The sequence below is a fragment of the Rhinolophus sinicus genome, chromosome 18, assembly GCF_057876585.1.
Source record: "Rhinolophus sinicus isolate RSI-liver-muscle chromosome 18, RSI-T2T, whole genome shotgun sequence".
Lineage (NCBI taxonomy): Eukaryota > Metazoa > Chordata > Mammalia > Chiroptera > Rhinolophidae > Rhinolophus > Rhinolophus sinicus.
Genome location: NC_142518.1, coordinates 116536051 through 116673381, shown reverse-complemented (window position 1 = coordinate 116673381; position 137331 = coordinate 116536051). Strand labels below are relative to the sequence as shown.

At 39.5% G+C, this 137331-nt stretch overlaps 2 protein-coding genes across 8 annotated transcripts in view; both read left to right on the top strand.

Moving 5' to 3' along the window:
• Positions 1 to 45438: 45438 nt before the first annotated feature.
• Positions 45439 to 117684, top strand: PHKA1 (phosphorylase kinase regulatory subunit alpha 1). Of its 2 annotated transcripts, XM_019747970.3 has the most exons (32): positions 45439 to 45866; positions 46560 to 46718; positions 53062 to 53109; positions 54872 to 55040; positions 61951 to 62033; positions 63099 to 63179; positions 69532 to 69630; positions 70653 to 70799; positions 71768 to 71821; positions 73123 to 73245; positions 76038 to 76133; positions 77054 to 77161; positions 79283 to 79361; positions 81752 to 81886; positions 86674 to 86783; positions 87769 to 87913; positions 89839 to 89917; positions 91610 to 91776; positions 94149 to 94325; positions 95804 to 95895; positions 96226 to 96365; positions 100707 to 100863; positions 101298 to 101377; positions 102788 to 102866; positions 103001 to 103130; positions 104896 to 104997; positions 105911 to 106026; positions 108050 to 108100; positions 111204 to 111374; positions 113152 to 113205; positions 114424 to 114624; positions 115901 to 117684. In XM_019747970.3, exons 1-32 carry the CDS (start codon positions 45789 to 45791, stop codon positions 116072 to 116074), a joined length of 3684 nt encoding a protein of 1227 aa, XP_019603529.1. In that variant the 5' UTR covers positions 45439 to 45788; the 3' UTR covers positions 116075 to 117684. The 2 variants fall into 2 exon arrangements, with proteins under 2 accessions (XP_019603529.1, XP_019603531.1); XM_019747972.3 differs by lacking the exon at positions 94149 to 94325 and having other exon boundaries at positions 45455 to 45866.
• Positions 117685 to 122350: 4666 nt separating this feature from the next.
• HDAC8 (histone deacetylase 8) overlaps positions 122351 to 137331 on the top strand; it is a 182580-nt gene continuing 167599 nt past the window's right edge. For 5 of the 6 annotated variants that reach the window (XM_019747973.2, XM_074323460.1, XM_074323459.1 and 2 more), the window contains exons 1-4: positions 122351 to 122801; positions 123283 to 123335; positions 125849 to 125979; positions 128325 to 128466. In XM_019747973.2, the coding sequence (XP_019603532.1) occupies positions 122535 to 122801; positions 123283 to 123335; positions 125849 to 125979; positions 128325 to 128466 (593 nt within the window). In that variant the 5' untranslated portion in view covers positions 122351 to 122534. Of the gene's footprint in view, positions 122802 to 123282; positions 123336 to 125848; positions 125980 to 128324; positions 128471 to 137331 lie in introns of those variants that run through there. The other variant, XM_088795216.1, reaches the window with a different exon arrangement.

Here is a 137331-nt window from a genome sequence, read left to right as displayed (position 1 = left end):
TAAAAGACACTCCTCATGTTTTGAATCTATGAAGATGGGAAAAAGGCTTCTAATGCTTCACTGTTTGCACATGGCATGCACTGTATGTTTTGACCTCTGGGATAATTGTTCTCATCCGCAGATGAAAAGTTTTAATCATTTCAACAACTGGAGTTTTGCTTTTGAGAGGTCTTACAGTGGAACCTAGGACCCACTGTTTAGAGGGAACTCTTGCTCTTATGTTTGGTCGTTAGCACAATTAAAATCTGGACAGATTTATTCTAGGTAAGCCATAAGTGTCAACATGTAAACTTGTTCCGATTAAAGAATTTCGGTTGGAAAAGAAGGAAAAGGACACAACTGAACATCCTCAGCCTCATAATGTGCTTCTACCAAAAACCTGCTGCTGGCATCATACTTCATGATGAAAGACTGAATGCTTCTCCCATAAGATTAGGAATATGGCAGTATCTCCACTCCCACCATATCTGGTCAACTTTATACTCGGGGTCCTAGTTGACAAGGCAAGAAAAAGAAAAAGGCATGCAGAAGGAAAAGTAAGAAGTCAAAATCTGCCTTTATTTTCAAAAGGCATAATAGTCCACCCAGAAAAAATTTAGTAGTGTAGGGAAAAAAATAATCTCCCAGATCTAATAAGCAATTAAACAAGGTCACAGGAGAGAAAGCCAATATAGAAAAGTTCTTTTTTTTTTTCCTGATTTTTTTGGGGGAGGTGAGAGGAGGTTTGTGTTTCTTTAATCTTTTTTTTTTTAAAGATCTTCATTAAAATATAGCTAACATAATATTGTATTAGTTTCAGGGGTACACCATAGTTATTCCACATTTATGTACCCAAAGAAGTGATCTCCATGGTAAGTCCAGCAACCACCTGACACCATACTATGCTATCACAATATTATTGACTATATTCCCCATGCTGTACATTACATCCCCATGACTTATTTGTTTTAGTTTAAGTTTTGTATTAGTTTCAGGTGTACAGCGCAGTGGTTAGGCATTTACATAATCTATGAACTGATCCCCCAATAGGCCCAGTACCCATCTGACACCCTACATGGTCTGTACAACATTATTCATTCTATTCCCCATACGGTATTTCACATCCCCGTGATTATTTTGTGACTACCAGTTTGTACTTTGTAATCCCTCCACCTTTTTCACCCTGCCCCCAACTCCCTGCCATCTAGCAACCATCAGTTTGTTCTCTGTATCTATGAGTCTATTAGAAAAGTTGTTTCTATTTCAATACACTGGGAACAAATAATTGGAGCTGGAGCTTTTTTTCAATGTCGCATACGATAGAAGTAAAGTAAATGAAATGGCTATGGAGAATTAACGTTGTATGTTCAAGACTTACACGCAGATAACTATAAAATACTGCTGAGAGAAATTAAAGAAGACTGAAACAAATGGAGATATACTTATTATGCTCATGGATCAGAAGAGTCCAAAAGGTTTAAGATGTCAATTCTCTAGTAATTTGTCTATAGGTTTACCGTAACCACGATTCAGATGAAAAGCTGCCACTCAAACTTATATGGAAATGCAAAGGACACAGAATAGCCAAAGCCGTTTGGAAAAGAACAAAGAAGGAGGACTCACGCTACCAAATTCCCTGCCTTCACAGAAAGGTATGGGAGCCAGGGCAGTGTGCTGTTACCATAATAATAGTCATACGGATCAATGGATGAAATAGAAAGCCCAGAAATAGACCTACACGTATATGGTAAGTTGGTTTGTGACAAAGGTGCTAAGATAATGGAATTAACTAATCATTAACTAATGGTGCTGGAAACAAATGGATCCCCATACGGAACAGGAAACCACAAACAAACTTCAATACCTCACACTACATGCAAAAGTTAACTGAAATCATAGATCTAAGTGTACATTGCAAATCTGCGAGAGAACTTTTTTCATTCAAGCAGTATAAATGACAAAGGGAAAATGATCGATGATGGACCGTTATCAAAAAACAAAAGGAACAACAGACTAACACAAAGGTTTGCCTCTCTGAGACCTGGCTTCAGTATCTCTGTGCAGCAGGCAGTTTTCTCCACCCCTGTACTGGAACCTCATGACTGCCTTCGACTTCGACTTCACTCCTTGGACAGAAAGCTGGGTCCACTTATTTTCAATTGCAAAAACTCACCTTATTGTCTTGCATTTCTGCTTGCGAAGCTCTCCCCTTTCTCCATTTCCTGGCAAACTTGTCTCTTTACTCAGTCCAGCCATGCCTCCTTTGGAAAATCAAGACGCTATTGCAACTCCCAAGGCTGGGTGGCCGCACCTCCTCAGGTCCTCTCATGGCCATGTAAAATTCCTTCCGTCTCTCTCTATTGTAATCATCCTTTTCTTGGCTTCTCTCCCACACAATGGCTTGAAGCAGCAACAGAGTCTCTTTCATTTCTCTAATCCCAGGCCATGGCCCAAGATAGGCTCCCAGAGAAGATCAGCTCTGTTTTATCACAGTTCTAGAAAAGACGCTTTCCTAAACGACACTATTATTTCAAAAGCCAAATAAAAGACGCTGAGGCGACCTACTTCCTCTTTCCTTTCCAGTACTGTTTGCAGGGAGCTCCCTTGGAGTCAGTGGGGCGGACCCTCCTAGTCCTGGGTGGTAAGCAGGGGGCATAAGTAGGCAGCTTCACTGGAAACCCGAGTGTCAAAGACGGAATTACAAATAGAAGGACTAAGCAGCAACAGGCTCTCGCTTCAGTTGTTCTGCTTCCGACTTAGCCCAGCACAGGCCTGTCCACTTTGTCCCTCACCTTTCCCAAGCCCTGTAGGCCCCAAACCACCTGTCCACTGTCTACCTGACTCTCACAGGTGTGGCATCACACATAACCCTCTGCCGTTGATGTGCACCATGGGTACCGTCACCCGGCTCACCCTTCTTGCTTTGATAACCCCTCTGGACCCATCCCTGTCTATGGCATACCCCCCAAATGACAACTCATCATCTGCCTGAATACCTCTGCTCTCTTGCTGTTCAGCAAGCAGACCCCTAGCTTGAGCCTGCTGGGAGGCTCAGAGGAAAGAAGGTAAAAAAAGAAAGAAAAAAGACAGAATGAAAACCACAGGAGAGGTGGGAGTAAGAGACACAGGAACAGAGAGGATGTCCCATACCAGAAATGTATCCACTGCTTGAACACAGTGCTCTCCGCCTTCAGCCTGCCAGATCAGATGTAGGAGGGAGGAAAGACAGGGGGGGACGCACGGGGGACGGGGGTGGGGGGGCTGAAGGGGCGTGGGTGGGACAGGCCCTCAGCCCCTTTGCATCCAGCAGAGTCAGAAGCATAGCTGGTGCCTTCAAGGAAGACTGTGGTCACTATGGGCACATGGCCCTCTCCCAGAAGCATGATTTTCAGCCCTTCTCTTCCACTTCCTGTGCTTTCTGCTTTGCCTGTTTTGGTGGGGGCGTTGGGGGGAGGGGGAGGCGAGGGTGTTACCACACCACTGAGCCGGATGAGTCCGTAGGCCTGTGCCTTGGGGCAGGCAGTGCTGCTTTTGTCTCATTCCTGTTGGGCTACAACTATGTTTGACGGAGAGCAACCGGTCTACTGGTTTCAAACGTTTCAAAAAGGGTGGCTGTTGGGCAGTGACTGAGCGACAGCCCTCGGGGCGGGGGAGGACAGTAGCAGCGAGGAGAGGGATGGGGAGGTTGGGTCAGAAGGAGAGAAGATGTTGCAAGGCCCGAGGCTTTCAGAGGCATTAGAGCCACTCACTGAGTTATAATCTGACCTCGGCGACCCCCACCCCACCCTTGGAAAAAAGAGTCGCTGCAGCACCTGACCTCGGCCACCACCTCAGGCCGCTTGCCTCACATTATGGCACCATGTCCCTTTGTAAGCTGCTCTGGCTGCTTATTGCAGTGAAATGACAGCAGGCAAGAGCTGAGCCTGGCGAGTGCTTCTCAGAGCTGGGCACAGCCTGGGCTTTTGTGGGACTGCTCTGACACTGGCCAAGGCTGGGCCAGGGGTTTCAGCCCCTGCAGTCCACACCCCCACGGCCTAATGGCGCCGTGTGCTTCCTCAGACTCTCCCGAGCCCACCAGGCCCCTGTACTTGCTGCGTTTGGCTCTGGGGAAACGTGGGGTGCAGGGGCTCTGAGAGACCCCCCCTTCTATTCTATTCCCCACTTTTCGAGCACTGTAACATTTCAAACCTTCAGAACAGCTGACAGCAGAGCACAGCGGCCACCACCCCTACTTAGCCACACTTTGCCATAAGCACTTCAGATCTCGCTGGACTTTTGAGTGAAACATCGTGGACGTATGTACAGCACCCCGAGCCCATACTCACTCGGCTCTTCCCTAAAGTGGTCCCCCTCCCTGCTGCCTGAACAATCCTAGGTCTCTGTGCAGCTTCAGAGCCGTCCTCCGCCCCTGCATGGGTGACCCCATGTCACCTTAGCAATGGTCCCCTGGTGCGTCCTGGTGAACACGAGGGATTCGACAACACTGAATCCCAACCCAGAAGGCAAAAGCAAGACCACCTCAGCAGCTTTTCCCGATATACCAGGACCTAGCCCTCTCTCGCTTACACACTTCTACACACTTGTTCTCTCCAGGTCTCCTTGGAGGCGCTGAGCTCTGCATCTGTTTTCCCAAGAGAGGCCAGGAGCACTCTGCTGGGTCCCAGTCCTGCTCAAGTGAAAGGACTGTTCCATTCACACAGGGGGCTGCTCCCTTGCTAGCTGCTCTCACAGCCCATGGGCTCGGTGACCAGGTTGGCTGGTGGGGATGGGGAAGAGGGCAGGGCCACGCAGACCCGACTGCTGGTGAGACGCATCCACTGGGCCTACTGCAAGCTGGCTGGGACCATCAGACCACACCGCACGGTCCACAGCAACCCATTAACCATTAGCTCCATCAAGTCAGCTGATACTGGCAGGGACTCACCACACTGAGGTGGGCACAGAGAGCAAGCGTGGTAGGCAGCCTTCCAAAATGGCTTCCACAGATGCCTGCGTCCTGGCACTCATTCCCCTGTATAATCCCTTCCCCCTGAGTGTGGGCCGCTTTGTAACTCGCTTCTAACCAGTAGCGTTTGGCAAGAGTGATGGCATGTCATTTCTGAAGTTAGGCTATGCCAAGACTGTGACTTCCACCTCGCTGGCATTCATTCTCTCTCTCTGGCTCTTCTTGCATTCTTGCTCTAATGGAGAGGGCGCTGGCAAGGAGCGGATGGCAGTGTCTGGCCAACAGCCACAGAGGACCTGAGGCCCTCAGTCCAATAACCCACGAGGACCTGGGTCCTGCCACTAGGCCTGTGAGCGAGCTTGCAAGTGGGTCCTCTCTCTGTCGAGCCTTCCCGTCAGACCGCAGTCCCTCAGCTGACACCTTGGTTGCAGCCTTGTGAGAAATGGGGAGCAGAGGATCCAGTTAGGTCATGCCCAGGGAAGTTGCTGACCCACCAGACCCTGAGATAATCGCTGGGTATCGTTTGAAGCCACCGTGTTTCGGGGGTCATTTGTCGTGCAGCGGTCAATAATAATGCAGACAGCAGGAATCTCTGGAGGCGGGGGGCGGTGGAGGGGGGACAGCGGCTGACTCGGGCTGGGAGGGCTTGTCAGGGACCAGGGTGTGCCCACCTGTTCGTCTGACCTGGGGTCTAGTCCCAGCTTTGTCACTGATCATCTGTGTCACCTCGGACTAATCACTCGACGTCTGTGGCTCAGTTTACTCTTCTGTCACCTTTGACTGATACTCAACTTGGAGGGCTGTTGGGAAGATAACTGTCAATTTATTGTAACTCACACGACAGAATGTCTGATATACATGAGGGCCCTCAGTACATGGCAGCCATGAGTTTTCACATGGTTTGTCTGGGACCCTGCATCCGCCTCGCAGGAGCTCCCCAGCGATCCAGGAGGGTTCCAGAAAAAAAGGAAAGAAAACCAGGCCATAGGATCTTCCTACCATTGTAGCACAAAAGCGTGTGTTCTCCAGGAAGGGAATCATATCAGAGCGGATACTTTTGTAGAACATTCTGGGGTGAGGGAGGCAGTCCCAGCTGGATGCAGTTCGGAAGCCCTATCTCTTACACAGAAGAACAAATACTCCCATTTTCCCCTCTCGCCCTCTCCCCTTCCCTTCCTCTCTTTTGGTTGCCTGTTTCCAAGATCCCAGCCCCACACTTCTGCATCTTGTCACTCACTTCACGCCTGCTAAATACCCAGCACTTCCTTGTGTGGTCCTTGTTTTATTCTAGGTACACTCGTATCACTGTTCTCATTTTGCACTGGTCTCTGGCTCCCCCTCCGCCTGCCCCCCTACACATGGCATCACACATTTTACCCTTACAGGAACACCACTGCTGCTCATTTGGATCCTGGCTATCCTGACCCACCTCCTTGCCATGATGACCCATTTGGACTCGTCCACCTCGCTCTTTGCCTAGGCCCTTTGTTTCTGGACCTTCTGAGCTCCAGTGGAAGGCATGTTTCATCTGTGACTTCTAGCGACACTGTCGTCACTTGACTGTGTCACTATAGCAGTACATTTTGTTTCTGTGGTACCTGGACCAAGTTCCTATACCTCTGTGGGCTTTCATTTCTCTATCTACTGAATGAAAGGTCTTCTTATGTGATCTCCAAATCCCTGTTCCTTTCACAGATTTATGATCTTATAGTTTAGATTATTGGTATACTCACAGTTACCTGCTATGCCATCCAGACCTCCTAGGTACACTGCTGCCCTTGGTGCTATTTCTCCCATGGATTTGCACTCGTTCCATCCCCTCAGACAGTGCCTGACAACACTGGACTCCCATTCTACCTAAAGTGGCCTCCTTCCATAGCCTAGAGCTACAAAACTTATAGGGTTAATAGAGTCTACCAGGCAGTTCTTTGGGGGCAGATGTCACTACCTTAAGTCCCATTGCAGATCAGAAACTTTAGACCAGGTCCTTGACACAACCTGGCAGATCCTAGAGGGCTGAAACTTGAAATTCAGTCTAGCTCCTGACTGAGCATCCTCACTCTAGAGTACCACAGCAAAGGAACTCAGGGTTTCTGTGAGACACAAGATTCTAATCCTTTGCTGTCTTCTGTTAGCTCATCTTGACTTCTACAAATGCACAGAAAAAAGTCCTTAATTCAGTTATTTGCAGTTTCACAAAATCACCTTGGTGATTACCTTAAGGAAAACGTCATTAACTCCATTGTAAGCTTCAGACCTGGATAAGTAGCATGTCTGAGCCTTCCCATGGCCCCCTAAACTTCTTTCCCTTTTTTTTTGAGCAATTTTATTGAGCTATCATTGACATATAAAAAGCTGTATGCACTTAATATACACAACTTGATGTGTTTATACATAAGTATTCACCCATAAAACCATCACCACCATTAAGGCCATAAGCATACCCATCATCTCTCAAAGATTCTTCCTGCCCCTTTAGTAATGTTGTCATTATTTTTTTTTAGTAAAAACACTTAACACAAGATCCACTCTGTTAGCAAATTTTAAGTATACAGTCAAGTATTGTTAGCAATAAGCACTATACTATGTAGAAGATCTCCAGAATTTATTTTTCTTATACAACTGAAACTTGGTACCCTTTAACCATCCCCATTCCTCTCCCAGTCCCAGGCAACCACCACTCTACTCTCTGCTTCTATGAATTGCACTATTTTAGATTCTCAAGTGAGATATTTTCTGTCTGTGTCTGGCTTATCTCATTTAACAAAATATCCTCTGGGTCTATCCTTGTTGTCACAGATAGCATGATTTCCTTCTTTTTAAAGCTGAATAATATTCCATTGCATACATGTACCACATCTTCTTTATCCATTCATCCATCAACATACAGTTAAGTTATTTCCATATCTTTGCTTTTGTGATTAATACTGCAATTGATGTAGGAGTACAGATATCTCTTTGAGATCCATATTTAAATTCCCTTAAATAAATATCCAGAAATGGAATTGCTAGATAATCTTGCAGCTCTGCTTATAAATTTTTAGGAACCTCCATACTACTTTCCATAATGATTGTAACAATTTTCATTCCCACCAACAATGTGTCATGCAGGGTACACTTTTCTCCAAATCTCTACCAGCATTTGTTATCTCTCTCTCTCTTTATAAAAAATAGCAGCCATCCTAACAGGTGTGAGGTGATATCACATAGTGACTTTGATTTCCATTTCACTGATGATTGCAATGTTGAGCACCTTTCCATACACCTGTAGGACTTTTGTGTGATTTCCTGGAGAAATGTCTCTTCAGGTCTTTTGCCCATTTTTCGATCAGATTGTTTGTTATTTTGCTATTGAGTTATATGAGTTCCTTATATATTTTGGATATTAACCCTTATTAGATATATGGTTTGAAAATATTTGTCCCATTCCATAGCTTATCTTTCCATTTTGTTCATTCTTTCCTTTGCTGTGCAGAAACTTTTAGTTAAGTGTAATACCACTTGTTTAATTTTGTTCCTGTTACCTGTGCTTTTGGTGTCATATCCAAAAATGCATTGCCAAGACCAATGTTAAGGTGCTTTTTCCTTAAACTCTTCTAAGAGTTTATGGTTTCGGCTCCTACATTTAAGTCTTTAATCAATTTTGGATTAATTTTTGTGTATGGTGTAAAGTAAGGGTCCAATTTCATCTTTTGCATGTAGATATCTAGTTTTCTCAACAACATTTATTGAAGAGGCTATCCTTTCCCAATTTTGTATTTTTGGCACCCTTATTGAAGATTAGTTGATCATATATGCATAGGTTTATTGCTGGGCTCTGTACAATGTCACACTGGTGTATACGAGTATGTATATATTTATGCTAGTAGCATACTGGCATGATTACTATATAGCTTTGTAATATAGTCAGGTGTTTTTTAATATGTCTTTTTTTCTTCCATTTTATTGAGATATAACTGATATACAACACTGTATAAGTTTAAGGAGTATGGCATAATGACTTGACATACATATATTTTGAAATGATTAACCCAATTTAGTTAATATCCATCACCTCATACAGTTCCAATTCTGTTTTTTTAAATCATGAAGTGTGATGCTCCAGCTTTGTTCTTTTTGCTCAAGATTGCTTTGTCTACCTAGTGACTTTTGTGGTTCCATATGAAATTTAGGATTGTTGTTTTTCTACTACTATGAAAAATATCATTGGAATTTTTATAGTTAATATATTGAATCTGTAATTGCTTTGGGTAGTATGGACATTTTAACAATATTAATTCTTCTAATACACAAAAATGGGATATCTTTCCATTTGTTTGTATCTTCTTCAATTTCTTTCATCAATGTCTTAGACTTTTCAGTGTACAAGTCTTTTACTTCCTTGGTTAAATTTATTCCTAAGAATTTTGTTCTTTTTGGTGCTATTGAAAAGGGGACTGTTTTCTTAATTTCCTTTTTGGATACTTCATTGTTAGGTTATAGAAATACAACTGATTTTTGTATGTTGATTTTGTATCCCAAAACTACTGAATTTATTAGTGCTACCAGTTTTTGATGAAGTCTTCAGAGTTTTTCTGTATATAATATCACATAATCTGCAAACAGAAATAGTTTTACTTCTTCCTTTCCAATTTTGATGTCTTTATTTAATTTTTTAAAATTTATTTATTTTATTTAAATTTATTGGGGTGACAATTGTTAGTGAAATTACATAGATTTCAGGTGTACAATTCTGTATTACATCATCTATAAATCCCATTGTGTGTTCATCACCCAGAGTCAGTTCTCCTTCCATCACCATATATTTGATCCCCCTTACCTCATCTCCCACCCCCACCCCCCTTACCCTCTGGTAACCACTAGTCTTTATTTCTTTTCTTGCCTAATTTCTATGGCTAGTACTTCCAGTATTATGTTGAATAGAAGTGGTGAGAATGGACATTCTTCTTGTACCTGATCTCTGAGGTAAAGCTTTCAGATTTTCACTACTGAATATAGTGTTAACTGTGGAATTATCATATATGGCCTTTATAATGTAAGGTACACTTCTTCTATACGTAATTTGTTGAGAATTTTTATCATAAAAGTATGCTGAATTTTTTTCAAATGCTTTTTCTGCATCTATTGAGATGATCATATGATTTTTATCCTTTATTCTGTTAATGTGCTGTGTCACATTTACTGATTTATATATGTTGATCCATCCTTGCATCCAGGGACAAATCCCACTTGATCATGAAATATGATTCTTTTAATGTTGAATTTAGTTTGCTAATATTTTGTTGAGGAGTTTTGCATCTATGTTCATCAGGGATATTGGCCTACAATTTTTTTCTCAAAGTGTCCTTATCTGGCTTTGGTATGAGAGTAATGCTGGCCTCACAAAATGAGTTTGGGAGTGTTCCTTCCTCTTCAATATTTTAGAGAGTTTAAGGAGGATTGGTGTTAACTCTTCTTTAAATGTTTGGTAGAATTCACCAGTGAAACCATCCAGTCCTGGCCTTTTCTCTGTTGGTGGTATTTATTACTGATTCAATCTCCTTGTTATTGTTCTCTTCAGATTTTATATTTCTTCATTATTCTGCATGGCTAGGTTGTAGGTTTCTAAGAATTTATCCATTTCTTCTAGGCTGTCCAATTTATTGGCATATAGTTGTTCACACTAGTCTCTTATGATCCTTTGTACTTCTGTGTATCAGTCATAATGCCTCCTCTTTCATTTATAGTTTTGAGTACTCTTTTTTATTGTTTAGCAAAGAGTTTTTCAATTTGTTTCTCATTTCAAAAATCAAGTCTTAGTTTCATTGATTTTTTCTATTGTTTTTCTAGTCTCTATTTCATTTACTTCTGCTATGATCTTTAGTATTTCCTCCTTCTGCTAACTTTGGGCTTAATTTGTTTACTTTTTCTAGTTTCTTGAGGTGTAAAGTTCAGTCATTTAAGATCTTTCTTTTTTTCTTAATGTAGGCATTTATTGCTATAAACTTCCCTCTTAGAACTGTTTTATTGCTGCATCCCATAAATTTTAGTGTGTTGTGATTCCATTTTCATTTGTCTCAAGGTTTTTTGTGTTTTTTCTTTCTTTTGATTTCCTCTTTGACCCATTGGTTGTTCAGTATTGTGATAATTTACACATATTTGTGAATTTTCCAATTTTCTTCCTGTTACTGATTTCTAGTTTCAGATCATTGTGTTCAGAAAAGATAATTGATAGAATTTTGATATTCTTAAATTTGTTAAGATTTGTTTTGTGCCCAAACATATCATCTATCCTAGAGAATGTTCCATGTGCACTTGAGAAGAATGTGTATTCTATTGCTATTGGATGGAATGTTCTGTACATGTGTTTTAGACAATTTGATCCATACTGTTGTTCAAGTGCGCTGTTTCCTTATTAGTATTCTGTCTGGATGATCTTTTCATTGTTTAAAGGAGGGCGTTGAAATTTGCAATTGTTATATTCTCTTGAGTAATGGACCCCTTATCTTATATAAAGACTTTCTTTGTCTCTTGTGACAAATTTTTACAGCTTTGTCTGCTATAAGTATAGCCAACCCTGCCCTCTTTTGGTTACCATTTGCATAGAATTTTTTTTTCATCCCTTCACTTTCAACCTGTGTATGCTCTTACAGCTAAAGTGAGTCTCTTGTGGGCAGCATATTGGAGGGTGGATCTTGTCTTTTTAAAAATCCATTCACCAACTCTGTCTTTTTTTTGGAGGGTTTATTTCTTCCAATTTAATGTAATTATTCATAGGTAAAGACTCACTATTGCCATTTTGTCAATTGTTGTCTGACTGTTTTGTATTTCCTTTCTTCCACTTTTGCTGTCGCCCTCCATGTTTTGTTGATTTTTTTTTGTATGCTTGATTATTTTCTCTTTATCTTTTATGGTCTACTAGAATGTTTTTCTTTCTTATGTGTATCTAGTAGAGGTTTTTTTTTTTTCATATGGGTATCATGAGGCTTACATATAACATCTTATAGTTACAGTTATAGGTTTAAAATAGACCTATAAAGAAGGTCTTTATATAAGATAAAGCGTCCATTACTCAAGAGAATATAACAATTGCAAATTTCAACACCCTACTTTAAACTGATATTAACTTCAATTACATACAAAAACTCTATACTTTTACTTTTATGCTATTGGTGTCACACTTTACATCTTTTTATATTACATATCCATTAACAAATAATTATAGCTATCAGTTATTTTTAATACTTTTTCTTTTAACTTCTATATTAGAGTTAAAAGTGATTTACACTCCATTACAGTGTTAGAGTATTCTTATTTAACTGTATACTTACCTTTACCAGTGAATTTTATACTTTCATATGTTTTCATGTTGTTATTTAGCATCTTTCATTTCAACTTGAAGAACTCCCTTCAGCATTTCTTATAAAGCAAGTCTATTGGTAATGAACTTTTTCAGCTTTTGTTTTTCTGGGAATGTCTTTATCTCTCCTTCATTTCTGAAGGACAGCTTGGCTGGATATAGCATTCTTGGTTACAGATTTTTCTTTCAGCACTGAACATATCCTCCTCCTCTCCTGCCCTGCAACATTTCTGCTGAGAAATCAATCAACTGACAGTCTTATGGAGGTTCCTGTGTATATGATGAGTCACTTTTCTCCTGCTGCCTTTAAAATGCTTTCTTTGTCTTAGCTCTTGACAATTTAATTATAATGTGTCTTGTTGAAGACTTCTTCATGTTCAGTTTATTTGGGGTTCTTTGTACATCATGGATTTAGATGTTCATTTCCCTCCTAGATTTAAGAAATTATCTTTCATATTTCTTTAAATAATCTTTCTGCTCCTTTCTTTTTTTCTTCTTCCAAGAATCCCACGATATATATATATATATATATATATATATATATATATATATATATATATATATATATATATATATATGTTTTGTTTTTTATTTTCAGGGAGGGGAGGGTATTCCGTAACTCTCATAAGCTATCTTCACTTTTAAAAATTCTTTTTCCTCCTGTTCTTCTGACTTGGTAATATCAAATGAGCTGTCTTTCAGCTCACTGATTCTCCCTTCTGATTTGTCAAGTCTGATACTAAAGTTCTCTATCAAATTTTTTCAGTTCAGTGTGTGTCGTTCAGCTGCAGAATTTTTTTGTTTGCTTCTTTTTCATGGTTTCTATCTCTTTGCTGAAATTATAATTTTATTTATGTATGTTTTCCTGATTCTATTTAGTTGTATATCTGTGTGCTCTTGTAGCTCAGTGAGCTTCTTTAAGACAATTAAAGAAAATGTGAGATATATATAGATATATACACATGATAGGATACTATATATTAGATTGGTGCAAAAGTAATTGCGGTTTTACAATTATTTTTAATCTTTTAAACCACAATTACTTTTGCACCAACCAAATATAATGGAATACTATATATAACATAACACTGTACTTATATAATGGAATACTACTAAGCCATAAAAAGAATGAAATATTGCCATTTGCAACACATGGTTATACTTTGAGGGTATTATGCTAAGTGGAATAAGTTAGACAGAAAAAGACAAATACCACATGATATCACTTATACGTGAAATCTAAAAAACAAAACAAATGAAACAAAACATAACCCAAACTCATAGATACAGAGAATAGATGGGTGGTTGCCAGAGGAGAGGGGGTTAGGGGTGGAGGTAAAATGGGTGAAGTGGATTAAGAAGTAAAAACTTCCGGTTATAAAATAAATAAGGGGAATGTAATGACAGTATGGGGAATATAGTCAATAATTTTTTATTACTTCGTAACGTGACAGATGGTAGCTAGGCTTATTGTGTGACCATTTCGCAATATAAACAAGTTTCAAATCACTGTGTTGTACACTTAAAACTAACGTAATATTGTATGTCAATTATACCTCAGTGAACGCACAAAAAAGTGTTTTCTCTGTTCCCTACAGTTCATTGGTTTTCCTAGATGTAATCTCCATTGTTTTTTTTTTTTTTTTTTTTTAATTTTATTTTATTAAATTTATTGGGGTGACAATTGTTAGTAAAATTACATAGATTTCAGGTGTACAATTCTGTATTACATCATCTATAAATCCCATTGTGTGTTCATCACCCAGAGTCAGTTCTCCTTCCATCACCATATATTCGATCCCCCTTACCCTCATCTCCCACCCCCCACCCCCCGCCCCCATTGGTTTTCAAAGCCAGGTATTTTGGGAGTCCATAAATCCTGTGTAGGATCTAAAGTTTGGGGTGTCTGCTATGGAGTACAAACCCCTCACTCCTCAGGGAAATGTTACATACTTTTGAGGTCCCTCCCTTGTGTTGACCCCCATGCTTTGGGTGGTCTTTTGTTTGCAAAACCATGTCTCTGCCTCTCTTTTCCATCGTGATGCTGCCCTTTTATCCTTTGGCTTAAAAGCTCTGTTCCTCCAGGTTTCAGGTCTTTTTCAGAGGAAACTATTTCATATGAAGTTGTAGTTTTATTCTGTCAGTGTGAGAAACATCTTCCTATGCTGCCATCTTGAACACATTTTGTGGCATCTCTTCTCATAAGGACACTAATACTGTGGGATCTGGGCCCCACCCTTATGACCACACTTAACCTTAATTACTTTCTTACTCCAAGTAGAGTTACATTGGGGATTGTCACAGGCAAAACACATTCTGCTTAATCCCTTCACCTTTTACAACCAAACTTAACCCCCTTTAAATCTGGCAACCATCAATTAGCATTTATAAAAATAGTCATGGGAATGTAAAGTCCAGCATAGGAAATATAGTCAATAATATTGTAATAACTATAGATTGTGTCACAGGGTATGAGACTTATCGGGGTGATGGCTTCATAAATTATATAAATATCTAATCACTATGTTGTACCCCTGAAACTAATATAATATTGTATGTCAACTATAATTAAAAATAGATTTAAAAAAGAAAGGTTCTATTTACAATAGCTTTAAAAAATTAGAAATAAATTTAACAAAAGAAGTTTAAGAATTGCCCACCAGAAATTTTAAAAAGTAACATGTTGATATAAATCAAAGAAGATCTAAATAAATGGAAATATATCTAATATTCAAGGATAACAAAACTTAATTCTGTTAAAATAACAATATACCACAACTTGCTATACAGTTTTAATGCAGTTCCTTTCAAAATACCAACTGTCTTTTTTAACAGAAATTGTTCAACTGATCCTAAAATTCATGTGGAAATGCAAAGGAAATCAATTAATCAAACCAATATTGAAGAACAAACATAAAATTGGTAAAGAAAAAATAGAAAATGGGCAAAGCATATGAACATACTATTCCAAGAGTCAGAAATTCATATGGCCAATGTACACTTTTTGTTTATCTTCTTTCCCATTAGTAGTCAGGGAAATGCTCATTAAAGCAACAAAGATACAATTTGTACCCAACATATTGGCCAAAACGTTTTTGATAGATTAATAAGAAATACAGTAAAATACAACTAAGAATGTAAATAGGCAGGCAATATCTATTAAAAATTTTAATGTGTGTGCACCAGACAATGAAAATTCACTAATGTTCATCCTAGGTACAATTGCCAGATAAAATACAGGATTCCCATTAAACTTAAATTTCAATTAATCAACAAATATATTTTTAGTATAAGTATGTCTTATGAATCTTTGGGAGTACTTATACACCTCAAACAATTGCTAAATACTAAACAATTATTATTATTACTAGTTTCAGGTGTACAAAACAACGTAGTAATTAGACATTTATATACCTCACAAAGTCATCACCCCAATAAGTCTATTACCCTTCTGACACTGTACATAGTTATTAGAATATTATTGACCATATTGCCTCTGCTGTACTATATGTTCCCACAACTATTTTTTAAATTATAGCTGACACAGAATATTATTGTATATTAGTTTCAGGTGTACAGTGTAGTGGTTAGACATTTACATAATTTATGAAGTGATCCCCCTAATAAATCTATTACCCATCTGAAATTCAAATTTAACTGAGCATTCTATATTATTTGCTAATTCTGACAACCTCAATCCTAAAGAACTACCCAACCCTATGCACAAGAAGACATGTACAAGAATTGTCATTGCTGTGTTTATAATTATGAAAAATTGAAAATAAAAATATTCATCAATAGAACAATAGCATTAAAAACTACACTGTGATGAAATCCTATGCAGAAGTTAAAAGGCTGAGGCAGATTTGTACCAGGGGTGCCAAAAAACTGTATACACATTTTAAGAGATGTTATCTATGCTCAAGCAGTAGTTCGCCATAATCAGAAGTGTCTGGATGCTGATGGTAACCACTTTGAGCACCTCTTGTCATTGCAGAAGTCAAACGTGACTTGTATTCATCTTTTGTTATCAGTATATATGGAGTATTACAATTTTAATACAGTTTTTTCCTTTCTTAAAATATGTGTACAGTTTTTTGGCACCCTCTGTATGTACTGACATGGAAAAAATTCCTTAAAATCTATTCTTGAGTTAAAGAATATTGTGGAACAACATTTAGAATTTGTTATCATTAAGTAAGACAAAACAAAACTAGACTATATATTTCTGTAGGTACAAATACATTAGTGTAAATGCGTAGAACTAGGTGTAAAAAGATACTTAACAACATTTTAAGAATGGTCACCTTTGGAGGGGGTCCTTTAATTTGGGGGGTTTGGAGTGGGCACTTTTTATTGACTATCCATCATTTCAACTTTGACTTTACATGACACTAGATTCTAAACTTACCAAATGAATAGGTCTATCCCTTGGATTTGTATTCTTTTCTGTTGATCTATTTATCTTGTCTTGAGCCAACATAACACTGTTCTAATTAATATATCTTTACCATAGGCATAACTTATATTACGGCAAGTTCTCCTCCGAGTCCTTATTTTCCAAAATTGCATAAGACTAGCTGTATGTCCACTGCTGTTCCATCCATAAGAAAATTCTCGGAGTTTCTGGAAAAATGGCGGCGTGAGGTGAGCCTCTGTTAAGCTCCCCTGGAATTTACAACGAATCGAACAACAAAAACTCCACAAAGGACTCCCTGCACAGCAGACAGGCAAGATGAAGAGGCCCACTACCGAAATCAACTACAGGGGGGAGATTCGCGTGAGCGGGGAGGAGGAGGGAAAGGACAAGTGCGGAGACAGAGCCGCGCGGGCGCAGGACGCAGAACTAGCTCAGTGCTCCGAGCTCGCTGCTTCCCAGAATTACCGCAGCTGCGGGAGAGGGAAGAACTCGGACTGCTAGGGCTCCGCTTATGGCCCACAGGGCTGAGGGGGCAGCATATAACATGGCTGAACCCAACGCTCACGGCAGAGACCTCGGAGCAAAGACTGAGGGAAGAAGGCTGAAAACGGTGGTTTAAGCCCTCACTGCCCAGCAGAGAACGGAAGCCTTAGGGACTGAGACTAGCCGCCCCCTCCTTACCCTCCCAGAGCTCGCCCCGCCCCCACCTGCCCGGTGCTGGAAGCAGAACAGTAGCAGTGTCAGATCAAAACAACAGAAAATTTGCTGTTTTGAGAACTGTGGACCGCAGAAACAAATTCATAGCCCAACTAGTACCGGCAAAGGGGAGGGAGCTGTGGAAGCAGGACCGGCTGTGGTGGTGGTCGCTGTCATTGCTCTGGGCCACCTCTCACAACTCACCCCGCCCCTGGCCCCACCTATCTGGGCGGATCCCTGCAGGAGTAAACAGAACTGCTGAAACATACGGGCTCTGAATCAGCAGCTGGAAGAGCTTTGGAACATCAAAAGCTCTCTGTATACCCACCGGGACACTGTGCCCTGTGACCTAGACGAACTATTAACAGAGGAGAAGCCCGTCTCCCAGGGAATCCCCCCACTGTGTGAGAAGCTGGAATAGTGCAGAGAAAACATAGCACTACCGTGTGGGAGAAGACAAATAAGCTGCAGTTGGAGAAAAAATAAAACATTCTACCAACAAGTACTGGAAAAAAAAAGACCGCTTCCTATCAAACTGTGCAGAAGCCACTCCTGTAGATGTCTAGGAAAAGAAATAGTAAACCAGTAATCGCCATGAATAACCAAGGCAACAAGATAGCTCAGAAAGAAAGTGAAAAATCTCCAGAAAAGGCACTTAAAGATACAGAAATAGGTGACTTAAATGACAGAGAATTCAAGATTGCAGTTCTGAAAAAACTCAACGAGATACAAGAAAACACAGATAGGCAGTTAAATGAACTCAGAAACTCAATCAAAGAACAGCATGAGCATTTTATGAAAGAGATTGAAATCTTAAAAAAGAACCAAATAGAATTTCTGGAGATTAAGAACTCAATAGAAGAAATTAAGAATGAAATAACCAGCTTAGGTAGTAGAGTTGACCAGATGGAGGAAAGAATCAGTGACATCGAAGATAGAAACCTGGAAATGACACAGATGGAAGAAGAAAGAGACTTGAGACTTAAAAGAAGTGAAAGAACTCTACAAGAACTTTCTGACTCCATCAGAAAGAGCAATGTAAGAATAATGGGCATACCAGAAGGAGAAGAAAGAGAGAAGGGAACAGAGAATATATTCAAACAAATTGTCGATGAGAACTTCCCAAACTTGTGGACAGAACTGGACCCTCGAATCCAAGAAGCAAATAGAACACCTAGTTACCTCAATCCCAACAGGCCTTCTCCAAGGCACATTGTATTGAAGCTGACTAAAATCAACAACAAAGAAAGAAGCCTCAAGGCAGCCAGGGAAAAGAAGACGGTAACTTACAAAGAAAAGCCCATTAGATTATCATCAGATTTTTCAGCAGAAACTCTACAAGCCAGGAGGGAGTGGAACCAAATATTCAAACTATTGAAAGAGAGAAATCATGAGCCAAGAATAATATATCCAGCAAAGATATCCTTTAGATATGAAGGAGGAATAAAGACCTTTCCAGACATACAGAAGCTGAAGGAATTTTCTAATACACGACCTGCACTACAAGAAATACTAAAGGAGGCTATTCTACCACCATCAACAGGGACAATTTGTGGCAACCAAAACTCAAAAAGGGGGAGAGTAAAGGCCTGAACCGGAATATGGGAATGGAGAAAGTAAGCGTGCTGAAGAAAATGGAATACTCTAAATATCAAACTTTCTTTTACATAAACTTAAGGGTAACCACTCAAAAAAAATCCAGAACTGAAATATATACTGTAATAAAAGAAGAAACAGAGGGAAACATCATAGAATACCTCCACACAGAAATAATAGACAACAACAAAAAGACAAAGAAACAATGGAGACACAGCCTTACCAGAAAACTAAAGACAGAATGACAGGAAATCCTCACATATCAATAATCACCCTAAATGTAAATGGACTGAACTCACCAATAAAAAGGCACAGAGTAGCAGATTGGATCAAAAAACTAAACCCAACCATATGCTGTCTCCAAGAGACACATCTCAGCTACAAGGACAAGCATAGACTCAAAGTGAAAGGGTGGAAATTGACACTCTAAGCAAATGGTACCCAGAGAAAATCAGGTGTAGCCATAATGATATCAGATGAAACAGACTTCAGGGTGAAAAAGATAACAAGAGACAAAGATGGACATTTCATAATGGTGAAGGGGACTGTACAACAAGAAGACATAACAGTCATCAATATTTATGCCCCCAATCAGGGAGCACCGAAATACACCATGCAACTGCTAACAGAACTAAAGGGAGAAATTGACCAAAACGCAATTATACTAGGGGACTTAAATACATCATTGACAGCTATGGATAGATCATCCAAACAGAAAATAAATAACGAAATAGCAGCCCTAAATGACACATTAGATGAAATGGACATAATTGACATTTATAGAGCACTTCATCCTAAAACATCAGACTATACATTCTTTTCTAGTGTACACGGAACATTCTCAAGGATAGACCATATATTGGGACATAAAATCAGTCTCAACAAATTTAAGAAGATTGAAATCATACCAAGCATATTCTCTGATCACAAGGCTTTGAAATTGGATATCAACTGCAAAAAGAAAGTGGGAAGAAACACAAATACATGGTGATTAAACAACATACTTTTAAAGAACGACTGGGTCAAAGAAGTTAAGGAGAGATCAAAAGATACATAGAAACAAATGACAATGAAAATACATCCTACCAAAATTTTTGGGATGCAGCGAAAGCAGTTTTAAGAGGGAAATTTATCTCATTACAGGCCTATCTCAAGAAACAAGAAAACTCCCAAATAAATAACCTCATGTTACACCTTAAAGAACTAGAAAAAGAAGAACAAGTAAAACCCAAGGTCAGCAGAAGAAAGGAAATAACAAAAATTAGAGCAGAACTAAATGAAATAGAGAACAAAAAGACAATAGAAAAAATTAATGTGACAAAGAGCTGGTTCTTTGAAAAGATTAACAAAATTTACAAACCCTTGGCTAGACTTACTAAGATAAAAAGAGAGAAAACACTGATTAACAAAATCAGAAACGTAAAAGGGGAAGTTATCACGGACACCACAGAAATACAAAGAATCATCCAAGAATACTATGTAGGACTATATGCCACCAAATTCAACAACCTGGAAGAAATGGACAAGTTCTTAGACACATATAGCCTTCCAAGGCTAAACCATGAAGAACTGGAAAATCTAAACAGACCGATCACCAGTAACGAAATTGAATCAGTCATCCAAAACCTTCCCAAAAGCAAAAGTACAGGACCAGATGACTTCACTAGTGAATTCTACCAAACCTTCAAAGAGGCTCTAATACCAATTCTGCACAAACTCTTCCAAAAAATTGAAGAAGAGACAGTACTCCCTAACTCATTTTATGAGGCCAACATTACCCTGATACCAAAACCTGGTAAGGACAGCACAAAAAAAGAAAACTACAGATCAATATCTCTGATGAATACAGATGCAAAAATCCTAAATAAAATTCTAGCAAATCAAATACAACAATGCATTAAAAAGATTATTTATCACGACCAAGTGGGGTTCATCCCCGGGGCACAAGGATGGTTCAACATACGCAAATCCATCAATGTGATACATCACAGAAGCAAAATAAAGGACAAAAATCATATGATTATATCAATTGATGCAGAAAAAGCATTTGACAAGATACAACATCCATTTATGATTTAAACACTTAATAAAATAGGTATAGAAGGAAAATACCTTAACATAATAGAGGCCATATATGACAAGCCCTCTGCTAATCTCATAATTAATGCTGAAAAACTGAATCCGTTTGCTTTACGTTCAGGAACATGACAGGGCTGTCCCCTATCACCTCTCCTTTTCAACATAGTGTTGGAAGTCCTTGCCAGAGCAATCAGGCAAGAGAAAGAAATAAAAGGCATCCAAATTGGGAATAAAGAAGTTAAATTATCACTCTTTGCAGATGACATGATGCTATATATAGAAAACCCTAAAGACTCCACCAAAAAGCTATTAGAAACAATCAACGAATACAGTAAAGTTGCCGGCTACAAAATCAAGTAACAAAAGTCCATTGCATTCCTATATACTAACAATGAAATCTCAGAAAAAGAAATACAAAAAACAATTCCTTTTGCAATTGCAGCAAAAAGAATAAAATACCTAGGAATAAACTTAACCAAGGACGTGAAAGACCTATATGCTGAAAACTATAAGACATTTTTGAAAGAAATTGAAGAAGACACAAAGAAATGGAAAGACATTCCGTGCTCATGGACTGGAAGAATCAACATAGTTAAAATGGCCATATTACCCAAAGCAATATACAGATTCAATGCAATCCTCATCAAAATCCCAATGGCATATCTTAAAGAAATAGAAGAAAAAATCGTCAGATTTGTTTGGAACCACAAAAGACCCCGAATAGCCAAAGCAATCTTAAGAAAAAAGAACAATACTGGAGGTATCACACTTCCTGACTTTGGCTTGTACTACAGGGCTACAATAATCAAAACAGCATGGTATTGGCAGAAAAACAGACACATAGACCAATGGAATAGAATTGAGAACCCAGAAATAAAACCACATAAATATGGACAGATAATTTTTGACAAAGAAGCTAAAAACATACAATGGAGCAAAGACAGCCTCTTCAATAAATGGTGCTGGGAGAATTGGATAGCCACGTGCAAAAGAATGAAACTGGACTGCTATGTGTCACCATGTACCAAAGTTAATTAAAAATGGATCAAAGACTTAAGCATAAGACCTGACACAATAAACTGCATAGAAGAAAACATAGGTACTAAACTTATGGACCTTGGGTTCAAAGAGCATTTTATGAATTTGACTCCAAAGGCAATGGAAGTAAAAGCTAAAATAAACGAATGGGACTATATGAAACTTAAAAGCTTCTGCACAGCAAAAGAAACCATCGACGAAATAAAGAGGCCACCAACTGAATGGGAGAAGATTTTTGCAAACAGTGCCTCCGATAAGGGCCTAATATCCAGAATATACAAGGAACTCATGCAACTCAACAACAAAAAAACAAACAACCCAATTGAAAAATGGGCAGAGGACTTGAAGAGACATTTCTCCAAAGAGGACATACAAATGGCAAATAGACATATGAAAAAATGCTCAACAGCACTAATCATCAGAGAAATGCAAATAAAAACCACAATGAGATATCACCTCACCCCAGTCAGAATGGCTATCATCAACAAGACAAATAGTAACAAGTGTTGGAGAGGCTGTGGAGAAAAAGGAACCCTCATACACTGTTGGTGGGAATGCAGGCTGGTGCAGCCGTTATGGAAGGCAGTGTGGAGGTTCCTCAAAGAATTACGAATAGAATTGCCATATGACCCAGCAATCCCTCTCCTGGGTATCTACCCCAAAAATCTGAAAACATTTGTACATAAAGACATGTGTGCTCCAATGTTCATTGCAGCTTTATTTACGGTGGCCAAGACATGGAAACAACCAAAGTGTCCTTCGATAGATGAATGGATAAAGAAGTTGTGGTATATATACACAATGGAATACTATTCGGCGGTAAGAAAAGATGATATAGGAACATTTGTGACAATATGGATGGATCTTGAGATTATTATGCTAAGTGAAATAAGTCAGACAGAAAAAGTCGAGAACCATACGATTTCACTGATATGTGGTATATAAAACTGAGTACAACAAAAGAACAAGACAAACAAATGAAGGAAGAAAAGCTCATAGACACAGACAATAGTTTAGTGGTTACCAGAGGGTAAGGGGGGTGGGGGGTGGGAGATGAGGGTAAGGGGGATCAAATATATGGTGATGGAAGGAGAACTGACTCTGGGTGGTGAACACACAATGGGATTTATAGATGATGTAATGCAGAATTGTACACCTGAAATCTATGTAATTTTAGTAACAATTGTCACCCCAATAAATTTAATAAAAAAAAAAAAAAGGAAAATTCTCAATTGGCAAGTTCAGTTTCACCTGGGTCAGGGGACAAGGATCCCCTATATGCCTCCATCCCCAGGAGTCCAAATCCTCCACCCTCTATTCAGTGAAGCTTCCAAATATCTACAACTGTTGAGCTATGGGTTCCCCACAGGTGATTAAATAATAAGATATAAATAAATCATAATGTAAAGTAATTATAGTAAATAATAAATAAGTTAAATTCACCAAGTAAAAGAGACTCTCGGTTGGATTTCAAAAATAAGAACCAAGATATGCATTTATACTAAAAAGACCGAAAGATAGAGAATGAAAGTGAAAAACAATATAAAAACAGAAAGAAAGTTGGGGTGAGCAATATTTTTTATACTGACAGTACTTTATTGAAGTATAAATTACATATACTAAAATGTACAGATCCAAATCATAAGTATAGAGATCACTGATTTTTGTCAAATTCATACACCTCTGTAACTATCACACAGGTCAAAATAAAGACTACTTCGATCACTGCAGAAAGTTCTCTTGTGTTACTATCCAGTCAGTATTCACGCTCCCTGCCTCCTAAGCAACCACTTTTCTGATTTCTGTCACCATAGATTAATTTTGTCTATTCTGGAACTTTACATAAATTGAATCCCAGTATGTGCTCTTTTTTCTGGCTTCTTTTGCTCAACATACTGTTTTTGAGATTCATCCATTTATTTTGTGTGTCAGTAATTCTTTCTTGCTCAGTGGTATTCTATTGTATACTCGTAAGTATACAACAGTTGTTTGCCTATTGTCCTACTGAAGGTGTTACAGTCTGACCTAACCAACTGCCAGACCAGCTGATCCCTTTCCTTTAAAGGAATCAGTGTCAAAACAGCACACCAGGGCCAGTGATGACCTCAAGCAATTCACAGGTTTACTATGCATGGAAGCGCATAGTAATAGGAAGTGATGGGAGTCCCTGAGGAAGGGCGGCAAGAAGGGAGGGGAGAGCCATGGAAGAAATATAGAACATGAGCCCCCCTCTGGGACTTTTTAAAAATTTTATTCAATTTATCGGGGTGACATTCATTCATAAAATTACATAGGTTTCAAGCGTATGTTTCCATAAGACATCCCACAAGAATGGGAATAAATACAGAGGGTGCCAAAAAATGTATACACATTTTAAGAAAGGAAAACTGTATTAAAATTGTAATACTCAATATACAATGATCACAAAAGATGAATACAAGTCACATTTGACTTCTGCAATTACAAGAGGTGCTCAAAGTGGTTACCATCAGCGTCCAGACACTTCTGACTACCGCGAACTACTGCTTGAGCAATATTGACCACAGTGTCCACTTGTGTACATTTTTTTGGCACCCCCGGTTTATGTTCTATTTAGAGACACTGCAGCTGCCTTTAAGGAACTACTGAACTCTACTCAAGGAATTTGCCCACCTCAAAGGACGGAAAATTGGCTCACTCTTGTTTTTTGTTTTGTTTGTTTTGTTTTTACACTCAAAATAGCCTGTACCCAACTAGGATACTAATTACGTGAATATCAGGCCACTAACTTAGCCTGCGTATTCAGGATAATTGATACAGACTTTGAAGTATTTGAAACTATTTCTTTGTGTTTTCCTGGGGGAAAAACCCAGAAACCTCCAAAATGAGGTCAACACAAGGTACTAGGGAGAACTCCCAGTAACTGACTGCCTCGTTTTGCATACTGTGTAAGCTATAATTCCCACAGCATAAATAATACAACTGGAAAATGTAGTCCAAAACTTTTCTCTGAGCCTAGCAGAAGTCATAAACGACACAACTTCTGCTCCAGAAGCCCCAAAACTACTTTAAAATCATTAGCTGGAATTGTCATGAACAATTGCATAGCCCTGATTTCCTCTTAGCCAACCAAAGGAAAGTTCATGTTATAATAAATACTTCTTGCTGCACCTATATAAATATTACAGGACAAATGTAACAGTTTGTAACTAGGTTGAAAGAAAACAAAAAACCCTGGATCTCTAAAACACAGGCAGCTGGATTCTGGAATGTGTATTTATTGCCTAGTTTTTTTAATTTAGGCCCCCTGGCTTTGAGATCTGTTACAAGGACTAACAACTATTTTGTTTCTGTTGATTACCTGTGTTGCAGTTTGCCAATGCGTCTTGTCTAGTGTCTCAAATGCAGCCATTGTCACATAAAATCATTCAACAGCTCATCTTAACAGAAGGAACAGGAAGGATTAACCCTAGTTAATTGACTACAGACTAGATTCTCTGAACACTGTCTTGATACTTATTAGCAAAATCCCAGAAATAGTGAAAATCTGGATATTATGGATTAATGTCCTGAGTCCTAATTTTATCTTTCCTTGCCAAATGAGGGGATCGAGAAAGAGAAAAGCAGCCCCTAATATCCACGAGCTGACCTGTCATCACTAAGCATTGATGTTGTTAGGAGCTGGCCTAACATTTGCAGCTAGGCCATGATATTTTCCTATTGAAACTAAACAATCCTAGAGAACAATAACATCAGGCAATGCTAACATCTGTGACCAGTGAAGTGTAACATAAGAAACAAGATTGCTTCCTAAGGTCACTATGCAAAAGCACCAAAATACAAAACATCTCTCTCTGCCAGGCCATACTAGTGACTGCTGCTTTGTTACCACTTACAGCTCTAGCTTTGGTAATTCCTCCCTTCTTCCAGATAAGATTTGTTAAGATACCCAGTCAGAGAATTGCCTCTGTTTTCCAATCCAAAGCAAAGCCCTACAAAATTGTTTCTAATACCCTCTTACTGAGAGTCCCACAGTTCCCCATGGTGTGTTAAAGGGGCAGAAAGGGGAGGAGGGAAGTAGAAAGAAAGAAAATAAGGAGATAGCAAGGGACGCAAAGCAGGAGCAGCAAATCAGATTTTCCTGTTCTATTCCTTGGTCCAAGCACATACTCGCTTATCTTTACACATTGTCTTATTTCCTATGGGATCCATAGTCACTCAATGTTTGCTAAGGTGACATTTTATTTTAAAGGCAATCTTGACTTTCATTACTCCAGTTTGCTGCCCTCACTCTTTTTTCTTTCTACTCCTCCTCCCTTGTTTGCCTTAGCCATGCTTATGGCTCTCTTACTACTTTTCAGCGGAAACCTTCCAATTCTCTTCCTCCAACCTCAACCCCCATCCCTAAGCTGTAATTCTACATTTCTACTTGTACCACATGGTGGCGCTCAAGAACAGGAAACTGTCATTCTTTTTGTATTAAAGTTCTCCATGCTCTAGCCACGTTCCCACTTTCGTCTCCTGCATCTTACTACTCAGTTCCTTGGTGATGTTCCATTCAAGCTCTCGGTAGCTGTTATGAGTCGTGGATCTCAGAGGAACAGGGACTTTTGTAAGAGGGTAAAGGAGTCATAATTTGAAAGCAGCAATAACAATAATAATACTTGTGGAAGGTTCCCATCTGGAAGAATCAATGTTAGGCACTATATGTCATCTCACTTAAGCTGGATCCCCAAAGGTAGGGTTAACAATCTTAGGAGAACAGGTTTATTATCTTTATTTAGAAAGGTGAATTCACTTGCCTGAGGTCACACAGCTAATACATGGAAACACCAGGATTTGAACACAAATGTGTTACTATGGAGCTGGAGTTCTTAACTGCTCTGTTATATTATTTGGGGGAAACTAAGGGAATGAGACCACTATGCCCAGATCGATAGAGTGTGGGATGTGACAACAAGAGAGTTCTCTACTGGAAAATGCTGCAGGACAATGGTGTCTTTAGGTGCACTAGGCAAAAATAGGAAATGATACCTAGTTATCTTTGTCATAACATTCTATTGCTACATCTGTGTTCCCCTGAAAATAAGACCTAGCCAGACCATCAGCTCTAATGCATCTTTTGGAACAAAAATTAATATAAGACCCGGTATTGTATTATATTATGTTATATTATATTATACCCGGTCTTATTTTATAGTAAAATAAGACCTGGTCTTATATTAATTTTTGCTCCAAAAGATGCATTAGAGCTGACAGCCTGGCTAGGTCTTATTTTTGGGGAAACATGGAATTAAGACAAACAGTTGGAGAGAACACTGGAAAAAGTGGAGGATAAGGAAATAATTTTAAACCATGAAACAAAAAAAGCCAGAGAGTATTCGAGAAAGAATTAAGCAGAGTCAGATATGGAGAGGAAAAAAGAAAACAAATGACCAGATATTCCTGCATTTGGGGTAGTGTCTGAGAATGACAGAGACATGAGGCTTGGTGGCATCTGCTGACTTCAAGTTACCAAGCAAAGGACTCTGGTTAAAATTGGTCTGTGGCAATGCAGCAATGTTCTGGAAGATGTTGGCAGCCTGATCAATGAATGTGGATGGAAGCAGCAGAGGCCATTGCTCAGGGTTCAAGAGTGCAGTTCAGTGAAAACATTGTGATAGTGTCCTCTGTCGACAGGGCAGCCAGGTGGTAGGACAGTATTTCACAGAAGAGCACAAACCCTAGCTTGTGTTTTTATTGTTCCTGGTATGACTTAGGGAAGTAACATATACATAGAACATTTCTATGTGGGGTGTCTCTGAGAATAAAAACCAAGGAATTTACCAGAACACTCCATTTCAAATGTTTGCAAGAGCCAATCTGTCATTCCAACAAGGGAGTAGGGAGGATGTAATCTCACAGGGATTACAAATATTCGTTTTTACTTGGTTGGTAGAGAGAGTATAGAATACTTATGAGAAAACTAATCAAATCAGTTGACTGACTTCTTAGGGGAGCTGGGGGGCTGGATGTGGGAAGAAGGGGACAGAATGTGAGCACATTTTATGGGGCATATAATTGCTGAGGAGAGTTTCTTAGAGGTTATAGTCCACTGTAGCACTTGGAAACACAGATGGAGAAGAAAGCACCTTCTCATTCAATGAGACACTTGCAAAGAAGAAAAAATAGCCCCCAATCTCCTTCCTCAAAGGCCCAAGGCCAGGCCTGGTTGCCCCAGACAAAGCTGTTTATGTCCCTTGGAGATCTTTACTTCTTGCACAAGAGACTTCTGGGGAGAAAAGGCTATGGTGGCATTAGTACTGGCAGTGAAATGACATTGATACTAGGCTCTCATATTTACTAAGAACAATTGGGTACCACCTCAAAAATATGGGAGACCAAGAGGCTCCAAGGGGCAGAGATGAAAATGATGATTGATTAGAACAACAAGGATTATAGTATACATAGCTTCTTCTTATTTCTTCCCATCTGCCACCCCAACTTACAATGAAAGTAAGGATTTGAGTGTGTATTAGAGGCTGATTGGCTAATGAAGTAGAAATATGAAGGTTTATCATCAGCTTGCATCCTGATTGTATTTCCAAATATTGTAGCACAGCACATGGTGATATACATTTTGAATTTAGTTCTGGAGTCAAGCTGCCTGGGTTCAAATTCCAGTTGTACCATTTACTATCTCTGTGTGTCCTTGAGCAAGTTACTTAATGTCTCCTTACCTTAGTTTCTTCACCTGTAAAATAAGAATAAGAATAGCACTCTCTTTGTGCCATTATATTAAATAAATTAGCATGCTTAGCACAGCCCTGGCATACAGAAAGTGCTTAATAAAATATAATGATGACAATGGTGATCCAGAGAAATAAAAACCTGATGCATTGCTATTCATAGCCCTCCATCGTACTCATCAGCACATGCGTGTAAGAAAACTACCCTAGATAGTAAAGAACTACTCAAAAGAACTAGAGGGAACAGTACGTGGTGCTCACACAGGAGCAGAAATAGTAGCACCAGCCAGAGAGGAAAATCTTAATTCTCTGGGCCGTGTATAAAGGACTGAAAAGAGTCTTTGCCTAACTGAAAAACAATAAGCCCTAAACTAAACACAACTTTGGTCTTGCCTAACAAATCTTAAAAGCAAGACCCAAAAGGATCAGATTGTTTGCAAATAACTGCATCCCAGAACAAAGCTCAAGAAAAATTATAAGAATAAAAATGTCCATCACCCAACAAGCTAAAATTCAAATCTCTGGCACCCAGACAAAACTTAGCAGACATACAAAGCAGCAGGAAAACAACACACAAGGAAGAAAATCAATCAATTGAAAGTGACCTGAAACTGACAGAGATGTTTGAATTAGAAGAGCAGAACATCAAAAGTTATTATAACTTTATTCCAAATGTTTGAAAGTTAAGTCAAAACATGGAATATACATAAAAGATGCCAATCAAACTTCTAGAGATGAACACTACTATGTCTAAAATGGAAAATACATTGGATGGGATTCACAGTATATTAGCTATTGAAGAAGAAAAGATTAGTAAAGTTGAAGATGTAGCAATATAAGCTAGCTGATATGAAACACACAGGGAAAAAAGAACTTACGAAAAATGAACGGAGCAAGAGGGCACAATAGTACAACGTCAGGCAGCCAAATGTGTGTGCAGTTTGTGTCCCTGAAGGAGAGAAAATGAAGGGGGGAGGAACAAAAATATTTGAAAAAAAAAATGGCAAAAACTTTCCACAATTGATAAAAATCTTTAAGTCCACAGATCCAAGAAGCTCAACAAACACCAATAAAACACCAACCACAAAAAAACATGAAGAAAGCTACATGAAGGCACATTATAATCAAATTTCACAAAACCAGTGAAAAGAGAAAATCTTAAAAGAAATCAGGGGAGAAATGGGGGGCACACATTACATACAGAGGAACTAAGGTAAAGATGACAGCAGATTTCTCGTTAGAAAAAAAAAGTGATAAGACAGTGAAACAACATTTTTAAAGTACTAAAAATATATATATAATTCCAACCTGGAATGCTACACTCGGTGAAAATATCTTTTTAAAATGAAGGCCAAAAAGAGGGAAAAGAGAGCAAAGAACACAGGAGGCAAACAGAAAATGAAAACCAGGATGGTAAACTAAAACCTAAACAAATCAATAATCACATTAAATATAAATGGTATAAGTATGCCAATTAAGAAGCAAAAACTATCAGGCTAAATAAAAAAAGCAAGACTGAACTATATGTTGCCTATAAGAAAGTCACTTTAAATATAAAGACACAAATAAGTTAAATGTGTAGAAATGGGGAATAATATGCTAGGCTAACACTGATCAACATAACGATGACGTTGTTATATTAATTATCAGATAGATGAGATTTCAGAGCAAAGAATATTACCACTGATATGGTAATATCATTGATTTCATAATTATAGTGAAATCAATTTATTAAGAAGTTATAACAATTCTAAATGTTTGTGCACCTAAGAACAGAGCTTCAAAATACATGAAGCAAAAACTAATAGAACCTCAAGGAGAAATAGACATATCAACAATTTCAATACCACTCTCTATATAATTGATGGAATAAGTAGACAGAAAATCAATGACAATATAGAAGACTCATAACACTATTAACCAATTTAATGTAATAGACATATAGAAAATTCCACACTAAAACAGGAGAATATGCATTCTTTTCAAGTACACATGGAACACTTACTAAGGTAGACGATATTCTGTGACGTAAAACAAATCTCAACAAATTTCAAAGCGTCCTATTAGGTCGGTTTAAAAGTAATTGCAGTTTAAAAGGTTAAAAAAAATTGCAAAAACTGCAATTACTTTTGCACCAACCTAATAGCAATACAAAGTGTTTTCCAACCACAATAAAATTAAATTAGAAATTAATAACAGAAAGATATTCAGAAAAATCCCCAAATACTTGAGAACTAAATAACACATTTTCAATTAACTCATGGATCAAAGAAGAAATCATAAAGGAAGTTGGAAAGCATTTTGAACTGACAAAAAATAAAAACACAACATATCAAAATTTGTGAGATAAATTTGTGAAATAAAGAAGTACTTGGGGAAAATTTTTATAGCATTAAGTACCTCTGTGATTAAAAAAAAAAGTTCTCAAATCAAAGACCTCAGCAATGAAATGAGAAAATAAAAATAAAATTATACACAAAGAGAAGAAAGGGAATGGTAAAAATCAGAACAGAAATCACAATAACACAAAGTAGAAAAAAACAATAAAGAAAATCAATGAAGCCAAAATCTAGCTCTTTCAGAAGAGCAATAAAATTGATAAACCTTTATCCAGACTGATCAAGAAAAGAGAAGAGACAAATTATTAATGCAAGGTAAAAGAGATGATATCCCCACAAATTCTGTAGATATTAAAAGGGACAAATTTGAACTTTATGTCAACAAATTCAACAAATTAAATGACATGAACCTATTGCTTTAAAGTCACAAACTACCAAGGCGCATGCAAGAAGAAAGAGATAGCATGAATGGGCCTGTGTCTATTAAAGAAATTGAATTTGTAGTTAAAAGCCTTCCTAACAAAGAAAACTACAGTCCTGGATGGTTTTACTGGTGAATTCCACCAAGGATTTCAAGAAGAAATAATGCTAATTTTACACAAAATTCTCTCAAATGTTAAAAAGAATAACATATTTCTCGATTCATTCTATGAGGCCAAAATATTAGCAAATCAAATATCTCATTATATAAATAGGACAATATATTATCCAAGTAGGTTTATACCTGGAATAGAAGATTGCTTAACATTTAAAAATTAACATAATTCACCATATTAACAGTTATTCCCAAAAGAAAATCCATTTTATTATCTCAATATACATTGAAAAAGCATTTGAAAAAAATAAAACCCAAATCCATTCCTGACAAAAATGCTCAACAAACTTGGAATAGACAAAAACTTCTTCAATTTGATAAAAGGCATCTATGAAAAACCTACAACTACCATCATATTTAATGTCTCATCCGTTCTATTCAATATTATACTAAAGGTTCTAATGAGTGCAATTATGCAAGAAAAAGAAATAAAAGGCAGATATGACACCAAAAGCACAAGCAACCAAGGCAAAATTAAATTATTGAGACTGCATCAAACTAAAAAGCTTCTGCACAACAACAACAAAAAACTTTTAAATGGAAAGGTAACTTATACAATGTGAGAAAATATTTGCAAACCATATATATGCGATAAGGGGTTAATAGCCAAAGTATATAACGAACACATACAACTCAATAACAAAAAAATAATTCAATAAAAAATGCAAAGAGGAGCCAGAGCTTCCAGTCAAGATGGTGGAATAGGTAAATGCTGTGCTCACCTCCTCCCACAACACATCAAAATTACAACTAAACTACAGAACAACCATCACTGAGAATCACTTGAAGTCTAGCTGAACAGAGTCCTATAACTAAGGACATGCATAAGGAGCCACATAGAGACTGGTAGGAGGGGTGGAGATGCGAAAGGGGCTGGTCCCACACTCGTGTGACTATTCAAAATCAGGAGAGATATCTGGACTGCAGAGGTCCCTCCTATGACGAGTGAGGGGTTCCAGCACCACTTTGGCCTCCCTATCCCAGAGCACCAGTGCTGGGGAGAGAAGTCCCCATAACTTCTGGCTGTAAAAACCAGCAGGGATTGTGGCTGAGTGAGACGGAAGGTGGCTGGAGACCCCAGTTCCTCTTAAAAGCCCGAGCATGGACTTACTTGTTGATGGACTCACTCGCTCTAAGCTCCAGCGCTGGGGTAGCAGCTCAAAGGGCGACAGGGACATACAAAGAAGAACTGAGTTGTCTGGCTTCAAAGCAAGGGCTGGAGGGGCAGCTTTCTCATGCATGGAGGAGCTGGCAGAAGCCATTGTTCCTTTGTTGAGCCCTCCCCCTCCCTGCGTGCAGATGCACGCATGCAGACGTCATATCTGAGTCTCCATCAAACTGGCTATCAACTTTCACCTGCCCTGCCCTAGTGATTCTCTGAGATCCCGCCCCACTCAACTTTCGAGCACACCCACTCTGTTTCCAGTGGCTTTTCCATACAAATGGCCTGGCTCATGCTGCTGACTTTCCTAAAGTCTCTTTGAGGTTCACAAGTCCCAAACAAGCAGCAGCTGACCTTAGCCTTCCCCATACCTCTTGATAAGCAGTCCCAAGCCTGGCAATGGCAGCATCTGGCTTCAGTTAACAGTTTAGCCTCACTCAGGTGCCTCCAAACTCAGCACAGGTGGCAACAATCTGCAGATCACTGTGTACCTCCTACCAGATGGCTCTGGGCCAGGCATAGGCAGTGGCTGAACTTGGCCTGCAACAGAGCCCCTCCCAAGAGGCCCCAGAACCAACACACCTAGTGGCCAGCTTCAGACCACACCAGAGCACCACCCAACCATCTCCACAGACGACACACCCAAAGGGCAGATCTGGCAGGGACCAGAGTCCCGCTAAAGCAAATCCTGCTCTAGAGGGTCAGTCCCTGCACCACAGCTCCTCCTCTGTAGTCATGGCCAGTCCTCACAACCAATCAGCCTGTGGGTGAACCCCTCCCACTGACGTGCAAACAGCCACCAAGGCTCAAGTACAAAAGGAGGGCACACAAGAGACATACCTGGAGGATCCAGCTTAGGTGAACAGGGAGGCTACACCCCTGGTTCCACAGGACACCTACTATATAAAGTCACCCTACTAAGACCAGGAGGCATAGCAGCCCTACCTAATACACAGAAGCAAACACAGGGAGGCAGCCAAAATGGGGAGACAAAGAAACATGTCTTAAATGAAAGAGCAGAACAAAACTCCAAAAAAAGAACTAAACAAAATGGAGAGAAGTAATTTACCGACACAGAGTTCAAAACATTGGTTATAAGGATGCTCAATGATCTCAGGGAGAACTTTAACAGAGAGATAGGAAACATAAAAATGGAGATAGAAAACATAAAAAAGAACCAGTCAGAAATGAAGACTACAATAACTGAAGACTACATTAGAGGGAATTAACAGTAGATTAGATGAAGCAGAGGATCCAATCAGTGATTTGGAATACAAGGTAGCAGAAAACACCCAATAAGAACAGAAAAAAGAATCTAAAAAAATGTAAGGATAGTTTAAGGGGCCTCTGGGATAACATAAAAAGTATAAAAAATGAAACAGCAATAACTACATATCTATCAGCAATTACTTTAAATGTAAATGAATTAAATGTTCCAATCAAATGATAGGAGACATGAATGGATAAGAAAACAAGACCCTCACATATGCTGCCTACAAGAGACGCTCTTCAGATTGAAAGACAGACACAGACTGAAAGTAAAGGTGTGGAAAAAGATATTTCATGAAAATGGAAACAAACAAACCAAAAGCTGGGCTAGCAATACTTATACTAGATAAAAGAGACTTTAAAACAAAGGCAATAACAAGAGATAAAGAAGAGCCCAGTAATCCCACTCATAAAGATACCTGCACCTTCATGATCATTGCAGCATTATTTACATTAGCCAAGATATGGAAGCAACCTAATTAAATGGATACTAATAAGTATCCATCAATGGATGAATGGATAAAGAAAATGTTATATATACATATCTATCTACCTATAGATATAGATATAGATATATAGATATATAAATGTTATATATATGCTATATATATACACATACATGTTATATATATATGTATATATATACACACATATATAGCAACCTAAGTATCCATCAATGGAGGAATGGATAAAGAAAATGTTATAAATATACATATATATGTTATATATATGCTTAAATGTTATATATATACACACATGTTATATATACATACACACACATATATATACATACACACATATATATATATATACAAATGTTATACACACACACACACACACAGAGGAATATTATTCAGCTATTTGCAACGACATGAATGGACCTTGAGAGCATTATGCTAATTGAAATAAGTCAGACAGAGAAAGACAAATACCGTATGAGTTCACTTATATGTGGAAATAAAAACAAAATATACAAATAAAACAAAACAGAAACAGACTCATAGATACAGTGAACAAACTGATTGCCAGAGGGTAGGGGATTTGGGGATGGCTGGCTGAAAAAAGTGAAGGGGAATAAGAAGTACAAACTTCCATTTGTAAGATAAGTCACAGGAAAGTAATGTACAGCATAGGTAATATGTCAATAGCTGCGTAATAACTTTGTACAACGACAGATGATTACTAGATTTATAACAGTGATCACTTCATAAGGTATGTAAATGTTAAATAACTATGTTATATACCTGAAATTCATATAATGTTAATGTTAACTATAATTTTAAAAAAGAATTGAAAAAAATTAGAAAAAAATAGTTCAATTCAATTTATTACAGCATCTAAAATAATAAATTACCCAAGAAGATATTTAATCAAGGATATGAAAAATTTGCACACTGAAAACTACAAAATATTGCTGACATAAATTAAAGAAGCCCTAAATAAGTGGAGAGATAGCCTGTGTTCATGGATGGAAAATCTTAATATTGTTAAAATGTTATTCTTACTGAAAGCCATCTTCAGGTTCTACACAATCCCTATCAAAATTCCAAAAGCCTTTTCATCGTTGTTGTTTTGCAGAAATGTAAAAGCCAATCCACAAATTCATATGGAATATCGAGGGTCCTTAAATACCCAAAACAATCTTGAAAAGAAACAAAGTCAGAGGACCCACACTTCCTGATTTTAAATCTTACTACTAAGCTACAGTAATCAAAACAGTCTGGTACTGGTAAAGCATAAAAATGTAGAGCAATAGAATAAAATTGAGTGTCCAGAAATAAATCCATACATCTATGACAAGTTGACTGACAAGTGTGCCAAGTCCATTCAATGGGTACAGAACAGTCTCTTCAACAAGTGGTACTGTGACAACTGATTTCCACATGCAAAAGAGTGAATTTGGGGACAGCTGGTTAGTTCAGTTGGTTAGAGTGCAGTGCTCTTAACAACAAGGTCTCTGGTTCGAACCCCACATGGGCCACTGTGAGCTGCGCCCTCCGGAACTAGATTGAAACAACTACTTGACTTGGAGCTGATGGGTCATGGAAAAACACACTTAAAATAAATTTTTAAAGTTAAACAAAAACAGTGAATTTGGGCCCCACCTCACACCATATACAAAAATTAACTCAAAGTAGATCAATGACATAAGTTAAGAGCCAATATTAACAAACTCTCTAAAGAAAATATAGAAGTAAATCTTCATAAGCTTGGATTTGGCAATGGATTCTTAAATATGAAACCAAAAGCATGAGCAACAAAAGAAAAAAATAGATAAATGGGACTTGAACAAAATTTTTAAAAACTTCTGTGCATAAAAAGTGAAAGGTATCAAAAAAAGTGAAAGGACGACCTACAGAATGGTAGACAATATTTGCAAATCACTTCCCCAATAAAGTTGAATATCCAGATTATATGAAGAACTCATACAACTCAACAACAAAAAGAACAACCTAATTAATTTTTAAAATGGGCAAAAGACTTGAAGAGACGTTTCTCCCGAGAAGATATAAAAATGGCCAATAAGCCCAACATTATTAGTCATTAGGGAAATACAAATAAAACCACAATGAGTTACCACTCATTCCAATTCATACCTACAATTTTTAGAAAAATGAAAATAACAAGCATTGGCAAGGATGTGGAGAAATTAGAACCCTCGTATCTTGCTGGTGGGAGTATAAAATGGTGCAGCTACTATGGAAAACAGTTTGCAGTTCCTCAGAAAGTTAAACATAGAATTACCATATAATTAGCAATTCGTCCCCTGGTTTTATAGCCAAAAAATTGAAAATACAATCTGAAACAGATAATTTTATGCCAATGTTCTTTGCAGCAGTATTCACAATAGCCAAAAGGTGGAAATAACCCAAGTGTCCATCAACAGATGAACAGATAAATGAAATATGATACACACACACACACACACACACACACACACACACACACACACAGAGGGTGCCAAAAAATGTATACACATTTTAAGAAAGGAAAAAAACTGTATTAAAATTGTAATACTCAATATATACCGATCACAAAAGATGAATACAAGTCACGTTTCACTTCTGCAATTACAAGAGGTGCTCAAGGTGGTTACCATCAGTGTCCAGACACTTCTGATTACGACCAACTACTGCTTGAGCAACGCTGACCAAAGCGTTAACATTTCTTAAATGTGTATACATTTTTGTGGCACCCCGATACACACACACACACACACACACACACACACACACACAGTCACACACTGGGAAAGCCTGAACTTCTGATACATGCTACAATGCGGATGAACCTTGAAAACATTATGCTAAGTGAAATAAGCCAGACAGAAAAGGACAAATGTTGTCTGATTTCACTTATATGAAACAGGAAAATACAAGAGACAGAAAATAGATTAGTGGTTACTGGGTGCTGGCAGAGAGGGGAAATAGGGAGTTATTGCCTTATGAGTACAGAGTTTCCAGTTAGGGTGATGAAAAAGTTTGGAAATAGTGGCGATTGCTGTACAACATTGTGAATATAATTAATGTCACTGAATTATACATTGAAAATAGCTAAAATAGCAAATTCTATGTTATATATTTTGCCACAATAAAAAATGTTTCAAAAATAAACAGAAAGAAATCTAGGGTTACAGGAGGCACAGCCTGTGCCCCACAGCTCACTTTCTTACTCCATAATGTTCTTGAAAAACATTATAAATTGACCTCAGGACAGTACTGGGAACCCTAAGCCACCATTCATAAGCAACATTTGGCAGCAAACTTCTTTCAGTGCCGTGAGGTAGCTGCTGCATTTCCTAGCTCCCTCCTCTACTTTCTTGGTTACAACTTTCCCCTAACTACTCTTGCCCACTCCACCAGCATACTGGATGTTTCTCAGCAATAACTTCCTGTAAAAATCCTCTGCCTGTATTTATGTCCCTAATTTAGTGACTTACTTTAGGTCATACCTCCAGCTTGACAAGACTGTTTGAATAGTCAGTCCAGAATATGATCATTGACGCAGGCAGACACTAAATATTCAGCTTATATTTCGCCTTTATCCTGGCTCTGTGCATGATCATAGGCAAGGTACCACTCTGAGTTTAACACTCTTATCTATAAGACAGGAATAACAGCGTCTTCCTCCAAGAGGTTTTTTTTTTTTTTTTTTTTTTTAGGATGAAATAAGATTAACATGTGGAATGCATCTACTACCTAACAGAATCTAAGTAAACTTCGCTGTGGGGGCGGAGCCCCAGAGAGTAGTTTCCAGGCTCTCGGCCTCACATAGACAGGTGCTGGCTCAGGTAGTAAATGGCCAACTGTGATTGCATGGCCATCAGCTGTGGCTAGTTGGCCGTCAGCTGTAACCAGTGAGCCATTGGCCACAATATAACTGCTGTGGCTACGGAGAGGAAGGAGGAAGAGAAGGAGAAAAAAGAATGGGGCTAGCAAGAAGATGGCGGCTGGGCTGACAAGTGTGGATGGCGGTTTGCGGACAGTGTGTATCCAGCCTCCAGTGAGAGTATAGTGCCGCCAGAGAGAATAAAGTGGTATGACTCCCCTACCTATGGCTCCGTGGGTGTTCCTTTTTGGCCTCACCATGTCCTGCGTTCTTGTATGGGGAGCGGGAGAAGAGACCCCGCCGGACGCCCTGCACGACAAATGGCGCAGCGAGCAGGGTCCCCCGCATGACACATGGCGTAGTCGGCAGGATATGGTGCCGGCCAAAGCTCCCCGAAGGACGGTGGAGCAGTTTGTGTGTATGAACACCCAGTCTGAGGAAGACCAGGAGGAGCAGCTGCCGGAGAGCTGGACCCCCGTGGAGGGGTGGGAGGACGTGGACGGTTCTCCCACCAGCACAGGAAAAGCCATGCAGCTGCTGGAGAGATGGAGCCCCGTGGAGAGGTGGAAAGATGTGGACGGTTCTCCCACCAGCACAGGAAAAGCCATGCAGCTGCTGCAGAGATGGAGCCCCGCGGAGAGGTGGAAAGATGTGGACGGTTCCCCAACCAGCACAGGCCGGAGAAAGCGAAGGTCGTTGCAGCCCTGTGGGCCGGGGAGGTTCCTGTTCAGGCAGCCCGGATGCAGGACTTGTAGTCCCAGGAGGTAACGCTTGCTAAGTCCTCCGTGGGAGATGAGGGTGAGGTCAAGGTCGTCCCTCACCCCCAGGACAGCCCTGGTGAATGACTATGGACTATGGGGAATTGCCTTCCATCCCTAATTTAATGGACTGCTTGACTGTTTGTTTGGGAACTGTTGTTAGTGGAACTGGGGGATATTTGCTTTTGTCTCTTGACTGGCCGCCATTGAGAATATGTAAGCACCTTGATTGTGAGTCGCTGATGTTCCAGCAGGGTACCCTGAGAGGCACAGAGAGAGTGGCAGTGCGCTGAGAGGTCTGGCTGAGCCCTGAAGATACCCTGGCTGTGCCCAGGAAGTCGGGCTGTTCCCAGAGAGAGGAGTAGAGCCCTGAAGGTACCCTGGCTGTGCCCAGGAAGTCGGGCTGTTCCCAGAGAGAGTGGCGGTGCCCTGAGAGCCCTGGCTGTGTCCAGGAAGTGTGGCTGTGCCCACAGAGAGTGGCGGTGCCCTGAGAAGCCCTGGCTGTGTCCAGGAAGTGTGGCTGTGCCCACAGAGAGTGGTGGTGCCCTGAGAAGCCCTGGCTGTGTCCAGGAAGTGTGGCTGTTCCCAGAGAAAGTGGTGGTGCCCTGAGAAACCCTGGCTGTGTCCGGGAAGACAGGTGGTACCCTAAGAAGTCCAGGAAGTCTGGCTGTGCCCAGAAGCACTGGTGGTGCCCTGAGAAACCCTGGCTGTGCCCAGAGAGCCTGGCTGTGTTCAGGATATTGCATTCACCCCCAGGCTCCTCGCACAGGTCCCCTCGCGGAAGACGCTTGTCGCGTAGATTGTGAGGCGAGAGCCTGTAGGGGTGGAGTGTGGGGGCGGAGCCCCAGAGAGTAGTTTCCAGGCTCTCGGCCTCACATAGACAGGTGCTGGCTCAGGTAGTAAATGGCCAACTGTGATTGCATGGCCATCAGCTGTGGCTAGTTGGCCGTCAGCTGTAACCAGTGAGCCATTGGCCACAATATAACTGCTGTGGCTACGGAGAGGAAGGAGGAAGAGAAGGAGAAAAAAGAATGGGGCTAGCAAGAAGATGGCGGCTGGGCTGGCAAGTGTGGATGGCGGTTTGCGGACAGTGTGTATCCAGCCTCCAGTGAGAGTATAGTGCCGCCAGAGAGAATAAAGTGGTATGACTCCCCTACCTATGGCTCCGTGGGTGTTCCTTTTTGGCCTCACCATGTCCTGCGTTCTTGTATGGGGAGCGGGAGAAGAGACCCCGCCGGACGCCCTGCACGACAAATGGCGCAGCGAGCAGGGTCTCCCGCACGACATTCGCTTACCTTCCCCTTCTTCATAACATGCTAGTAAGACAAACTTGAATGCTGGGGTGGGGGTGGCCTGTACGGCTAATATTTTGAAAATGAAATCAGGAGTATAAATTTACCTACACACGTACTAATATTCATGCCTCTGCTAAGTACCAATCCTGAGCTAAAAAGAGGATGGGTTTACCTCCTTCCGTCTGCACTAAAGGCACTTGCTGTTTAGAAAATGATCTTGTGAGTAATTTTATAGATTAACTACTTTTACAGCAAACTGTTACATCTTTTGAGTAAAGTTGCTGTGGGGACAGAGCCAGGAGTGCAGTTTCCAGGCTCTCGGCCTCACGTGGAAAGGTGCTAGCTCAGGTAGCAAATGGCCATCAACTGTGATTGGATGGCCATCAGCTGTGGCTAGTTGGCTGTCAGCTGTAATCAGTGAGTCATTGACCACTAGTATAACTGCCGTGGCTACACTAGCAGAAAAATGGGGGCTAGCACAGAAGATGGTGGCTGAGTTAGCAAGAGCGGATTGCAGTTAGCACGGCAGATTGCAGCTAGCAAGTGAGGTTGGTTGGCAGAGAGAAGTGGACGGCAGGTTGCGGATCATGTGGCTCCTGCTTCCTGTGTCTCCAACCCAGCCGCCAGCAAGAATATAGTGGTATGACTCCTCTATCTATGGCTCCGTGGGTGTTCCTTTTGGCCTCACCATGTCCTGCGTTCTTATGTGGGGAGCGGGAGCTGAGATCCTGCATGACAGTAACACACCAACATCCCTGCCCCAGCTGGGGCTTTTATTTTATCAAGGAGAGACATACGATAAACATTAAACTTAAATAAGTAAAATAGGTAGTCAGGTGGTACTACCAAATAGTGTTATCATGCTTGACCTCATTGACAAGGTATGAGTTGGATAAAGACCTGAAGTAGCTGAGGAAGTTAGCCAGGTGAATATCTGGGGAAATAGTGTTCCAGGTAGAGGGAAGAATTGGAGAAAGGCTCTAAAGTGGAAGCATGGTGGGCACATTGGAAGAACAGCAAGGCACTACTGCTGGAGCCCAGTGAATGAGGGATAGAACAGGAGCGAGGCTGGAGAGCTAAGACGAAAGGCAAGCCAATGAGGTGGTATCTTGTGGAAGATTATAATAACTTTGAGTTTTACTCTGAACGACATGGGATGGGGGCATCATTGCAGGATTTTGAAAAGAGAAATGATGTTATTTAATGTTTTATTATGATATGGTTTAATGTTTTATACTCTGGCTGCTGTGTTGAAAATGGGCATGGGGAAAAGAGCAAGAATGAATGCAAGAAAACCAGTTAAAAGGTTTTTGCAGTAATCCAAGGGAGAGATGATGTTGGTTCAAACCAAGGTGATATGAGTTGAGGTGGTAAAAAAATGGTAGACTTCTGGATATGTTTTGAAGGTAGAACCAATAGGATTTCTTAGAGTTTGGACATAGGTGGGGGAGAGAGAGGTGTTAAGAAATACTCCAAGGATTTTGGCTTGAATAACAAAGAATAAAGTTGCCATCAATTGCGATGGGAAAACTGTGGATAGAGCGGGTTTGAGGAGCCCTGGTCTACTGGTCGGTGCAGTTAATTTAAATGGCTTTATCATTTAAATGGTTATGTCAAAATTTTAAATGCCTATTTCCAAAACACCTGCATGCATTTACAAGAAATGTATGTATGTTCACTGAAGTACTGTTGTCAAGGGTTCTAACCTGGAAAGAAACTAAATGCTCATGAACAGAGGAATGCCTACATAAACCATGGCATATGAGGCAGATCTCTATGTAGTGACATGACTAGATGTCTATGATATAATCTTGGATGAATAAGGCAATCTGCACAACAATACATATTAAAAGAATACACAGAAAACCATATTTTGTATGCATTTCTACATACAAACCATATATGTAAAACCATAGGAAAAACATCTGGAAGGATGCAAACTAATCCTATAACAGTGGTTACATTTGGGAAGGGACATAAAAGAGATTGTGATTGTGGGTGATAGACACAGGTAACTTTAACCTTATTGGTAACATTTCAACTTTTTTTCATGAAGAACGTGTTCATATATATTTATATGATTTTAAAAAATGTAAAGAGAGTGAATGGGAAATAATGGAAAGGAGATAGTGTATGGGGTATTTTTTTTCAAGAAATGTAATAATAAAAGATTTATTACAGCAGTCCCCTTTATCCATGGTTGCTCTTTATGGGGTTTCAGTTCCCTGCGATCAAGCACTGTCTGAAAATGTTAAATGGAAAATTTCAGAAGTAAACAATTCACACATTTTAAATTGTGTGCCATCCGGAGTAGTGTGATGAAATCTTGGCCAGTCCTGCTCTGTCCTACCCAGGTCTTGAGTCATCCCTTTGTTCAGCATCTCCATGCTGTTGATGTTACCTACTCGTTAGTCACTTAGTAGCCATCTCAGTTATCAGAAAGACTATCATGGTATCGCCTTTATTTTCTTTAATAATGGCTCCAAAGCCATTCACATAACTTTCATTAATTACAGTATTGTTGTATTCATTCTATTTCATTAGTAATTCTTGTTAATCTCTTACTATGTCTGATTTACAAATTAAATTTTATCATAGTTATGTATGTATTGAAAAAAAACAGAACACTAGTTCAGTACTCTCTGTGGTTTCACAATCCACTGGGTGTCTTGGAATGTATGCCCCTAGGATAATTAGTAAGAGAATAGCTAAGCAAGCTGTGGGTCATCTACTAGAGAAAGATCGATGCAGACACTAACGTGAAATGTAAAACTATGGAAAATATCTATCAAATGTGAAGTTTCAATATTTTTGGATTTTTGAAAATTAGTAATTACAACTTTTAAGTATTTTAGGGGAGCAATAATAAAATATTCCCAGGAACTTGGAAATAAAAGTTTACTTGAGAGTTAAACTATAAAATGAATGTACAATGAATCAAGTGGGTAAATCACCTTTAAGAAACATAATGGCTTCTAGACTGGCAAGACTTGAATATAACTTGGTTCATAATTTTGACGTAGCTAAAGAAGAATGTGTCAGTGAGCCAAGGAAGTATAGGAAAGGGAGAGTCAGTGAAGCCAACATGGACAAAACAGACTTGTTAGTTATTTAATCCTCATGTGCCTTAGTTTCTCCATCTCTAAAATGGGCTTAATGATAGTATTTACTTAATAGGGTTCTCGTATAAAATCAAATAGCACTTGGTAAGGAATGTGGCTTATATATTATTAACGGGTGGTGGTCAGGCTGATATAAACTGTGACAGTTCTGTTTCTCATTATCAGCCAGCATCCTGGTTTTCATTTATAAGTCTCTTATGTGGTCATCAGCATGAGTCAGCCTCCTGAGTTTGTTGACCAATTCTGGGACCCTGAGATCAAATTCTGAGACTGCATGAGAAGGCCCAGTCTGGACTGAGGTTGAACGCACCAAGGAAATGCCATGCAGCAAGGCCTCTTGATAGCCAGCTACTGACCTTTCTTGGTGACACCCTGCGTTTGGCACTACTAATCTATTCATATTTCTAAGTAACTTTGGGGAGTGGTCTGTGCAGAAGGAATAAAAAGACTAGAAAATAGTAAAATGTAACAGGGTGGTTGTGTATGTGCGAAGAAATTATGAGTGGTTTGCTTTACTTTTCTATACTTTCCAAGTTTTCTTTAGTGACTATATATTGCTTTAATAGTTTTAAAACATCTTTAAATGATGGTGAAGTAAAAGGGAGGGCAGTAGCTTGAAGGAGATAAGGATTGAGAAAGGGCTTTTGAAGCTACAGGCTGAGGGGAAGATGTCAGGGAGTTGGGTAACGCGTTGCTTCCTCGAAAATGAAGTAGCTTTTCCTGGAAAGATTTTCTTCTGCCCCTGTGTACTTGGGCATTGAGGGGGTTGTTACTTGCCAGTCACGGCGTTTGCGTAGCTAGTGATGGAAACTGTTTGCTTGAGAGTTGTAAGTGTGTCACTGAGCATTCGCTCCTTAATCACCAGCATTACCAAATACTGCTAGTCACCTCCGAGGTGGCGGCATTTGTGTTAATTTGGGAGGGGGTGTAGGTGCGGTTGGAAATCACTGTGGGCTGGGTGAGGTGGCTAGGGAAGATTTAGAATAACAAATTCTCAGAGTTAGCCCTTGGAAGGCCAGGCCGTCTAATTGTCTTAATCCCGAAGTTCCCAGAGCAGCTTTGAAATATCCGCAGGGTTTAGATAAGCGGATCAAGAGGTGGGGGTGGGGGGCACGGGACAGGCGATGGGATGCAGACCGTTTAGCCTGCAGCCAGTGACCCGTTACCTGCAGGCTTCTTTTCTAGCCTCCCTTTCTTTTTGTTTGCAAGCCAGTCTTCGTTGCCTCAGCCTCGTGACCTACAGGAGCACCACGGAGCCGTGCAAAGTAGTTACGTAACCTCCTTCAGCTACTCGCCCGTCAGGGCCGCCCTGAGGCACTGCTGCCGCTGCCCAGGTCCTCGCTGGGGCACTCACTTCCTCAAAGCCCCGCCGATTCGCCAGTTTCGAAGGGACTAAAGTACCTTGGGGAGTTCTTTCGTGTTTGGTTTGGATCAGAGTGAGGAGTTTAATCTGAGCTTTTATTCAAAAGTACAAAATACAGTCAAGACCCGGAAAGTCCAGTTCTTTAGGCCTTGAATGCAAATGTGCGTCTTTCCTCTTAGCTTAGAAGTCACCACGGGTTCCTGAAACTCGTCTCCCAGAAGAAGCGAAAAGAAACAGCCTGTGTGCACAGTAAGTGTGGAAAGCTGAAATCCTCACTTGCCAATTTTCGAAAATAAACCCCTGAAAGCACATTGCCTACGGCGACACATTCTTGGCCGGGGGCGGGGCGGGCTGCGCGCAGCGCGCAGCTGCCAGGACCCGCGGCGCCCGCCCCGCCCCCCTCTGGCGGCTGCCTCAAGGTGGAGGCGGCGCTGCGGCCGCGGGGGTCCACAGGGCCGCAGGGGACGCTCTGGGCCGCGACGGTCTCCGGGTCTTGAGCGGAGGCTGCAGGAGCCACACGAGGAGGCCGTACGGGCGTGACGGTGGGAGAAGCGGCGCCAAAGGCCCCAGACTACTGTAGGCCGCCGTGGCCGGGACAGCTGGCCCCACGCCTCAGCCGCGGAACGGTTCTGCCGGGGCACGGCCCTCGGACTTCCCACTGCGACGGTGCGGCTGCGGGGGAACCCCTTTCCTGCGAGGGCCGAGCGCCCCTGCGGCACCCTAGCCGTTTCTCTGACAGAATTGGAAACGAGGCGCCATGAGAAGCCGGAGTAACTCTGGGGTCCGGCTGGACGGCTACGCTAGGATGGTGCATCAGACCATCCTGTGCCATCAGGTAAGTGAAGTGTTGCCTGAAATCACTGAGGATGTGCAGTGCAACAGCTTGGACGGAGACCCTGGTTGAGAGAGAGAGAGAGTGTGTGTATGTGTATGTGTAGGTATGTGTGTGTGTGTGTGTGTGTGTAACAGGTTCTCCTGCCCCCTAGCTGGCGAGGCCAGAAAGGACCCTGAAGAACATAGGTGCTGGGGCAGAAACCGATCCAGAGTTAGGCACTCTTAACCCCTGCCCCCGAAGCCACAACTGGGTTCCAGGTCGCAGAGTTGAAAGATGTGTTGAAGCTTGTTTATTGACGACCCGCCCCAGGTTTGGGCGTCATCTCCTTCCCCTCCTGCCAAAGAAAAGAGATAGGGGTGCGTTTAGCCGTCTTAAGACTAGACTGTTTTGAAGATTTGATGTACCTTGATGTATACTATTAATTGTATCTTTCCCACTTCTTTAGCTGGTTTTTCCTTGATAGCTCATTCTAACTGGAAAGTTAAAACACTGCCTTTCTTTTAATAATGCCCACATTTCAGACTTGTAAGCCTTCAGTCAGCTCTTTCCCCCTCTTCAACATACCATTTGCTTGCACTTTGTCAGAAGAGGCTGTTACAACACTCAGGAGTGTGGTAGTAAAAGAAAGACTGAAACCCACCTGACGCCTTCTTTACTAACACCCGGTCTGTCCACTTTTTCTTGGACTTGCAGAATCCAGTGACTGGCTTGCTTCCAGCCAGCTACGATCAGAAAGATGCCTGGGTCCGGGACAATGTGTACAGCATCTTGGCTGTGTGGGGTTTGGGCCTGGCCTACCGGAAGAATGCAGACCGGGATGAGGATAAGGCAAAGGCCTATGAACTGGAGCAGGTACTCAAAAATACAGACAGATCTGGAGCTATGATGTGTGTGTGTGGGGGGGCGGGGTGTTGAAGGAAACATGTAGACAAACCCACAGGAGCTAAGAGAACTGTATTTGGCCTTTCTCCCTGTTTCTTCACCTTCCTGAAAGTACATTCCAAAAATCTTTCCTGGATTGTACTTACTTTTTTGGGAGCAGGAACTTGAAACTTGCTGATTCATCGGAAGAGTGAACAGTCTGTTCTGTTACTGTGGAAAACCCTGTCCTAGGATCTTTCCTAAAATGTATAGTCCTCTTTCTAAGTGTATTTTGCAGTCTCCAGAATATTTCTTCTCGTTGACAAGAATGTTTGGGGACAGGTAGCTACAGTACCATTTTACTTCAGTTTTGACAATGATAGGTGGTATTTGAATGAGGGTAACTGACACAAATTAGTAGACCTTCCCAACGAGACACAAGTGAAGGCTGTTTATTTCTTGATTTTTATACCTATGGCCACTGTTTTAGAGCCTGTTCTCCCCGGCAAAATAAGGTCAGAGTGAGCAGATGCCTTTAAGCCAACTTTTAAGGCTCTTCTCCTCTATAAAGAAGCATCCTTTATAGACCTGTTTAAACACAGGCTGCTGCATCCTTTAGAATGACCAAGAAAACAATGTTGTGGGCTTAATGTTGAGATACTCTGCTATCAATTGTAAGGTGTGTGTGAATTCCTTTTTATTAGCATGTAAGATTCTCTCTACACTAGCCTTTTTCTCAAGTGCTGTCTTTCAGGCTTGGGCAATCTGAGATCCAGTCTTTATGTGTAAATCAGAATATTGAGATCTGGTTGTTTTTTAAGGGCCCCAACATGTTGTGTGTCACAGTCCTTGGCATCAGGGAAGTTGCACCATGTTGTCCTCTGTCATAGCAGGCATTTAGCAGGCATTCGTTATTCCTTTGAAACATGATTGAGACGTGCTTAGGTCCAGCAGAAAAAATGTCGGAGTTTTTGCTCTAGCCCAGGAAGGACAGCTCAATATTTTTATGACTTATAGAAATAATACATAACCATTGTATGAATTTGGAAAATGTAGAGGAGTGTTAAAAAGTCACCTGTAATACTATTCCCCACCCTACCACTCAAATCCTATATCCTACTCTAATGTTTTGCTATTTTGATCTCAGCATTTTTTGGTTTTGCTAGAAATTAATATCAGTGGAATAATACCCAAGATTCCATACTTGGTACAGTTTGGCCAATTTTTTTCAATATTATTAGAGGAAATCTGATGTCTCCTTGTTGACCAATCATTCTGCGAAGTTGACAGTTTTCCTTATGTGCCCAGGTAGAAAGAATTTAACAGAGGAAGGGGAAATAATTAGGGAAACATTGAATTGTTCATTCTAAAATTGTAATATTCCATTGTATAATTTTTCACATAGCTCCAAAGTATTTTTCATACCATCTCAATAGTAACTTTGGACTGTCTCAAACACATTATGGCAATAGAAAACATCTTCAAAAAGTAAACATTTCTCTGGGAACTCTAAAATGTCTATGAACTTTCATGATGAATTAAAACAGATTTTGTTATTAGGTCTCATTAATTTTGCTCTCAAACCTGACTCAGAGTTAATTCAGACCAGGGATGAGAAAACCATGTTTATAAAGGGCTAAATAGTAAATATTTTCAGCATTGTGGGTCACCTGTGGTCTCTGCCCAACTACTCAGCTCTTCCATTATTATGCAAAAGCAGCCAGAGGCAAAAGCAGCCAGAGACAATACGTGAATGAGCTAGTGAATGAGCTAGCGAAGTTATGTTCCAATAGGCTTCATTTGCAAAAACAGGCTGTGAACTGGATTTGTCCCTAATCTACATGAGTAGCTCTAACCTCCGCCTGTCCAATGCAATCACTTGGGAAACTTTTAAAGAAGCCCCTTGACTAATCCCCACTCTAGAACAATTTAGAGGTGGAGCCCCAGGGGCATCAATAGTGTAAATAAACTACCCATTATTCTAAAGTGCGTCCAGGAATAATAACCACTGATATATGGACAATAAATGAGCGTATATTAAGTCCAGTGACTCCGTGGATTAAATTCTCACCTACTGTCAATTTAAAACAGATTTTTCCCATGACTGTATGAATTTTCCCAAACCAGTCATTCCAAAGCTTCATCTTTAACTGTGACCTCACTTCATTGTCAAACCCTGATTTTCCTTTGTCTTCTGATCAGTTGCACCTGCATATCCTGTGGCTTCTCAAACTCAGTATGTCTGAAACCCGAACTCCCCTACTGAAAACAAACAACAGCAACTCACCAAACATCCCTTTTTCTCTTGCTGGGGCCCTCAGCCTACCAATCACCTGGGCGACACTACTGAGAGCATTTCCTATAGTGTGTTCCGTGAAACGCTAGGGCAGTTCAGTTTGGGGCTTTGTTACACTGCAGGTTTCTTTACTCCATAATTTCTCAGAGCCTTTGATGTGCTCATGTGCATTTTTAATCTAAGATGGGGGTGAATTTTACAGCCTTTTCAGGTTTTCCTAGACTAGTTAGTGTTCTATAGAATAGTGTTTGAAAAGTACGGCCTTTAGGGTGATTTTTGACTATCCCTTTTGCCTTTTGATATATGTAGACCAAAGTCTGTTGATTATTATAGTTTTTCTTTTTTTAATGGCATTTTTTATTAGAATGGATACATTAAATCAAAATAACGCCTTCGCAACTTCAAGAGGATATAGGTACCTACTTTCTTTTTTTCTTTTTTAAAATTTTTATTGGGGAACAGTGTGTTTTTCTAGGACTCATTAGTTCCAAGTCAAGTCGTTGTTTTCAATCTAGTGGAGGGCGCAGCTCACTGGCCCATGTAGTAATCAAAGTGGTGACCTTCGTGTTATAAGCACTGCATTCTAACCACTGAGCAAACCGGCTGCTGCCCCATTATAGTTTTTTTTTTAATCCAGCCTCTCCTTTCTATTCCTTCTGTCTCAGCCCTAGTTGAAACCCTGATCACTTAACACTGTTGTGAAAACCACACTTAAATGATATCATTTCAACTCTCAACAGCCTTTGTTTGGCTCTTATTTACCAACAAATAAAATCTAAATGTTTTGGAGTGACAGGCAAGGCTCTAGGGTTTGGTCCTAGGCTGCTTTCTCAATATTATGTCATGCTGGTACCATACATTATACCCCCTGTGCCAGGCAGATTACTCCTCTAACAATTTCTTAATAAAAATAACTGGCATTCGTGTAAGTACTTTTTATTGCACCACATATGGCCCCATTATTACTAGTATTTTACTTATAACACCCTGTAAATTAGGTATTATTTCCCCCAATTTACAAGTGAAGGGATTGAAGTTGGAATTTGGCAGTGCCATGAATACAACCTGGGTCTCACAAATTCATATTCAGTCTCTTTAAATTTTTCATCCATGGGAGCTATGGACATCCCACCTCCAAATCTTTGTATAAGCTGCTGCTACCACTTGTGATGTATGTTCCCTCCCAATCTGAACCCATCCCATTTTTTCTTGGCTCCTGTCCTCACAGGCCACTCAGCGATCACATATTTCTCAGGACTACTTTCTTGGGACTTCTAGATCACTTGTGGCCTGAGCCATTCAGCATGTTCAGTTTTTCATTTAGCGGATTTCGTGTAATTGTCATGTGCCAGGCCCTGTAATAGATAACACAAAAAATGAAATGGGACAAAATGGTTATATTTTATTCTGAGTTTTTGTTTGAAAATTTTACATTTACAGAAAAGTTGTAGGAATAGTAAAATGAACGTATTTGCATATATTCTTTACATTCACTAGTTGTTAACATTTTGTCATATTTGCATCTTTAAGCACGTTCGTATGCACATGATTTTTTTGATAAGCCATTTGAGAGTTACTTGCAGACATGGAATATATATATATATATATATATATATATATATATATATATATATATATATGTATAAAACATGCCTAGTCCATTGACTTACGGTCTCTCTCTGAACCTGGTCTCTGCTCCTTTAAGGAGTTCCTAGTCTGATAGGGGGAGAGAGCTATATAAACAAATAGTTACAAAACATTAGGACAGATACTGTAGGTACTATATATATAGGAGACAAGTACAGAGTTCTGGGGGAGTGTCCAATTCCCTTAAACAAGGCAAGGAAAGGTTCACAGAGGAGTTGAGTTTTAAAGGATAACTAAGAATTATTAGGTAGATTATGTTTATAGTTTAGTCAGTCAATTTGTTTATTTATTTAAAGAGGACACAGCTCACAGTGGCCCATGTGGGGATCGAACAGGCAACCTTGGTGCTACTAGCACCCCGCTCCAACCAACTGAGCTAACCAGCCACCCCTCGTAGTTTAGTTTTTTAAAACATATTTGTCCTGTGTCCCTTGTCTTTATGTTCCACAAAGCCTGGTAGAGTGCTTTACCTATTTTAGATAAATAAATATCTGGTTATACATATACCTGGAAAAAGAGAGATGTATCAGTAGTAGATATATTACATAGCTATGGTTGTGTATAGTTAAATAACCTTATATAATCATTCACACATGCATAAATCTAAATCCTCAAAAAGAGTAGGGGAGAGGAGGATGTCACTTGGTGTGGGGAAAAGCCCTGGTATATGAACAAACCTAGTTTGTTCACATACCAAACCTAGTTAGTTCAGGTTCACCTAGTGCGCCTGAGTCAGAATACGACCAGTCTGGATAATAACAAAGTACAGATACCTCCCCTGATTCCTACCTTTCTGTGCTTCCTATTAATTTTATCCTGACTTGGAAGTTGGAACTTGAGGACAGAAGTGTCTGGCTATGGCCATTCCAGGAGGGCAAAAATTGATGGCAATCAGGAATCTTCCACTGGATCCATAATTTCCCAGGTTTTCTGTTTAAAATAAAGAAAATGTAGGTGAGAGTAGTAGGGCTGGATGGTAAAGAGAGTTGAAAGGATGTGATAGAAACCTATGAGTATGTGGTGACATGTAGAAGACAATTCAGAATTGAATAAAATCTCCCTTCAGAGTGAAGAGGCTGTGTCATGTTTTCTGTAACAGTATATTAAAGGACGGTGTCTTTCATTAGGGCAGAGTAATGGATATTGGGGCTTTAGTCAGTTTCATTATGTTATAAATGCTTCATGCTTTAAAAGGTGACACGATCATTTTCTCTCTCTCTCTCTCTCTCTCTCTCCTTCCTTCCCTCCCTCCCTCCCTCCCTCCCTCTGTCTCTCTCTCTCTCTCTCTCTCTCTCTCTCTCTCTCTCTCTCTCTCTCTCTCTCTCTGTTTCTCTTCATCTGTCAGGGGAGGAGACCATTTATAGACAGAAATTACTTTGAAAAGGTTACTCTCCCAAGGAAACACTTTTTATTTTTCTCTCAATAAAATCCTTTATAAAGAGTTGGAACACAATTTAATAGGTACTTATCCTTATCATGCCTATTGCTTGTGGTCCCACTTGAATGCATTGAAGGAAAAACAATGATGCGGCTCCCAAGTAGATAAGTTTTCAGAGGTGTCCTGAAGCCACCTCTGAGCCAGCATTCCCTGGAATAACCTGGTTGTATATCTTCTCGACTGTGAAACAGAAAGCTCAGAGAAATGGAGAAGTTGTTGATGGGCCCTTCTACTGTCATGTAGTATAACTAGTATAATATAGTATAGTATAGTATTACTATACTGTATTATAATTACATTTAATTATTATTTATTACACCAACTAGTATAGTATATGCTTGGTAATCAGAATTTTGGAGTGCTATAATTCGAAAAATGCTTTAGAAATTGCCAAGCCCTAGTAAGAGAAATCATGATGTCTTAAGACTTAGAAGTTTCTGGCTTTTTTTTTTTTTTCATGAAAAAAAGATTGAGTTGTAGTAACAATTCCCCTTTATACTTCTTCTGAATTGAAGATCATGTATTCTTTAGGGAAAGTGTCCAGATAAATATTGCTGTGGACTCTTGAACATAAGCCTTGGCAAGTTTAGAAAAAATAAAAGTGATGTTGGCTTTTCTAGACCATAAGATGTATTTTAGAATATCCTCATAGTTTTATGATTTTTGAACTGACCTGCCCATTTTCTCCAGGTAGAGTGTCCTCTAATAGGATGGTTGGCTTAGTTTTATATAAACCTGTTAGAAGTTGAATTTTTTTAACTTGAAGGAGTCACCAAGTGCGCTTTTGATTCCACTTTTAGCTGCAATCTACTCTTCTGTGTAAATGCCATGTAAATAGGAACCCAGGATAGGGTTACTTGTTCTCAAAAGGTCATGTACCAAGTGCAGTTGCTGAGTAAGTGTTCTGCATCTGGGGATGTTTATAACGGTCTTGTTTCCATTTATTTCTGCAGAGTGTAGTCAAGCTAATGAGAGGACTGCTGCACTGCATGATCAGACAGGTATGGTGTTGCTAACAGTTCCTTCTTTAATAAAAGAGCGTTGGAATCGTATCTCTACCCCTTAGGGAATGTTCATAGCTTCTATATTGTTTTCAGTTTCACAAATAAAACACACTGATTTTAGAAAATTGTAGAATCAAGGGGGGAAATGTCAAACGTGATTTTGCCACCCAGTTACCACTGGAATGCTTCCTTTCAGTTTTTTTGATCCCACTACAAATGATTTTTTAATATACTTCCTCATTACTGTACATGCAATTATGCATATTGAGTAAAAGATGATACAGGTCTATAAACCCTCATCTGAACCCCTTGGGATCAGCTCAATTTCAGAATTCAGAATTGTTCAGACTTTCGGAGGTAGTACAATGTATATACCACATAGTATGTTATGCCCTCAGCAGGTCCACAACAGCACTCTATTGTCAAAAACTCTTCCAAATGCATTTTCACACTAATAAAATAAATAAAAAATACAAATAGCCCTGTGTCAATTTGAATCAAGTGTTGCCATCAAATGAATTTTCATGCAAAACTTTGGAGGAAAAAACCTTTGGAAGTGTTTCAGATTTTGTGATTGGAGATAAGGGGCCAAGGCCTTACATCTCATTGCATTAATTTGGATATTCCTGATCTTGAGTGAAGTTGAGCATTCTTTCATGTGTAGATTAAAATTTTGCATTTCCTCTTCTGTTAATTTTGCATTTCCTCTGTCTGTTAGGTCCTTTCACTATTTTTCTTTGGAGCTATATCTTTCTTGCCTATTTGAAGAGTTCCTGTACATTATAGATATTAATTCTTTGTCACATATACTGCAAATAATTTTTAGCAGTCTGTGATTTATCTTTTAGGTTTGTTTATGATATTTTCCATTCAAAACAGTTTTAGTAAAAAGAGTGTTTTCCCTTTATCCTAGAAGATCTTTACACAAGTTATACACCTTGAACCTGAACAGATTTTCTTGAAACCAATATTACATTTTATTAGAAAAAGAAACTCAGGCACAGATTAATAAAGCACCCATTCACACACATACAACAAATCTAAAGCAAAAAGAAATCAATTCTAGACTTCTGAACTCCTTTACCACTGCTCTCTCTATGGGGCTATCTCGTGACCATCATTTTTTCCCCCTTCTTTGCTACTTTTTTTTAAGTTTTAGATATTTGCATTTTGTACCTTACCAAACAGATTTAAAGTCACTAATTTCATGAGCCATATTTAAAGGTATCATAGTGACTATCATATATCAGGTCCAAGTGTCAGGAACTGAGTCTTTCAGTTATTCCTTGCACCATGTCTCCTTTCTGACTTTATATCTTTTCTCTGTAACTCTGTGTATCTCTCCCCAGCTCTTTTCAGTACTCCTTCAAAATATATCCTCTTGTTCAGATTTCCCTTAAGTGTTCTACCTCTGTTTCATGAACAGATATATCTTTTTCACAACTCAATTATCTCTTACTAAGCTGTTCTCACTTAGCTACTCTGCATCTCAGTTTGTATCTACAGTGTGTGACAAAAACAAAAACTAAAGACTAAAAGAGAGGTAATGAATAGGAAATAGCTGGTTTTGACTGGTATGATTCTCTCATTAAATTGCTACAATTACAAAATAGCAACAGCAGCTTTCCTAGTTGTATTAGTATAGAGAAAAGACTTAGCAATGCATTTTAAATATTCACGATTGCCTGAAGACCGAATGCCATGGCACACGGGTTGATTTTTCTGCATAGCCTTCTTTTACTGTTTTTGTTTTCTTCAGGTGGATAAAGTAGAATCCTTCAAGTATAGTCAGAGTACCAAGGATAGCCTCCATGCCAAGTACAACACCAAAACCTGTGCCACTGTAGTCGGTGATGACCAGTGGGGACACCTGCAGATGGATGCTACCTCTGTGTACCTGCTCTTCTTAGCACAAATGACTGCCTCAGGTGAGTACAAACACAGAAGTACTGGGAGTCACAGCTGTGTGGGGCACTTGCGCTAGCACACATCTCCAAAGGCCAGAAAGCAACATAGCTCTTTACATTGCTCAAAGGTGCACATTGGAAACAGAATAGTTTGTAAATTTTATATAGAGAAACAGTTTTTTGAGATCTAGTCGGCATTCTTTTACATTGAGAAACAACTCGGGGGTACTAATTAATTTTTTTTAAATTGAGAACCAGGAAATCTGGGATAGGTTTTCTTTAGATAGGTATTTTTATCTATTATTAATTTTCAGATAGTGTGAGATGGGAAAGAGGACTTGGTTTATTGCTTGTTCTCATACTATGCACTGTCAAGTCTATAGTTACTATTAACATAAATTGAATCACCTGTTTTATACTACTCTTTATCGATATAAACAAGGCGTCTGTCTATAGGCATCTAAATTATATTAGAGGAATTAACTTAGGAATCAGAATTCAAATGTTTGTTTTTTATTATTGAATAATACACCCTTTTCGGATGGTTTTGTTATTACCTTTAGATGCTTTACCTGAAAAAGGAAAGTGTAAGAACCAACATAATACCCTTTTATTTCTCCTAAATTGGGGAAGACAATGAATCTCATTACATTCAGTTTGTAAATTAAACAGGACCATTGCCAGATCTTCCTGAGGTAAGTAAAAGCACTTCTCACAATAGTATATTTTTGACATTTCAGTCTCTTTATCTTCCTATCTGGTTACAGAGCTGCTTGGTACTAAAGGCATTCAGGGTGAGAATAAGCGCAGAAAACTCTTCTTGTCCATTTCTTGCTTAAATATGTTTTCGGTGATGAAGTCTCCCTTTTTTTTCTCTAGAACACACAGCTAAGGGGCTGAATAACCTGTTCTTACAGTTGTATTATGGCTGCCCACACACTGCCTTCTTTTGGAGGGGTGGTTTCTCCCTGAATAAACATATTTTTAGATTTTATTTATTTAAGTAGAACAGCAGCTATAACTCCATTTCTAATATTCTTTTAATACAAACTCTGGACTGTTTTTTCTACAGAGCACAAAGGGATTAAATATCCCTGTGGTTTTTCATTTTGAGCTGAAATATGCTGAAGAGGCTTATAAGAGTTAAAGAAGGACATTTTAGAATGGTAAAAGGATCAATCCATTGGGAAGGTATAACAATTATAAACATATAAGCATTTAACAACAGAGCCCCGAAAACATGTGAAGGAAAACCTGGCAGAATTGAAGACAGAAATAGACAATTTAACAATAGTTGGAAACTTCAATACCCCACTGTCAATAATGTATAGAAGAACTAGGCAGAAAATCAACAAGGAAATAGAAAACTTAAAAGCAACTAGATCTAACACACATTTGTAGAACACTTCATCCAACAACAACAGAATACATATTCTTCCCAAGTACACTTGGAAGATTCTGTAGGATATACTATGTGACAGGCCACAAAAGAAGCCTCAATAAATTTAAAAGTATTCAAATCACACAAAGTATCTTCTATGACCAAAATGGCATGAAATTTGAAATCAGTAACAAAGAAATTAGGGAAACTCACAAATATGCGGAAATTGAACAGCACACACCTAAACAACCAGTGGGCCAAAGAAGAATAATCACAAGGGAAATTAGAAAAACTTTGAGCTGAAGGAAAAGGAATATACAACATACCAAAACTTATGGGAAGCAGGGAAAGCGGTGCTTAGAGGGGAGTTTGTATAAAAAGAAAGACCTCAAATCATTCATTTAACCTTTCATCTTAAGGCACTGGAAAAAAAAGAGCAAACTAAACCCAAAACATGCAGAAAGAATGAAATCATAAACATTAGAGCAGAAATTAGTGAAACAAAAAGGAAAAACAATAGAGAACATCAACAAAACCAAAACTCCGTTCTTTGAAAAGATCAACAAAACTAACAAACCGTTAGCTAGATTGACCAAGAGAAAAAGAGAGAGGACTCAAATTACTACAATCAGGAGTAAAAGATGAGACATCACTAGAACCTTACAGAAATCTGAAGAATTAATACTATGAACAAATGTTTACCAACAATTTTGATAATTTTAGTGAAATAGACTAATTCCTACAAAGACACAAACTACTGAATCTGACTCAAGAAGCAAAGGAAATCTGAATACATCTATCATAATGAAAAGAATTAGTAATACAAAAACTGCCCACAAAGAAAATCCCAGGCCTAGATAGTTTCACTGATAAATTTTACCAATATTTAAAGAATAACTAATAGTTCTTTATAAACACTTCCAAAAAATAGAAGAGGAAGAAACATTTGCAAACTCATTCTATGAGTCCAATATTATTCTCACACCAAAAACCAGACAAAAGCATCACAAGAAAATTACAGACCAATAACTCTTACGAATATATATTTTTAAATTCTCAACAAAATACTAGCAAACTGAATCCAGTAATATGTAAAAAGGATTATACACTACAACCAAGTAATATTTATCCCAGCAATACAAAGTTGTTTAAACATTTGAAACTCAGTTACTGTAATACATCATGTCAATGCAAAAAAGGACAAATCCATACAGTCATCTCTCTGGACACAGCAAAAGCATTTGATAAATCCAACACCTTTTTATGATAAAAATACTCAACAAATAAGAAATGGAAGGAAACTTTCTCAACCTGATAAAGAGCATCTACAAAACCCACGATTAATATCATAATAGTGAAACAATATTTGCTTTCTCCCCTAAGATCAGAACCAGACAAGGATGTCAACTCTTGCCACTTGTATTTAGAATTCTACTAGCAGTTTTGGCTAGGGCAAATAGGCAATAAAAAGAAATTAAAGACATCAGATAAAGGAAGAAGTTTAACTGTCTCCATTTGTAGATGATAAGGTGTTAGATATAGAAATCCTAAGGAATCCACTTAAATATACAAGTTCAGGAAGGTAGCTGGGTAATATCAATATGCAAAAATCAATTGTATTTCTACACACTAGAAGTGAACAATTCAAAAATGAAATTAAAATAATTTCTATTACAACAGTGTCAAAATGATACACTGAAGAATAAATTGGACAAAAGTAGTGTAAAACTTGTACTTTGAAAGCTATAAAATATTGAAAAAATTAAAGATCCAAATAAATGGAAACCTATCCTATGTTCATGGATTGGAAGACTTATTGTTAATGGCAATGTTCCCCAAATTGATCTGTTGATTCAACAAAATTCTTATCAGAATCCCAGCTGTCTTTGCAGAAATTGACAAGCTGATCCTAAAAGGCATATGGTAATTCAAGGAACCTGGAATGGCTAAAACAATTTTGAAAAAGAACAACAAAATTGGAAGACTCACTTTTTCGTTTCAAAACTTATTACAGAGCTATAGTAATCAAAACATTCTGGTGCTGTCGTAAAGATAGGCATATATTAGCTCTGACAAGTAAGTTCGTGAGCTCATCCTAGAAAAAGTGCTACATACCTCATTGCTGAATATCAGTACGGTCACCTTCGAAGTACTCCCCTTGGGAAGCTATGCACTGAGACCAGTGCCTAGTCCACCCTTCAAAGCCATTTTGGAACTCTTTTTCTGGAATGGCCATCAGAGCTGTCATCGTATTACCCTTGATGCCCTGAATATCATCAAATGTCTTCCTTTCAATATTTCCTTTCTCTTTGGGTAAAGAAAGAAGTCATTGGGGGCCAGATCAGGTGAGTAGGGAGGGTGTTCCAATACAGTCATTTGTTTACTGGCTAAAAACTCCCTCACAGACAGTGCTGTGTGAGCTGGTGCATTGTCGTGATGTAAGAGCCATGAATTGTTGGTGAAAAGTTCAGGTCATCTCACTTTTTCACTCAGCCTTTTAAGCACTTGCAAATAGTAAACTTGGTTCACTGTTTGTCCAGTTGGTACAAATTCATAGTGAATAATCCCTCTGATATCAAAAAAAGTGTTAGCAACCTCATTGTGACAAGTTCACGAACTTAATTGTCAGACCTTGTATAGTAGCACCGTAGAACTTAGAGCCCAGAAATAAACCATCAAGTTGTGGTCAGTTGATTTTTGACAAGGGTGTCAAGATAATTCAATGGAGAAAGAATGGTCTTATCAACAAACGGTGCTGGGAAAACTGGATATCCATATGCAAAAGAATGAAATTGGACTTCTTCCACATACCATAGACAAAAATTAACTAAAAAATGAATCATAGACCTAAATGTAAGGGGAAAACTCTAAAACACTATTAATCTGCGAGGGCTGCCATAATAGAATACCACAGAACGGGTGACTTCAACAACAGAAATTTATTTTCTCATGGTTCTGGAAGCTGGAAGTCCAAGATCCAGATGTCAGTAGGGCTGGTTTCTGGTGAGCCCTCTCATCTTGCAAACAGCCACATTCTCTGCTATAATTTTACATGGCCCTCTCTCTGTCTGTGTGCATCCCCGATGGCTCCTTATAAGGATACCGGTCCCTACTGTATTAGGGCCCCACCCTTATGACCTCATTTAAACTTATTTGCCTCCTTAAAGGCCCCCTGTCCAAATACAGTCCCATTGGGGGTTAAGGCTTCAACTAAAGAAAAAATTAATAAATTGGAATTGGTTTACCATGTTTCCCCGAAAATAAGATGTAGCCGGGCAATCAGCTCTAATGCATCTTTTGGAGCAAAAATTAATATAAGACCCGGTATAATATAATATATAATATAATATAATACGGGTCTTATATAACATAATGTAAGCCATGTTGGGCTTTCCCCAGCCCTATCTCATTACACCTCTGTGCACTCACCTGCATACCCTCTGTTCCACAAGTGGTGTCTTGGCTCCACAGGAGGGACAGGATCCCGAGGTCCTGCATGTTGTGGTCTTGCTTCAAGAGACAGCTTTTTCTCCTGTGGTTAACACAGTGGTTTAAGATCGCTCAGTAAATAATTGTCCAACATCTACTGTTCTGTATTGTTTAATACCATTCACAATACTATGAGATACTTTTAGGGACTGCAGATATAAATAAGATATGGTTCCTACCTTCCACTGAGGTACAGATGTATCTATAGTACAGAGTAACAGATGAGATCATAAGCACAGGAAAATTAAAATTCTATGAAGCACAGAAGAGGGGAATCATGACAGTATCATGGAGGAGATAGAGTCTGAGCTGGGCCTTGAAAGAACAGGGCTTCAAGATATGAAGGAGGCTGTTTAAACAATATCATGAGCAAAGGGACACATGGTAGAAATGGGTGGCATTATATGGTATAGTGATTTAGTTAACTGTGGTACAAGTTTAAGAGAGATTCACACCTGGCTTCTCTCAGTCTTTGTTCAAGCGCTTTGGCACACAGAGCTGACAAGATGAGGCTAATGTGCAATATTTCTGTCTATCTTTGTTCTTCTCTATCCAAGAGGTTAACGTCATTACTGCTATTCTGACAGCCACGGATCAGGACGAGTTTACAATCTGATTATACAGATTATATGATCCTTTTTAGTTCTAAAGGTACAGTTCTGTGGTTTAAAGTATCTGCCAATAGATCAAAGTTTTAAATGTAAAAAAAAGGAAAAGAAAGAAAATATAAAAGTCCCAGAAACATTCATGGGATAAAACTTTTTAATAAATTTTTTGAGAAGAAAAATAGACTGTAATTCAATTCAAGACTCAAACAAGTTAGGAAAAGTACTTGCAACAGATATGATGGCCAAAAGGCTAACTTCTTAAGATTCATGAATGTATCACTAGCAGAAAGACCAGTGATTCAGTAGAAATTGAACAGTTCATAGGAAAAACATATTAATAAATCTGTGACTCAGCAGTTATAGTTCTAAGAATTTACCTTGATATACTGGTGCATGTGCAAAGACACACACATAAACACACACACACACACACACACATTCATTGCAGCATGGATTGTGGTGATAAAACATTAGATGTGTCCTAAATGTCTTTCACTAGTGAACTGGTTATCTGAGCAGCCATTCAGTGGAAAGCTGTGTAGCCATTAAAAAAAATGAGCCACGTATATTTAAAATTGTCTCCAAATTATGTATGAAAAAGCAAGGTGCAGCATACTATGGTACTAGTCTTTGTGTAATTTTATATATGCATAATATAGCTCTGAAAAAAATAGAGGAAACTAGTGAGGCTTATTTCCTCTAGAAAAGGGATTTGGCAGCGTGGGAATGGTGTGATTCCGGGTGGAAGACTTTCACTGTATACCTGTTGGTATTTCTCTCAATTGAGGGATGGAGGGAGGGGAGAGGAGTGGGTACTTAGTTTTTAAACAAAAATGGATTATACTGTGCACACTGGGAAACAGTATGGCATCCTGTTCAGGAATTCAGTCTCTGAAGTGAAACAGAAGTTGGTAGTCAATTGAGCCCTGGTTCCACTATTAGTTTCATGACCTTAGGCAAATAACCTCTCTAAGCTTCATGGAGAAAACAGGTACCCGCCTCTTAGGGATGCTGTAAAAATTAAGTGTGGAATTCATGAAAAACACTCCATTTGTATGCTGTAACGATCTTCGTATAGCTTACATTTAGAATAATTATCATTTGTACTCCCAAAACATGCTTTTAAGTTCTCCTTAAAATCATCATCTTTTTCTACTTCTTGCTTAGTATTTAGACTCCCTCCAACTCGCTTTTGAAATATTTGTCTTTTTTCAGATGCCTATGTTTGTACATTTAAACATTATAAATTGTTACCTATAGAATTAGGAGTCTGAGACTTTCTACTAAAACCCACAAACAATGGTTCAAATTCTTCCATGTTAAAATGTGCTGCTATGTCACTTTGCTGAAGACTAGCCTACGACTGATTTGTAGTGGATCCGTCACTGTGGCTGCCGGGAAAGCCTGTGGGGATCATTGAGCAGGACTATGTCTTTATTCTCTTTTTCCTCAGGCCTTCATATCATCCACAGCCTAGATGAAGTCAATTTCATACAGAACCTTGTGTTTTACATTGAAGCTGCATATAAAACTGCTGTGAGTACTCATTTGGTAATATATTTTAAACATACAGTGACTTTAAAATACTGGGCAACCCATTCCTTCGCTTAATGCTGCCCCTTGTAGTGAAGCATTCTGTAAGACTTCTGGCAAGATATTTATTAATTACAAATGGAAAAATCGTGATAAGAGAACGGAATAACCCTGAAGGCAAGACTGGAGGAACTGTAACTGATTGGAAGAGACTAAGGAAGCATGACAAATGCAGCATGGTATTTTGGGTTGGGTCCCAGAATATAAAGACTATTAGTGGAAAAACTGGTGAAATCCTAATAAAGTCCGTAATTTGGTTACTGCTATCATACTGATGTTAATTTCTTAGCTTTGGCAGTTGGACTATGGTTATGTCAAGTGTTAAAATTATGGGAAGCTGAGTGAAAGGTATATGGGAACTCACTATACTAATTTTGCACCTTCTCTGGAATTCTAAAGTTATTTCAAAAGAAAAAGTTTATTAAAAGTAATTTTAAATTTTATCAAGAAGCCATATAGAACTACGGTTAAGAATGTAGGCTTTGGAGTGAGAGGACTTGGACTCTAATGCTAGTTCTGTCACTTATGAGCTGTGCATCCTTGGGTGAGTCACTTAACCTCTCTTTGCACCTCAGTTTTGTCCTCTATAAACTGTAATGATTAAGGAAGATAATAGTGCAAAGTGCATAGGTTACTGCATGGTGCATTGTCAATGCCACTATAGAGTACAATTAGAATGGATGTTTAAGGTAAAATACTGGGGTGTGGTTTAGGCTCCATTTCTTAGACCACCTGTGTACCTTCTTCAATGAAAAACTTTGAGAAGTACTTCCCTAGATGGACTGACCAAGTGTCCAGGAGGCCTCCAACTTCTTGGAGGCCCCACTAGAATTTAAAGCTATTGGGAAAATATGGTGGCATTCCAACTCATTGGCATCTCCTTAGTAAGCATTGTGAATGCACATACGTAGGACAAACTAGCTCTGTGTGCCTTTCTCAAGGGTTGTGCATGTGGTAAGCATTTGGCAGTGATGACTTGCTAATGGTGTGTGGGTTATTTTATGCCAGGACTTCGGTATATGGGAACGTGGAGACAAGACCAACCAAGGGATCTCAGAATTGAATGCCAGTTCAGTCGGAATGGCAAAGGTAATTTTCCTTGCTTGTTTGTCCCAGGGATGGGGTAAGGAAGTCTGATACACCTTACCCATAGATAAAGGTGTCACGTGACTGTAGACCATCACCAAATTACTTGTTCTTTTAACCCACAGGCGAAATTCTTATTCTCCCATAGAACTGTAAACATGTAGGCGAAGACTTCACTCTAGTTCACTCCAGATTTGTAGCATTTCTCTACTTACACAGTCCACAAGGACTTCAGAGAACATGTCTTAAACTAAACTTAACCATCTCTACCATTACAAAAACAAACAAAGGGAGGCTTTTGCTCCTTCTATACACCATTTGACAAAGCTTCATATCAGGAAACCATTTCTCAGTCCTCCACAACCCACACTCTCCTGCACCCCCATGCCGTTATCATCATTCTTACCTTTCCACTTGGCGCCATCTTTTCTTTCCCACTGCCCCTGCCTTAACTCCAGCTCTTATCTTTGGAAACAGCAAGAAGGCATAAAATAGGATAGCAAGAATAGGATCAAACATATCCATTATAACAGTAAATATACATGACTTAATTTGTTTCTCCTACCAAAAGACAAAGACACAGATTGATTTTTAAAAAAAAGAAAAGAAAAAAAGGAAATCCAATCTATACTGTCTATAAGAGCTCTAATATAACAAATTGATACAGAAAAATTAAAAATAGAAGGATGGGCAAAATCTGACCAACTGTGAATATGAAATGAAGTAGAATCCAAAGCAAAAAGTATTACATGGAACAAAGAAGACAAAGAAGGTCAAGATAGAATTTTAAAAGGCACAGCCTAAAATGAGAAAGTGGCTGGAATGCAGTTTCAATTAGTAACAGAGCAAAATGTGTTAGAAATACAAGTCAAAATAGAAGCAGTCACAAGGGGTTAGTTTAACAAAAAACTTTGCCGGGCTATGACAGATGAAATAAACCAAAAATAAGATCACAGAAAATTTAATCTATACAGTATAATTAATGTCATTGAATTAGTAAATATATATGGAACTTTACACCTACAAAATATTTATCCCCTGGGTAAATTTTTTCTTTTAATGTATTTTTAATTATCAAAGTGGTACAGATACTGAGTTCAATTTAAAAAATATAAACCTTACTATTCTTCTGTGTGACGTGATTTTCTAAACTCAACAATCACATATTTCACTGAACAACATAGCCAAACTTCCTTTCATATCATTTTATACTGATAACCTAATCCATTCTTTTTAGTTGCTGACAGTATTTAATAATTCCCCAATTGATAGAATTGCCTCCATTTTTCACTATTTCAAATAATGCTTTAGTGAGAATCCTTGTACGTATATCATGGTGAACTTGCACAAATATTTTTGTAGGATAGATTCCTAAAAATACAACCATTGTGTTAAGGGATATACACTTTAAAGTGGCCCTCCAAAATAATTTCCACCTCTTTCATTTCCCCCCTCCGTATATGATGGATATATGCCATTATGTGCCAGATATTCCATTTTCCTCAAATCCTCACTAATTCTGGATATTATCAGTACTCTTGAATAATTTGACTTAAAAAATTGTAACGACTAAAACTTTACTTTTTATTTTCAAATAATTTTAGACTTAGAGAAAAGTTGCAAGCTTTGTGCAAAGAATTCCCATATACCCTTCATCCAAGCTCCCCACTTGTTAATTTTGCTCTATCTTCCTGTTTATATGCATACATACACACAAGTTATTTTTCCTGAACTAGGGGAGGGTAAATTGCAGATGTGATACCCCATGTCTCCTAAATACTTCAGTGTGAATTTCCTCAAAGACTCTCCCATAACCATGGTACAATCATCAAAATCAGGAAATGAACACTGGCGTCATACCACCACGCAATCCATAGACCCCATCCAAATTTCTTTAATTGTCCCAATAATGTCATTTATGATGGAAAAAAAAAATCCCCTTGTGATCCAGGATTCAACCCAGGACAACGTGTTATATTTAGTTTTAATGTCTCTTAGGCTTCTTTGATCTTCAGACTTTACTTGCCTTTTATGCCCTTGGTCTTTTTTAAGAGTACAGTCCGTCAATTTAATTTTGTGTGATATTTCCTCATGATTTGATTCAATTTGTGCATTTTTGGCAAGAATACCACAGAGATGATGCTGTGTCCTCACCATCAGGAGGTACATGATACAGATTGTCCCATTATTGTTCATGTTAACTTGGATGGCTCCATCAATGTGGTGTCTGCTGCATTTCTCCACTGCAATTTACTATTCCCCCCTCGTAATTAATAGGTATTTTGTACCAAGCCAGCTTCTGCTTACTCTTTAGGTCTCAGCTTATACATCATTTCTCTAGGGAAGCCTTCAAAATGTGCCCACTATCCTAAAGATGAAGTCAGTTCTGCCTCATAATTGAGGAACTACAAATAACTAATGAATACTTGAAAGAATGTTAGCAAATGAATGCAACAGACACATCATTTTTTACTATCAAATTAGGAAAACTTCATAAGATAATACTTTGCATTAGAGAAGGTACTGTCATACACTGCTGGTGATAGTTATATTGGTATAACTTCCATGAAAAGCAATTTAGCATTATGTCTTAAAAATGGTTCATAACCTTTGACCCAGTGATTCTAATTCAGGGAATTACCATATTTTGCTGTGTATAATGTACACCAACGTTTTTGACCCAAACTTTCAGGGGAAAAAAATCTCTTGTTTTAATTTTTTTAAATTAAAGTTTATTGGGGTGACAATGATTAGTAAAGTTACATAGGTTTCAAGTGTACAATTCTGTAATACATTATCTACATATCGCATTGTATGTTCACCACCCAGAGTCAGTTCTCCTTCCATCACCATAGTTTTGACCCTGTTTACCCTCATCATTTTAATTTTTTAATTCAAATTTTTATTTGTTTATATTAAGGTACTTGTTTTTTGTGTTATAAAGGAATTTTAGCATTTATTTTTCACATATTATGGTACAAGAAATTTTATGTGATAAATAATTGCAAAACACAAGAACAGATGTAAGGTACAAGAAATTTTGTGTACCTGTAACAAATTTATGATATTTACATATCATAGAAGGCCAAGAACTCTTCCTCGTTGCAATTTCGTCATAAGTTCCACAAAACCAATGATCGTATTCCAGGGTATTATTTTGCATATGGATATCGTTATTGATTTCTAGAGTTACACTTTTAACTCGTAAGCATAAATAAAAGAATTAAAAACATTTATATAGATACGGAATTAATACTACCCATGTAGAATGTGCATCCTTATTTTTCCCTGACAAATTTGGGCAAAATGTGTACATTACACTTGGCAAAATACAGTAATTTTTAGACAGTAACTCAAAATGAAAATAAAGAATTATTCTGTTAGCTCAAAACATTTAAGACTCCACTCTGTGCCCTGCTATGTGCCAAGTACTGGTGAAAACACAATTCCTGACCTTGAGGAATTTATAATTTTAGCAAGAGATGTTTATCAAAACTCTGCTTGTAATAGCACACAATTAAAGGCAACCTTGATTTCCAACAATCGGTAAATGGTAAACTTCATCACAGCCATATGAGAGAATGTTATGTTGAAATGGACTTTTTATAACATGGAGAAACACTTATGCTATAGTATCCTAACCAAATTTTATACCAAACATGATCTCAACTATAGACAAATATGCATAGAAAAAACTGATAGGAAACATGTGAAAGATATTAACAGTGATTATTCTGGGTGATTTTTTTTTGCTCTCTTGCTCTCTTTATACTATTATATGTTTTCAAAAGATTCTATAAGGAGTAGGTTATACTTTTATAATCAGAAAAGCAAGAAATTAATAAGCAAATTCTATTTTTAAAGTCTGATGCTTCACTTGATAATGCTATAACATCCCTCTTTAAATTTCTTTTTTTCTTGTTTTTATTAAATTTATTGGGATAACATTGATTAATAACATTATATAAATTACAGGTGTGCAACTTTATAATATGACACCTGTATACTCTATTGTGTGCTCACCACCCAGTCTAGTCTCCTTCCATCACCATATATTTGGCCCCCTGTACCCTCTTCAATCTCCTCTACCCCCTGCCCTTCTGGTAACCACCATTATATTATCTGTATCTATGAGTTTTTTTCTTTGTTTTGTTTGTTCATTTGTTGCTTATTTTATATCCCACATATGAGTAAAGTCATATGGTTCTTAATCTTTTTCCATTTAACTTGTTTCACTTACCATGATACTCTCCATATCTATCCATGTTATCACAAATGGCAATATTTTATCTTTTTTATGGCTGAGTAATATTCCATTGCATATACATGTACCACATCATCTTTATCCAATCATCCATCAGAGGATGCTTATGTTGTTTCCATGTCTTGGCCACTATAACTAATGCTGCAGTGAGCATAGGGGTACATATATCTTTAGGAATAAGTATTTTCACATTTTTCAGACGAGGGATTGCTGAATCATATGATAATTCTATTACTAACTTTTTGAGAACCTCTACACTGCCTTCCATAGCGGCTGCACCAATCTGTATCCCCACCAACAGTGTATGAGGGTTCCTTTTTCTCCACAGCCTCTCCAACACTTGTTATTACTTGTCTTGTTGATGATAGCCATTCTAACAGGTGTGAGGTGGTATCTCATTGTGGTTTTGATTTGCATTTTTCTTGTAGCTAGTGATGTTGGGCATTTTTTAATCTATCTGTTGTTTATCTGTATGTCTTCTTAGAAAAGTGTCTGTTCTGGTCCTCTGCCCACTTTTTGAACAGATTGTTTGTTGTTGAGTTGTATGAGTTCTTTATGTATTTTGGATATTAGCCCCTTATCAGAGGTGTTGTTTGCAGATATCTTCCCCATTCGGTGGTTGCCTCTCTGTTTTGTTGATGGTTTCTTTTGCTGTGCAGATGTGTTTTAGTTTGATATAGTCCCATACATTTATTTTTGCTTTTCCCTGGCCTTTGGGGTCAAATTCATAAAATCCTTTCTGAGACCAAGGTCTGTAAGTTTAGTGCCTGTGCTTTCTTCTATGCAGTTTATTGTTTCAGGTCTTACATTCAAGTCATTAATCCATTTTGAGTTAATTTTTGTGTATGGCATCAGAGATAGCAGTATAGTTGCATTCTTTCGTATGTGCTTTCCAGTATTGCCAACACCATTTATTGAAGAGATTTTCCTTTCTCCATTGTATGTTTTGGCTCTTTTGTCAAAAATTAGTTGCCCATATATGTGGGTTTATTTCTGAGCTCTCAATTCTGTTGCATTGGTCTGTGTGTCTGCCAATATCATGCTGTTTTGATTACTGTAGCTTTGTAGTATAGATTGAAGTCAGGGAGTGTGTTATACCTCTGGCTTTGTTCTTTTTTCTCAGAATTACTTTGACTATTCAGGATCTTTTGTGGTTCCATACAAATTTTGAGATTTCGTTGTTGTTGTTGTTCTATTTCTGTGAAAAACACCACTGGAATTTGATAGGAATTGCATTAAATCTGTATATTGCTTTAGGTAATATGGCCATTTTAACTGTGTTGATTCTTCCAATCCATGAACATGGAATATCTTTCCATTTCTTTATGTCTTCAGTTTCTTTCAACAATGTCTTCTAGTTTTCAGTGTGCAGGTCCTTCACCTCCTTTGTTAAATTTATTCCTAGGTATTTTATTCTTTTTGTTGTGATTGTAAATGGGATTTCTTCATTTCTCTTTCTGATATTTCATTGTTAGTATATAGGGATGCAACAGATTTTTGTATATTAATTTTTTAATCCTGTAACGTTACTAAATTTGTTTCTTTTTTCTAATAGTTTTTTGGTGGTGTCTTTAGGATTTTCTATGTAAAGAGTCATGTCATCTGCAAAAAACGACAATTTGAGTTCTTCATTTCCAGTTTGGATGCCTTTTATTTTTTTCTCTTGCCTGATTACTCTGACTGGGATTTCCAGTACTATGTTGAATAGCAGTGGTGAGAGTGAGCGTTCTTGTCTTGTTCCTGATCTTAGGGAGAAAGCTTTCAGTTTTTCTCCATTAAGTATGATGTTAGCTGTGGGCTTGTCATATATGGCCTTTATTAGGTTGAGGTACTTTCCTTCTATATTGAATTTGTTGAGGGGTTTTATCATGAAAGAATGGCTACAACCTCCATCTTAACTGTCTCTGGGACAATTTGGGAAGCAAAGAACAGTTCAGAGGCCCCCGGGAATAAAGAATGTTATTGTATTGTCTGTTCTTCTGAATAGATTCAAAATGACATTATGTGCGTTGATATGATACTGAGGTACAAGGAGAAAAAATATATATCTTTCTAATGCTGAAGTTGACTTTCTTTCTTTGCTCCTCACAGGCAGCCCTGGAAGCATTAGATGAACTGGATCTGTTTGGTGTGAAAGGTGGGCCCCAGTCAGTTATCCATGTCCTAGCCGATGAAGTGCAACACTGCCAGGTAAGAAAATAACAGACCATGTTACAGAAAATTTTGTTCTTACCCAGAATCAGACTTAACATGAACTTGAGAATAAGGAGACCTGAATGAGAGTACATAATCTTATTTCTTGCCATGTGCCCAAAATGTCTTATTGTAAATAACTATGATGTACACCTGAAACTAATATAATGTTGAATCTTAGCTTTATTTTAGTAAAAATCTTTTTTAAATGTCGTAATCAAACATTCTATACTGAGATAAGCCTGATATAGCATGAGCTGTAACATAGATCATAGTTCTGTTCTCTCACGCAGCGTTATAACGGGATCACATCATAGTTTATGGAATTCTCCACTGTTGTCATATCAAGGGTCTATGGGCTCTGCTCCTGAATATCTCCTTTTCAAAATATAGCAAGAGAACAAGGGTTTTTTTATTTAAGTGTTCTTGATAGTCGCTCTGAAAAGTTCTCTTGTCCCAGATTGGCTCTAGGATTAAATGTTTGGAGATTAGACTATTTAAGTGGTAAATGCATATCTTCAGTTTTGTTTAAGATCACTCTCTGTATTGAAAGAGTAACGTTCTTCTCATTGGTGAGATGACTTCTTCTCTTTTTCAAACCCTGATTAGACACTCATAGTGATACAAACTCACCTTCTAATTTCAAAACCACAAAATTTTCCATGGAAAAGATAAATGTCAGTGGTATAGGAGCTGAGCCTTCTCTTTCCCTCTTCTCAGCAGCTATATTTTCTCTGATCTTTATGCTTAAATAGCTGCTAATGGAGCAACAAGATTATAGGTGGGATCGTGATGTTAATCTTTATCCATTAGCAGCTGCTTAAGAATCAGGATTGGAAAGCATTGAGAGAAGGGGTAACTCAGAGAAATAGCTAGTTTTCTAAGCACTCAGTATTAAATAATGTGTAGATTTTCTTCTGAATGATTCTCTTCTCCATAAATCTTTTGAAATGAAATCTGTTAGTTTTATAACCCAGAATTATTTACTCATGTGCCACATTTGCTTTCCTTTCTCTTAGTCTATCCTCAATTCAATACTCCCCCGGGCTTCAACGTCCAAAGAAGTTGATGCTAGTCTACTTTCAGTTATTTCCTTCCCAGCCTTTGCTGTAGAGGATAATGAGTTAGTGGAGGTCACAAAACAGGAAATCATCACCAAGCTTCAGGTATGTCTATATATGTCTTTCTTTAGGGCTCTGACTTTAAGGGGAAATTAGTATGTTTTGGGGTCTTGAGAATGACCTGTGTCAGTGATGTAACCAGGTGATTAGGGTTAATATTACCAGTAATAATGCATATTGACACCATGTACACCCTGATACAGGCACTGAGAGGTGCACAGCACCTCTATGCTATCCTTCCCAGCAATGCACAACCTCAACCTAATCATGAGAAAGCATCAGACAAAACCAAATTGGGGGGCATTCTACAAATAACTGATGAACACGCTTCCAAAGTGACAGTTTTTAAACAAGGGAAGACTGAGCAACTGTCACAGGTTGAAGGAGACTAAGGAGACGTAACAACTAAATGCAGTGGGATCCTGAATCAGATACTAGAACAGAAAAAAGCCATTAGTGGAAAAACTGGTGAGATCCAAGTAAGCTATGTACTTTGGTTAACAGTGTTGTGCCAACGTTAATTTTTCAGTTTTGATGAATATTCTGTGGTTATATGACATGGTTAATATAAGGGGACAGTGGTTGAAGGGTATACGGGAATTGCATTGCTTTTGAAAGTCTTCTGTAAGTCTCAGATTATCTCCAAATTTAAAATGTATTTTCTTTTATTAAAAACAAGCCTGTGATCTCTTATGAGCCATGTGAGCAGGAACACACGGGTTAATAATTGGGCTGTCACAGACTCACCCTATGTGGGAAAGCCATTCAGAGGGTAATATTAGGAACTCTGCTTTAGGGAAGAGCATGTAACTTAGCCCTTACTTGAAATCACATTTCTGAAACCAGTTTCTGGGGCTGGGCTGTTATCAGGGTTTTTTAATTACTATTTTTAAAGTATTGTGCCTGTATTGGCGATAGGTTGGCACATGTAGCTGTTGCAAAGGATGTATTTCTGTTTAATTATATGCTGGACCAATGTGCATGCTTCTGACCTTTTTTCTCTGCATTCACAGGGTCGTTATGGTTGCTGTCGCTTTCTACGAGATGGATATAAAACTCCTAAAGAGGTAAGTTTCTTCTCCACAAAATGAGTCCAAGGTAGAATGGTTATTACTACCTGCAGCCTCATTCAGAGAAAATACTTACCTCACTGATGGTACTTAAAATAATCACTAAGCGGGATATCAGTAACTGATGTTTGCTACCTTTGTTGGGCTTAGTTGCTAAGTTCTGTTTGTTGGCCTTTCTGGATTAAGTAAAGTAGAAGACGGTATAGTCCTTCCACCTCTTGCAGTTCGTTGGTTTCAGAAAGAGGTACTGATGGATGCTTAAATCAGTGGATGAAAGTTTAGGCCAAAACAGAATATTTGTATCTTCCCCCCCAAAATTTTAATAATTATAAAGGGAAAAATCTTGTATCAGTAGATCTTTCTGGCCCCTTTCCACCTTTTGCAGTTGGTTACTTCTAAATAGTTCTTGATCTAGAAAAGTTAACTTCCTTTTGCTATACTTGTCAAAAGTTTTTGGCAATATCAGTGGAGAAAATTAAGTATTATCAAGAGAATGAATGGTCAATAACCAGCACTTTCTTTGGCAATGTAAACATCATTTAAGGCTCAGATTTGGTGATTGAGAGCCATTGTAATTTTTTTTTTTTTAATCATCAAGCTCAGACTCTTCTGGTCTCCTTCTCTTCAACTTTATTCTTTATCCCTGTTGACTTCTGCCCCTACCAATCTACCAAAATTATGCTCTGAAACAGTATCAAAATCTCCTAAGTGACCAATCCAGTAGCCTTTCCTCAATCCTTATTCTTGACTTCTCTGTAGTACATCACTGTTACCTATCCCTGCGTCCTCTTGAAATTCTTGTTCTATTTTAATATGCACAACACTACACCATCCTAATTCTTTCCCTCTTTCTCTCCTTCACTCACCAAACTGAGGGTTTTTCAAGATTCTGTTCTTTGGCCATTCATTCGTTATATAGGTACTACATCTATAACTCATGCTCCGTGCATCACCTCAATGAGAATGATTCCCAAATCCTCACCTCCTACTGTCTTTCTAAACATTTCTGCTTGTATGTTCTGCTGCTACCTAAAACTTAACAAGTGTAAAACCAAAGTCGAGTTTATTACAGATTAATCTCACTTCTTCTTACATCTGCCTGTGCTGTCATTATTGTCCCGGTTCTACTCGTTAGAAGTCACATCACAAAGTACTTGCTAAGGGAGAGGAGTATGTACATGCTCTGCCTTCTCTGAAACAAACTATCAGTGCTAAAAGGCTGTATTGTAATAGCTCTGAACTGAAGGTACACGTCTGACCTTGGAGTGATAAGACTTTGTTTATTATGTTTCTATTAGGATCCCAATCGTCTATACTATGAGCCAGCTGAACTGAAGTTATTTGAAAACATAGAGTGTGAATGGCCATTGTTCTGGACGTACTTTATCCTTGATGGGGTCTTCAGTGGTAATGCAGAACAGGTAATGCTCTGGGGAAAGAGCTTTTCAGCAGAATGTTCTTATTGTGTCTTCCTCTTTCAATTAATGGCTGTACCAACCCTGTGTCCAAATGGAAGTCTTCCTTAATAGGGAGGAGACAGAGTATCTTCTAGTGACTAATAACCGTGTTTCCTCGAAAATCAGACCTACCCGGAAAATAAGCCCTAGCATGATTTTTCAGGATGACGTCCCCTGAATATAAGCCCTAATACGTCTTTTGGAGCAAAACTTAATATAAGACTCGGTCTTATTTTTGGGGAAACAAGTAGTTGAGGGCACTAGATTAGGATTTGGAAGACCTGGCTATTCCCATCACTTAGACTTGGCTTTTAACAAATAGGAAAGCAAAATGGCAAGCCCTGTTTACTTGCCACAGTCATTAGAGGCACTTGAATGTATTTCCTGACTTTGTATGTCTTTTTCAAAGTAAATCTTAGATATGATGTTCTCACTTTAGCCAAAAAAACCCCCCAAAAAAACCCACAAAAACAAAACAAACAAAACCCAGCAATCCACTCATGCTCTGTCCTCACCCCTGAAAACACAGTCATTGTTGCTTTTTTAGCTACATGAGTAAAGTAGTTTAGAAATCATCATTGGAAAACAGTGAGATTGGGAAACTTAGTCAAGTAAGCTTAGTGTCAGGCATTCTACAAATTGGCTATGGTCTAAGCTTGGACATAAATCCAATGGATTTGGGAGTCACTTATTCTTGGCTACATAAAATAAATTTTGTGTAATTTAAATGCTTTGGCCAATATTAATCTGTAACTGCCAATATGACTTTGAATAATAGGGTTACACCAAAGTTCCAGGGACCACAAAGTACTATTTTACTCTAAATTCTAATAAATTATAGTGTATATGTTTTTTAAAAATAAATTTTATTGGGGAATATTGGAGGACAGTGTGTTTCTCCAGGGCCCATCAGCTCCAAGTCGTTGTCCTTCAATCTAGTTGTGGAGGGCACAGCTCAGCTCCAAGTCCAGTTGTCATTTGTTTTCAATCTTTACTTGCAGGGGCCACAACCCACATTCCATATCCCATGCGGGAATTGAACTGGCAACCTTGTTGTTCAGAGCTCGCGCTCTAACCAACTGAGCCATCCGGCCGCCCCTAGAGTATACTTTTTTGAGCAAGCAATAATAAAAATAACCTGCCCTATTTCGATTACTCTGTTTTGATTCTACTGGTTTTCTCAGTCCTCAAATTCCATAAAATGGTTTATCAAAAACTTTGCTTCCTCAGAGAAAGATTTATTTATCAAATATGCCTACTATGTAGAAAGCACATTCGGGGTTTTTTGTTTTGTTTTTTTTTAACTTGGGAGAAAAAAGATTTGGAAGACCTGGATTCTTTGATTTTTCAGCTTCACTACTAACCATTGAGTAACCCAAGTATTGCCATTAAATTTGGTTTCTCTGTACATAAGATGAAAATAGTTTTTCTCTCTTCAGTGAAGAATAAGACATCCCTAAAGTTGAATTTCATAAAGACATGCTGTAAGTGCAAGGTACAGTCAGTTCAGCTGTAATGAGACATAAGTTCTTAGAAAATCACCATGCTGTGCATATTTGAGAAATAAAATCTATAGTGCTTATAGGGAAATAGGGTTGGGGCATAACCTTAAAAAGTTGGTCAGAAATACATACAAAACAACAGTACCCTAATAAGAACAGCATCACAGCTTTATACGTGTTAAGTAGGTAAGAAATACATACATAAATACCACAGTAGATTTGGCACTTGTGCTTTGAAAAGGAGCTGCAATTTGCTTGTGGATATGTGCACCCATGTTTCTACCAGCTCACCGGGGCTCCCATGCCTGCTACCCTGTGTGCCAGAGAAAGAGAACAAAAGACAGCTAGCAAAAGAATGAGAGAAAAGATAAAAAGAACAGAGAAGAAGAATAAAAACAGACTGAGAAGAAGGAGGGGGAAATTGAAGAAAAGGGAAGGCACAGAGCTAGCTATTCAGGCCACGAGCAGCTCGGTAGTTTTGAGGCGGTGGAAGGAGGGTCATCTGAAACGGATGGAAAGTTGTAACAGCAAACATGGATGGGTGTGGTTCGTTGTCCTCCTGAGCTGTATACCTGGGTGTTTTGTGTAATCTTTCATGCCTCAGTTCAGCTAAATGTGTTCTCAGTCGAAATTGTGCATGAGCATATGTGAAATTCATGTTATGCTCAGATTGTTCCCTAATATACCAAATGCATTGGTACAAATTTGTGTTTTTAGAACAACTGTTATAGCAGAACTGACTATATTTTTTCTACCATAAATCATAGTGTTTTTTTCCTTTTTGTGTATTACTAATATACAGCCAATTGTTAAGCAAAAAATGTAAACTTGACCAAACTAGAAACTTAATTTGGCAGGTAAAATACAGTTTTAAAAGCCAGTATATGTAAAGTAAAGAAACTATGTCAAAACAGGCCTGTGGAGGCAGGCTGACTTGGGTTCAAGTCTGAGCTCAACCTTGTACTCGCTGTGTGCTCTTCCATAACTTCCTAACCTCTTTTAGTCTTAATTTCCCTTTAAAAATCCTATAATTGCATGTAGCTCCTAGGATGGTTATTAAAATGAAATGTGTTAAAGCAAAACTCATAGCATCTGGCCTACAATAAACATTTAATAAATGCTACCTCCCCTCCTTCTCTCTCTTACTCAGTGAACACGTTCCTTTGCGAGAGGACCTTCTTTGGCTACAGCCCTCCCCTAGATTCCCAAAGGGAACTCTCCATAGATGTTTTTCTCCCTTTCTTATACATACAGGTTCAAGAATATAGAGAGGCTCTGGAAGAAGTCCTCATCAAGGGCAAAAATGGAGTCCCACTTCTGCCAGAGCTGTACAGTGTTCCTCCTGACAAGGTGAGCTAGACGTGCCGTACCACGGCGCCGGGGAAGAGGAGCGGTACCTCCAGGGGACTGCCTCGTTTCCGTCGAATAATTTTTACCATCTTCTGATTTTTGCATTCTAAAACTTTGTGTTTAGGTCTAGGATAATAAAAATATAACTTTGTTCCTTTCAAGATAAATGGTTCAAGCAGTCTCAGTGATGGCATTGTTGTGCAGCAAGACCAGGGTGAGACCAGGGTGAGACCAGGCGTTACAGTGCTAGTTTCCTGGGTAGACACGTATCCCCAGACTCACCAAAATGCATGCGTTAAACATGTACCACCTTTTGCTGTGGCAACCAGTCCTCAATGTAAAGAAACGAAATGAATTGTTCAGTGATCGATTGTTTTTTTAAAAAAGACCAAACCTTAAGCTTGAGAATGATACAGAGATCAATGAGCAGAACCAGTGGGATGTTCTGTGTGAACTCTCAGGATTTGGTATTCTGTGCTTTGAGACCAGTGATCTAGGATTGTTTGAATAGATCTCTCCTGGAAAATGAAACATGTCTCCATTTTCCCACAATGCTGGTCAGGAGTACCGGTGTTCCTCCCGTGGGAGAGACGCAGTCTTCCATTCTGGTGCAAATGGGTGGGATAAGCTCCTACGACATCACCAGCATTACCCGAGAGCTTGTTGGAAATACAGATGCCAGGCCTTCCTGCACACCTCCTCAGTCAGAATCCGCCTTTGGGCAAGCTCCTCAGGTGATCTGTGTCCATGGACATCAGCGGAGCACTGCCCCAGACTAGTCGTACTGCTTGACTTCTCAGTGCTTTGCATATGTGACTGTTTCATAGGGTATGAATCACAGTCCAGACTCAGCCTTTTTGTTGTCTAGTCTCTTAAAACTCTTACCCTCCATGTGGTATCTTTATCATATTTTCTTTTAGGTTGATGAAGAATATCAAAATCCTCACACTGTGGACCGAGTCCCCATGGGCAAGTTGCCTCATATGTGGGGTCAGTCTCTGTACATCTTAGGAAGCTTGATGGCAGAGGTAAGGGGAAACTTCAAGCCTCTTCCCCTTTTCTCCTGCTTTACTCACCACAGTAACCAAATTTGTGAGTAGCTCATTAAATCTGCTGCCTTTTGTATCCTGCCTTAATTATAGATTCCTCCCCTCCACCCTGGGCCTTAGAGTGGGAGCATGGCCAGTCCTTGACAAAAATCTTTCCCTCTGGCAACCACATCCCTCACACCGCCCAGGGCTTCCTACCTTGGCACTGTACTTGGAGCTGCTCTGGGATCAGGCCCTGCATCTTTTCCTTCAAAACACCCCTAGTGCCTTGCCTGGTGACTGATGCATGCAATTGTGCTAAGATAGTAAATGACTGGTAATGGATGTCAGTGCTAACTTTTCTAAGCAACATAATGTTTCATTCTTTAGTTGAAAAAACTGAGGAGATCATTTTAGGTACCATGACAAGTGTTTGGGAACATCACAGTTTTTATTTGTTTGTTTTTTGGTAAGGGACTCTAAATGTTTCTTACATTAAATTCTGCTGAGACAGCTCTTAATGAGGCACTGGGGAATTCCTTACTTTCTGTCCAGCTTATTGGTGACATTTTGAGCATATAAGGGCTCTCTTTCTCAAAGCTTTCCAGATTTACTGACAAACCTATTTCCCTATTGTAGGTTATTATGGTAAGCTATAACACAGGCTCCTAGAGGATCCTGGGTGGGACTTAGCTGTCCTTTCTGCACCAGACTCTTTGACCTGTTTATATATGACTGTTTATTTCTTGCAGCTGTTTTTGTTTTTCCCAGTTCTATTGAGTTATAATTGACATACATCACTATGAGTTCCAGGTGTACAGCATGTCAACTGATGGTCGGTTGGCGCCAATTCAAAGCCAACAGGAATCCCCAGTGAGAAGGCCTTGAAGTGAGGTGGCCCTGGGTTGAAGCAGCCATGGGGCGAAGTGGCCATGGGGCCCCACTTCAGCTAGACAGCTCTGCTTAGACAGCTCTGTCTGCTCTGCTCCTCTCTGGTCCGAGGATATGTCTTTGGTGTTTCATTGTTTCAGCTCCAGCTCAGGAAAAGCGTTCTTTAGTGGGAAGGGAAAGTGTACTCTCCGAGCTGGAGGGGCGCTGGCTTATATAGAGAGAAGCCCCACATTCTGGCCCCTGAATGGTCTGTCCTCATGCGAATGAGGACCCCAAACCGTCATAGCTTGATTGGTCCAAAAGGCACTGATTGGTCAGAATGTGGAGCCGCTCTGATTAGTTGGTGAAGATGTTGATGGGGAGATAGCTGCTCGGCTCTGATTAGATGGGGAAGGCCTCAGTCCTATTGGTTGAAATAGGATTTCATGAACCCCTTTATAAAGGCTGGCTCAGAGGGCAGGAACACAGTGTGGGAGGCAGGCAACTCAGTGCAGGCTTCACCCTGAAGTGCGGTTCCCCTGAGGACCCTGTTTAGAAATGCCTGCTGGGCTCTGCTTTTCAGCTTGAGCCCAGTGAACCACCAGGAGCCCTTCTTGGTAGGTGTCTTGTTTCTCAGGGTCCACAAGCATAAAGGTTTGATTATCTGTAGTTGATATTATGAATGTAGCAATGATGGGCAGAATGATTTGTTTAAATTAATCCTTACCCAGTGACTTTCTCATTCAATTAGAATAAATGCTATGAAAAAAAGGAGTATATGAATGGTACTCTTAAGAGAAAAATGGGTGAGTTGATCACATTTCATCAAGGACAGAAACTCAAGTCAAAAGATATCTGCTAGGTAGAAGGCATAGGAGATACATGAATAAATGAGAAATCAATAGGACTAATGAGTTAAGTTATTGATAATAAATGTTATGATCTGGTTGTCTAATCATGTACATCCAGAGAAGGTGGAGGTGGAACTAGAAAACTTCCTGTTTATCATTTATACTCTATCTATTTCCAAAAAGGATTTGTGGCAGCCACTAGAAATGAACTCCAGATAAAATTAATTTGGATATGAATTCAGGAGTTCAAACATTTTCACACAGTGAAGGTGTTTGTTTCCTTTCCATACCTGCCTCTTACACGTTATGGTACAGGGCTATGACACTGGTATGTTGTTTCTCCTCAAACATTAGCTTTTTGTGAGAGAAAGTAATCTGTCTTTTTATGGTTTTTCTTTAGGGATTTTTAGCTCCTGGAGAAATTGATCCTCTGAATCGTAGGTTTTCTACTGTGCCAAAGCCAGATGTTGTGGTTCAAGGTCTGTATTCTGATTCCCATCAGCAGAAACTTTATACAAAGATCTCATTTGGCCACTAAATGATGACTGTATTCTTTATCATGCATTTTGGTAGGCTTCAAAAAGTATAAAATGAACTTGGTTCTGTATGGTTTCAAAATTGCTACTAATCTTAATTATGAATAAATGCTTAGCAAGTGATATTATCTGACACTCTTAACCACTCCTTACTTCTGGAAACACTTTTCTTTTCATTGTCATGATATTGTTGCCTCTTGATTGTCTCTGCTTTCTTTCTGAGCATTCCTTCTGTGCTTTTCCTGCTAGTCCTCCGTTCTTATATCTTCCTAATGATTGTGTACTTAGTATTCTACACTTCTTTCTGTATTTACACTGTATTAGTTTTCTAGGGCAACCTCCTTCATAGTAAATTGGCTTCCATGGCTCCAACTATTGCCTCTTTGGAGCGTACTCCTAACCTTTATTTTTTTCCCTAACAATCAACTTAAATTTTGAGGTATGTACTCTACGAAAAACACTGGGCTAATTTCTATAAAGGTATTAAGAATTCTAGTCCCAATACCTGTAAAACACCTTTACCACTTCCACTTCAAATGCAAACCTGACCTGTTTTCCCATCGTGTTATCTCTCCCAAGAAAAGCAGATCTTTCCACCTTCCTTATGTCTCTGCATGACATCACTGTTTTCCTAGTCTCCTAGTGTGGAAAGCTCAAGGTGATATTTGACTCTCCAATAACACTATCCAATATGGTACGCAGTCCTGCTGTGAAGGTCATCTGAAATGTCTCCAGTCACTTGACTTTGGTCACCCTGTGTGTTTTCTAAACCCCCTTGTATTTGCCATCTTACGTGGTCATTCAGGTAGTCTTTGCTTATCAATGTATATAGCAAACATTATGTAAAAGATAGCTTATACTTCCCCTCCCATGAAAAAGCTTGTTCTCCTTTGAGGCTTATGCTATGTGCCGATATGATCTCCTGGTTGCTGTAATTCATTCATTAAAGACTTTGGCACTTGGCTTACAGCTTTCTTCTTCTCCCCACCTCCTGCCTATATCCCTCGTGCCCATTTAGGCACTTAGTAAATGTTTATTGATGAATGAACGCATGACCACATATGTTTCCCGGACTTTTCTCGGCCCATTATCATTCCTCCCTGTACATTTTCCCTGGAGAATCTTTGTCCTTTTCATGTCTTCGGTTAGAACTGATCAAGATGGTGTTATGCCCAGGGGCCTCTGTAGTCACCATATCCTGCCACAGACCACAGCAATGCAACATGATGTTCCCAAGATAGAAAAATACACAAAGGATACTGGCAAAGGAAAGCAAGGTACCACTTCGTTAACGAGGTGTTGGCCCTAAAACTCAACATAGGGGCAGCCGGTTATAGAGCACGGTTCTCTTAACAACAAGGTTGCCGGTTCGATCCCCGCATGGGCCACTGTGAGCTGTGCCCTCCACAACTAGATCGAAACAACTACTTGCCTTGGAGCTGATGGGTCCTGGAAAAACACACTTTAAATAAATAAAAGTTAAAAAAACTCAACATAAAGCACATTGGTAAGCTGGAGTGAGCCAAGTGGTGCCCTCACTTTCCCATAAACCCAGTTCAACACATCTAGCGGCTCTAGCAGAGCAGGGATGGGGTGCATGTTTGCCCTGGTGCTTAGTGTCAAGCCAGCTGAGGCCCCACACAGATTACTGGCCCCCAGGCAGGGATCTATCTCATAGAGGGAGAGTAGACAGCAGAGTTGCGGGGCTGGCCTGGTCTCCTCCCTGTGAGTATGATTATTACTTCAGACATATGAATGTAAGAGGAAGAAAGGTTTGTCCAGGCTTGGCAGGCTCTGAGTCTGTAAAAGTATTACCCCCTATACTCCCGCCCCCAAAAAAACCCCCAAAAAACAGGCACACCGTTTCAACTATGTTACCTCAATTATTTATCCCAAATTTACCTTGTCTTCTACCATTCTCTAGCTATAGAGCAATTCTTATCATTAGGGTTTTCTTTATTACCCTCATAAGCCTGGCCCTGGTTGTAAGGGCCTTGGGGAATCAACTTTCACCCAAGCTGTAACACACATGGTGGATTAGTTTCCTATTTAAACATGGAATCCCAGATCTAAAGAGAGTGTGGCCTTTTCTAGGTACTTAGCCCCAAACCAAACTCCAGTACTCTAACGCAGGAGATCTTTTTTCCTTTTCCATTTAGATAATATTGTTACGTACCTAGCATGATACTTCTTTCATCAAGGTTCCCCAGTAATTATTAATTCCCTCCCCTTTCCTTTTTCTTCCCTTCAAAAGAAATCGTGTGGCTTGAGAGATTTTAGGTTTTTACTGAAATAAAATTTTCTGTTGACCTCATCTTCTTTCTTTCTTATAGTTTCCATTCTAGCTGAGACAGAAGAAATCAAGGCCATTTTGAAGGACAAGGGGATTGATGTGGAGACCATTGCTGAGGTACACCCCATCAGAGTACAACCAGCTCGTATTCTCAGCCACATTTACTCCAGCCTAGGTAAGCAGTCTGGCCAGCTGGCCAGAATCAAAGCATTATTTGATACAGGCTGCTTTATTTCCTTTCTCTTTTTCCTTGATCTCATATCACTTTAAATTAGATCTGAGGAGGAATTTAGAGTATCTGGAATCTAAGTTTCTAACCCTATATATCCTCAGCAGGCTTGATGATTTTAGGTGTGTGTTATGAACTCTTTAGTACATAAGGCATGACTGTTACCGGGCAATATTGTATTTTCATTCCAAGTGTATGCTTAACTAACATGTTCTCCCCTTTCTTGGGACGTGATTTCCATTTTGAATACATGCTAATTTTATGTAGAGTAATAATGCTTATTTTTAATTAGCACTTATTTTTATTCAATTTATATAGTAAACTTAGTTATAGACACATTAAACAGATTACCACAAATTACAGATTTACACAAGTTACTACAAATTTCACATTACGCAAATTACCCCACCATTAGCAACAAAAAAAAAGGATATGTAGAATTTCTAAACTACCCTTGTGGAAGGCTGAATAATAGCCCCCAAAGATATCCATGTCCATATGGATTATAGGCCCAAATATGAAAGGTAAAGTAGTAAAGCTTATTAGGACATACAATAGGAAACCATTTTGGTGACATTGGGGATAGACTTAATCAGGACATGGAAGGCACTAAACCTAAAGTAAAATATTCACAAAATTAAGAACTTCCTTTTATCAAAAGAAACTACCAAAAATGAAAACACAAGCCACTGAGTAGGAGAATTTTGGAATCCATATACCTAACAAAAGATTGAAATCCAGAACTCATAAAGAATTCCTACAAATCATTAAGAAAGGGAAGATAACCCAATAGAAAAATGAAAAACTATTTCACAAAAGAGGATGGCCACTAAATGTACTGAAGAGGTGCTGAACCTCATTATTTCATCAGGAAAAGTGCAAGTTAAAGCTACAATGAAATACCACTACACACCTCCTAGAGTGGCTAAAATTAAAGACTGATCATACTAAGTGTTATCGAAGATGTGAAACAAATGGAAATTGTTTACACTGCTGGTGGGAATGTAAATTGGTGTAACTGCTTTGGAAAACTACTAGGCAGTGTCTGCTAAAACTGGACTTACACATACCTTGTGCCCTGTGATTTCCACTGCTGGGTATATACTCAACAGAAATACATACATACATACATGCTCTAAGGGATGCAGACAATGTGCAGAAAAGAGTTAACACGAAAGGCCTGAGAATGCTGTCCTTAGACAGGCCTGCTTGGAAGGTTAGCCCTTGGCTGGCATCTGAAGAGTTGGATTTGAGGGAGGTTTCCACCAGCCCCTAACTAATAAGGATAGTTTACTGTGTCTAAACTGTGCCAACAATATGGCTTATGCTGTGAACACCTACTTTCCTTCTGAGAGTCTCAAGATTTGGTACATACCAGGTGGAGGGTGCCTCTATGACTGGCCTCTGATATAAACATTGGGCACTGAGTCTCTACTGAGCTGGTAGGCAGCGCTTCACACGTGTCATCATAATTTGATGCTGGAGGAATTAGAGGTGTGCTGCGTGACTCCACTGGAAGAGGACTCTTGGAAGCTTGTACCTGGTTTCCTCTAGACTGTGCCCCGTGCACCTTCTTCCTTTGCTGATTTTGCTTTGTATCCTTTTGCTGTAATAAACCTTAGCCATTAGTACAGAGCCAGTATGCTCTGCAAAAATTAATAAGCAGAAACCTCATTTAAAATGGAATGTGGAGACTGGAAGACAGAACTCTCATGTACATGTCATTCAACACACACTTCCTACAGGAAGAGACATACCTTGCACCTCTGACAGGAAGTGATACCACTTTACTATCTCAGCAGGAGGAAGAAAAGATTCCTCCTTGCCCAGTAACAACTCAGCCAGTGGGAGGCTGCCAGAACTCAGTCAATGAAAAGTCACTGTACTTGAAACTCTCAGCTTCCCCACAGTGGACTCTTCCTTTACAACAGTGCCTCCCAGGTCCATAAAAGAGCCTTCTTCTTCTTTGTTTCTCTGGACTTGTTTGTGGTTCACCATTTCACAGTATAACCTGAATTGCAGTTTTTTATTTTTTCTGAATAAACTCATTTTGCTGGAGAAATATCTGCCTATTTGTTTACGGTCAACAGCTGAGTCCTGTGAGTCCTAGTGAATCACCAAATGTGGAGGTGATTTTTGGGACCTCTAACACAATAATGTTCATAGGAGCTTTATTTATAATAACCAAAAACTGGGGGGAAAGCTCAAATATTCATTAACAAGTGACTGGATAAACAATGATACATTCATAAACTGGAATATTATACAGCAATTAAAATGAATGGACTAATTGTATGTACAACAATATGCATGAATCTCATAGATATAATGTCAAGTGAAAGAAACTAGATATTAAAAAGTACATATTGTATGATTCTAATATAAAGCTTGAAAATGGACAACACCTACTTATTTATGGTGATTGATATTTGAATGGTGGTTAACTTTGGGAGCTGGGGGACATTAATAATTGGGAAGGGGTACAAAGGAGGCTTCTAGTAATGTTGGTAATGTTCCTTATCTTCATTTGGGTTGTGTGTTTACTATGTAAAAATTCACCAGTTTTCATATACTTAACTTCATGTATATTACACTATAAGAAATTACCAAAAAAAAAAAAAAGACCTAGTGTCCATTGATGGATGAAAAGATAAACAAAATGTGGTATATACATGCAATGAAATATTACTCGGTCTTAAAAAAGAATAAAATTTGGTCACATACTGCAAAATGGATGACCCTTAAAGACATATGCCAAGTGGAATAGACCAGTTACGAGAGGAAAAATACTGTATGATTCAAGATATGTGAGATACCTGGAGTAAGCAGATTCGTAGAGACAGAAAGAAGGGTGGTTGCCAGGGACTGGGAGGAGGAGAACATGGAGAGTTGTTGTTTAATGGAGACAGTTTCAGTTTGGGAAGATGAAACGTTCTGAAGATGGATGGTGGTGATAAATGTACAACATTGCAAATGTACTGAATGCCACTGAATAATTAAAATGGTTAAAATTGAAAGTTTTATGTGATGTATATTTTACCTAAATAAAGAAAGAACCAAATTGAAGCAGCAATGGATAAACCTGGTTCTGATATAAATCTCAGGTAAAATGTGTACTTCACAGAGTGGATGTGGAATATGACCAAGGCATTTACAGCTCTCCGGTTCTGTCTCTAAGAGTGAAGCAACATGGCATAGTTGATAAGTATCACACTTAGGATAAAGCAGGGGCAAAAAGAGAATCCCGAAGAAATATGTATTCCAGCAAAAAAGAAAACATGAAAGGATGTTTGATATATATTACTGTGTTTCCCCGAAAATCAGACCTAGCCAGACCATCAGCTCTCATGCGTCTTTTGGAGCAAAAATTAATATAAGGCCCAGTCTTATATAAGACCCAGTATTATATTTATATTATATTAATTATATTATATTATACCCAGTCCTATATAACACTTGGTATTATGTTATATTATACTATATTATACCCTGTCTTATTTAACACCCGGTTTTACATTATATTAAAATAAGACCCAGTCTTATATTAATTTTTGCTCCAAAAGACGCATTAGAGATGATGGTCTGTCTAGGTGTTATTTAAGGGGAAACACGGTATTTTGGGGAAAAAGAGTTTGAGAACAATGTGTATAGTGTTATCCTATGTTATAAAAGGAAAATGTGTGTGAATAAATGAACTATTTCCTCATTGTAAGAGGTGTTAATGTAATAATTGTCTTTAAAAGAGAAAGAAATTCAACTACATTTAACATAGACATCAATTATCAGATAGATTCTAATTTCAGAATGCTAAACTAAAAAGAAGACATCTTGTGCTAAGGGAAATTTGGTGGATGTGTGTGTGAATGTGCACACCTGTGTATACATACATACATATATACACACATATGTGATATTCGACCCATGATATATATGTATTCTATTTAAATTTTTATTAAAATTATGCTTTATTTTAAAAAATATTTTATTGCGGAACAGTGTGTTTCTCCAGGTCCCATCAGCTCCAAATTGTTGTCCTTCAGTCTAGTTGTGGAGAGCACAGCTCACTGGCCCAGGTGGGAATCAAACCGGCAACCCTGTTGTTCAGAGCTCACGCTGTAACCAACTGAGCCATCTGGCCGCCCAAAATTATGCTTTACTTTTGTAGTTGTTTGATAGTTTAAGTCTTTCCCCTCCTTTAAGTTTTCAAAAATGTTCCTCTGCCAAGTGAATTTTACTGGGTGTATAAGGTTCCCCCAAATTTCCTATCAGACACAAAAATATTGAAATATTTTGATTCATTTGAATAAAATGTGTCAGTACTATGCTCTTGAAGGAGATCAAGATACTCTTATTCCAGTTTTTCCATTTAGTATGCTGTCTTTAAGCTGATGAGATTTCTGTTCAGCTTTGTGGCGTAGCTTGCTCTGATAAGTTTGATAATCACTATACCTTTTGCATTTTTATGGGCTGTAAGGGAATTCAGTGTACGAATTTTGGTAATAGAATTCTATCGTTTGTTGACTATTTTATGTGCATTCCTGTCTCTCACAATGATGTGGCTTTCTTATAAGAGCCCCACTGTGCTTATCATGGCCCTATACATGACATGCACACTAAGTTTGAGACACAGAACTTAGTTTGTTCAATCAGGAAGAGTAAACTAATACAAAAAATGTTTGCAGATTGGGTTTGTGCACTCAAAATATCTTCACCATTTCTCAATTCTATCTCAGGATGCAACAGTAGGATGAAACTCAGTGGACGACCCTACAGACACATGGGAGTCCTTGGAACTTCAAAGCTCTATGACATTCGGAAAACAATCTTCACCTTCACTCCACAGGTGGGTGGAATGAGCTTTAATGTTCATTGAGGTGAATGGAAATAAAATAGAAACAGCACAGAAGAAAAGCATTGAGTGGAGTTGGGACAAGGGTCAGTTCCACAGGGCCTTGCACATATTAAGTTGTTCGGTAAATACTCATGGAGTTGGACCAATTGAACGTGCAGCACAGAGCTACACCAAGTGACTGTGGTTACCAAGAGTCGTCCTGGGTGTTGGGGAAGTAGGGACTAGGGATTTCGCAAGTGTTTGAGTACTCTAAGAAGTACTCCTTTGAAAAGTTAAAAATAAGACCATATTTGTACTTATCCTTTATAAACAAAATATAGTCTTTTTTATTCAGCTACCAAATGATGTGTTCTGTTTGTTTAGGGGAGGGGTCCTTTTTCAATGCCTGGAGATCTTCGATACCCTCTTCTAAACAAAAATGTCAATAGTATTTTAGCCGTGATTGTTCACATTGTTGGCCTGGTGTTCATCAGCAACAGTATAATAGCAAGCCTGATTATCTGTGTGTATGGGGAAGAGAAACTATTTTCTAGAAAGAAAGATCAAACTCCCCATTTGTCATCTCTCATCTAAAATAGTGCAGCTGAGGTATAGACAAAAGAATAACGGACCATAGATTGTATTTCTGACCTTGCCATTTGCTTGCCATATGACTTTGCTAATCCACTTAATTAATGTCTCTTGGCTTTATTTTTTATCTATTAAAAGAAGAAAAACCCTCTTCGGGTTGTTATAGCATTAAATAAAACTATGTACCTGAAAACACTTTGTAAACTATAACACACTGTAAAAATGTCAAAAATTATTATATGTACGGATGGACCACCAGATACTTTGGGAAGAATTAGGCATTGACTTTGGGGGTATTACTGCCTTTGTGACATCTTCTATACCCTCATGAATATGTCATTACTTTAAAATATTATTTGGTGGTTGTGAATAAATTTTTGTGAGCTGTTATTTTTATTTTTCTCAGTTTATAGACCAGCAGCAGTTCTACCTGGCTCTGGACAACAACATGATAGTGGAAATGCTCAGAACAGACCTCTCCTACCTCTGCAGCCGCTGGAGGATGACGGGCCAGCCCACCATCACCTTCCCCATCTCACACACCATGCTTGGTAAGGTCGTATGAGGCAAGGAATGAATGTACATTTGGAATAAGTCAGAATCTACTCTCATGGAGCTTATGTTGTAGAATAAATGTAGAACAAATAAACCAATACACAAGATTATTTCAGGTGCTTTGAGAGCCATAATTAAAAAAAAAAAATGTCATAGAATAACTTTGTTGCAAGCTACTTCAGATAATTGGTTTCTAGGTCAGTTTGCAGAAACTTTACTAATACAATTCATTTTAAAGACAGTAATACTACATTCTGCATCTGTGTTAATCCAGTGGAGCATCGAGATTTTATAAATTCCCAGACTTCTCCTTCCAAGGCTTGTCTAACTAAAACAGTACAATCTAGCGGGGAAAAGTGGAAAGTCTTTCAGTTTATCTTTCCTTTATTGGCTTGGTGTCCTGACATGACTTGCTTGAAACTGGGTGAAAGGCTTCATTGTTCTCAGTTCCTGGAGGACTCTAGCCTGTACTGAAGCACTGTTTCCTTTCTGTGTCTCTGCTGTCACTTCCAGAAGCCTGTGTGTACTGCCCAAGTACACAGAATTCCTTTTCATTGGAGAAGAATCCTTTGTCATAAATCTTTCAAAGTCCGGACAGACTGTTTAAGATTTTGTTCACATGTCTGAAGTGCTTTAAAAGCACAGGAGTTGAACAAGTAGGGCAGTCTTTCTCTCTCTCTCTCTCTCTCTCTCTCCCCCCCTCTCTTCCCCTCTCCCTCCTCTCTCTCTTTTTCTTTCTTTCTTTCTCTTCTTTCTTTCTTTCTTTCTTTCTTTCTTTCTTTCTTTCTTTCTTTCTTTCTTTCTTTCTTTCTCTTCTTTCTCTTCTTTCTTTTTTTTGTCTTTCTTCTTTGTTTAAGACAACTAACAAGCACCCATTTAATCAGTACTGTGTTCCCAGAATTGTCTTCAGAAAGTATAAAGTGTAATTGGAGAGGCAAAGCTAATACACAAAAATATTATAATAGAAAATAAGTCAAGACAGTATATAAAGAGGCAATAACCATTAGATTAGTGTTTTACAGTGAAGGATATCAAGTAGTCAAAGAAAATTTCTTCACTGAGGTTGGACTTATTCAGGTTTTGGGGATGGAGAGGAGAGAAGAAAGAAAGGTACTTTAGATGAGGGCTAAAATGCCACAAGTGAGGCCTGGAGGCAGGGATGAGCTTGACTTTGAATGGGCAGTGAAAAGGCCAACCTGAATAGAGGACGTCTTGCATATTGGAGTATAATCAACAAAATTGGGCAAGGTGGGATCAGATTTTGAAAAGCTTGAAAAAAAAGCAGAGCTATTTCAAACAGATTTTCTCAAAAGTCGGAAACTATCAAAAGTTTTTGAGCAAGGAGTGACATGATGAAAGTGATATTTAGGGAATATTGATTTGGTGACAGTATGCATTGTAGTGAGGAGAATGTGATATCAAGGAAACTAAGGTGATGAGAAGATACACTGAATTGATGGTAGTAAAAACAGAGTGGGAAAGAAGGATACAATAGTCATTTTAAACAACATCTGCAAGTCAGATGTTGGCTAACTAGGTATGAGATACAGATTAAAACAGCACCAATATTTAGAGACTCAATAAATAATGCCGCCATTGATAGAAGCAAAGAAATCTTATAGGAACGTGACAGTTGCAAAGGGGCACATTGAGTTTGTGATGACAAAGAGATTTCAAACTCTGCAAACTACTTATGATAAATGAGACACTGTCTTTGAGGACCTTTGTTGACCATCATCCCTTGCCATTTGCCCATTCTGCAGTGTTGTTGGCTCTCAGACCAATTGTTGAAATACAGGGGGGTCTGTGAGGAGTGTCTCATTTGTACCATCACCACCAGAATGTTTGAAATAATTGAAAGATTCCCCTTATTTAAAAGTTAAAACCATAAAGATTGTTTTAACATTGTCTTCATTTCAAGATGAAGATGGAACCAGCTTGAATTCAAGTATCCTGGCAGCACTCCGAAAAATGCAGGATGGCTACTTTGGGGGGGCAAGGTAAGTGACCTCTATATACTCTTCAGTGAAATGAAGTGAAATTTGGAAGCTGGGGATAGTAATGGTACACTTGTGATGCCTTTCTCTATATCTTGAACAACATAAGCTCATCCAATTCGGGAGAAGCTCGTTTGATAGATTGAATCAAGGAACGTAATGTTACAGAGAGGCGCTGGAACTTTCCCCACCCAGTTCTTTGCCTAGACCTCATCAATTCAGTGGACCAGAAAACTTCTTGGTTTTTTTTTAAAAAAAGTTACTGCACTCTTTGATTCTGGCTGCCTTTCTTATTTCCATAAGTTTTTATTTTGAAAACTTTTGAGCTAACAGAAATCCTATCGAGAATCTCTCCCACTTACCTCCCTTCTGTTCCTCCCTCCCTTCCTTTCTCTTTCCCTACTCTTCTCCTCCCTCCCTCTCTCACACATACGTATGTGCGTGCACACACATGCATGCACATACACACTTTTTTTTGCTGAGCTATGTGTGAGTTAGCCAGAGACAGCATGACATCATGACTCTTCTACCCTAAATACTTCAGTTTCTGTGTTCTGAGAACAAGGGCATTCTGATACATAACTGCAATGTTATCATCGCACTCAGAAAACCATTCACTGATACAATACTATTGTCTGATATAGAGCTCATATTCAAAATGACCCAGTCATCCCAATAATGTTTCCCATAGCTTTTTTCCCACTCCAGTGTCCAGTCAAAGATCACACTTTGGCATTTAGTTATTGTATCTCCTTGATGTCTTTTAATCTAGAACAATTCCCCACCCCTTGGTTAATCTTTCTTGACAGTTTCCATGACAGTTTTGAAGAAGGAAGGTCAATTATTTTGCAGAATGTCTCTCAATTTGGTTAAAGTGGTATTTGTCAGGTTTGTCCATATCCTTTCTCCCAAGTCTTTGACCAAATGGTTGTAGCTTCCATTGGTGAATCAGTTATTACTAACAGGGTTGTAAAATGATGATTCTGTGTTTCTATCAGTCTGTGTACATTTAGTATTTGGAATCGTTCTGTTCAAAAAGAGCTTTCCCTTCCCCCCTTTTATTTTGTACTTTTAGTGTCAGCATAGATTTCTGGAGTCTTTTTTTATTTATTATGTCATGCTCCATTCCTGTCATTGTTTATTTCAATATTCACATTATCCAAGATCTCGCCACTGGGAGCCCCTTTAAATTGGCTTCTTTAGAAAATCAGTCACTTTCCCTCTGGGCTTTACACTGGGCTTTATAGGTGGGGGGGATATGGCTTACAATTTATAATTCATCAAATTTTCAAATACCATCTTGTATTTTCAAAACGGTCCTTTTGAGTATTTTTTAAAATGATGTGATGGATTTGTGATGATGTTTCTTCATTCTTGTTTTGTAGCTAATGGAAACTTTTGCCAGATGTTTGGCATAGTTAGCAACGTAGCAACATGGCAGTGAAAGAGAGCAAAACTGATCTGCTGGTGGATTGTGAACCCATAATTGTAGTCTTTGTTAACACAGTACTCCAACCTACAATACAGTGTGCCTAGGAGTGCTGTAAAATGTGACTTTTACCAAATTTATACTAATGTAGCAACATTAGTAATCCCCCAACAGAACATTCCAGGTATTCTTTCCCCACTAAATTGTGTTTAGAAAGCATTTTTTTTTTCTGATTTCCTGTTTTCTATTTACCTTTCGATTGTCAGGATCCAAACAGGTAAATTGTCAGAGTTTTTGATAACATCTTGCTGCACACATCTGAGCTTCATGGACCCTGGACCTGAAAGTAAGCTGTACAGTGAAGATTATGATGACAACTATACTGAGCTAGAATCCTATGACTGGACGAATGGCTGCGATTCAACCAGTAATGGTAAGGTGGCTTCTGAAAGGCACTGGCTTTGCCGGACAAGAATACAAAGTATTGTTGAGTATCCTTAATATTTCTCACTGCCAGTAGTCTCACCTGTATTTAATACACCTAGATTTCTACTTTTGTTTGGCTTCACTTTTCATCCTACTTACCTTTGGCTTCTGGTCTAATATCCCTGTTGTGATTGTGGAGTACGGACTTGGACTATCCCTTACTAAGTATCGTTGGGGAAGAGTTCTGTCCTGGGCATACAAAATGGCTGATAATGTCCAATTGGGAGGAAGCAGTGGTGAGTGAGACATTTAATCAAGTATGTAGTAGGAAAACTATACATATATAGTACTGCTTTTTGATATTAGAACATAAAATCTGAAATTCAGTTATAGTGCTTTTGTATAATACATAATATTATAGGAGCACTTCAGAATCTCTGGGGAGGTCTGTGTAGTTTGAGGAAAACCCATTTGGTATGCCTGTTACTTTCATATTACAAGGTAGACAAATAAAGCACAACAGAATCGAATTGGGTGCTAGGAATGTGAAGATGCTATAGTGAGAAAACATCATGGAGGCATATATTAAAAATGGCTGAGAAATACCCTCAAGTGTTAAAAAAAATTGACCTAAGAAGGACAAGCATTATATTGCTTGACTCCCAAAGGAAAAAGGGCCAAGAGGAGCAAATTACTCTTCTAGAACATGGTTTGTCTGCTTTCACTGTCTGGGTGTTGAACTGTTAGCCTACAGTTCATTTAAGATGGTTCATTTCTTCCTCTTAAGAGTGGTGTATTGGAAAAAAATAGTTTAACTTTCCCTTGGTGAGGTAGCAAGCATAATCTCATATATAATGGGCCAATACATCAGCAGTCAGAAGGACTATTTTCCTCTTTGGGTTCAGCATTCACCCACCTAAGTACCATTTAATTCACTCTGTATTTGTCTTTGTAAGGTCTAAAATAGTGTGAATTTCTCTTTTGGAAAAATACGTTAAATGTAAGGTTATTTCCTATTATCAGTAATAACCAAAGTTATGGTATCTATCTTGGCATAAGCTGAATTATTTTGAAAACCAGATAGGAATGATCATGTACTGAGGTTGTTTGCTATTCCGTGGGTAATTGTGATTTTCCTCTGTAGCACTCTTGCTCTTAATTTCTAAAATACATGTTTTTAGTGATATGTGTTACGAAATTTGGTATTTTGCATTCCAAATCACTTTTTCCTCTCTGGGTTTACTCATCAGTGCTCTCACAATGGATGTGTCTATAGCTTGCCAGCCCTCCCATGGGGAGAGCATTTCCCTCCATATTCTTTCTGTTTATTTAGGTATAGTTGGTATACAATATTATATTAGTTACATTTGTTTCAGGTCCAATTCTTCATAAAAAATCTTTCATTTAAGAATCTAGACTGTATTCAAGATTATAATATCTGTCATTAGGATGTCACTGAGTATGAGTTCCATTCTCATGGCTTTGCGAGTTCCCCTTAGTTACATCAGAGCACAGAAGGACATGTGGAGAGATCACCGGATGATCACAAATCAGATGACGCGTCACTGGCCCAGTAGACTCAGCATTGATCCAAACACTGTGCATTTCCACTTATAAGTATTGCGGATGTTCATATAAAGTCTGAAATGTGAAGCATCCACAGGGTATATGTGCATTTTTATTTCCATTATCCGTAGTTAGAGAGAATGTTATAGAAGGTAGCTGGGGGCGGGGGAGCCCCAGAGGACCGGGACTGTATCTGTCTTCTTCACCTCTGAAACCTCAGCCCCTAGTACACCGCCTGGTACACAGCCGGCAGTAAATATTTGGTGACTAGGTGAGTGAGGTGACTAAAGACCAATATGTGCCTAGTAGTCCTTGCCATGTGGAGATTGTTTTTTTTGTGAGCAGTTGTAGCTGCCATTTGTGGAATATGTGTTTTCAGCTCAGCTTAATGTTTAGTGGAAGATTTTTGCCTTTCCCCCTCCCCAGTTTCCCCTTCCAGTAAGACACAGAGGGTCCTGTCTGCTCCCCCTCTGCCATCACCGTCACCACTGCTACTATAGGACGCACATACACGGGTTAGGAAACGCTAGCTCCAGGTGTGCTATGTTAAGATCATACTGCTTTCAGGGGCCCTAACATTATCTCAGCAAACTTGAAGAACAGGTGGGTCCCGCCAAATGGCAATAGTTATTGAATGGTAGAGCTACGAGATTGTATAATGATCACATACTTTTTTTTCCCATGAGCTAAAACAACCTACTTCTGGTGCTGTGTTATGGGCCCAGGATCCAGTCATTCTGTTTGGTGGGTTAGATTGTGAAGCGACTAAAATGTCCATTTTTTTCTCTTCCCCCTCCCCCACTAACCTTGCAGCTCGCTGTGGTGATGAAGTTGTTCGTTATTTAGATCACCTTTTGGCTCACACTGCTCCCCATCCTAACGTAGCCTCTACCTCACAGAAGGGAGGGCTACATCGGTTCCGAGCTGCTGTGCAAACAACCTGCGATTTAATGTCCTTGGTGGCCAAGGCCAAGGAGCTGCATGTACAGAGTGAGTAATGCCATGACTCACTGGGGTCAGGTACAGGATGACGTGAGGCCCGGAAGGGGTGTGGGGCCCTTATTACAATGTCAACAGGAACTTAGTTTTCTTCACTGCTTTATTCCCAGAACCTCGGACAGTTCTTAGAACGTTAGACACTCAAAATATTTGTAAAATTAATGAATTGGGTACAGTGTTGCTGTGAATAGTGCTATGTAGTCTGGGTTAACCAGTTACATAGTGAGAAGAGACAGAATGAGAGGCATGGAGCATATTCAATTTTAACATCGAAGAATTAAAATGGTGGAAAGGGTTCTTTTGCTTTGGAAAAATTTTATGTAAAGAGAAAGCATTACAAACTATTGCAAGATAGCCTTGCGATGGAGACGGAGATACTGTCCCTTAAGTAAGCTACATCTGGTTGCCTTAGGCGAGCTGTAACTTTGACAGTCAGTTGTCCCATCAGTGTAGAGCTGTGTTTGTCAGCTACAGTACTCATTCTTCAACACCTTTACCATTCTCTCCCCACAACCATTCCCTTCCTTCAGCAGTATTTGCAGTGGAGGGTGTCATGGTTCCCAAGAGTGGCCATGGCCTCTGTGGTAGCTGCATGGAAGGGGCAGAAGGGCTCCATGACCACACCTGGAGGACCTAAATGTGAACATTTTACAGATGATGGGAATGACTGAGGTGCATGCTCTTGCTGTCTAAACTTGATTGATCGTTACTAATCAAAGATATTAAACATGAACACTGGAGCATCATTTAACATTTACAATACGGGAAAGCTTAGCATACCCTCCAAGTAGCTTCTTTTACAAAGGGCTTATGCAAAGAAATCAGCTTTATTTAGTTAGACTTCTAGACCATGAATCAGCAAACTTGAAGGTAATTTCCAGCTCTGCTGCTTTCTTGCTTGGACAGCTATTTGAGCTCTGCATCTCTCTTTCTGTGTGTGTAAAATGGTGAAAATGACAAGAAAGTCTCCCCTTGGAGGTGTGGTGAGTACTCAACGATGGACTGGAACCAAAACCCTTAGGAGTATCTGAAAGTTGGCCAACAACTACATCTCTTGATTCCCTCCATGGGATCATCCATGTAGCTATTGGCAAAGAAATCCAACAGGAAGCAGCCACATACTCTCCTAGGCAAGTCCAGAAAATATAAAATGGAACTGGATTCTTTCTTTTATATGTGGTACTTCATCAAAGCAGCAGTGGTAGCACGATTGTGGTATTGATTATATTTTTAGTATTTAATATCACCTGATGCTACCATTCTAGACAATCCATTCAAAAATGTTGATCGATTGATTGATTGATTGATTAAATGATCTGATATTCCTATTTCTTTTCCTTGATATTACCAAGAAAGGATAAACTTCTATAAAGTACCAGCCAGATATAACTTCATTGTTGAGGTCAACTGTGCATTTTCACTACTGTCCTCATTGTCTAATCTTTCCCATAAATGTCAACCTTTCGCAGATGTCCACATGTATGTTCCTGCAAAGATACTTCAGGCTGCCCGGCCTTCATTCAACTTACTTGACTCACCTCAGCCCCCACAAGAGGAGCAGGTAACCTTCCACACGAGGTGTTTCTGTCAGCTTTTTGCAAAACTGCCATCCTTATGGAAAATAACAGAACTAGCCACTATGGTTTCTGCTAGTAACTGGTGATATGCAAAATGCCACCCTGGTGAAGATATATGTCCTTTTCAGTTCACTTTTCAAATGGGCAAGTTTTTCTCGCCAGGGTTTAAGAAAACTAGATTGTTGTATCATATGTCATGAAGGTTTTATTGTTTTTTTGGTTTACTTTTCATCAAAATTTAGGCAACAGTCTAGGACTTTATTTACGTTGAGCACTTGTGGACTTAATTTTTTTTGTCCTTTCTCAAACTAAAGGTTCCTTCTGTTCGTGTGGAAATACATCTCCCTAGAGACCAGTGTGGGGAGGTGGACTTCAAAGCACTGGTTTTACAGTTGAAGGAGACCTCCAGCTTGCAGGAGCAAGCTGATATCCTGTACATGCTATATAGTATGAAGTAAGTGATGGATATTGTCAATCTACTTTCATGTTCAGATAGGAAGGAAGTATAGCATTGTAAAGATAGCATAGCTTTGGACTCTCACTGATGTGGGTTTGAATATGGTTTTGCAACCTACCTACTTTGTAACTTCAGAGCCTCAATTGTCCTCATTTATAAAATGTGGATTATACCTACATCATAGAATTATTGTAAGGATTGAACCACATATAATATCTGCAAAGTCTCTAATACAACATCTGTTACATAGTGACCAATAACTTACAGCTGTTCTTATCATGATTATGGTTATTTTAAGCCACCATTATTTGGTAAAATCTATAGATAAATACATTCTTAACCCAAAAGAAGTAAGATAATGGAGGCTTACAGGAAAAAGAAACTAGCATTTTTGAGTGTTTGCTATGTGTCAAGTAGTCATGGTGATGCAGGGTACAGCATAAGGAATATAGTCAATAATATTGTAATAACTGTGTATGGTGTCAGGTGGGTGCTAGATTCAGCAGGGGGATCACTTCATGAAGTGTAGTATAAATGTCTAATCACTATGTTGTACACCTGAAATTAATATATTTTATATGCATATATACATATACATATATATATACATACATATATATATATATATATATATATATATATGTCAATTGTAATTTAATTATTTTTAAAGAAGAAAAACGAGTAAAAGCTGCTTTTTTGGGCAAAGGACTATTGTATTAGAAATAGTCCAAACATATTTTTAGCCATTTAGGGTCTGCATGCTTTACATGCTCAACCACCCCCCCCACATCTGCTAGCAAGAGATAGGCCCTGTGTGCGTACCCCAACCACTGTTGCCATTCAGAGCTCTCTAACCTGGTGACTCCCCACAGTGCTAATGGGGGACATCACCTAGACATGTAACCCCTTCCTCTCCTCACCCTCCTCTCCTTCTGGATGGTAGATCCTGTGCCCTATGTAAGCCTCCGGATGGTCTCATGCTCTGAGGGCCTTGCCTCTCATACAACCCTGTCCAAGTACCACTCAATAAAGCGGGTTATGGTATTGCCAAAAAAGGACATGGATATTACTCTTTTCATATGTTTGTTTCTGTATTTTTTTCTTTAGATAGGGTACTTTATTCAACAAATATCTGTTGAGTACTCACTGTGTGCCAGGCACAATGCTAAATGCAGAGTAATGAAAAGGTGGAGAAGATGAGAAGAGATATGGGTAAGGACAGAATGACTAGCTTGAATGAAAACTGATGATTCAGCAGGGTAGTTGACATGGGCCAATGAAGGGAGTTGTACTTAAAGAGCTCGTGCCTTCCCACCAACTCAGATAATCCACAGTTGACTACCAATTCTTCTGCTCCTGGTACATGTGTTTTCTTCATCTGATCCTGTATGTCATGCTAACTTCACTGTGCCATCTGATTGAACCCTACAGCCTCCCTAACACTGGTAGTCTAGGAACTATCAAAGCACTTGAGCACATTGTGTCTGATTTTCACTGTAAATACACTTGGAATTCTGCCCAACGTCCCTCATGGATGTAAGAGTTGAGAGGTGGGGTTTCCGACGTATATTGGCTAGTATTCGTTCTGTGAATCATCTGTTCATAACATTTGTTTGTTCTTTATTGGTTTATTTATATTTTTCTTGTGGATATTAGACATTACTATTTTGTTTGTTATATTCGTTGTGAATATTTTTGTCCAAAGATTTGCTTTTTAACTTTGTGTATGAGTATATGTCTTTCTCTATGCAAAAGTTAAGTTTTTATATAGCCAAATATATCGGTCTTTTCCTTCTGGGTTTCTTGTCATGAATGGGAGAAACCTTCTCCCCTCTCAGAATTTAAAAATATTTTAAATAACTTTAATAATTTTTCTTTAAAAATTTAGGTTTTTAATCTACTTGGAATTTATTTTTATATGTCTTTTTATTCAACACGTCTAAAATCAAATTCACTTTTTTTTTTTACCGGAAACGTATTACTTCCAGACCTAATTCGTGGTAGCATCATTCTTTCAGTCACCCAGACTTGAAACTGTGTTATCATCCTGTTATCATCTGTGTTATCATCTGTGTTATCATCCTGGTCCCCTGTCTCTCCCTATAACATCACCAGTACCATTGGGAATCAGTGGCCAAATCTACACCCTCTAGGGTCTGACTTTCAACATTTATCTACCATTGCTCCCCCCTCACAATGTGAATACTCCCACCAAAACAATCTACTACATATCTTATCCTGAACACAGCCTACACATGACCATGTTCATACCTTGGCTCATGTTTTTCCTCTGCCTGGGCTACTGTCTTGTACCACAGCCCGTTATTTCTTGTCACAGTTCTAGCTATCTGTCAAAGCCTGGTTCATCTGTTACCTCCGTGAACCTTTCTCTGATCTCTGGGAATAAAAAGGATCTTCCCAGATTGTGGGATCTCACAGCAGCTCTTTTAATTTTATGTATGTATGTATGTTTATTTTGACCATTTCAAACTTAGAGAAAAGTTGTAAGGATAGTACAAAAAGAAATTTCTGAATATCCTTCAGCCAGATTCCTCAGATGTTTACAGTGAGTCTTAATCCCCCCCATCATCATCATCACCACCATCATCATCACACACATATTTTTCAGAACCATTTCAGAGTAAATAGCAGACATGATCCCTTTCTACCCTTAAATACTTCAGTGTGTATTTCCTAAAGACTGGGCATTCTCTGGTTTAAACACAGTACAATTGCTAAAACCTGAAAAATAATGTTAAGACAATACTATTATTTAATCTATAGACCTTGTTGAGATTTGTCGGTTGTCCCAATGTCTTTATAGCAAAAGAAAATCTAAATTATGCGTTTCATTCAGTTCTCATGTGTCCCTGCTCTCCTTTAATCTGCAATAGTTCCTGAATCTTTTTCATGTTACATTGTGTTTCCCCGAAAATAAGACCTAGCCGGACAATCAGCTCTAATGCATCTTTTGGAGCAAAAATTAATATAAGCCCCAGTCTTATTTTACTATAATACAAGACCGGATATATAATATAATATAATATATAATATAATATAATATAATATAATATAATATAATATAATATAATATAATATAATATAATATAATATATAATATAATATAATATAATATAATATAATATAATATAATATAATATAATATATAATACCGGGTCTTATATTAATTTTTGCTCCAAAAGACGCAATAGACCAGCTAGGTCTTACTTTCGGGGAAACACGGTACATATTTTTGAAGAATACAGACAGACAAGTTATTTCGCAGAATGTCCCTAAATTTTGATTTAGCTTATGTTTCCTCATAATTGAATTCAGGTTATGCATTTTTGGCAGCTGAGTTCTTCTCTGTGTGTCATCTAGTATTGATAAATCCCGTCACTGGTTACTTTGATCACTTGGTTAAGGTAGTATCTTCCACATTCCTCTACTGTAAAGTTATGTTACATTTTGTAATTAATGAATGTCTTGTGGGGATGTACTTTGAGCCTGTGTAAATATCTTGTTATTCTTCAAACTTTGATTCACTGGTTTTTCAATCTGTTGATGACTCTTCGTATAGCACTTTTTATTTCATGTTGTAAGAAATATATATTACATTCAATATATTTAGTATATTTATTATGTAAATATATAATGTAATTATGTTAAAATTAAAAAATATAACATTTAATATAGTGAAATATATGGAATAGATAATACATCATCATGGTTCAAACTTTTTAAAATACAAAAGGACATAGTGAAAGGGTAAAGAGAAGTCTTTCTCCCACCTCTGTTCCCCAGATACCTGGTCCTCCTCCTCGCTGCCCATCAATACTATTGTTTTTTTGTGTATCCGTCCAGGAACACTTTATGCAAATGTAGATCAATATAGACATGTATGTATATACTTTTACACCTGTTCACCCCAACATAGTATATACGCTGCTCTGAACCTTACCTTTTTTCACTAAAACTATATATTTTGAAGATCATTACATATATATTCCAGCTGTCTATTACTGTGTAACAAATCACCCCAAAACTCACTGGCTTAAAATAACAAACAGTGTTTAAATTATCAGTATTGTTGAAGCCGTGAGGAGAGAAAAGAATACGTTTTGTCACAACACATAGGTGAAACTAAGACTTATTCTTGTTTCTGTATTTGACTTCCAGGGCTTGAGTACTAATCATAGTTTTACAAGGACTCTTAATCAATAACATCCATTTGCTATTGAGAGAGGCCTATCAAAAAACAGGCATATCCATTATAACACTGAAACAGAAAATTGTTGCTGAGAGCTTTACTTATTAGTAATGTTTTTAACATTGCAGAGGACCTGACTGGGACACTGGATTGTATGATGAGGGGACTGCGACAGTCAGAGAGCTGCTTACTGAACTGTATGGCAAAGCCGGAGACATTCGTCACTGGGGCCTGATCCGATGCATCTCTGGGATCTTGAGGAAGAAGGTGGAAGCACTTGATGAGGTACCGTGAATTCTTCTTACATGTACACCCAATCTAAGTGAGGTGCTTTTGAAAAATTCGTTTCTGTACTATTTTTTAAAGAAGCGACAGCCTCTCATCTTTGAGATATTGTCTTTGCAACAGAAAGTTTCCGACATTCAGTTACCTTTTTGAATGTCAAGTCTACAATACTGAAGCACATAAACTGTAGACTTACAGAGATGGTAGAAGCTACGAACTGTAGATCTTAAGAGGGAATTTATACTAGGCCAAAAGTTCCTACCTCTTAGGAGATAACATGCCTCCTGGTCCCTAAGAAATGGCTCTTTTCTGATCTGCACGGTATTTCCCGAGAAAGAGAGTTTGGTGTGTCATTAAGTTAAGGGGTAGGAAAGGTTTCCAGGCAAAGGAGAGTCATTTTCATGCACATCCGTGTTGTTGTGCTGTGTCCGTAGGCCTGCACAGACCTGCTCTCCCACCAGAAACACCTGACAGTGGGCCTCCCTCCAGAGCCCCGAGAGAAGACCATCTCTGCGTGAGTATGGTTCCGAATGCCTTTTACATCAAGGAGCTGTGAGCTGGGCCGTAACGTCCTACATGTGTGACCTTCTGGCAGACACACTCGACATGACAATGTTGACAATGACAGCGCACAGTAAAGGAAAGAGGAAACTCACAGGGAATAGTGCTTAAATGTATTTTACTTTTGCTTTTGTGCTGTTTTTCTTTTGTATTGGTTTTTTCTTGTTGGCTTTCCCAAACCCCCCATCCAAAACAAAATAAAACAAAACAAAAACTAGGGCAACTAGAATTAGTACTCACACAAATAATCAGCTCTTCTTTGTACTTTGTCCCAGGCCTCTCTCCATAGGACTCTTCTTCTTATGTCTCTTCACATTTCTTCCCTGTGTTTGTGTGTGTGTGTGTCTCTGTGTAGTCACAGTCTGAAGTACTAGGGCTTAGGGTTTCAACATACGAACTTTGGGGGACACAATTTGACCCATAGCACCTTGCTTCTGGCAAACAGAGCCTTTTATCACAAATCAGGTCAATTTTGTGACTACAGGCACACCTCAGAGATACTGTGGCTTTGGTTCCAGACCACCGCAAGAAAGTGAATATGGCAATAAAGCAAGTCACAGGAATGTTTTGGTTTCCCAGTGCATATAAACGTTATGTTTACACTGTACTGCAGTCTGTTCAGTGTGCAGTAGCACTGTATGCATAACAATGTTATGCATACCTTAATGAAAAGGACCTTTTTTCTAAGAGTGCTCACCATCATCTGAGCCTTCAATGAGTCATAATCTTTTTGCTGGTGGACACTCTGCCTTGATGTCGATCAAAATGCAGCATCTGCAAAGTGTAACAAAGTGCAATAAAACAAGGTGTGCCTTACTGTGGGTAGTCCCAAAGAATATGGCATGGTCCATACCCTATCCCCTAGAGTGCTTAGTATCAAGAGCAAAATCAGAAGTATGGGAGGAGGTGTGCATCTCTCTCTTTCTCTCTCTGTAAAATGATGAAACTATAGAAAATTAGTATAACTCTATAAGATGTGATTGTAAAGTAATAAAATGGCTTCCAAAAGGTACAGCTTAAACTTAATTTATTACTTTCTAGCCATAATAGTTATTTGTGAAGTGTTCAGAATTAACCATGAAAGACTAATGTGGGAGGACACCATAGATAGAGTGAGTTTTAAATAAACTTTCGAAGGAGAATGGCAGTCAAGGTTGAGAGAGGAGAGAGGAGAGCCCTCTTGAGTTGATAGGCACCATGGTGGTTTGAGACGCAATGAACTTTGAAGGCTGAAAGAGCCAGCTTGCTACCAGTAGTGATGAAATGTGGAGGCAGTGACTTGCACTTGGAAGGAGCTTTTTGATGTTCTCAACAGATTTAGGTTGAAGGACTTGCAGAATTTTGTCTTTCTTTTCTTCCTCAGACCTCTGCCCTATGAAGCACTCACGCAGCTGATAGATGAGGCCAGTGAAGGGGACATGAACATTTCAATCCTGACACAGGTGAGCAGAGTTATAAAGCCTAATCTGCTGATTGATATTTTAAAGTTTGTTTACAGTTGACCTGGCAACTGACCACCGAATGGGCCTTGTGGGACGTGCACCGTAATGTTGGTCTCTATCCATTCTGCACACAGGAAATACTGGTATATCTAGCCATGTATATGCGAACTCAGCCTGGCCTCTTTGCCGAAATGTTTCGACTTCGAATTGGTCTGATCATTCAAGTTATGGCGACAGAACTGGCCCAGTCCCTTCGGTGCTCAGGTATTCAACTTAGGAAGTATTTTAGGCAGAATTCACTTTTAATGTAAGTCTACTGAGTTTGGGATCAGGAGGGAAAGAAAGCTAAACCTTTTTATCAGTAGCTCAGAAGCTGCATATAGCAATCTTGTTCACACTTTGTATAATTCTGCTCTACAGCTTCAAAGAGAATAGGAACCTCGTGTCCAGAAACCACCTCAAGCTGGATGTAAGCTCCAGATCACTAGGAGTTAGGAGGCGTAGCAATGGGGAGTGCAGAGCCCCCAAGTGGCGGAGTTTCACAACTTAACTCTGTCGAGGCTCCTATTCTCTTCGACGCTGTTGAGCAGAATTATATAAAGTGTGAAGGGGGCAAAAGGGGACCCCCATGGCATGACTGTTTTTTCCATTGGGATTTGTCTTATTTCAACAATGGCAGAAGAATGGAGATAGAGATTGCAAACTAAAATAAAACCACAATTGCAAAACTCAGTTTTAGCCATTTTTTTCAGTTAAATTTTCCTAAAAGGTTTTTAACTGAGCTGTGAACAAGTGCCTAAATTTATTGATTTGAGTCTAACTTAAATTATATGAGACAATTAATATTATATTTAAGTAACCTCTTAAAGGAAGAGAGCCAATGATTATTTTATACTGACCATATGCCAAACACCGTGCTTTTTGCTTTATATCTACACACATTATCACATTTACTCCTTACAACAACCCTCTGGAGAAAGTATTTTTGTCCCACTTTTACCAGTGAGGAAACAGTCTCAGAGAGGTTAAAAAACTTGCCCAAAGTTATACAGCTCGTAAATAGTGGAAATTGAGTGCAGATTGGCCTGATTCCAGATGATGTCCGGTTTAGCGCATTGTCATGGATTAAATGCACTACATATACATAGTCTCTAGCTGTGGTATCAAGGGATGTTTTATGGGGGTCTGATTATTCAATGAGGGATGAACCCCCAAACATTGTTCACGTTTTCTTAATGACCTGTTATGGATCTTTTTTCCTGTGCATTCATCAAAAGCATAGCTATTTATTTCTTATAGGATAAACTCAAGATCCCCGGGTCTGATATTCAAGGCCCTCAAAGGCCCTCAACAGTCTGTCCTCTACCTCCTACTTCAACAGTCTTCCCACTAATTTTACACACCCCTCATTGGGCACTTAGTATAGCCATGTTTTATTGTTGTTTATCTTGTTTACATGTCCAATCTCTCCCAAGCAATTAGTCAGTCTCTCAAGGTCAAGTACCATGTTTGTACTAACATTGTTTAAAATCACGACCTACATGTAGGGAACTCTTAATAAGTGTCTAATGTTGATGAACAAGTTCAAGTTATCCTCTTGATGTTCTTTGTGATTTCATATCTATTCTCTTTTAAGTCTCTGTATTTCCAGACCGAGAAGTTTTCATAATCATAGTCCATCTGCAGATATATATTCATTGCCTTTCTGACTGGCTTCCAATTCTGTGGTTCTCCTTTTATCCTCCCCACCATCAAATAAAGGTTCTACTGAGTACCCTAATGGTGTGGAGGAGGGCGAAGAAGAAATCAGGAACCTGGTCAATCTAGGAACTAGACAGTTGTCCTTAAATGACTAAAACTCTATTGCAGGATCAATAGCTAGGTAGTATGGTGCTAGAAATTCAGTTTGTAATTCTATTCTTCTAATCATGTGGCTCAAAAGGTCTAAGAAAGAAAGAAATAGAGAAAAATAGGGTGGGGATGGCAGGCCAGTTAGAGACCTCTCTGCCCTAACATCTCTGCTAACTAGCCGAAGAAGCCACAGATGGCCTGATGAATCTCAGTCCTTCTGCCATGAAGAACCTCCTGCATCACATTCTCAGTGGCAAGGAGTTCGGGGTAGAACGAAGCGGTAAGAGTGAATAACTGCGTTTTCATTGTAGAGTGTTTTTTTAAGTGTCTTGTTGATTTTCAACTGTTTTTCTTTTATCAGAGGAACCTTCCCCCCAAAATAAATAGAGCCCCAATATATGAAACAGTTAAAAGCAAAGCTGTCTTCTGGAACAAGATTTGGAAACTACTATATGTCTCATTCTTTTTCCTTAAATGGTAATATCAACTAAGTGGATTACCATCAGATAGTTTTGTTTCGAACTGTTTTAGCCATTCCCTTAAATTATCCTAAGTGTAAGTCTCTACTTTAGGACAACAAACAACCCACATCATGTGAAACTTTCTTGTATTCCAATTGGCAATAATTTAGTGGCACTTACAGTGGTGTGTGTGTGTGTGCCCACGTGTGCGTATGTGTGTGTCTAGCTGCTCCGCTACATCTGATGTATCCTTTCACCTTTAAATTCAAATACATCTAGGGGCCCACCACAAATTAATCTTCCACCTGCACTTGGTGGTCGGCCGTGGTATTTGGTATCTAGTACCTAAAACACCAGAGCAAATGAAAAGGCTTCTCTCTCATGCTCAACTTCTAGGCTTAGGAGAACTAAATATTCATATATATGTGTTAGCTGGATGGATACCAGACCTTAGAGTAGTAAAGCAAAGTTATAACACAGTGTTCCTCAAGCCTTACTGTGCAGCTGGGGGGCTTGCTAAAGTGCAGGCTTTGATTCGGGAGCTGTGGAATGGGACCTGAGAGTCCACTAACAAGCTCCTCGGTGATAGTGACGCTCCTGGTCCATGGTGCACACTTGGAATAGCAAGGCTATAGTTGTTTGTTTTATTAACGTAAAAGCCTTCTAAATGTGGCGTTTAAAAAAATTGGAACCTGATTATACTCTCTGTCTTTGGTGTGTCATGCTATGTAGTGCGCCCCAGTGATTCAAATACCAGCCCTGCTATTTCTATCCACGAAATTGGTGCTGTCGGAGCAACTAAAACTGAACGAACTGGGATCACGCAGTTAAAAAGTGAGATAAAGCAGGTAAGATACTTCTTGGGAGATTAGCTGAGGTATTGACATGTTTAAGAACATTTTTTTGGAATCAGATTGTTGGGATTATGGATTTTGTTTCATATTCAAGTTTAATTTGAGCTATATGTTTTCCAGGTGGAATTTCATAGACTATCTATGTCAACTGAGAGTCAGGTGAAAGAACTAGGGTCCTTTAAATTTAACGTAGTTTAACCTGCCTTTCATTCTACATAACATGCATGAGCTCATGGCCTTTGTACAAATAAGATGACAAGCCATAGACGAGCTTGTTTGATTCTCCTTTACAGAAATCATTTTGTCGCTAGCTTTCCTTTTTCTGGACCAAACTATTTTGCTCATTTTGGAGAAAAGTCATTTGTTTCTGATAGCAAGAGATTAAAATCCGGAGTTCCTCTTGTTATGATTAACATGTCATTTTGGAATTAATTTTCTTTATGAAACTAGACTTAGATTTCTTAGTTTTAAGAACAGATACTAGAGAGAATACAAGATTAAGTGAGGGTCTTTTTTGAAAATCTGTTTTCAGGTATTGTCCTGAAATTACATTTTTATCATTGTCTCGATAGAGGCGTATGAAAAGTGTTGTGGACACACAGAGGACAGGCATTTAAATTAGCCTGGGAGTTGGTGGGAGTCAACAAACACCACATTGTAGTCTCTTACTCACTTTTCCCTACAGATGAAAGTAGATGACTTATTGGTTATACAAAGAAATAGTTAACACCAACTTCCAAGGCTTCTTGCAGAACTCTGGGAAATCGTGGGATTTTAAAGTCTAAGTTGAGAAGATACTAATTTGGTCTCTCCCAGAAATTTTTATGAAAAGCTTAAAACTCCTCTTCCTGCTTTCAAAATAGACTTATGGTAGTTTTGCACTATTAAATCTCATCCAGAAGAGGGGAGGCAAGATAGAAATTCTTTTTAGGAGTCCATTTAGGAAAAGAACAAGCCAATGCTTAAAGTTTAATTTGAAGTAAACTTAATTTGAGTACACTTTTCAGCCACCCTTTCACGTTTATATCATACCAGGGAATAAACATGGACCTTGTGATAGAAAAATGTTCACTCTACAGGTTTTTCCCCAGATATAATTTGGATAATCAGAACATTTTCCTATCTGAAAAGTGAAAGAACTACATTTCCTACTGAAGAGTTAAACTGACTGACGTTGGTTGGTAAACAATTCTTGTTTTGGTTGTAAGATTGTATATAGTCACACAATATCACTTACAAGTTCATTATATATTTAGAACTTGAAGTCCATGTTCCCAGCTACCATATTTCCCCAAAAATAAGACCTAGCCGGACCATCAGCTCCAATGCGTATTTTGGAGCAAAACTTAATATAAGACTCGGTATTATATTATATAATACCGGGTATTATATTTATACTTATATTATATTGTATTGTATTATATTGTATTTTATAGACCTGGTATTATATTACTATATTACATTATTATATTATATAAGAACGGGTCTTATATTAATTTTTGCTCCAAAAACACATTAGAGCTAATGGTCCAGCTAGGTCTTATTTTCAGGGAAACACGGTAGATTAATAGGCTATTAAGGACTTGACCAGCTATATATCATTTCTTTTTTGTTTTACACTTTCACTACCTATAGGAGTCAGAGAAAGCCAAAATCATTAAGACTAATTTAGACAACTGAGAGACCTAAATTTTCATTCCTTTTTTGTTTCCACATATTGATTTCCATCCTCACCTGCCTGTCTGGTATTTTGTATTGTTTTAAGCCCTTTTCCCTACCACTCACTAGTGCCCCCTTTTCTGATTATGGAAAAATATTTTTAAGGTAGTTTTATTTATTTTACCCTTTACTATGACTTCTACAGTAAGGTTATTTCATCAGCTTTTTTAATGATAGCATGCTGGCTAGTTACTCGAATTGTTGTAATTTTACTGTATTAATAACTTACAGACATAAATATTGGTTGCTTTGCCTCATGTCTTTTAAAATTATATTTTCTCACTTTTTTTTCCTATAGTCCAATGGTGGCCATACACTGGGTGTCGATTTGATGTCACCGTCTTTTCTGGTAACTGCTGTTATTTTGTATTATATACCATTCACAAGTGCTTTGAATATCCTGTTATATAAATCATGACATACACTGATTGAAAAGAAAATGAATTATGAACTAAAATAAATATAAATCAACTTCATGTATAGGAGTGAAATCTTTCCATTTCATTCCCAAAAAGGCAAGAAGGGGGGTTCAAACTCCTACCTCTTTTCCATTTCAGAAAGCAAAATTCAGTTTCATAAGTATTTGTTAAGTATCTGATATTCATTTATTCTTTAACTAATATAATTAATCACATGCCTTCTGTGCACCAGGCACTGTACTAGACAGCCTCAGCATCCCCTGGGAACTTCTTAGAAATGTAAAATCTTGGTCCCCACCCAAGGCCTACTGAATCAGAGAGATTTCTAGGTGATTCTCATGCACTTTTGACAACCACTGGGTTAGCTATTCTTCTGATGGTTAATTCATATAGTACATATTAAATGGGTGCCAATTTCATGCCATGCACTGGAAATACAATAGCGCCCTCATGAAGCTTACAGTTTTGGAAGACTGATCTCTGGTTAAATTTCCTTGGTTTAAATCAATGATTCATAATGGTCTATGATTTCAAATTTCTTAGGCTGAAGAGATTAAGGCCAGATGACATTAGGCCAGTGACAATCAAACAAAAAATGGAAAACTATTTGAAAACAATCTTGATATTTCTGTTGACCATAACCAAATACCCTGTAATGAATTAACAGAGTGAGATATGGCCAACTCCGTCACATTCACATTAATAAAGGAGAACAGAGGCATAGAAGAGAAGTTAATCTAAAAACTCAAAATTATCGATATTTGGTTTTGTAAAATAGTCTGAATACACTTTATGGGTTGACCCCACTATCAGCAGCTTAGGGTCTTTTTTTTAAAATTAAAATCGATTGAGGTGACAATGGTTAGTAAAATTACTTGGGTTTCAAGTGTACAATTCTGTAATACATCATCTATATATTCTCTTGTGTGTTCACCACCCAGAATCAGTTCTCCTTCCATCACCATATATTTGATCCCCCTTACCTTCATCTACTATCCCCCACCCCCCTTACCCTCTGGTAACCACTAAGCTATTGTCTGTGTCTATGAGTTTTTGTTTCTCATTTGTTTGTCTTGTTCTTTTGTTGTTTTTGGTTCATAGACCACATATCATTGAAATCATATGGTTCTCTGCTTTTTCTGTCTGACTTGTTTTGCTTAGCATTATAATCTCAAGATCCATCCATGTTGTTACAAATGGCAGTATTTCATCCTTTCTTATGGCAGAGTAGTATTCCATTGTGTGTATATATACCATGTCTTCTTTATCCATTCATCTACTGAAGGACACTTTGGTTGTTTCCATGTCTTGGCCACCGTAAATAAAGCTGCAATGAACATCGGAGCACACATATCTTTACAGATAAATGTTTTCAGATTTTTGGGGAAGATACCCAGGAGAGGGATTGCTGGATCATATGGTAATTCTATTCTTAATTTTTTGAGGAACCTCCACACTGCCTTCCATAACGGCTGCACCAGTCTGCATTCCCACCAACAGTGTATGAGGGTTCCTTTTTCTCCACAGCCTCTCCAGCACTTGTTACTATTTGTCTTGTTGATGATAGCCATTCTGACTGGGGTGAGGTGATATCTCATTGTGGTTTTTATGTGCATTTCTCTGATGGTTAGTGATGCTGAGCATTTTTTCATATATCTGTTGGCCATTTGTATGTCTTCTTGGGAGAAGTGTGTTCAGGTCCTTCGCTTGTATCCCATAATTTTTTTTTATTGGGGGAGGGGAACAGGACTTTATTGGGGAACAGTGTGTACTTCCAGGCCTTTTTTCCAAGTCAAGTTGTTGTCCTTTCAATCTTAGTTGTGGAGGGTGCCGTTCAGCTTCAAGTTGTTGTCCTTTCAGTCTTAGTTGCGGAGGGCACAGCTCAGCTCCAGGTCCAGTTCCTGTTTCTAGTTGCAGGGGGCTTAGCCCACCATCCCTTGCAGGACTCCAACTGGCAACCTTGTGGTTGAGAGGACGCACTCCAACCAACTGAGCCACCCCAGAGCTCAGCGGCAGCTCAGCTCAAGGTGCCGTGTTCAATCTTAGTTGCAGGGGGCGCTGCCCACCATCCCTTGCAGGACTCGAGGAGTTGAACCGGCAACCTTGTGGTTGAGAGCCCACTGGCCCATGTGGGAATCGAACCGGCAGCCTTCGGAGTTAGGAGCATGGAGCTCTAACCGCCTGAGCCACCGGGCCGGCCCCCATAATTTTTGATATGTTGGGTTTTCATTAATCTCAGAGTGTTTTGTAATTTTCCTTGGATTTCTTCCCTAACCCACTGGTTATTTAGGGGTGTGTTGTCTAATTAGCACATATTTATAAATTTCCTTCCCAAATTTATTTCCCAAATTTCCTTCTGTTAATTGATTTCTACCCTGTTTCCCCAAAAATAAGACCTAGCCGGACAATCAGCTCTAATGTGTCTTTTGGAGCAAAAATTAATGTAAGTCCCAGTATTACATTATATTTATTATATTTATTATATTCATTGTATTTATTGTATTTATTGTATTATATTAGACCCAGTCTTATAGTAAAATAAGACTGGGTCTTATGTTAATGTTTGCTCCAAAAGACGCATTAGAGCTGATTGTCTGGCTAGGTCTTACTGAAACACAGTAATTTCATGTCATTGTAGTCAGAGAACATACTTTCTCTGGTTTCAATTCTTTTAAATTGATTGAGGCCTGTGTTATAGCCCATGAGAGCCACAAACTAAGTCATAGACCAGCTAGAAGTTTAACAGAGAACCAGAGAAAGACAGCTAAAAACCTTTCATGTCATCAGTATTTTTATTGCTCTTCATATGTACCACTAGATTGCTTTCTAAAAGGATTGCACTAGTTTACATTGCTGCTAGCTACTCATAAGTCTACTAGCTTCACTGTAACCAGTTTTTCTTGGGTGTTACACTTAATATGTGGTAGAATTCTGCAGAATGGGTTTCTTATTCACTGTGGTATAATACTTTATCAGAGAAACAGAGATAACTTTTGATTCGTATTCTTTTCTCTCCTTTTTTTTCCTCCCAAGTCACCTGGAACCTCTATGACTCTAAGTAGTGGCTCCTTTACTAGTGCATGTGATGAACAGACATTTAAAGATAATCGTCAAGGTCAGTGGCAACGCCGAAGAAGGTTGGATGGTGCACTGAACAGAGTCCCAATTGGATTTTATCAAAAAGTATGGAAAGTTTTGCAGAAGGTGAGCATACACATTGCAGATGTCTCTTTATTTTCTGCTTTGAAATCCTCATTCTTCTTGGCTGAAATATGATACGCCCATGACATCACAGCAATTATAGATGTCATAGCCTTGTATGGACAAAACCTAGAAGAAAACATAAAAACGAAACAGTTAATTTGTTATTTTGACATTACTGATAATTCAGTCTCTTTCGACTGTTGTTCTTATGATGTTGTTTATAAATTAGATTTCAAAAATCATCACTTCTCTGCTTTCGGCCACAGTTGGACATTGTGGGACATTGTGATACATTTGCTGCTAATCAAATGAGTTTGGTGATAAAGAGCTCATGTTCTTTGTAGCTATTGTAGAGTGGAAATGTTATTTGTAGCAGTGTGCTGTTGATAACCAAATGTCACTGTAGTCAAACAACTGTGGCATTAGGGAGTTTGTATAAGAAGCCCTTACCCATATTTTTTCCTGGATGAAAACTACTAAATACGTGCAAAGTCATAATGATGTTAATAGTCCAAATAGTGTGTTGATGTGACCAATTTTGTTTTTCTTTCAAAGGCTTAGTTTGCCAAAGACGTTTAAGGGGACATCACACCGTTATGATTGTGACAGATGTAGAAGGTCAAGAAGACCCTTTCCTCTTTCATAGGTCTCATTTGTAGTGTCTTAGGTGGCACTTTTTGCTTCATTGCCCTTGGCAAGAACCTGAAGAATACTTCATCCAGGACTTCCAAACCTTTAGTTATGTTTCTCCCCTTGGCACATGAATATTCTTCCGGGGACAGAATCAGGTGATCTTTTGGAAAGGTGGAAGTTGATTCCTCAGACTATCAGCTCCGGCAGTCTTCCGTTCACACAGTGCCTTCCATCTGCCTTCTATAGCACAGTGCTGACAGATATGCACTCTGTCCTGTTATGCCTGGGTTACAGCAATTCAATTTCACCAAGGTGTTTAATCTGTAGTTAGCTATAATGCAAGCCCAAAATGTGTAATGATAAAGGTGTAAAACCACAGGCTGTGAGAATATAAAAGAAGGAACATTTCAGTCTGAATAGGAAGATTGGATGTTTTGTGGCAGAATCAAAACCTGGACTTGGAATCCTGGTCTGAGAGGGAAAACAAATGCCCTGTTTTTTCATTCCATTCTTCTCAGAGTATAAATGTAACATAATCACTTTGCATATATATTTGAAGGCTGGTAATTCTCTGTACGAAGACTGTTATTTGTCATAAGGAACATGGGACGGAAGTGTTGATAAACCTATTGGATTGAAATCTTTATCTGGTTTAATATATAATGTCTTGGCTTTATTTAAAACCTAAAATGGCAAGTCATTAATTGCCATTGCTTTTTAACAACTGAGTTAACAGTGAGGGGGAAGATGAAATATCATTCATTCATAAAGTGTGTCTTGAGCATCTGCTGTGGACTAAGCAAAGAAGAAAACAGATCACAGTCTCTGACCTTGTGGAAATTACATGCTATGAGGGAGAGACAAACAATTAATAACAAACATAATAAGTAAATTATACAGGATGTTAAAAGAGGACAAGTACTACAGGAGCAGAACAGCAGGGTGAAGGGTTCAGGAGTGCTGATGGGGAATGCTTAACTAGAAAGTTGGGTGTCCTGTAGTCCAACCCTGCTTGTTGCCACAGTCATCATAACCCCTTGGCAAGGACACTTGAGTTGTGGGGTCTTTCACTGGCCTGTGTCTCCTTGCAGCCTCCCAGTTATCAGCATATCGTTGGTGACAACATGTTTTTGCTGTTTTGCAGTGTCATGGACTTTCTGTGGAAGGTTTTGTTCTTCCTTCTTCAACCACTAGAGAGGTAAGATTCTGTGTCTTTCACATTTATGTGACTGATAGTTCTCTGGCTAAAGTATTTCACTGATCACTTTTCACAATAGTAGATCTGTGTTTTTGTAAATGAACTGAACATGAAATGCATTTCAAGAAAGGAGAAAGTGTTTTAAAAATAGAACAGGAATATTAGAGAATAATTAGGCATTATGTTAATTATATAGGGACAGTTTCTTTTTAATGGTTTATCAAGCGTGGCTGATTTATGTCACTGTTGCCAGAGTTGGCGAGGGTAGACAAGATAGAAACATGTTGCCATAGACAACAGACATAGACTGTCATGTGCTTTCGTGTTTTGCTTTTTGCCCAATCGCATGGAAATTTTAAAGAAATAGCTTTTATGCAAAATCGACAAAGGATCTAGAATTAGAAAGCTAGGACTAGTAAGATTGTACGTAAGTAGATTGGATAGTACATAGAAAATTCTTGAAAATATTGGAATTGTTACAGAGAATGACTGGAGAGGCGGGTACAGAAAGCTAATGCTTCAGAGCTTCACTCTTGCCTATAGACCAATTTTCTAGTAAAGAACACTATCCTCCATTTGTCTTTTTCAGCCCTTAAGCAAGATTAAAATGTTAATGGAATTAATACATACTTGAATGGTACATTTAAGACTCTTCAAAGTGCCTTCACACATTCTTTCATTTGACCTTTAACAGAACTATGTGAGATAGCTAGGATGGGATTCTAGTTCCTGATTTACAGATAAGAAAACAAATTTAGACAGATGAATTCTCCAAGGTCATAGAACTAGTAACTGACAAAGACAGGACTTGAACCCAGGTCTTTAGACTCCAAATCTACATTGCCACCCTAAGCTATACACTCACTACAATTTTACCGAAAATTATGTCTCAGTCCCCTTGACCCAAAGTCTATTTCTGGGAGTTCATCCTAACGAAATAATTCAACAGAGGGAAAAAAAGCCCTACGTGTGTGTTTATAGCAGCATTAGTCCCAAGCATAAAACTGGAAGTAACCTAAACGTGGGAATGGTTGTGTAAATAGTGGCATTGACACTTTTGTGACTCTCGGTAGGCATTGCGAGATTGCCTTCCCAAAAGACTGGGCCAACTTCTTCAGTTACTTTAAAGGGGGCTGAAGCAGCCTCTTGGCTACACTGCTTTTACTGCCTCCTGGATGATGGGCTCTTCGGAAGTGATTTTCTTTTTCTCTGTCACAGATGACTCCAGGAGAGATTAAATTCTCTGTTCATGTGGAGTCTGTCCTAAACCGTGTACCTCAGCCAGAGTACCGCCAGCTTCTGGTTGAAGCCATCCTTGTTCTCACCATGATGGCGGATATTGAAATTCATAGTATCGGAAGCATCATTGCTGTGGAAAAAATTGTGCATATTGCCAATGACTTGTTCCTTCAAGAACAGGTAGGCAAACCTGTTGTTTTCTGTAAGGGGGGCGTCTGACGCTCACCTGACTGCATTCAGAGCTTCTCATGAGGCCAAAGTCATTTTCTTGTGCCCTCTTCCTCAAAGTTCTTTTCTGGGCCCCCTTTGTAGTAACTCTGAGCTCTGTTTGCAAAGGCAGTAGGCTGCGAGGTGACCCCTGTCTTTCACCATGTGTTTTGTGGTTGTGTTAGATGATAAAATTGCATGGAACTCAGGAGGCTTTTATACGCTTTTCATTATATTTCAAATTTCTTATCATGCTACTTTTTGTAGTAATAAGAAACTCTTGGATATCATATCCTTTCTGGGCTATGAAGGAAACTAGAAGGTTTGTGTTTTTACTTTAGTTTTCTTTTGCTTTTGCTACTTACCTATAGGAAAATGTCAAAGTGAAACTTTTTTTTTAATTTGTAAGAGTTTATTTGAGCCAAACTGACGACAATAGCCAGGAAGCAAAGTGTCAACAGATTGAGAAAATACTCCCAAAGTGAAACTTTTAATTCTACATTTTTCTCATTTTTCTAATAAATCTTCTTCCAGGAAATCAACCCCATTTTAAAAATGTAAACTATTTATTGAAAGCTTTCCAAATGTTTCCTAAATTAAATGTGGGAACATAAGGCGCTGTTGTCAGTAGGAAAATTTCCAAAGCAGGTAATAGGTGTTTCATTCTATTAGGTAGGCACTGTGGGGCGATGCAGAAGAAATGAAAAGTATCCAGGATTTTCTAGGCAGTCCTAATTTTAAATATTCTGGATTGCAGTTGGTCAGTCCAGGTATCAGAAAATGGGATCCCTTTTAGACATAGACTCTAACTTGGAAAGCTTATGGTCTATTTGAATTAAGTCAGCTTAGAGAGAAATCATGTCCAAACACAAGAAAAAACAATCACAGCTGAAATCAGCAGTAAGTCTCAGACCAGAGCACCTCAAGGGTGATTTCTAAGTCTCAACATTTGCATTTTCATAGGCACAGCTCATTTAATTAACAATTATATTTAGCTCTTAAAAATTCTAAACACTGAATACTTTTAAAATAATTTCATATGATTTGGGGATCCAGTGGAGAATTCATGTTTAGAAACTCACATTCACCGCTTTGTGCCGAACCCTGAGCCCTTCCTGGCTAACCAGCCTAAGATGCAGCATGTTGGTGATGGGGAGCAGGCACTGAGTGATCTTAGTGAAGAGCTGAATTAGTAGGAGTAGTAATTTTTCCTTTCCCCTGTGTTCTCCCACCCTTAAAAACCAAACAGAAAACCCTCGGCGCAGATGATACCATGCTGGCAAAGGATCCTGCGTCTGGCATCTGTACTCTTCTGTATGACAGCGCACCTAGTGGCAGGTTTGGCACCATGACCTACCTGTCCAAGGCAGCCGCCACCTACGTGCAAGAGTTCCTGCCACACAGCATCTGTGCCATGCAGTGAGGCCTTTGGGCAGCTGCTTGCTTCCTCCATTGATTGTGCATGAAAGTGATCACTCCCACCCTGTCCCATTCCAACCCATCACTCCCAAGAAGAGTAAACTTTCGTGATAAACTAACTGCTGTAGAAGAAGTGAGCCCTTGCCCAGGGCATATGCTCACCCAGGCACTGCACTGGGGGCTCACAAAAGTGCACCTGAGTTTTTGTTCTCTAGATTGGTTACAAACTTATGTTTCTAATTCTGTTTGGAGAGCAGGTGTGAACAATAACTTGTTCCTAAAGTTTGGTCTTTCTTCTGTGAATGAGTGGTGGGTACTTTGGGACATGATTTCAAGTGAGCAAAACCCTGAATTCTTGCGTTTTAGGCTGCTGTAACTGGAAATCTGTATTCTAAGTGCCTTTTCTTAGGAAGAGAGAGTAGCAGTTTGTGGCTTTCTTGTTTGCTCACATGTTGCCTCACGCTGAGTGATGAACTCCTTTCTGTGTAGGATTCCTGTCTCAGCTTTTGCCTGTTCTGTATCTGCCCCTTTGGTGAAACACAAAAAATTGCAAGTACAGTGTGTCTACTTCAGGATTGTGTATTAACACTTGAAATCACTTTTTATAAAGATTGCTGGTACTTAGAACTGTATTTGTAGCAGAAAATGCAGAATAACCCAGAGAAATGCAGCCAGGAGCCCAAGTGCAGAGAGGAAGGGGGCAGAAGAGAAGATACCTGGGAGCAAAGAGGGCATCAGAGGTGGGCAGTGCCATGCTGCTGGCACACCACACCGACAATGACTGAAGCCTCTGTCTTTCTTCCCCACTGCTCAGCTGGCCCCTGCCTCAGCCTCACTCACTACTACTTTGTGCAGTTGTGGGCACTCTGCCCTCATGACGTCATCTACTCCTGATTACCTCCAAGTACCATGACACTGGGCATTAAGGCTTCCACATATGCATTTGAGAGGCACACATTCAGTCCATAGCACTTTCCTTCTCCTGATTTATGTGTAGGCTTTACGAATTTCCCGGTTTGCACTCAGAGAACTTCCTACTTCAACCCCTTCCTTTCCCTCAGGTTTTTCTCCAAGAATGGGGATGGAGATGGGGGACTCTCTACATAATTCTTACGGAACCAGTGACAGTCTTATGAGTAGATGTGAATAAGTGGGCATGGCAGAAATAAGTGGTAGAAAACAGATGGTAGAAACAAAGAGAGGATGGCCAGCCTTCTCCATGCCTCTCTTAGAGCAAATGGAAACAGTAAGTAGCTTTCTGCTTCCAGGATTTTCTGGTCACTTATAAAGGTAATTTCCAACCTGTTCTGAAACTTGGTCTTTGCACTGGCTGCACGTATACCCCAGCCACAGGTAATGAGTACATCTGGGGTGCAGAGGTGAAAGCACTGCCTAAGGTGACACCACCGACGGCGGCATTTCTCTGGGTTTATTACGAAGCTGTCCATCACGGTGCTCCCCATGTGCTAGTTCACTTTTAAAGCAGCTTTTTAGAAAACTCGATTTGTATTTTACTCATTTTAAGCATGTCATACTAAAAGACACATTGGATTTTTTTTAAAAGCACTGATGTTTTGAAAATAGAATAAAACATTACAATTTCCAATTAAATCATATCTGGTGCCAATGTGTAAAACTCAATATGTGTTTTTGTGGTGGAGTTTATTTTATGGCTCTATTGTATATACTCTAATTATACAGTACAGTCAAGGCTCGTTAATTGGGTCAAAGTAGGATAGGACTCATACATCATACATTATATAATATGTTATATATGTCAAGAAATGCAGTTTTATTGTTCAAATACATAGCCGCTCAAAGCAGGCACACTAAATTCAGTTGGATTCATTGAGTCTTTGCGGCATCTGTTCCGATGAACGAGTAAGACTGATTTTTACAGGGAATTGTATGCAGCTGGTGGGACGAAAGTCATTCTCAGCCACAGCTCCCAAAACCTCTACCATGCCTTTTGCACTTACCAAACACCTAGTACCAGCACTAACGTGGGGAGATACCCTGTTTTCCACATTTAGGCCTCATTTCCTATTAAACTCAAGTAACCGCAGGTTGTTTGCCCAGGACAGTAACCATTTATGCCTGTTGTCCTGGCCTAATAATAGTACTCTCTGTCACTCTCGAAAGTGTCCCAGTTTGGAAGATATGGTCACCCTATATTTAGCAGAAGTCTGATTTCTTTTAAGGCCTAAAAGCCAAGGCCCTGTTCTCAGACCGCAGGTAGTACGCATGCACTAGTAGTGTGGGGTTGAGGACAACAACGGGGGGACTCCCCAAAATTAAGGACTGTTTAGCATAAGAGGTCTTAAAGAAGAACCGATATTTGAGTGCTTACCAAATGCCAGGTATTGTTATACGGGCACTTGGCATGAGCTGAGGCACTGAGCGTTCAAGCAAATTGTCTGAAATCAAACAGCTAGTAGGTGGCGGAGCTGGGATTTGAGCCCAAGCAATCTGACTGTAGAGTTCACATTCTCAACACAACACTCCCCAAGGAAAAGACATTAGGAAGCGTCGTGAAAACAAGGGGTTAGTCTGTTCAGTACAGTTGAGGTATCAGTAGGCAGATTGTAAAATGCACAAAAGAAGGGGGACCAGAGGGAGAGGTGCCTTTTTAATGCGTTTCCTTTTCCTTCTGCCTGCTTCTGCCAGTAAGTGAGGGCAGGAGAGGTCACCAGAAGAAGTGGCACAGCCAGGATTCAACCTACTTCCTCTGACCTCACGTCCTCTGACCGCAAACCCAGTGTTTTGGGGAGGGCCGTATTAGGCAGGTGGAAAATTGAGGTTAGGGGCGTGTGGCATGGTTTGTACCCTCTTGATCATGAGCAAGGGTCCACTCTCTCTGTGAGATCTGCTGCCAATTTCAGAGCCTTGTGCAACAATTTATCTTTCTCCATAGTTGAATCATCTTGCTACATTGTGTGCCAAATGAGGATACTGTTTGCAGTTTGAAAGCAATGAATGCTCATGGGTCCAAGTGTTCAGCTACCTATCTATTGCTAGATCTGAAAGAACACCTAGAAGAATCTATTTTCATGTCATCTGATTAGAGTCCACACTTTAGGGTATCCGTTGGCCAGCCTGTACCCTGCTGTCTCCCTTCCACTGCCTGTCCATGAAGGTCCAGCACAAGTCTCGTGTCCTGCTTCTATTGCCCACCCATCATGATCTGGCCTTTCGGTCCACCCTGACAGCTCCAGAGACTCCTTCCCTCTGTCTACAAACACGTGCATTTCTCTCTTGTCCTGAAATACATTCCTGGGCTCTGACATCCCCCCGGGCTGATACACTAACTCCTTCCTTTCACAGTCCCATTTCTTCAAGGAGGAAGCTACACTTGAGAGTATTGGCTTCGCTTCTTAACCCCTTGCCATCTGGCTTCCTCACCTACCTCCCATGGATCCACAGGTGAGGTTCCTGACTCGTCGCGAGGTTATCACAGTCTGCGGGTGCACAGACCTCTCAGGCCGCACTAACCCCCGAAGTGCACACTGGAGGTAGGTGTATAGAGATTTATTGTAGGGAAGACAGTCGCTCTCCACCAATGCAGAGACACTGTCTCCGCTCCTCCTCTGCCCCCACACTCCGCTCTACCCTCGGGCTGGGGCGAGAGGAGGACACAACATGGGAGGGCATGAGACCCTCCCCTGGAGGATTAAAGAACCTGGGGCATTTTTAGAAATAGCTACATAATGTTTTTAACCACTTTGAAACACACAGCAACTTGAATATTTCAAAGTAAATCTCAAAAATATCTATTTACAGTACAGTAAGAGGGGCTTGTGCAAACGACAGAAAGGGGGACAGTCAGTCCTGCTGAACTGAGCTGTGCCGGCAACAGGATGATATACCACTAACACTGGACCAGGTGTACCTATGAAACCTGAAGGGGAGGAGCCAGGAGTGGGGAGTCCAGGAGGGAACCCTTGTATTTAAGAAGGGGGCTGCCACCTTCTGCAGGCTCGCTCATCCAGGCCTCAGGTGGCTTCTGCTCTCCCAGCAGCTGTCCTTGAGGGGGTCCAGCTCAGAGAGGCCCTTGTCCTTCTGAGTGGATTTCCAGCATCTGCTCACACTCCACCTTGGCCAGAAAGAGTTCAAAGGAGACCATCGTCACCTGGAGGGTCTCCACGAACTCGGAGCTTGTATGCAGTCCCCACTTGGGCATGTACCCCTGTCAGGATGGCTCGGATGTCCTCTTCCAGGAACATAGACCTGACGTAATAAATGTAGGGCCCATGAAGGTCTTGATGCTTCGGAATTCCTTCCTCCATGGCGAGAGGAGAGCAATGTCCCTGGTTTGCAGCCAGTGGAAGGCACCGTGCAAACCCACAGGCTGCAGGAGCTCACAGAACTGCATCAGCCGGAATTGGTTGTGCAGGCCAAGCAAGGTCGAGGCTGCCCCCGCAGGTACGCATTGTTGCCAAGCCGCTGCTGGCTGGTGGTGCTGTCCACTTTGCCCTCATGGAATTGCCCATACCTCCAGAATAGGGCATCCTTATGTTTTGTATCAATTGAACTGGGTTCCCCCATCCGATCCAGGCATGGGGAGCTACCTTATCTCTTCCTCGGCGTCTGGGTTAGAGGCAAGGACAGCCAAGGGAAGCGAGGAGCAGCGGCCACAGCCAGGCCTCTAGTCTTTCAATAGCTCATCTCCCTACACAACACTGCTGTAGAAATCTTTTTTTTTTTTTTTTTTTTAAGATTTCTGTTTAAATGTCTCCCCATTTCCCACAGGATCAAATCTGTTATCTTTAGTCTGACATTCAAAACCCTTCATGATCCAGTCACTTCAACTAGACTAGAAATATTCTTTTTGTTTTTGCTTATGTTGTTCATTATAGTCTGCGTGCCCTCCCCTGGCTCCCATGTTCCCCAAGTAAAATCCCGTCCATCTGCTAAGACCCTCTCCAATGCCACTGAATAAGATTCCCAGTTGCACTGAGTAAGTACGGACCAGTTGTTAAGTACTTAATGCTTATTTACTAAGCAATCTAAGCAGCCTACATTCATTATCTGACTCTATATGGCAGATTTTTTTGTATATTTGTGAGATCTCTACAAGAATGCAAATTCCCTGAGAGCAGAGATCAGATTATAATTCAGCTTGAGGACTGAATCCTCAGCTGTTCTGTACCCTTAGTTGATGTCGGATAAATGTTGAATGAGTGACTAAATGATTACACAGCTTTCAAGTAGTTGCTATGGGAAGATATAAAAGAAGCATGAGAACTTACATTTTAGTTAAAGAACAAATCACAATTAAAAAGAACATTTCTGGAATAGTAAGTATTGAGGGGATACTAAATGGAGTGTTGAACAAAGTTAGATTTAACAGAGTTATCCTGGAGGAACCAGGTTTATATAGTAAAGGGAACATTCAAATGCTTCATTGTCAGGCAGACAGACCTGGTTTTGAATTCCTGCTTTTCTGTTTGTTAAGAGTGTGACTTTGAACTCTTAGAGAGTTATTTTCTCTCTCTAAAGTGCATCTGTAAAATGGGCATATGACAACGTCCTTCATAGAACTGTTGCAAGGATGAAATGAAATAATATATGCCAGTGCATATCACAATGCTCAATACCGTAGAGTAAAAAAGGAAGGTCAATTTTAAAGAAGGTAAGGAGATTGGCCAGTTTGCTTCAGTACATAAGGTCCCTTAGGAACCTGGGAATACTGGTGGTAATTCTGAAACTGCTTCAGGATGCTCTTTTAATGTGGACCATCACATGAAACCTAAAATCTTTTTCTAACAAAAGCAAAGGGAGGGAGGGAAGAGGATATGCTTGCACACGAATTTTCAAGCAGTAATTTGACATCATTGCTTGATTGGAACCTACCAAGCAATTTCCAGAGTAGCAGCCAGCCTCTTGGAATGGTGCCATCGGTTTGGCCAGAGTAAATTATTGTTAACTCTTACACGAACATGGTAAGAGTTCCTGAAAAGCAATACACCGAAATTGTGGCACAGAATTTACTATGCAAACTTTTCAAATCTTTTGTAGCATTAGTTGGCCCCCCACCAAGAATTCCCTCTGAGGGAGCTGGATGGTGCTGTTGGTGGCAACACTGTGTCTGCCGTTAACTGTTTCTGTGGGTGTATTTTCAGATTGAGATAATTCATAATGAGCTGAGGCTTTTTTTTTTTTTTTTTTTTTACCGCTAAAACTCAAATTCGCGGCTATTTTAGTAATTAGCCCCGGTTCTTCCGCTACTCAAAGCCCTCGAAACTACATCTCCCAGCATGCTCTGAAGCTGTCTGACCTCATCTCAAATGGCCCCGTAGGGCAACAAGGATGGTTAGTTTTGACCGTGCTTATTTGTGCCATAAAATATCCATCCTAACTGGCAGTTACTTGGGCTTTTATACCTGCCGATCTCCCGTTTTTGAACTGTGCTCACTAAATGAAGGGGTTCTGGACTGGGAAGGCTCGTGCATTCCTTCAATTGGATGGGGAACGGGGCCAGTGTCTCCGGCGATCTCGAGGAGGGAATGTTGACCAGGGAGCACCGTTGCGGCCGATCACAGGAGCAGGAACCGGAGCCCGGGCTGAGACCGAAAACGGCCAGATCCGGACGGTGGCTCCGGAACGGCTGGAAGTGGAAGATGGAGGAGCCGGAGGAACCTGCGGACAGTGGGCAGTCGCTGCCCCCAGTTTACATCTATAGTCCCGAGTATGTCAGCATGTGCGACTCCCTGGCCAAAGTCCCCAAACGGGTAAGACGTTGGGCTGAAAGACCGCGGGCTTTGGGGTGGGGGTGGAGGCCGATGGACCGGAGGGCTTTAGGAAGCCGGAGGCGAAGGGGAGGCTGGGCTGGGGGCACCTACGGCAGACATTTGGGCAGCTGTACCAGGTGATGGAGGAAGTGCTCCCTTCCAGTTTCCGACAGGCAGCGTTTATCGGCGCGGCGCCCCAGCGGCCAGGTTGGGGCGGGGGAGGGGATGGCACTGACGGTTTGATGTGTCTACTGCAAAGGGACCCTTGAAGCAGAAGCTGTGGGAGAAAAGTGTCCCGCTGCCTCTGGCCAGCCGCGTAGCACGCGCCTGAGCGATTTAGATACTTTGTATCTATGTTGTCTAAAGTGCACTGTAACTGTTCCTCCCTTTGTTCAGGATGGTGAGAAGTCGACGGAATTTCTCTGAATCAAGCATTTAAAAGACTGTTTTCTCCTCTTTTTCTTTTTTCTGATGTTCTTAGGCTAGTATGGTACATTCTTTGATTGAAGCATATGCCCTGCATAAGCAGATGAGGTAAGTGATCGCTGGTGAACCCAGGTGTTCCTAGTGGAAATTGCATGATTCACAGTGGGCCTATTTAGTGGGAGAATGGTGCTTCTTTTAAAGCTTTTGGTGATTCACAGCGTTGATAATTTACCTGGAACCCAGTGAAGGCTCTTGAAGAATTAAGAAAACTTGAAAAAACTGCACAAAGCACATGAGAACTATTAGAACCAAGACTTTCTTGCTGAGAGGGAAAGTACCCTAGGGATAGGTGCTTGTGGAGGTTTTGAGGACATACATTTGGGCCCTAAAACCTGTCTGATAGAAAAAGGTGTTCAACTAGGAGGTGTTCTGGTTTGCAGTCTTTCCCTAAGCCACATCTGAGGGTGTGGGTTCAGCTTCAGCCATTTCCACACCCCATCACTACCACCAAACTTTGGAGACAAGTCAAGACCAAAGAAAACTCCTGTGACCAGGCCAAAACTCAACACAGAGCTAAGTGCTTCTTTAAAAAAATGAACTAGCTGTTTGTCGTTATGAGTAACTATTATAATCCCACCACTTGTAGGATTATTTATGGCATTTTCTAGCCAAAGAGGTGAGTTTGATTATGCCTGCTAGGGTGGTATGCTTCATTTATCTCCCAAAAGATAGTTTAATGGGCTTTCAAATTTTATCCTTATTAGTAACAAAATCAGTTATTGAGTACCCTCTTTAGGAATGTTTTTCAATCATTTTTTAAACCCGTATGTTTGATAAACATAAAAGCTACATGCTTTCCATTAAAGTTGTTTGACATTTAAAAAAATGACTTTAACACCAACGACAAAGCAAAACTGTCATATCACCAGGAGGCCCGAAGAATCTGGAGGTGGATAACTATCATTATTATTAATGTTAAAGGATACAAAAGGCAACCCAAAACCTAAAAATGTCTGTATTTGGGAGACAGGTCCACCCATATGATTAAATCCAAACTTGGATTCACTGTCTGAGATGAGATGTATCTATCTAATCTATAGATATGACATAAGACATGTTTTCTCAAAGAAGGAGCAAGAATCAAATCCTCGGATCTCAGCTATAGGTTAGAGGTGCTAAGGCCTGTCGTAGTCTCTGAGTCACTCCTGTTTGTCACTTCATGTGAGGAGCTGCTTGGGAGCTCAAATCGTTCCCCTCCTCTCCTTCCTCTCAGAGGCAGATAGCAGGGACCAAACGTGGAAACTTTTATGTTTTGGCTTGCCTTTTGTGTCCTTTAACATTAATAATAATGACAGTTACCCACAAAGCATTTTCATATATCTTATCATTTAATCTTCACATAAATTCCATAAGCTCTCCCCACTTTACAGATGAGAAAAACAAACTACAGAAGAGTCTCCTTACCTGAGCTTATAGAGCTGATGAGTACAGACTTAGGACAAGAATGCAGTTCTCTGTCTCCACTTTCAAAATTCGTAACACTGTAGCTGCCTGTGAAAGTAAGAATATAGCTGAAAGGATCATATGGCCCAATCAGGAATGATTCAATGGTTTTTCATTGTAGGGACAGAGCCCCAGAGAGCAGTTTCCAGGCTCTCGACCTCACATGGAAAGGTGCTGGCTCGGGTAGTAGATGGCCATCATCTGTAACTAGTTGGCCATCAGCTGTTACCGGTTAGCCATTAGCCACTAATATAACTGCCGTGGTTATGCTAGCAAGCGCGGATTGTGGCTGGCAGGTTGGTTGGGCAGTTGGGTGGTTGGTTGGCAGAGAAGCGGACGGCAGATTGCAGGTAGAAAGTGCGGTTAGCAAGCGGATTGTGGGTTGCGGATCCGTGTTGATCCTACTTCCTGTGTTGCCCGGCCGGCCGCCAGTGAGTCTGGGGTGCAGGAAGACCCCTCATTGGGGTACTGGCGGATGTTTGCTTTTGTGACTCGACCAGCCGCCAGTGAGAATATAGTGGTATGACTCCCCTATCTATGGCTCCGTGGGTGGTCCTTTTTGGCCTCACCATGTCCTGTGTTCTGGTGTGGGGAGCGGGAGCTGAGACCCTGCATGACAGTCATGAAAGTCGTAACTTGAAGTTCATTTTGTCCAATACCTGATTAATTCCCTTAGATATAAATACTTTTTTTAATCTATCATGTTTCCCCAAAAATAAGACCTAGCCAATCAGCTCTAATGCATCTTTTGGAGCAAAAGTTAATATAAGACCCAGTCTTATTTTACTATGATATAAGACTGGGTCTAATATAATATAATATCGGGCCTTATATTAATTTTTGCTCCAAAAGATGCATTAGAGCTGATTGTCCGGCTTGGTCTTATTTTCAGGGAGACATGGTACCTACACACTCCAGGGAAACTCTCCTGTCAGCCCATGAATGGAGTCATTACTCAGATGTGAAGGACGGAAGAGTGTATAGTGCAGAACAAGCTTATCAGTTTGGCCCCTGGAAGCCGGAGTTGTATTTTCTGCCCAGATTACTGCCTCCTGCTTCCAGCTTCTGGCATACTCTGGGTGTGACTCACTCACCTCTTTGTTCTCTGTTATTATTAGAATAGTTAAGCCCAAAGTGGCCTCCATGGAGGAGATGGCGACCTTCCACACCGATGCCTATCTGCAGCATCTCCAGAAGGTCAGCCAAGAAGGAGATGACGATCATCCGGACTCCATCGAATATGGGCTAGGTAAAGTCATTACTGGGCAATGGTGGCAGACAGACAACGTGCATGATGCTCTTTAATACTTTTAAATGAAGAACTAATGCCTTCACCACAATCTTAATCTCTCAGTTTAGCCACATAGATCTCACTTAACAAGCAAACCATATGACTTGAGCAAAACTGAATGATGGAGCAGGTGGAGGACAATCTTTCGATTGCTTAGGCCCTAATAGCCGTGCCCATATGGGGTCTGGCTGTATGTATGCCGACTTTACATTTTAACTTGACCACAAATTTTTGTTCTGGTTTTCTACTTTCTCATAAACAGCTGCATTTAAAAAATTGGAAGTGGCCAATAGTATAATCTAGAGAAACAGCATGGTTTAGTAGAAGAACACTGGACTGGGGTGGGGCTCAAGAGACCTGGGACCCAGGCCTGGCTCTGTGTGGGCATGCGTAAGACATCTACTCTCAGACCTCAGTTTCTGCATCTATAGGATGTGATGAGTTAATCTTGAAATTTAGCCTTTCTAGCTCTAACGTTTTCTTTTTTCCCCTCCTCCTTCCTCCTCCCCTCCCCACTCCGGTTCAAGCCGTTGTTTCTCAGTCTAGTTGTGTAGAACACAGCTCCCTGGCCCATGCTGGTATTATGAGCCTTGTGCTCCCCCCAAGCTGAAGCAGTCGGTTGCTGGTCATTGGTCAGCCACTCACAGCAGCTCACGCTGGCTGCCAGCCACTCATGCTGGCTACTGGCCACTCGTGGCAGCACACAGCAGCCCACAGCAGCCCGCAGACACTCACAGCAGCCACGGCAGCTCTCACCAGCTGCAGGCTGCTCACAATGGCTGCCGGCCACTCATGGCAGCACACAGTGGCCCACGGCAGCACATGGAAGCTCACACCGACCTCTAGCTGCTTACGGCAGCCCAGCTCCAGGGAGAGCCATTGTTCACAATCTTAGCTTTAGAGGGCGCAGCTCACTGGCCCATGTGGGAATCAAACCAGTGACTTCGGCGTTAGGAGTCCGGTGCTCCAACCGCCTGAGCCACTGGGCCAGTCCTAGCTCTAACACTTTCAAGACTCCTTTCGCCAGCATTGGAGACATTTCTCTCATTTGGTGCCAGTGTTAGCGTAGTGGCTCATGGGTAGGTCACACCTCAATCTATGCCTCCTCACAGCATTCTGAACCCAATTCCAATGGGTGGAGGAGAGTTCCCCACAGCACCCAGCAATGCTTGTGACACCAGCTGGTGTCCTACAGTTCAGCTCAATTCTGACACCGTGTCCCTGGAGATGGCATCAGAGTCTACAGATAAAGGGCTTAGTCCCTTAAGACAGCCCTCCACTTCAGATGCCAATCACAAGGCCAGTTGTCACCTGTGCTTCTGACTGACCAGCTACAAATCACAAGTTCCCACGGCCCCTTCCTTGGGTCAATTAATTTGCTAGAACAGCTCACAGAACTCAAGAAACCTGTTTGCTCTCTAATTACCCGATAATTATACAGTTGACCCTTGAACAACACAGATTTAAACTGTATGGGTCCACTTAATGGGTATACGTGGATTTTCTTCAATAAATACTGTAAGTGTATGTCTAGTCCTTATGGTTTTCTTAATAACTTTTTTTCTCTGGCTTACGTTCCCGTAAGACTACAGTATATAATACATATACAAAATATGTGTTAATCGATTGTTTCTGTTATTGGTAAGGTTTTCCATTCAAGGGTAGGCTATTAATAGTTAAGTTTGGGGGTAGTCAAAAGTTATACACGGATTTTCAAGTGTGCAGCATGGGGGTCGGCACCCCTAACCTCAGCATTGTTCAGGCGTCAACCGTAAAAGGCTCTAACTCAGAAAGAGCCAGATGGAAGAGATGCACAGGGCAAGGTGTGGGGAAACGGCACAGAGCTTCCATGCCCTCTCCAGGGGCACCACTCTCCCCAATTCTCTATGTGTCCATCAACCTGGAAGCTCTCCAGACCCTCTCCTTTTGGGTTTTTATGGGGACTATTACATAGGCTTGGTTGATTAAATCATTGGCCAATTGGTGATTGAACTCAATTTCCAGCTCTTCTCCCCTCACAGAAGGTCAAGGGTAGGACTGATAGGTCCAACCCTCTAATCACATGGTTGGCTCCACTGGCCCCCACTCCCTATCCTTACAGTGCGGTACACTAGTCACCTCATTAACATAACAAAGACACCTTTATTGCTCCCATCGCTTAGGAAATTTCCAAGAGTTTTAAGATTTCTGTGCCAGAAACAAGGACAAAGACCAAATATGTAGTTGTTATTATCAATCACAATATCGCACCTCTTCTTTCTCCAGTTCATCTTCTAACAAGCTCTTTTGATGTTTGCCCAAAGGTTATGACTGCCCAGCCACTGAAGGGATATTTGACTATGCAGCAGCTGTGGGAGGGGCTACAATCACAGCTGCCCAATGCCTGATTGATGGAATGTGCAAAGTAGCAATTAACTGGTCCGGAGGGTGGCATCATGCAAAGAAGTAAGAAAACGACTTTTCTGCTTTCTGCCTCTTTCCTTGAGTCCGTTTCTCAGTTATGTTAAAGGTTTGTGTTTATTGCATTGGCATTTATTGAGAGACTTGTTTATGTATTAGCACTTTACTAGACATTCTGAAGAGATGCAAGTGACGTAGAAGATGACACAATATAGCAGAAAGCACACTATTAAAAGTCAGGACCCTGAGCTCTATGCCTAGTTTTTCTGTAAATTTTACTAACTGACAACAGATTAACCTCTCTAGGCCTCAGTTTCTTCATCAGGAAAATGGACAGGGCGAAGGATATAACCAGACAATATCAAAATTCCTTTGTAGCTTTCTGGAAATCCCCCTGTCTTCAAAGGATTTGTGGTTTAGAAACATTAACAAAGCTAGAATAATTCGGGAGCAAAATCAGTTTGGCTACCAATTGAATACATGTATGAGCTAAAAAGATTTGGCAGTAGGGAGAAATTAATCACGGGAGCCTTGGCAGAGACGCATTTTCAAATAGGTGGACAAGTGATGAGAATAGATTTAAAACAAAAGACTGAAGAATCAAGAAGGAGGCTTGTGCTGCCATCTCTAAGGAAAGTGGTAGCCGCGTTAGGTGTCACCCTAAGGAAACAGCTATTTTTAGGTGGTGCTTGGAGCTAGAGGAAACGTCCTGGAGTTTTGTGTTAACATTTCAAACAGCTGTCGTCTGTCTGACAGAAAGCGCAGGGTCCTCATTCAGCATTTGGCGTCTTGCTTGATAGGTCTGTAGTATTTAATACATGTTGGAGAAGAAAGATTTTTAAAAGTTTGAATTAATAAACATGCTATAATTACCAATGCCTCATTCACACACGCATTGTTCTTACTATTGCCCATGACCTTGTTACTCTCCAGTGCTCTGGAGTCTGGAGAAAACAGCACTTTATTTTTCAGAATAAACCTTGAGCACAATTTCAGCATAAGCAGGTTAGGTAATAGTATGGAATTCTTTTCATCAAATCGACAGTTTAAAATCTACTGAGGTGAAGGAAGTACACTCCATCTTAAGCCAAGCATGGCTGCTTCTGGGCTGTGTGTACATGTGGGCGTACCTACTACACACCATTATTGTAACTATTTCAGACACCTTTCAGCTGACCCTACCTGGAAACAGACACACCTATGGTAAATATAAATTATAGAGAGTCTCTAAGGACTTCCCCCACTCAGGGAGTTCTTGGCACCTCTAGAACCTCTCTGCAGATGGACTGCAGTCATGTAGCCCACAAACTTACATCTAGCCAGTGTTTATCTATTATAATCACAATATTTCCCCATCCCCAAATACATATACAGATTCATATATGCCATTTATTCATTCAACATGCATTAACTGAGCACCTACTATATGGCAAGCATACGTTTATCATCACTAGTAAGCAGAGGTATAGAAATTGAAACATGGTATATTTTTTCTCCTAACAATTGAAAAAAAATCTTCGAAATATCCAGGCGCTGCCAAGATTATAGTGAAATTGGCACACTCTTTTTGAAGGCCGTGGAAATAAGTGTTAAAAGAGTTGGGAAAATGTTTATACTTGTTGACCAAGTAATATTCTTAGCAATCTATTCTGAAGAAATAAACCAATCCTGCCCTCAAAAAGTCATATCGTAGGCGTATGACAGCAAATAATTACATTTGAAAGCTAAGAGGAGTGATTTTCCAAAAAAAATTCTGCAAAAGAAGATTAATGAGAGACTAATGCTGTTAGATATTAAACATGCAAAACTAGAATAATGAAAACACTGGTACCACGGGTATAAGATGTGACAGATGATATTATCGTAAACTCCCCAAAGAGACTGTTATATCTTTTATAAAGGATGCGTTGCCAGTGACTGGGAGTGGAAAGTATTGTTCAGTAAATGATGTTGTGACAGCTTGTAGCATTTATACCCTCATCTCCTGTAATAAACTAAAATAAGTGGCAGCTGGATTGAAGAGTTAAATATAAAAAGCAAATGTTAAAAAACTAGAATGAATGAATATTTATCAAGCTTCTAAAGGGGAATAGTTTTCTAAGCTTTAGGAAGTAATAGAAAAAACTCACAAAGGAGAAGATGAACCAATCTGATCGTATGAAACTTTAAAACCAAAATAATTTAAAAGTTTTTTGGCCATTTTAAAAATAAAATCTAAACATACTGAAAAGGCACATTTGACATAAATATGATGAAGTGTGATAGGTTTATATTTTCTAAGGTACTCATATAGTATAATGTATAAGAAGAAACATGGGCCGAGAATGTGAATAGACAACTTCCAGAGAAGTTTAAACGCAACAGGAAAAATGGGACAGTGTTCATCAAAGAAATGCAAATTAAAACAAGTAGGAGGCTTTTTTTAGGCCCATATTTACCAGAATTGAAAAAGATGGTGATAAACGTCTAAGTTTTGCTCTGTCTTGTGCACCTGAAACTAATTAAAAAAAAAAAAAAGAATACAAATGTTTACATTTTCCAGCAAAAGAATAAATAATGGTTGCCAGTGTTTTATCTAAAAAAAAAAAAAAGAAAAAGATGGTACTCAGTGTGCTAGTAATAGTGTGCTTTGGTTCAGCCCCTTAAGAAAGCAATTTGGAAGGCAGTATGTGTTAGTAGCTTTTATCTAGTAACCCTACTCCTGAGAATGTTTCCTAAGAGTTCAAAATATGGGGAAGAAAACTTTGTATGAAACTGTTTAATCAGCATTATTTATTTTTAAAAAAGAAATAACATGAACGAATGTCTAGCAATAAGGAAGTGGTGAATCTACTCCATGGGATATTATGCTATTATTTTAACTGATGGTGATGAAGACTACAGGGCATTTCAGAAAAATACTTCTGTGTTAATGAAAAAGCAGGTTTAAAAATTGTATGCACACTGCAATTATGACTTTGTAAAACGCATAGCACACCTGGGAGGAAAAAACTAGTGGGAATGATAATGGTGGTTGTGTTGGGGGGGGGGGCAGAATTATTGGTCATTTTTAAAAATGTGTTTCTCTAGTTTTCAAAATTTCTGTAATGACATTTTATTACTTTTGCAGCTACAATTTTACCAAAATAAAAGGCAAAAAATAGTTACAGCAAATATAAGAAAGGGTTAAAATCTTTAACTATTCTTTGTGATTTCTTTTAAAACACTAATATTCAGGTAAATGGGCAAAAGACGTGAACAGACAATTCACAAAAGAGAAAATAAATACTGAAAAAAAATGACAAAATACTTAGCATCACTAAATTAGAGGAAGTGAAACTCAAATATCATGTATACCAAATTGGAGCTGAACGAAGAAAGATCTTTAGCTTATCACTTCTGTTATTGTTGGTAACATATTCTAAAGAAATAAACCCATCCCTAATATGGAAAAGCTGTGTATATGAAGATGGTAATTTCTCTCTTCCTTATAATAGCCAAAAAAATGGGAAATTGGGTAGGGGTGCCGACCTCGTGCGCAGCCCTAAATCCCGCAGGGCAGTCTGCCCTCCGCATGCGCAGACTCCTAGCTGCAGTTGACCCTTGAACAACACAGGTGTGACCTGCGCTAGTCAATTGAAAAGAATCCACGTATAAGTGGACCTGTGCAGGTCACACCCGTGTTGTTCAAGGTCAACTGTACAACAAAATGATACCAGTGACTTTGTAAGAAGGATGATATTGTGATATACACGCACATACATATACGTGCATCTTTTTCCTGTCACCCCTGCTTTTCCTCTGTTTTCTCCAGTGTGGTTAGATTACTTTTATCAATTAAACTTCTTATAATAAAACTGCTTGGAACAAAGAGGGAAGCAGCCATAATGCGGACACAGAATGTGTCTGTGCGTGTCAGTTATGTACCAGGTTGCACAGCAAAAGCAGGAGTTTGCCTTCCGGTTGGTGGGGATGGAGAATTCCAAGTAGAGGGCATAATAAAAGCATGGCAGGAGGAAAGCAGTAGTTAAACGTGGCCAGAATGTGAAAGCAAATAGAGCAAGAGTGGACTGGAAAGGTTTTGTAGGCCGCACTGAAGAGTTGGGCTTTTCCCCTGGGGCTGCTGGGGATTTACTGAAGAATTTTTGAGTGGGTGGCAATGTGCTAATTGAATGGGAGGGAACTGAGACTAGAGACAGGAGAAGCCTATTGCAATTATTCATTTAACAAACATTAAGCTGTATTCCAGGTGATGAGGAAACAAAGAGGTATACAGTAGGTTATTATTTGAGGGCAGTTAGTACCAGACAAAAGGCCACTTAGTGAATCCATATAAAAGGGGGACTAAAATTTTAGAGTGAAGAGTGGAGGGGGTGAGGCTTAATTAATATGCTAACTTGAATAACTAAAACCTACTGAAATATGTTTATTTTGTCTTTTAATAAAATTGAATGCTAAGTAATTCTTACAACAAAGAATGTACCAAGAATTGATTGTTTTTTATTTTGGGCCTAATTTTCCTAACAAAATTGCATATTTCAAGATAGCACATTTCAGTCCCTGGGAGACTTTTGCAGCGTGATCATTTAGAGGGTTGATTTTGCCAAAATATTCAAGGGCTTCATCAGTTTTCCCTAGGGTTTCTCCTTAATCATTTGGTATTCAAATCACTATTTTGAAGTACTTTTAAAATCATTGTCCTTATTTATTTTTCTTCAGTTGTGAGCTGTTCTACCAGATCCCTGTTGTCAGTTTTGTGTGCTGACTTCATGATATCCTGTATCTTTTTATAAGATTTGTAATTTCGCTTTGTGATAGACTTGCATTGAATTACTCGCTGATACATCCAACAATCCTTGAGAGAGAAAATGATGGTGATTAAAGGACTAGGTTGTTTGAATGGGGACTGATAGGAGTGGTCAGTTCATTAGCAAATACTTTCATGTTATGACAGCTTTTATATCCCTAGGAAGCCTCAAAAGCTGGGTACTGCTGGGGCTAAGATAATAAATTCTCAGTAAGGAGAACTGTCTGTACCAGCAAATGTTGAGTGCAGTGTATGTGTGTATGTACCAGGTCACGATGTAGACGTCAAGCCACTGTAGAGTGGGATGACTCCCTTGGAAGTAAGACCTACCATAGGTACAGATCTAAAATCTAGGCTTCACCACTTGCTGGTCATGTATGTAACCTCGGGGTTGGTTATTCCAGGTTCCCTTAAATGGAACTCACCCTATCCATGTAAACATGTGCTAGAAGATACTAAAACCCAACACAAGACAGTGACTTCTAACCTTCAGAATTTGTCAGATCACATCTGGTTTGTCCACTTTGACTGTGTATTCCTCATCCTTGCCTCTTCTGATGTCTTTTACCCTGTTTGACTATGCATCCCAGCTTCCAATATTTTCTTTTATGTCATTCTGATAATCCATCAAGACTTACGTCTCTCGCTCAACCATGCCCTTCTTCTTCCCACAATTCCATTATTTGCCCTCTTGTCCCCTGACACGTCAGCCTCCCACCTGGCAACACAGGATCTGTGCCAGCTGGGTGCCCCCTGTCCTGCTTCCCTGCTAGGAGAGGGAGAGATTACTGTCCTGTTTGTTTCTGGAACTTCCACGTGGGGGCAGTGATTGGGAGAGTCAGAAAACTCTGCCTTGTGTCTTGGCAAGCTCTATAAGAATGTACAACTAGACCGCCAGCTCTGAGTTACTACCCTCCTGGCACTTAAGATCAAAGCTTCTAGAGTTGGAGGCTCAAGAGTGCCACTTCTTTATGTGTAGATAGAGTGAATGACAGTGAATGGCATTTACCGAAAGGGCTCTCTGCACAGTATAGCTTGTTACCGAGGCAGCCAGACCCTCAAATCTCCCACCCCACCCCCGCCTTTACAAACAAAGAGAAAATTGCATGAAAATGGAGCCTTGCATTCAGTGTCAGCCACATGGCAGATCCCTCCTTCAATCCCAGAGGGCATGTCCATATCACTTCCTGCTGATAGCTGCATACAGGTACATTACCGGACAGAACAGACAGGCCTTTACCATAGTAGCCCGGATTATTCTGTCAATACATGTCCAACCCATAAGGCACCAGCCCTTCCATCAGAAAACTGCCTGGCCAGCCAGCCAGCAGAGTAGGAACCAGCTAAGGCATGCTTTGTGCCTATGGCATCCCCACCCCTAGTCTATATGGGATGAGATGTGTTCCTGTACAACTGGGTAAGATAGTGGTTCAGTGTCACACGGAATCCCAGCTCCATCAGTAACTAGCTATAAAAAGTCTGCCTCATTTGTAGATTGGAGATAAGAATAGTACCTACCTTCTAGGGTTATAAGGACGAAATCTGATCATTGCATTAAAGAGCTTTGCAAAGAGCCTGGCACATAATAAGTGATAAAAGCTGTTTATATCCAGAGTGAGTTGTACTGGGGGTCAGAGATTGTTCAGCAGGTCCCACTGCCTACCCAGTTGGAGTCACCCTGCCTGAAAGTGCACTACCGAAAATAAGACCTAGCCGGACCATCAGCTTTAATGCATCTTTTAGAGCAAAAATTAATAGAAGACCCGGTTTTATTTTACTAGAATGTAAGACCGGGTCTTATATAATATAATATAATGTCGCAGGTGGGTTCTGCAATTGGCCCCAGCAACCTAAGGCTGAGAGACCAGTTTGTTCATGAAAAAGGTGCTAACTTTCCAGAAACATCATGGTTGGCCCACTGCCTGGTTCCCTAGAAGGTTGTTGATCAGCAAATCTTTTGGAGGACCACCCAGGGGGACCTTGATTTCATAATGCTATTATGAGTATGCTTTCCCAGCTCAACCTCAGAATTCTCTCTTAAATACAAGTCTGGTGTTTGCTCTCCAGTCCAGGTACCACGACTGGGAGTAAATAACACTCTTCCTTATGCCCTGCCCCTTACCTCCACCTCCACCTCCACCTCCTGACCCCAGGTCAGCTGGACCACTCTGCCCAGTGTCACTAATAAAGGGAAAGGTTAGAGTGTTGTGCTGAGAGTATGAACAAAGGTAATGACAGTGGATGCGACAAGGAATGCTAACTCCTAAGAGTGATTTTAGAGGCATAATTGACAGAACGTGGTGATCAGTTGGCTGCTGGCAGTAAGGAGAGGGAAATGTCAAAAATACTGTTTCTTGCATAAGTAGGTGGCCGTATTGTTACTAAGTTTGGAAATGGCACACCAAAAAACATACAGAGATACCAAAGGATTTGCGACATAGAGGAATTGGAGTGGGTAAGTGGATAGATATGAAAAGATGGTAAAGAGTATATTGGTAGGTGGGCGTCTGGTTGGCATTCCAAACTTACTATGTCCAAAACCTAACTCCTGACCTCCCCACCCTGTGCTTCCAGTTTTCAAGCCAAACATGTTGGAAGCATCCTAACTTCTTTCAGTCTATGAAACACGTTGTGAACTCTGTCTTCGAAATCTATCCGGACTCTGACCACCTCTCACTACCTTGTGTTCCAGCTTCTGGTCTGTTGTCCACACAGAGAGTGATCCCCTTAAAGCAGAAGTCACATCCCATCGCTCCTCTGCTCAGAACCCTGCACCGGCTCCCTGTTTCACTCAGAGTAAAAGCCGACGTCCCTACCATGGCCTACAAAGCCCTACAGTTTTCATCCTCCCCTGAACAACTACTGTTCTCTTCCTTTACTCGCTGTTCTCTGGCCACTGGACTCTTGTCCCTTGAACATAACAGGCATGTTCCCACCTCTAGACTTTAGCCCTTTCTGTTCCCACTGCCTGAAACACTCTTCCTTTCACCTCCTTCGAGTCTGCTTTCTCATCTCAGTAAGGCCGTTTCTGACCGTGCTTTTAAATTTGCGCTGCCAAAAACCTCTCATTGCCCTTTCCCTGTTTCATTGTTCTCCATACTGATGATCGTGTGAAAATTATTTATTAATTATTTTACACCTTACCCCCACCCTAGAATATATGCTTAAAAGGGGTAGGGATTTTGTCTGTTTTGTTCATTACTGTAGCTCCACTGCCTAGAGCGCTACCTGACACATAGTAAATCCTCAGTCGAAATTCGTTGGGCAAATGATGGGATGTGAAAGTTGGAATGGATGGGCAGGAGAGAGATGGGTAGGAAATGTTGATCCCCAACACTTTGGGGGAGTATACCTCATGCTACTCTTACCAGTTGACCTATTGAATGTCAAAATGTTTGTAAACTAAAGAATAAAGTTATTAAATTGGAAAGATGAATTAATGCCTTCTCAGGGTAGGTCCTCAATATTTGTTGGATGCATCATGATAGTAACAGATACTATTAAATGATCATAATCAGGAGAGAGAGAAGGTTTGAGTGCTCACAAGGTTAAGTACGCAGTCGGTATGTCAGTTCCAACATACTGAGCATCACCAAACTGGGCTGTTATATAACCTTTGCATTTTAACCAAGAGACCACTAGAGGGCGCGCAAGGTTAAATTAAGAGTGTTCTCGGCTTGATGAGATTCTATTAACGTCATCCACATTTCTATTTATTGATCTAATGTTCATCTAAACTGTTTCATCAGTTCAGAGTGTTCTCCTGAGCTAATTTCTTTCATCACCCCAGTGTCTGGCTCATAATAGGTCTTCAATAAATATTTATAAATTGAATGAAAAAATGAATATTTAGAATTAAGAGATTTTTCACTTTGAAATTTGTGTTTCACTCATTAGCTGTGGTCCATATTGCCACTAAGAAACTGTCCTTTAGAGTTCATAAGCGGGCCGATAAATATGGCATCCATGGTCCTTGGCACTTAAAGAATCCTTAGGCGACAGGAGGGAAGAGTGTGAGTTGGAGTTTGTGTGCTTTAACTGGTAGTTTAGGAAGGATGCAAGTCACCTGGGCTGGCCTGCCCCCCCCCATGCCTGCCCACCCCTCCCCCACATCCACATGGTTA

Excerpts from the sequence above, each read along its gene's own strand:
- PHKA1 (XM_019747970.3), top strand. The coding sequence starts at position 45,789 with ATGAGAAGCCGGAGTAACTCTGGGGTCCGGCTGGACGGCTACGCTAGG. Across the intron at positions 45,867-46,559 it reads AGACCATCCTGTGCCATCAG|AATCCAGTGACTGGCTTGCT; the intron begins GTAAGTGAAGTG and ends TTGGACTTGCAG. Across the intron at positions 73,246-76,037 it reads TCAGTGGTAATGCAGAACAG|GTTCAAGAATATAGAGAGGC; the intron begins GTAATGCTCTGG and ends TTATACATACAG.